Genomic DNA, 144,179 nt, shown 5'->3' with positions numbered 1-144,179 from the left:
TTAGCAAAATCTTTTACCATGTCAACGTCATTTAGTTGTTCTGCCAATTCATGTTCAATTGCTATCATAGCTAATCCACTTAATCTACCTATCTTGAACCATGGTTGACCTTAAATATGTTTTAATAAGTTTGAGTTTAGAAAAACTCCGTTCTCCGCTGGCGACCGTTACTGGTAGTGTCAAAAATATACGCAATGCTATAGATACATTTGGAGCAAAGTCTCCTGTATTTATCACGCATTTTAATAGTTCAATGGGAGATAAATTTGATTGAACCATTGTCGTCAAAACTGTTAATTCGTCCGCCATTTCAATCTCATTAATATCGACGGAATCATCATCTGTTAACACGAGTTGTAAATCAGCACAGTGTTTTATAAGTTCATCGCGTTTCATCGCGTTTCATAATTTTGATTTTTTCAATTTCATACAAAAATAAAAATATATCATTATGTTCTTTTAATTGTTCAAATCTTTCAGTAATACGATTAATAGCTACATCGAGAATAAAATTAAAAAAAATTAACTTTCAAATGTAGTTTTGGGTCATTTATCGGTTCATCCACATTCTAAATTTCTTCGAACACGTCGTGCCAGAATTCTACCCTGAGAATGTTTAATAACAGGTTCTACATCTATTTCTTTTGCTAGTTCTGTTGCCTCAAGTATAAACTTCTCAAATGCTTCATCGTCATTAGATCTTAAATTTGCAAAGTACATTAATAATCTTTCTAATAATTTTCACTCGAAATTTAATTCATATTTTTACTCTAGTCATCCACATATTTTCCAATTCATTGACGTCTTAAAATCATTCCAGATTAATACATATGTCTTAATTAATTAAAACTGTATCATCAATGTACATTTTTATATCGATTATATCGATATTTCGGGACGCAATTAGGTCATAAAAAAAGGTATACCGGGACGCAAATAGGCTATGGCCTTTTTGAATCTTTTTTTTGCGTGACGCAACTCACCTACTGATAATAATTTCGGACGCAAGTAGTATGCTCACCTTTGAACGAACGCATTTTGGCGGGTGTTTGTAATAAGATTTCGCGTGACCATAATTTTGGCAGCGAGAGCATTGAACTGGCTGGTAGTTAATACGAGGCTCTTATATTTTAATTGTTGAGTGACAGAGAAGGTCGATAAAGAAAAGTGGTAGAGGAAGTTTGGTATTACGGTGCAATACATTAGTTATGTTTCTTGAATTATGGCTGAGAGAAATAAGTTCATTTTTTATATCAACTGGTTAATTTGATAGTGGTTTCTAATTATAGCTCTGAATGGTTTTTCTTCTTTGAATTGATAAGTGTGGTAGTGTGCGTTATTAGACTATGAAAATCGAATGACGGTTCTGTATGAATCGATTGTGCTAGTGGTAAGTTTAACACCATTAATCGAACTTTTACACGAAAATTTTTTATTTTTTGTTATTTCTTTGATTTTTGCACAGAAGGATGCGAAGTCGTTAACTGTATGAATATAAATTAGCGGAGGAGGTTTGGTTTCGATTAGGTAGGTATATGGTTTCGTAGATCTCATTTGACGTAAGTGGCGAAAAACGATTTTTTGATACATTGTTTTTTATTTTATGATTATTTATAGATGATTGGAAGCGGTGAAGAGACGTTTATAATTAGCAGGGGAGCTGAATACACCGGAGTCGGGTGTAGTTGGATTCTTCGGGGATTTATTTGGCATGCTTTGTATACGAGACTTTGGTATAATTAAAGGTGGGGTAATATTCTTGTTGTTCTTGTGAGTTTATTAATGGTATTATCACTGAAGATAAATAATAAATGTAAAACATATCAATTGGTTGTCTGTTTGGCTAAATAATATAATAAACGATAAAAAGCAAGTATAAATTAAAAATTTTTTTTTTAATTTGCACAGTGTAGGGTTAAGATAGGTAAATTAAAATAGACAAATCGTTTTTTTTTGGGGGGGAGGGGGGTGCACATATTAAAGTTTGGGGTTTACAAGTAATACAAGTCCAATGGGAATTGTATGACGAATTGGCTACAAATTCCATAACTGTTAATTCATTGTTTAAATAAAAAAATAACACTCACTTACTAAGAATGGCCCTAAATAATACTTTACGAAATCTATAGTAGTTTACGTTCTCCTTTTTTAATATTAGTCATATTGGCCATCGGCTCTATGGCTATACTCAATACAACTGTCGTCAACAATGGAAGAATCTGGTTCCAAATATAATATGCCCGATGTCGATTCGTCTACAAAATTTACAATGTTTTCACTGCATATACTTATAATTTGTATATGTACAACTATTTAAGAGATTCCACAAGGTTATATTAAATATTTACTCTTACCGAAATCGGACCCCTCTTCGTTGGCTGGTGTGATATTTAAATCTATTTCTTGACGTATTTCAGTTTCTAGTGGTCCTAGTGTTAACATCGATTTGATATCGGCTATTTCGATATCATTCTCAGTGCAATTTTCAGTGACTGAAACGTATTGTTCTAAAAATAATTTGCTCGTTGTCGCTTCGTCTACAAAATTTACAATGTTTTCACTGCATATACTTATAATTTGTATATGTGCAACTATTTAAGAGATTCCACAAGGTTATATTAAATATTTACTCTTACCGAAATCGGACCCCTCTTCCTTTGCTGGTGTGATATTTAAATCTACTCCGTGACGTAATTTAGCTTCTAGTGGAACTAGTGTTAACGTCGGTTTCATATCGACTATTTCGATATCATTCTCAGGGCGATTTTCAGTGACTGCAATATCTTGGTCAAAATCAGCTTCTTGGTTTTGCATTTCGTCTATAAAATATACGAATTCATTCGTGTGATTACTAGGTAGATATATATGGAACCCGTTCAAAAATAAAATTTGTTTTGAACAATAATTACTCGTTTCAGATTCGATGTTTCTGTTGCTCAAAATTGGATCATTAGATTTCGACAATCGTTTAATATATCTATATAGTTTCGCGATTTTATTTTGCTTTAGTGTTGGTTTGACAACAACACTATTCATGTTATCATTACCACCATTGTCACCAATAGGAACGTCTTGTTCTAAAAATGATTCTCTCGTGGTCGCTTCGCCTACAAAATACACAATTTTTATTGCATATACTTATAATTTGCATATGTGTAACTATTTAAGAGATTCCACAAGGTTTTATTAAATATTTACTCTTACCGAAATCGGACCCCTCTTCCTTTGCTGGTGTGATATTTAAATCTACTCCATGACGAAATTTAGCTTCTAGTGGTCCTAGTGTTAACATCGGTTTCATATCGGATATTTCGATATCATTCTCAGGGCGATTTTCAGTGACTGCAATATCTTGGTCAAAATCAGCTTCTTGGTTTTGCATTTCGTCTATAAAATATACGAATTCATTCGTGTGATTACTAGGTAGATATATATGGAACCCGTTCAAAAATAAAATTTGTTTTGAACAATAATTACTCGTTTCAGATTCGATGTTTCTGTTGCTCAAAATTGGATCATTAGATTTCGACAATCGTTTAATATATCTATATAGTTTCGCGATTTTATTTTGCTTTAGTGTTGGTTTGACAACAACACTATTCATGTTATCATTACCACCATTGTCACCAATAGGAACGTCTTGTTCTAAAAATGATTCTCTCGTGGTCGCTTCGCCTACAAAATACACAATTTTTATTGCATATACTTATAATTTGCATTTGTGTAACTATTTAAGAGATTCCACAAGGTTTTATTAAATATTTACTCTCACCGAAATCGGACCCCTCTTCCTTTGCTGGTGTGATATTTAAATCTACTCCATGACGAAATTTAGCTTCTAGTGGTCCCAGTGTTAACATCGGTTTCATATCGGCTATTTCGATGTCATTCTCAGGGCGATTTTCAGTGACTGCAACGTATTGTTCTAAAAATGATTCTCTCGTGGTCGCTTCGCCTACAAAATACACAATTTTTATTGCATATACTTATAATTTGCATTTGTGTAACTATTTAAGAGATTCCACAAGGTTTTATTAAATATTTACTCTCACCGAAATCGGACCCCTCTTCCTTTGCTGGTGTGATATTTAAATCTACTCCATGACGAAATTTAGCTTCTAGTGGTCCCAGTGTTAACATCGGTTTCATATCGGCTATTTCGATATCATTCTCAGGGCGATTTTCAGTGACTGCAATATCTTGGTCAAAATCAGCTTCTTGGTTTTGCATTTCGTCTATAAAATATACGAATTCATTCGTGTGATTACTAGGTAGATATATATGGAACCCGTTCAAAAATAAAATTTGTTTCGAACAATAATTACTTGTTTCAGATTCGATGTTTCTGTTGCTCAAAATTGGATCATTAGATTTCGACAATCGTTTAAAATATCTATATAGTTTCGCGATTTTATTTTGCTTTAGTGTTGGTTTGACAACAACACTATTCATGTTATCATTACCACCATTGTCACCAATAGGAACGTCTTGTTCTAAAAATGATTCTCTCGTGGTTGCTTCGCCTACAAAATACACAATTTTTATTGCATATACTTATAATTTGCATATGTGTAACTATTTAAGAGATTCCACAAGGTTTTATTAAATATTTACTCTTACCGAAATCGGACCCCTCTTCCTTTGCTGGTGTGATATTTAAATCTACTCCATGACAAAATTTAGCTTCTAGTGGTCCTAGTGTTAACATCGGTTTCATATCGGCTATTTCGATATCATTCTCAGGGCGATTTTCAGTGACTGCAATATCTTGGTCAAAATCAGCTTCTTGGTTTTGAATTTCGTCTATAAAATGTACGAATTCATTTGTGTGATTACTAGGTAGATATATATGGAACCCGTTCAAAAATAAAATTTGTTTTGAACAATAATTACTCGTTTCAGATTCGATGTTTCTGTTGCTCAAAATTGGATCATTAGATTTCGACAATCGTTTAATATATCTATATAGTTTCGCGATTTTATTTTGCTTTAGTGTTGGTTTGACAACAACACTATTCATGTTATCATTACCACCATTGTCACCAATAGGAACGTCTTGTTCTAAAAATGATTCTCTCGTGGTCGCTTCGCCTACAAAATACACAATTTTTATTGCATATACTTATAATTTGCATTTGTGTAACTATTTAAGAGATTCCACAAGGTTTTATTAAATATTTACTCTCACCGAAATCGGACCCCTCTTCCTTTGCTGGTGTGATATTTAAATCTACTCCATGACGAAATTTAGCTTCTAGTGGTCCCAGTGTTAACATCGGTTTCATATCGGCTATTTCGATATCATTCTCAGGGCGATTTTCAGTGACTGCAACGTATTGTTCTAAAAATGATTCTCTCGTGGTCGCTTCGCCTACAAAATACACAATTTTTATTGCATATACTTATAATTTGCATATGTGTAACTATTTAAGAGATTCCACATTGTTTTATTAAATATTTACTCTTACCGAAATCGGACCCCTCTTCCTTTGCTGGTGTGATATTTAAATCTACTCCATGACGAAATTTAGCTTCTAGTGGTCCTAGTGTTAACATCGGTTTCATATCGGCTATTTCGATATCATTCTCAGGGCGATTTTCAGTGACTGCAATATCTTGGTCAAAATCAGCTTCTTGGTTTTGCATTTCGTCTATAAAATATACGAATTCATTCGTGTGATTACTAGGTAGATATATATGGAACCCGTTCAAAAATAAAATTTGTTTTGAACAATAATTACTTGTTTCAGATTCGATGTTTCTGTTGCTCAAAATTGGATCATTAGATTTCGACAATCGTTTAATATATCTATATAGTTTCGCGATTTTATTTTGCTTTAGTGTTGGTTTGACAACAACACTATTCATGTTATCATTACCACCATTGTCACCAATAGGAACGTCTTGTTCTAAAAATGATTCTCTCGTGGTTGCTTCGCCTACAAAATACACAATTTTTATTGCATATACTTATAATTTGCATATGTGTAACTATTTAAGAGATTCCACAAGGTTTTATTAAATATTTACTCTTACCGAAATCGGACCCCTCTTCCTTTGCTGGTGTGATATTTAAATCTACTCCATGACAAAATTTAGCTTCTAGTGGTCCTAGTGTTAACATCGGTTTCATATCGGCTATTTCGATATCATTCTCAGGGCGATTTTCAGTGACTGCAATATCTTGGTCAAAATCAGCTTCTTGGTTTTGAATTTCGTCTATAAAATGTACGAATTCATTTGTGTGATTACTAGGTAGATATATATGGAACCCGTTCAAAAATAAAATTTGTTTTGAACAATAATTACTCGTTTCAGATTCGATGTTTCTGTTGCTCAAAATTGGATCATTAGATTTCGACAATCGTTTAATATATCTATATAGTTTCGCGATTTTATTTTGCTTTAGTGTTGGTTTGACAACAACACTATTCATGTTATCATTACCACCATTGTCACCAATAGGAACGTCTTGTTCTAAAAATGATTCTCTCGTGGTCGCTTCGCCTACAAAATACACAATTTTTATTGCATATACTTATAATTTGCATATGTGTAACTATTTAAGAGATTCCACAAGGTTTTATTAAATATTTACTCTTACCGAAATCGGACCCCTCTTCCTTTGCTGGTGTGATATTTAAATCTACTCCATGACGAAATTTAGCTTCTAGTGGTCCCAGTGTTAACATCGGTTTCATATCGGCGATTTCGATATCATTCTCAGGGCGATTTTCAGTGACTGCAACGTATTGTTCTAAAAATGATTCTCTCGTGGTCGCTTCGCCTACAAAATACACAATTTTTATTGCATATACTTATAATTTGCATATGTGTAACTATTTAAGAGATTCCACAAGGTTTTATTAAATATTTACTCTCACCGAAATCGGACCCCTCTTCCTTTGCTGGTGTGATATTTAAATCTACTCCATGACGAAATTTAGCTTCTAGTGGTCCCAGTGTTAACATCGGTTTCATATCGGCTATTTCGATATCATTCTCAGGGCGATTTTCAGTGACTGCAACGTATTGTTCTAAAAATGATTCTCTCGTGGTCGCTTCGCCTACAAAATACACAATTTTTATTGCATATACTTATAATTTGCATATGTGTAACTATTTAAGAGATTCCACAAGGTTTTATTAAATATTTACTCTTACCGAAATCGGACCCCTCTTCCTTTGCTGGTGTGATATTTAAATCTACTCCATGACGAAATTTAGCTTCTAGTGGTCCTAGTGTTAACATCGGTTTCATATCGGCTATTTCGATATCATTCTCAGGGCGATTTTCAACCTTGGTAACATCCTGATTGAATGCATTCGAGGTAGAAAATATAAATTTAAATTTGTTTAGATTTTTAGGTAGACAGAAATTATTTATTTTTTTAACTTATCTAGGTAATTTTCAACTCTTTTATATTCCTCGTTATTTAGATAAAATTCTAGTCATCTATTGGTACCTATTTAGATATTTTATTTAAATTGACCAAAATAAATATTTGAATATTTACCAGCAATATTTTTCTTAAATTTAAAAAAAAATAGTTATAGACATTTTAACTAAGTAATACCCTATTTTCATTTAAAAGTTAAAAATATAATGTTACTATTGTGTTTCCCAGTAATCTTTGAAAGATTATTTAGTAAGAATTAAGAAATATATGTTCTAATACCCTTTGGGTTACCGGATTAAATGTTAAAAATTTTGTTGTTTTTATGGTTTAGATGATCAATAGGGTTTTAGCTATTATAATTTTAACATTTTTAATTTTTTGTATAATTGTGTTTATTTCATTATTCTATTATTAATTATACAGTATATTAATAATGCATGTTTATAAAAATAAATATTAATAGGTACTTTCTAATTCTCGAAAGAACAAATAAAAAAGTAACGGTCATAATGCTATAAAATGACATAAGTAATTATTTATTATTAGCTGTTTACAGTATGTATTGACATATTTGAATATTTCGTAAATATTTGAACTTTAAATGCGTATAAACAAAAATTGTGACTAATGATTTTTGATTATTTTTTGCTATGATAAGTACAGCTTATATTAAACCTTGTATTAAATTTTAAAGATTTTTTGGATAGCCAAATTTTTTTTATCGACATTTTAAGAAAAAAAAACTTAGAAAAATCGAAAATTGTAATTGTCTATAAATAGCTTAAAAATATTTTGAAAATTTAATCTTAAATAGATAATGCTAATAAAAACATTTGGTGAAAATTTCAAGTATTTACAAAGATTCGTTTTTGAGTTACAGCAATAATATAAATAATCGATTTTGTCGAAAACTAGTTATGCGTAAGAATTCCCGTTTTCCGTTACTTTTTACAGTTTTCCTGATGCTTTTGAAAACTACTTGAAATTTTTTACTTTAGACCCTCCTCTTATGTACTAATTAGATTCAATTTCCTTTTCAAATCGGAGTTGAAGTAAAAAATCAAAGCACTATTACTACTTTAAAACGTGATGACAGACACAAAAAAAAAAACAATAAAAAAAAACATATATCATTGTAAAATCAATACATTCATCACTCCGTTCTAAAATCAATAATTATATAATATATATATAATATAATTCCAATTAACTTTTTCCCATTGTTGCCTGTTGGTATGGAAAATGGAGATATTCATAGCCAAAAATCAAATGAAAACTGATATTTGTATTATAATAATGTTTATTATGTTTATATAATAAATAAAAACTGTTAATATATCCACTTATTGTTTGGTTATTTGGCGCCCCCCGACAAAAGACTTCCCGATAAAGTTCGCTTTCCTCCTAATGCTTTCATTTTAACCTCATATTATTATTAGTAATAATATAATGAATATAATATATAGATTATGAACGTACCTGCAACACGTTACCATCTATGTTCGCGTCTTGTTTCTCCGTTTGCAAATCATTGGCTTTTTGTTCTGATGTTTCAGGAACAATTTTATGTTCATCTGAATCGATTACTATTTCACGTTTTCCGTCCATTTGATTAAACTTTTTGTTAACTTGCGGCGATACGTAAAACTTTGCTTATATTAAGTAAAAACAATAATTTCAATTAGAAAGTATAAAAACTAATAATTATTATAATAACAAACTGATTAAATATTCAATGAACACGGTATTTGTCAAGAAAATACAGTACAACGAATTCTAATATGCTAATGACAAAATTATAATAGTCACTTGGTCACATTATTGATATTTTTTTTAAATAGCAACGGTTACTAATGAAATAAATATTTATTCTGTTTATTTAAGCCATATAATTATTTAAATAAATAAACGTTTATGAAATAATAAAAATGCACCATTTATTCGGAAACATAATTTTTATTTTTCCAGAATAATATACGGTACGTAGTCGAAACGAAACCGCTAACCTGAGTGTGTCTTACTCCGTACTCGTTACAATACTGTAGGTATAACTTTTAAAGTTTTTACAGTCTTTAACAACTAACAAGGCTGGGTATTAACAAGTTAAAAAGTTAAGTTACTTAACGAGTTACTTTTATTTTCATAAATAACTTCTAACTTAACGAGAAAACCCAGAATAATTTTAACATATATTAACTATTATAAGCAATAAATTCGTTATGTCGTCAACAGTTGTTATTTATTCATAACAATTTGTGTTCGTATTGTTTCCTGTGACCTATCATGTAATTAATTTTACACGAAAAAAGAAAACCAACTAATTTTTAGCTAAGGTAAGTTACTTTTGTTTCAAATTAACTTTTAACGAGTTAAATAAATTTATAAAGTAACTTTTAACTTTAAATTTAACTTACATTTTTCTATATTAACTTAAAGAGTTAAAATAATTAGTTAACTTGCCCAGCCTTGGTCTTTAACCTATTTTTCATCTTAAACGCACATATGTGTTTATATATCTATTTAGTATACGTCTTATACTCTTGTACATGGTATCTGGTATCTAATATATTTATATTTCACAGGCGTACAGGAAACATTATAAAATCTTATTTATTAGTCTTCATTTTCTATATTACATTATTACCTATAGGTATTGTCTATTGACCATAGGCGTGCGCAGACTTTAATTTCCGGTCGAACCTGGAAGAATTAGTGCCCCAATACTTGAACAGTACCCCTAATTTTTTTTTGACACATTAATATACTAAGTACATACATTCTAATTGTAATAATTGTAAATCTAAAACTGTATAATATGTATATATACCTATACAAATATAGAATCAAGTTGTATGTGCAATGTGTATACAACATTAATGTGCTAGCATAAGTACTTGTATATTTTTTAAGTTAAAAATAAAGTTACATATTATATTAATACATACCTAATGCATGTTTTTATATCTAACTATACATATAAACTTAGTAGGTAATATATAAATGTGTAATTATTTTTTTTTCATTTATTTTTTTATTTATTTATTTGTTAACGGGCTGGGCCCTATTCAACAGTTTAACATAATACAATAATACATAATTTAAAATAATTAATACAATGACATAATTAAATTTAAATAAGATAATAATTACAGAATAATAAGTATAATAATGATAATAAAACAAATATAAAAATATATCAGTTTTGATGAACGGTGCTCTCATTGGCCAGCCGCATCATGCGGTCTAACGGATTATTTCTGCCATAATTGGTAGTGTGCGCAGGAACAACGAAAGGAGCATGGTATCTAGTAGTACGGGAAGGAACTTTGAAATTGACTATCGAGAGAAGTGAGGGAGCATCTATACGGCCATCAACCAGTTTATTCAGAAACTCTATGTTAGCGTTAACTCGCCTGTCGGCCAGTGAAATGAGGCTGAGTTCCTGCATAACTAAGAAATAGTCGTGGGGAGGATGATTTATTTTTAAGACAAAAGCTGCGCAAGATAAGAACCGTCTCTGAACACGTTCTAATTGACATGAGTCAGATACCGTATAAGGGTCCCATAGGACTGATGCATACTCTAAAAGTGAACGGACCAATGAGCAGTATATAGTTTTTAATGAAGAAGATAGATTGAACTCCTTTGATATGCGCATTACAAACCCAAGCGTTTTTAAGGCTTTGCAGCATATCATTTCAGTGTGGGATTGAAAATTGAGATCGGAATTAAAGATAATACCTAGGTCTTTCTTACTACAAACCGATGTTACACTTGAACCATTGATGGAGTAAGTATAGTTAATAGGAGAGCGGTGTCTTAAAAATGACATGGAATGACATTTATTTACATTAAACTGAAGACCAATATTATTAAACCAGGAGACCAGGTTGTTGAGATCATTCTGGAGCGTAGAGCAGTCAGATGAGTTATCAATTTTCCTAAAGAGCTTCAAGTCGTCGGCAAACATGAGTAGTTCACAGTTTTTGACAATTTCCTTGATGCCATTTACATACAAAGAAAACAATATTGGAGATAAATGTCCTCCTTGAGGAACTCCAGAAGAGACCTTTGAGATGGATGATTTGCATCCGAACACTTTTACCCACTGGACTCTGTCTGACAAATAAGATTTGAACCAAGACAACAATGGTTCACCGAACCCAGTTTTGTATAGGGTCTCGATTAGGCGGATTATGTAATGATTGATAAATGAATTTTCTTATTTTCCATAAGCGATAGACTATTGTCTATACTATAGAATAAATACTCTTTAGTACTTCTTTAGTCATACTAGGTACATATTTTAACATTTAGAGCACAATGTTTTAGTCAGATAAATAAATCAATAAAAATTATGTGGTGGTACACAAATATTTTTATTTTATTTTACTATTACGACAAATACATTTTTCATGATCTCCACGAATATAATGATAGAGTTAAATATAATATACACAAATTTGAAATGTTACTATACCCCTAAAAAGATTCCGGTCGAGCCGGGGCTCGTTCGGCTCACCCCGTACGCACGCCTATGCTATTGACTATTAACTGTAGCCATGAAGTTTTTTTAAATAGTTTTATTTAAATGTTTTTATTTAACATAATAATTGTCACCATCTAGTCAGTCAGCTTACTATTTTATATATATAGATAATATAAATTTCATTAAATTCAGTAATTTCAAGTAAAAATAATAATTATTTAAATAAAAATAAAATAATTTAAAATCTTTTAAGTATTATGATTATATAGATTTAAAAAAATAAAAATGTATCTACCTAATAATTATTAATAATTGTATAATTTAACAATGAATTTATCATTTAAAATTTTAAAATAAACATTAAATTTGAAAATTATCTTACGAAAACATTTTAAAAACGTTTATTATAATCAATTATATTGCTAGATAGTAACTTTATAATATTATACCTACTACACAAGTCCACAAATAACACTAAACTGACTAAACTATTTTTACCTATAGATTATAATATCATTGATTATACAAGTTATAAAGCAATTAAATTAAACACATTTATTATAATTAAAAATCTCATCAACTAAATCTATTGGTTTATGTTGTCAAAAAAAAAAAAAATTCAATAATTTTTCTTAATAGAACTTTAATAAGTTTTTTTCACTATATAACAAAATGTTTAAAATTATTTTTCTAAATCTTATGTAATAAGATAGACTATTTTTTATTACGAAGCCAAAAATAAAATACTATCAACAATTGTTAGGTAGATGATATAAAAACTGAAAAAAAGAGGATAATAGGTAACCCTATTGCTTACAGTAGGTGTCGAGTGTACGTCCATCATTGAATAAATCAATTGACTCTGAGCGAAAACAATCTGTCAGCCTATATAACGTTAACGAGAATATTTAATGATATATTTTTGTTTATTTAATATTTGTATTTTGTATTATGAATCATGATAAATAAAATCATTTTTTGTTGAAAAACTTGATTTCATTATATTATATTAATATTTATACCTACGTGATAAAAATAAAATCAATCTAAATATTTTTTAAATATTCAATTCATCTTGTGTATAAATTATAATAATATACGTAAAATTTACAGATTGTATTTACGAATTATTACAATATAATAATTAAAATCTTCCTTTCTTCGTTTAAATATCTAATTTCGTACAATTTTGAACTTTAAATGTTTATAAAAAAAAAATAATCACCAATCCGAAAAATAAAATAAATGTCAAGTAGTTGTTAAAAGATTCTATATTTTTCACTTTTCAGTCATGATAAGCCTCAATAATTAGGGATTTATCAGGCTTGTGGCGATATGATTAGTGAGTTGACAACTCGATCAGGATTTAAAATCAATTCAATTAATTTAATTTTTTTCAACCTAATAATCTTAAAAATATAAGTAGTGAAGATATAGATTTAAACATTTTAACGTAAAAAGTCGTATGACAAAATATAAGCTGTTTCAAATTAATTAAAAATAGATGTTAGAAGTTTTATTGACATATTTTACGATGATAGTAGTGTATATATTATAATATGATTGATTCGCCCATCACCACTCTCGAAAGATATAAAAATAGACTCATATTTGCATTCAGTTTTAGAAAGAAAAAAAAAAGAACGATCGTTTGTATTTTGTTCATACCGATTAGTACCTTAACATTCATTGTTTATACCAAAAACTTTAAGAAGTTAAAAATGTGTTAAGTTGGGGTGCTGGAGTCATTTGACTATGGACATATTTTTTGTATTGCAAGGAATTTAAAAATTAGATATATTATATGTGTACGCATTCGTCATGTTCATAGTGATATGTATATCATATGTATTCGCCAACAAATAATGTCACATCATTACACTAAATTACCACATTTTTTTCGATCTGCTCAGAAAATGTAAAACTAAATTGCCTATCCGAAGCGCCGTTTTAAATATTTGTCTTTTCGGCTTGTACGGTTTATTATAAGTTTTTATTCATAATCATTATACTTAAATGATTAAGATAAATAATTTATGATTGATACGACTATCCGCCGACTATGGCTGTTAATTTTTGTTAGTGTTATTAGTTATTACATATATTAAAAATCATAAAAATCAATGGAAATCAGAGACAAATCAATACTAAAAACAACATTTTAAAATAAAGATATTATGATTTTATATGAGATTCAAAACAATATTGTGTTGAATTTAATATCGTATATAAATCACGCATATATTCCTACGAATAACAATACCAAGCAATTAAATACACATATAAGTAATACCACATAATCAGGATAAAAAATTACTCCCCGTGTAAGTTAAACTAACGACTTGCTTGTAGATAGACGTGCTAAATATTACACTATTCGCAATGATTGTTTAATATTAAAACAATACTATTTCATTCGACAATTAAAACATAATTTGTGTAGATAGAAAACATTACCAAAATATAAAATGTGAACACACATTTACACTTTTAAATATTTATTCAGGTACAAGCTTAAAACTATTATATTACTACAAAGAAATAATATTAGATTAACAATGTGTAAGTTCTACTTAAATATAGTTACTGAGTTATTAAATATAATATAATAAAGCATTTATATTTAAGGTCAGTTACGAATATTAAAATATTATAATTCAAGATTATGAACACGTTAATCAATAGTAACTATACATTTTATATTATAATAATATTTAACTATAACAAAATGATTCACAATGATAATATTATGAATTATGACTAATAAAATATAAGTTATATAAAGTAAATTCAATAAAATAACCACTCTAAAGTTATATGATGTATTTTTAAATTATTATTATCTTACGTGAAAATGTCAGTATGGACGTATGATGATTTACAACTTATAGTTCGATTCGATGCAAACTATAAAGGAACTTTTGTTCTAATAAATTATTAACACAAATATTACATTTACGTAAATGTATTTCTACGTACATAGTCTGAAATTATAACAACTATGACTAGAGAAACGTTTCCATACAAATTTTTAATGATACATAAAATAAAATTTCAATTATGCTTTGAACATTTATGAGTTATATTTAATATAAAAGTATCAATCACGTACTTATTGTAATAAAAAAAAAAAAATTCATACTTATATTTTAAATGACTCAAGTATAATTGAAAAATCTAAATTAATTATAATATATCATTATTATGATTATGCAAAATTATTTCCACTGCTGTAGCATTACAACAATTTAAACATCAACTACGAACGCAACAAATCAAATATATGTATATAATACATATTACCTATGTATTATTAATATTTCAATATTAAACTTGATTGCATAATAATATAATATAGTCACATTGCCCCAGGTGTATCACATTCGTAATAATGTTCTCAGCTGTCATTTGAACACACACTTCTGAGTATATTGGTACACTCAAAAGACAAAAGTCAAACCATGTATCGTTTTGGTGCGTAAGATTCATAGCCGCCCTTATATGCACCATTCGTTTTTGTGTTCGCTGAACTGGTTTTTCATCACCAATACGGCAATACACCGATCGTCGGTGCGTCGGCCGAGGTTTTTTTATCGGTGACACGTCAGTTTCGTTGTCAATACGGCCCTTCGCCCTTATATGCACTTTTTCCGGACGACACCTCGGTACCCACCTATACCTCACGCCTAAATCACGCGTCCGCACAGTGCAAACGCGGACAGGTCACTTTGTAGTTATTGTGCCGTATTAGATACGTCCGTTGTGCATATTATTATATTAGTATAAAATATGTGCTTCGTTACAACCGTGACGTAATATATTATATTATATAGTATATTGTTGCCAATCAGTGGTTGATATATTATAAATATGTTTGTGACTCATCTTGGTTATCGGTACAGGCCATCGACATCCAATGGTTTTGTTTTCAGTGGTAGCAACCCGCGGCCTTTAATTCGTTTTTATGCTACCGAGCGCGGCGGGATGCGGTCGTTGTAGCCGAGGTGTTCACGATTTCACGAGTGACCCGCGGTCTCGCGCAGACAGTGGACCACGGTCTTAGTATAATACAGTGGACTATATAAAATCACCACCGATGTAATCAGATATTATTTCACACTGCTACCGCTTGTATGACTGTATACGTTGACATGTTGTCGAAACCCATTCGAATAGGCGTAAAATAAGTGTACCGTTACACGAATATCGTCGTACTTTACGTGTATAAACCTTAGAGTAATGAACGATACGAATAATGAACGTATGATTTAACCGGTGTTGTACGATTGAGAACGTTTTACCTTTTTAGCAACACGATTGAGAACGATTTTTCTAGCGACGTTGCCATTTATCTTAACTTTTAGTAATAATATTTAGGGCTGGGATTTTGATGGAAAAGCATCTCTTTTTGGTGTTTTGAAACGTTGTTTTGTAAGTATAAAATGTGTAAACTGATTTTTCACAATTTTTTTTATAAAATGTACGACAATTCTTGCGATTAACAAGAGACATTCGGCATACTGTCGACGGTTAATAATAAATTATAGGTATAACATAGCACATCATCGATAAAAATCTTATCATAGCTAGGCGTTTATATAGCTTATGGCAATATGTCCAGACTTAGAAGTTGGGAGTTTATTTTCAGACTACTGTCTGTGTGTATATACTGGCAAATAAATATTGATTTTTTAAATTTTTAATCTTAAGCTGACAAATATGTTGTTTATAAATATACAGGGCCGGATTAAGGTTTTTGCCGCCCATAGGCTGAAATAAATTTATCACCTAAGAAAAAAAAGAAGCTATTTCGTTTCTAGACTGCATCTTCGTACACGTTCAAATGATACACTAGCAAATAGCAATACGCTAAATACACTATCTAATTAGTACCTATATTATACATTTATAGTTTTTGTGCGAAATTATTATATTATGACAATTGATTTATAATTAGAGTCGATTAATAATAATGTGTTTGGGCGAGACAAACTGAACTTATATTATCGTATTATCGAGTTTATATCAAATATGGATCATAAAATTGAATATATTTTAAATACAAAATCAAACAAGCGATGCATTTTAATTGAAAATAATATTTGTTGTGAATCTAACCACTTTAAAAAACGGGTCTTCTCGTTCTCGATGTACTAACAGTAAATGTCCTAAGTGTTTTATTGAATTCTACCATCGATAAAAATATAAAATACTATCTTTTTAAAATAATAATATACATAACCATGAATCAACTTCTCATCATAATTCATCTGATGGTGTGTTAAAACTGCCGTCAAAAGAAAAAAAGGTCTCCCAAACACGTCATTACAAAGTTTTAAAATCACTCGCCCAAACGCATTATGCTAAATTGTCCAAACACATTGCAATTTTTAATTATTCGTCCAAACGCATGGCGTTTATATTAACGCGGTTGCATAATATTATAGACAGGTAATTTCCTGATACGGATTACGAAATATTCAATAAGAAATTATAATATACTTAATATATATAATTCAATAATTTATACATTTATGTTTAGTGTCGTGTTTGCTTTTTAGTATTTTTTTAAAAATATTGAAAATTAACTGAATTCAGTTTTTATCTTATACCACCACCAAAAAATTTAAACATTTGATTACGGTATTTAATTACTATTATTTTCTACTAACACATCGCCAACTACCATACCACGTTGAATACACCAGTTCAGTTTAACGGTTACTCCAATACTCTATGTAAGGTGCAATTGTTGATATGCATTCGAACTCGATATACATTTCTTTTAAAGGTGTTCTCACGGGGAATGCGGGTTGAGAGGTTCGGGCGAATGTAAGTTACTACACTTGACCTAGTAGGTAAAAAAATACTTATATAAGTTCCTACAAGAGACCTAACAGGTAAAAATACATATGTTAGTTCCTACACGATATAATAAGGTACATATTAATATATTATGTAAGTTGGTATACGATAAAAAAGATAGGTACGTAATAAGTTCCTACACTGCGTAAATTATCCTTATCCTTATATATATATATATATATAAATAGTATACATTCTACTAACCAACTAACCTAATCTATATTATTTTCTAGATTTATAATTTTTTTTAAGCTATACCATATAGATTTATTTTGACATGAAAATATGTAATAAAATATCTGTTAGTCTGATCTGATCTCTAGTTTCTAATTAAGAAGCTAGTAAAGTGATTAAATTGGGATAAATAAAACACTCATCCAGAAACTAACTAATTCACACAAAATATTCAGAAATATAAATTATAGAACACTAGTTTATGATTATAACTTACTGAGTTAAAATTTGATGTAAGTACCTAGTTTTTAAATTTAAAAAAATGAAATTGAAAAGAAAAATTAGGGATTTTTAAGAATTCTTTGATGGAAGAGTAAGGCAGGTATGATATTGTAAGGTAATAATGTAAGTATCAAAATGTATATATTTTATTTTGAAACAATTATTTACTTTTTACAGTAAATTAACAATTTAATAATACAATTTTTTGAAAAACAAATAAATAAATAATTATAGGAGATCCAAGTATGGGTAAAAATATTACGAAATAGCTCATAGTAAGAGGACGTTATACCCGTATGTGTTATCTGTCTTACATGTATACAATAGGGAAATTTTTGTTTAGCAGAATTAATTTTGTAATGTTAGCTTTAATATTAGAATAAATTTACCTATCATAAAATTTAAGGGTAAGAATATTATCTGGGAAATGTCATAGGCTTTTATTAATATTATCATTTTATAGTGAGTTATGAATATTAAAGTTGTAATATTTTACATAGCTTTAACTCATTTTAAAATTATAATATCAATAAAAGCATATGAAATTTCATAGATAATATTTTAACATTTAAATTTGATATTAGGTAAATTTACTATTATATTAAAGCTATAACAAAATGTGTTCTGCTCAATGAACATTTACTATGATGTATGTTAGTAAGACAGAGATAACACATGAGAGTAAATGTCTTAAAAAAAAATGTGAAAATGCAAAACAATACCACTATAACTTTGTATGTTACCTGAAATATAGTGAAATCATATAATTCACTTGTTTTGCTCTTAACTACAATTAAATATGAAAATAGAAGACTTTTATTGAAGGAAAACAAATTATATACGTGAAAGAAAAATTTTGATGATAATAAACTTGAAGATAGTTCACCAGCACTAATGGTTTTATAAAAACTGTGTTGAATTTTAATATTTAATTATTATTTATGTTAAAACATATTTTGATCATAAGTTTGTTATATTTTTACCCATATTTGTTTTTTTTTTGCTATATAAATTAAAAATAAATTAAAGAAAATGATTAATTGTTAAAAAATACTTAATACAAAGGATTGTTGCTTACACAAATAAAAGTAATAATAATAATAATAACAACAAAATAAAATGAGCATAACTTTATGGAGTTCAGGAGATATGAGTTTTACCACATTCAATTATTGGCTATTGAATCTTTGTTATCAAGTAAAAGAGCTACTGCTTGCCTAACACTCATTTCCCATGAGTCAAGTATATGAGACACTGTAAAACGGACTGGCATCAACATCATTCTTGACTCAAACACATCTTTAACACACATGAGAAATGATGTGCCACCATAATCATTGGACGAAATTATACATGCGGGATTTGCAGGGGGATAATTCTCATAAACAATGATATTAATTGGGGGTACACAAGGCAGATTTTTATCATCCAACCAACATAAGAGACGGATACAAGAAACTCCACTTGGACGAACAGGATCTAAAGAAACCTAAAATCAAATGGTTGGTTATATAACATATGCATACTTCAAAAGTATATAAAATGGTTCTAAAATATCTAAACTTTATTATACCTTGAAACGTTGATCGAGTCTTGCAATTTCCCCTTCTAATGCTTTAGGTATGATACTTTGAACTTCATTGGAATTTTCATTTCCTGTATATGGTGGTGGTGATCTTAGATATGCAATTAATTATTAATTAAATAATCAATAACATTTTTCAAATTTATAAATACAACTTTGAACTTACAAAGGTCGTCTTTGGCCCACCATAAATTCTATGCAAGGTGCAAATGTTCTGTGAAGCGTATGATTAAAGTTTGGTGATTGTATCATTGACCCAATCACTTCAATTAATGGATGCACCTCTCTCATGGTAGATGATTGTGGCGGAGGAACACTACCACCTTCTCCCTAATAATAATGACAATCATAATTATTATAAGAAACAGTAGAATAAACTTTGAAATAAATAACAAGTAATTACTCTGCTTAAGTCTAATCTTTCCAAAGCAATTTCACATTTCAATAAAGTTTCCAACGGCATCCGTTGGGTGGGAGTTGATAGTATTTCTAGAAGCTTTTTCATCTTACTTAATTTTTCAACATCTATAATTATTAATTATTATGATAAAAATATAATAGAAATAATAACAAAAATCAATATAAGGATGATGTAATTAAACTTTAAACAATATTTTACCTTCATTCCCCATATGTGCAATCATTTTTCGTAAAGGTTCAATGTATTTGCTCAGTTGCCTAACTTTTTCTCTATATGCTATGTCTTCTTGTGCAAGAGGACTTGGACCCGCATTAGATGACGGGTTCATAGGAGTATTTAATGATGGAACTGAACTACCTGGAGATGGCACATTACCTAAAAATGTAATTCACATAATATGGTGTTATATATAGTTCATACATATAATATAGATATCAAAGTTATGTAAATCATTCTTGAACATTTTTTCTAATTAAGATATTTTAAATTAATAATTCAATGTCTATAATAACTTTTTTTTTAAGTTTCAATTTAATAATTAGTTTTGATTTCTGGTTGTATACTTATATTCATGATATAAATTAATTAATTTTATTATTATAAAATAAACATAGATAGTAATTTACAGTTGGAATAAAAATGAATACAATATTACATATTATTATTATTTTAAATATTTATTCATATAAATTAAGATAGTTGGATTGTAGGGTCAATATTATTAACTGGTCCTTGTGATTTTTTAAGAAATTCAAATATTCTCAAACAATTATAACAAAATAAAATATTTCATAGTGCTAACAGTGGTTTGATAAAACTAATTTATAAAATATTGAATGATAATATGATATAACAAAAATAAATAGCTAGACAATTGTTAAGACATTCAATTAATATAATATTGTAATATTTATACATGCTAATTTAGTATTTTGTTATTTCCATCTATCAGATTTATCTATATTTTAACTAGAGCTGATTTTTTTTAGATATTAAAAAGAAAACTATACAATTATTATCAAAAATATATTTACAAATTTACTTAATGTATTTATTTATACTTATTCAAACTCATGATAAGTGAGTTCACTTTATATGAATAATGTTAATATCACATTGAGCTATGTGATCATAAAATTTTTAACATTTACTTAATAATACAGTACAGTGTCAGAATTATAATTTATAATGAAGTTAAACAAAATGAATGTATCTTATAATTGTTATCAGATACTCAAAATAATAGTAATTTATATTTTGTTAAAATACTAATCTTATTTGTTCAAAGAAATATATATACATATATATTTAAATACTTTTATTTAAATAGACATACCAATTGATCTAATCGGCCCACTCATTTGACCACTAGGAGTTAGTTGAGGACCACTTGGTGAACCAATCATTTGATTACTAAAATATATAATTTTAATTAAAGAAAATATTAAAATTATATTAATTAATAATAATAAACTGAATAATTTAAAGCATAAATATATTTATTATTAAAAGTACAATTTAAGAAATTATACATCACAAGAATATATACTACATTTTAGTGATGTTAGTAAACTCAGATTTTAAATTTTGAAACTTGGACTTAAGATATTTAATGTATTCTTATAACAAATTCATTATAATTTATAACTAAACATTTTTTATAATAAATAAATAAAATATATTTGTATGATTGAAAAACTAATAAGAAACTTACTGGCATCAAATACATCAAATAAAAAATAAAACATAATAACTGCAATGACATATTTACAATATAAATTAAATTTAAATATTAAAGCAAACGTAATATATAAAATGTCAAATGGATAATAACAATTCATAAGTATCAGAATAATTATCCAGAAATAAATAAAATATAAATGGTTGTAAAACATACAGTTTGTAAAACTAACAGTAAACAATATAAAATAAATTATTTATTTCAATAATAATATAAATTGTAAATACTGTGTATAATTGAGAAGCTTGGGCCATTGAATTTTTATATAGTACAAGTTTGTTTTTAGAAGTTTGGGCTCACTAGGAGTCAAGCTGTTAACTCTTTTCTCAAGATTTTCACAAATTAGTAATTACAATTTTCTACGAGATTAATATAATATATCAGTTAAAAATTAACTAGTAAAATTTTATTGGAAAATACAACTATTTTACTTTTTACTCATTTGCCTGTGGCCTAAGTACTGTTACCTTTATGATTTTGTATTTTTGAAATATTGATATATTGTTTTAGTAAAAATAGGTATATTTGCTGAGTAATTTTTTTTTAAAGTTTAATAATTTAAGATTCTTAATGTTGGCATAGTATATTTGATTTAATCATATTTACAAATTGCAAATCTCTGTTAAGTAACTTTGATATATGTAATTAATTACTGCCCAATCCTGCATATAAGTTAATCAATTACAAAATAATTTTCCATGGTTTACAACTTACTGTACTGCTATTATACAGACTAGTGGGGCCCCTTTAGTCCTTGTACTGTGCGTGAAAAATTATTTTACAAATTTCAAATATACAGTTGAGGCGCGATACTCAAAGTTGAAGGGAGATAAAAATTCCCTTTAAGATATGTATTATTCTATATCTAACTCAAATTTATATACAATTTATATTTCTAGGGGAATAAAAAAAATTTGAGTTTTCAAGTTTTTCGAGTTATCGCGACTCAACTATATAAGATTAGGTTTTATATAGTTATACACCTACTACCATTATCTTTTCTAAAAAACAAAGGGATAGACTTACATCATTATCTTATTATCTTACTTACATATTCATATTCAATCGATAAATTCATAAATACAAAAACAACCCATACAAATATATTTTTATCTAATAATCTTAGAATTTTCATACAAAAATGATCTAATATAAATTTGCATATTATAATTTTTCTATCTATAAAAATAATCAGATTTTTAAAAATGTATGATTTGTGTTTTATAGCCTGAAATTAGGATTTATGTCAAATTACTACTACATTAAAATGTATATGCATATAATATATAAATATACCTAATATATTCATATGACCGAAAGTGTTAGCCATTTAAGATCAATATATTTTTAATAAAATATAAATATTTACCTAGACGGAAGAACATTAACAGGTGATTGTTGAGGCGATGAAGGACTATTGTGACTAAGAAATTGATTACTCCCTACAGACCTTGGTGGTCCAGCTGGATATCCTCCAACGACTGGTTGATTAGGAATCATCATCACATTTTCTGGGCCAACAGCCATCTAATTGAAATATAATATATAATAAAAAAATTAGTCATCAACGAGTGTTTAATACATAAATCACTTATTTAGATTAGCATGTAACAATTGGTAAGTTGTAATCATAAAATTTTTAAATAACGAATCATATTTTTTTTTTTAATTACAAGAAAAATAAATTATCAAATTAAATATTTCAAACATATTCTAAGAACACTACAAAACATTAATTAACTATAGTCTACAAGTGCTTGCTCTTATCATTAAATAAAAATAAGCATAGCATTTGGGAGCATGATGTGTAGACCTAAACTCTATATAAGTTATAACCATTCTAGATTTTCCTCATATCAAAATAATCAAAATAAAATATGTATAGTTTCTTACAAGCAATTTACCTATTCCTTAGTTTAAAAATACTAACAAAAAAAAAAGTAAAAAAAAAAAGAAAGAATTAGTTATAAAACCGTAAAAATAAAAACTAATAATCTAAAATACTTTAAAAAAAATAATATGAAAATCAAATTTTTGATTTTGAGCTAAGCAACAAACATATTATTGGTTTTATAATAAATGTTATAGATTTATATTTGTATTACATTTTTTTTTTTTTTTTTAATAGCAATTAAGTATTTATTTATATATTGTTATTGTTTAGTATTTTTATAAATCATAATGCAATTTTGCACTTTTAATTATAATACATTATTACTTTTCTTGGTTGCATACGACCCATAGCATTTGATGGCATATTATTCGGAACAACACCAGGCATACCCTGCACTGGCATACCTTGTACAGGCATACCTTGTACAGGCATCCCTTGTACAGGCATCCCTTGTACAGGCATTTGAACAGGCATATTTTGCATTGGTGGACCACCCATGACTGAAGACATAGGCATAGGAGGCACTTGACCCATCTGATTGCCCATAGGACCTGCATTAGGATTTTGCATCATTGGTCCTTGACCCATAGGTCCACTAGGTCTTAATGGTGGACCTTGGTTCATTGGACCTTGACTCATTGGACCTTGGTTCATTGGACCAGGTCCCATTGTCATTTGGCCAGGTAATTTATTTTGAGTTTGTGGTCGATTGTTTAATGTTTGCAATACTGGAATTAATATTAAACTTTATATGCTATAGTTATTCGATTATATTTGATTTTAACTTCTTACATGTTGTTGCATTTACAGGACCAGGGTTTTGGTTCATATTCATCATCTGATTACCACCTCCTGTGAACCAAAACATAGTTGTAGTTATTTGTTTTTAAATTTGAAATAATAATATTCCAATGTTATTATAACACTTACTCATATCTCTTCCACCTACATGTAACAACAAACGTGCAACAAAGCTTAAGTACTCATCCTAAAATATTAAAAAAGAATATATAATATTATAATTAAATATTTAAACATAGAATAAAAAGTAATGGTTCTTTTTTAATTTAATATTTGCTACAAATGGAATGGTATCAAAAAAACTTAATAGTGTAATAGATTACAATATTTTTTAAAGAATGCATGTTAAGAACTAAGATTAATAATTATGATAGTAATAAGAAATAAAGTAAATGAATAACAATTAAAAAAAAGTTTTTAAATCATCTAATTTTTTTCATAATCATTGTATGAGACCAAAAATACATTAATAATATATATTATATAAATACATAAAACATGAATATTAATAGTACCATATATATTACTCATAAATATTTAAAAAAATAAAAATACAATTTTTATACTTGTTTATTTGACATAAGATTTTTAAGAATAAAAATATAGCACATACCTAGTTTAAATATGTAATGGGATTTTATCAATTGTAAATATTTAACAATACAATTTTTAAAATACTTTGTTATAAATTAATAATTAAAAACTAAAATTAAGTAGATACAAAAATGTGTAAGTAAAAAAAAATATTATTTCTTTATAAATTACCAAATTATATCATATCATAGTAAATTGTTTTAATAAATGTCTTAAAAATGAAAATTAAAGAAAAAAAGTACTACATTTTATTATCAGTTATTGATGAACACGTACTCGCAAAATAATTAGAATATTATTGATGATTATATAAAAAGATAATAATCTTTAATAGAGCTATATTATTGATTGATTTTATAATAATCACATATTAAAATGTACATGGAAAATATTAACCAAAATTAATTTATAACATTTTATGGTAATTGGAAATACATATTAATGAATCATTATAAAATATATATTATGATATAATGAAAGAATATATATTTATGTTACAGTGATTACGGGGCATTTAGATCAAATTAAATTTGAGAGCAATACAATTATTCAGCTAAATATGTTTGGCATGATCAATCCATCATGAATGGGCTTTACAAAATAAATAAGAACACTGTATTTAGTCTGCAAGCACCGTTAGATAAATATATTTAACTGAAATTATGATTTTTAAAGTTATTAAATATTTTAAACTATGGTTTTTCACAATACACAATATTTTTCTCTTAAAAAAAAAAAGATTTGTGATATTTTAACAATAATTTTACTTTTACTGTAACATTGATTATTTCGCTCTATTAGTACATGACATATTATTGAATTAAGCACTATAATCTGGTAATAAAAAATAATTTATTTACACCATTATGATATCAAACAATGCATCAATATACATTATACATTATTTAAAATAATAATTATTATGAGATATATATTAAGTATTATGTTGTAATTAATTTAATTGAGATTACAAGTTATGATTTAAACATGAAATTTACACATAGACATATATAAGTTATAATAAATTTAGATGGTTTATTAATGTTTGTATGACAATAATGATTAATATCAACTCGTTATAACCTAAAAAGTTGAAAGTTGAGTTTATATTATTTTTGTGTTATATAAAAATCCTGAAATTACAAAAAACGGATACACAAGTTTTGTCTTTTAAGCACAGCCATTATCATTATAATATACTATGTATATAATGTAATATTGAATACAATATTGTTGACATAATACGTTTTTAATAAAACATGTTTAAATTTTCTCTTTGTTATACAACTATGTTGTTCCTAAAAATACCTTAAAGTAGATATGATTGAATTATAAAACGCATTACTTACTTTACTTTTGGCTTTCAAGAACACATGATTTTCCATTTCCAAACTGTTCTTTGACGTGGGCATTCCTGATTGAGCAATAGCTTCATCACTATAAATACAAATAAACAATATTTTGAGAGATGTCTATAACAAATGTGCAGTAGTTCACAGAAGTTATACACATACATTTTATTGACCACATTGTGTCGAAAACTCGAAGTACGCCAAATATCATCGTCGCTCATGACTGCTGTTGTAAGTGTATATTGTATAGTATGCACCTACTTAATATCGATTTATAGTTGAAAACTGAACACTATTGAAATATCGACAAATAAATCAACGACAAGCTGTCTGTTTTCAAACTAACAATTGAACAAAAATAATTATTTTTAATAGCGACAATATTCTATGAGGTAACTACAAATAAAAATTGCCGAATGAAATCTTTAAATTTTTAAGTCACAATTCACTAGTCAGAAGTCGGCAAAACGCAAGTAGAAAATTATAATCATTAGAAAAAGCTTTTAAAGAATAAAGATACGCTGGTAAACAAATTAAGACTTATCAGATAATCGTTTTTTATAAATATTTTTCCGGTGTGAAATGTTTTTTTATCCATGGTCCGAGTGATAGTGGCAGCGCCATCTTCCAGCGGTGTCTCGTACTCTTGTGTGAGTGCGCGAAGAACCGTCCGCGACCTCTACTACGTACTGACGACGATAGATGTCGCTGACGTATACGTTTTCCGTTATTTATTTTTCAGATCTCCAATCGTCAATCGACACCATTATAATATACATCGAACTATTTACGTGCATTGCGCAAGCCGCACCCATTAAACAATTTTGAAATTTTTTTATGTCAACATTTAGCACGCGATTGGCATGAATTCACACTACACACTATTTACTTATGAATAGATACCATAGATTGTCCAATGAGCAACATCAAATCCAATACAAAACTATGGTCATTCAACATGATATGATCATTAATTTAAAAAAAAAATAGGTAAATCCAATTTTTATTATTTATATTATTTATTTAAATCAATGATTTAATATAATTTATAACATATTTGTACTGTACTAGGTATACAATATTGATTTAGAATTAATAATTAACCATAAAATGAATAAATGGAATATTAAGTCGTATAAGGTCCCCAATTTCATGAGTGCACCCCAAAGAATCGCCTCCTTAAATGTCTCCAATGACGATACGTACATAATATTTTGTCGTAGGTACACGGTGATATAGCCATATAGGTACATACGACGGTGATAAAACAAAAAAATTACTTATTATTTATTTTGTATAATATTATTAGGTATATATATATATATATATAACGACGTGGTATATAGTATATTCGTATATATTGTTATAGCGTCTCGACTGCAGTATTATCAATCAAATAATAATATTATTATGCATAATTAATTTTGTTTGTTTGTTTATCGCCAAGTGGTTTATACAACATAATAAAAATTGTAATATATTACTATGGTCTATCTCAAAAAAATATGTCATTGTTATAAATGCTCACTGAACACCACTGGGTGTTTATCGTCTTTCGTCTGACAGTGGTTTTGACAAAACTTAAAAGGGTGGTCGGGAGAAGTGTGCAATATAGTACCATGGCACTAAAAATCTGTCTGAATAATATGTACCATTATAAATATTCTCATTGTTGCCAGCGACCCTTTCAGTCTTACGGAAAAGATGCAAACGATCAGACGTTGGCTATATAATAATATATCTACATAGACATCAAGAACGTAATATTTCTCGGTTGTTCGATAGAACTTTGTTGTACGACGAACGATTGTATCTGTGACTACGCACGACTGTGGCTCTACATTATTTTATTTTATTCACTATATTTATCCTCCAAACTCGTATTGTAATAATATCTATATATTATTTCAATGGTTGTATTTTTAATAGTTCGTTTTCGACATAAATTTAAAGGAAGGAGAGGAAAAAAAAACTATAGAAACTATAGTTAGAATAGACTTAGAATTTTATTAACTTTATATCAAATATCGATCAACGAAATTGTATTAGATCTAATTTAGATTATATACAGATATTGTAAAATACTGAAATTAATAGTTACACACAACATACAACATAATCTCAAACACAAAAGACCTATACACGCAGACATCAAGCCATTACCTAAATCATACATAATTCTTCAAAAAGATGAAATAATAATAAATAAGCCATCATCTTTGCATATAGGCGGAAAATCTTCCCTTAGGTTAGCATTTTTTTAAAGTAGGTATAGTACTGTCAAACACATTAAAATTTCCAAGTGTTCACAATATCGTACATTATCATCTCGGTAAAAAATGTAGGCACCGACAAGAAATCCTCGCACCAACAAAAAAAAAAAACAATCAATTACTTAACAACAACGCTTAAACAGCCAATTACATTTTATAAAAGAAACAGGATTTTGTATTTTTGTTTTAGACTTATTTAGATGCAGTGGTGTAGCCATGCCCCCCTCCACCGGCAGTGGCCTCCCCGCATCGGCTGTATCAACTTAATACAAAAATGAACTGTTATAGTTAATTGTTGATTACCTATGTTTTTAATAGTATTTTGGGTTTCCTCCCATTTCAAAATCCTGGCTACGCCACTGTTTAGATGTAATCTGGTTAAATATTATACATAAGCATTTTACTATATAGGTGCTATAAAATTTTAAGTAGTCTTAATAAACTTGCTCTCGGGGAAAGTACCCGCTCTGTTCGCTTCATCCGGATGTACTAATAACTATGTGGTCAACGTTAAAATCATATTATGTTATATGTTTTAATTAATAAAAAAAAAACTGCGATTTAACTTTTCCTAATAATAATTTCATACTTGTGTATGTTTGTATTTATTTTTGTATAATTATGAATTTTAAATCAAAATACTAAATACGCGTTTCGTGTTTACATTACCTATTTATTTACATATACGACTAAACTTTTACCTACGCATTGATGATTGATATATAAATGTTTAATGTGCAAGTGACGTAATCGATTACGTGATGTATAGGTACAAAAGTCATTAAACGCGGGGTTTGAAAAACTTACAGATATTTATACGTATCTGTGTAGCGAATGAAAAATGTTGACGATTAAAAACTCCTTACGAAACTTCTTCTGCGATTTATGTTTTTATTTATCCTTAAATATAAGATGTTATATAAAAGTCTGACGAAAACGAAAAGAGCGTTATATATGTTAACTGTATAAACGTGTACATACATACATACATATATATATATATATATATATATATTACACAATATATGTAATATATTATCTTGCAAACGCACAGATGAGGTTTGTATTTTATTTTCCCAGACAACAAGGGTGAACATTTTTTCTCCGAACAAAACTAACGAACATCTTTACTCCAATTCTCCACCCATAGTTTAAACTGGACCAGAGTCTTAATACTTTTACAGACTTCGAATGCATTTTAAAATATTTTAATATACACAATGATAGAAGTTAAACTATGTCTTGTACAAAAACCGTGTAGCCAAAATTGTATAGCCATCTAGGAATAACAATAATGAGTTTATTTAATATTTAATTTGTATAAATTTAAGTAATTGAATATAGGTAGGTAGTGAATTTTTATGGATTTTCCGATTTTTGTTTGATTATTATTCAGTTAAACGAAAAAGATAATCATCTACCAATATTTTTAGAAAACAGTATCAAATATATTATACTGCTTGTGTTTGGCGAACAAACTCTAAAAACGATGCTATAAAATTTTTATATTCAGAAGACTACCTAGGAAAGTATCTACCTTATATGATTAAATATATTGTAGACTGACAAGCGACTATTATTGAAGAGAAAATATGAAAGTACCTACTAGCAATAACGTTTATGGGATGAAACCAATATAAAATAACTAACATTTTTCAAATTTATTCGACATAGCCTAATTTTTTTATAAAAATATAGAATTGTTGAAATTTCAATTTTCTAAAATTAATTTTATAATTCTGATAAAAAAAATTGTTGGTCTATTCCAAATTTAACTCTTAATAACATCATTTTTCTATTTCTAATACAGTTATACACAAACCCTAATATTGCCATTACTAATAACTATATTATTTAATTACCTATTCCACTTTTTTTCATCCCAGTAGGTCTATGAAAATAAATTGTTATATAACTGCTTGCTAATATTAGAAAAAATAAATAATGAAATTTAAAATTTAAATGAGTTGAATAAATATACCTGCCTTTTACTTATTTATGACTGATTTTTAAATTGTTTTTATTTTGTGTCCAATTTAACTGTATAATATATAAGTATTATGTATACAGATTACAGGTATACGATATAGAATCGTTTGAAGTACATTAAAATATATTAAGTAGGTGTTTTAATTTTGAGGCTGTCAAAAACTCAATAACATTGGTAAAGAAAAATATCCGAAGATTTAAGATTTGAATTACAATATAAACTAAAATTGAAAAACAAATACCTATTTAATTTTAACTATAATAATTGTATTTTATTGAACTCCTAATAAAATCCTTAAAAAAATACAATAACATACCATTTACACACATTGGCACAAATGCATAATATTTATTTATTTAATTATTCTTAAAGTGTTCTATAATAGTCAGGTTCAAATATACAATGTAAAATAATTATATTTTTAGACTCTAAAATATCTACTATTGAAGTAAAAAATAAATTTTATAAAAAATAATAATCAAAATTAAACATGTATATAAAAACACCAACTTTCTTGGTTCTAAACCTAATTTATATTTTATAGAACACTGTTACGATTTATAAAAAAAATGTACTTGGGAAGGGAGATTATTCAGTAATACAACCTGACGTTAATTTTTTTTATCATAGATTATCAAAAATAAATTTTGTTAGACAATATTTAAAAGATTATTAAAAATTCAACAATTAAAGTATGAAACGATAAAATAGTAATGAATAATTCTGAAGCTATACTTGCAAATTCAAAAAATAAAAATATACAAAACATATTAAGTATTACAACAATATTATTAAAAAAAAAAAAATAGTATTACTTTTGAAAGTTGCATTATTCGATCACTTACAAGTTACAATTAAATTAATGTAACAGTTTCATTGGTAGGTATTGAACTAATGAATAAATGGTGCTAATAACGAACAGAAATAAGCTTTAATTGCACAGGTTTCCAAACATCTACTATGGAATTTCGTAAATGTATTATAAAAACATACATTTAATAATATTAAAAGTTAGATTTTGTAATTGTATTATATGTTTCTTATATGCAAGTATATATAATGTTTAATAAAACTATACTTATAGAGTACGTTTTTTAAACAGTTATATTTTGTTCATATTTTAAACGCTTTAAACAGTGATAGAATCTGCTTAATTAATAAGTCTGTTACTCTGTTGTAGTCTGTATGAAATATGCACTATTACACTTGCACATACTATATATTATCAAATAAATTAAATTATGCTATCCTTAAAACAAATTAATATCTGTATTATTTCCATTATTTCCAACATAATATGTTATCACTTTATCAGTGTAGGCAGTGGTTGACTTATAATGCATCAATAATCATAATCAATCATGCATCTAGTCATCTAGATTGATTTATATAATATAATTTGTTATATATTAGCTCTTTCACACATCATTGAGTTTCGAAATACAATTTATATGACTTTGAACTGTCCATTATAAATGTAAAACAATCAACTCAACACACCAAGTATGTTAATAAAAATTCCAAAAAATTTAAAATGATAATTTTAAACTTCTTTGTATAGCATTGCAAATTTATAATGGAATACATTTTAATATTATACAGGTACTATCTTAAGTCTCATTACAAAGGTTTTACTTTTATACCACTATTTGTAATATTATAAGACGAGATATGTTAAAAGTCGTAACATTTTTTAATTATTAATTTTAAATTTTACACATAGACGGGTCCGTTTATCTTATACTTTCAACAATATTCGGTAAAAACATTCTGGACGCAAACTTAACATATTATTATATTAATTTTTAATCTTTTCTTGCAAAATGTTGAAAATATTTTCAAAATATAATATTGCTGTGTGATTAATAGTTATTATTTTATGAAAATATTGTACTGCTTCAAAACATTTAATATATTTTAATATATATCAGATTATTTGAATTAAAATAACTTAACTCATGCAAACAATAACATGCAATAGTAATGATAATTGTAATATAATTAGTAGTTTATGAAATATAAAATGGAGAAACGCCATACCTAGTACATTAGGTAATAAGATGAAGATAAAGTCTGATTGAATAATAATTGTAGGTGAGTTTAAACTTAAATTGTTTAATGTTTTAAAATAAAAATAAAAATAATAATAATAATAATAATAAAAATAATAATGTACACAAAAAAAAAATAATAATGAATATGAATAAATAAATAAATAAATTAATAATGAGGATGATAATAATAATACATAATGTGTACAGAATGACTTTAGTATAAAAAGGATAATTATTTTTATTTATCCAAATAATCAACATTAATTTTTTTTTTTTAAAACAGTACAATGACCTGAGCTTTTTGAAGATACAGTCAGTTACGGTTACCTATTTATATAGATAAATATATTATTTCCGTATATCGTTATACGAATACTGATACAACGTATGCGGGCATATGACAGTCAATTCTGTAGATTTTAAAAAGCATAATATGATATTATGATAGTGCTTGTATGGTATAGTTTATATATTGTGACATCGTGCATGTGTTAGGCACGCTTAGAAAACTAATAGCCTTAACGATGATAATATGTGTGGGATAAGCGAAACACAAAATGAGGATAAAATATACTGTGTCAGTTCCTCTATAACATGATATAATATATAATATTATAATATTTATGAATATAGGGTAGTGTTTTTATACATCGTGTTTTCCTTTTTTATTGCGTCGATTTTAAGGGAAAACGGAAAACACTGAGACTCTGTACCCTGTATAGGATATTTATACATAAACGCAATAAATATATTCACTTGATATAGCAACAATAAAACAATTTATTAAAGACGATTTACACATCCAGCTAACGATGCATATACCTATGCAAATACTAATGTATGGGATAAATAATAAAAAATATTCATACTGTTATATTCGTATAATATTTTCAAACATCGTTCATATAAGAGAAAAATTCTAGAATGGATAAAAATCAATAATACTATCGGTATACCTATTATTGTGACAAGAATTTCAATAAACTGACACAATAATATTATCTATACTTTATGTCTTCATCTAATAATAAGACACCCAAAATTGCATATATTATTTTAATTAATAATTTTTTTTTACACTAAAAACTGTGTTTATTATATTTTTATTAAATACAATTATGTAAGCAAAAGATTTTTTGTAATTTATAAAATACTCTTCACACACTTTTTATAATATTAGTTTTATACATTGGTATAAATATACACGAGTACCTAGTTATAGTGTTTTGATATCGAGAATATCAATATATTATATAATAATACTAAGAATAAAATAATGGTTCAAACTTTAAGCATTTTATTAAAATTATAATATTTTAGTTTATATTATAGTTTATAAAAAAAAAAAAAAAAACATTAAGCACCACACAAATAATAGTACGCCTTATTAATAATAGTAATTGTAAGTTCAATAAGTAATGATAAAATTGCGGATTAAATTTGATTAAGTTAACCTATTAAAATGAGAATAGTGGGTAACAAGTTTCACGCTATTTAAACTACCTACAAGTAAGTCTTATAGCATAATCATGTTAATGACGACATTAGTTTTAAAGCTCTTAAGGCTTAAATAATTATAATAGTAAACTAATATTATCATATTTTTTCATTATCTGTGGTTAACATTTTTAATGGAAGTACCTATACTTGAAAATGGATTAATTTTAAAGCAAAACTTGAATAGGATTACAGTTTCTAGTTTTGGGAGTAATTAATTAGTTTTCAACTCAAAAATCAAAATAATATTAAATCTTTTTATTTTATTTTATTGTCAATAAAATGTCCATTTCGTTAATTGTCAGAGGGAATCACAATTTTTTTCATACTATTTTAATTCATTTTTAAATTACATTTTATACTTTTATTAATTAAGTAATTTACATAAAAATGTCATTAGCGACTGAAATAGTTAGTCATTTAGTGAAAATAACATCTTTGTTCTACTAAAAATATAAATAATAAACTGTCGTTAGTTTTAATTTCAAATTTCGGTTTTAAAAACGCCTGTGTAGTAATACACATACATGATAATTATTTTTACTTTATTATAATTTTATCTGAATGATTTTATATTAATCGTGTTTTAAAATACCACACCAAAACAAAATATATTGTTCATTCACATATTATTTCTGTGTTATATTATATGCCACCCTTAGACAGGCTTCGTTTGCACGTTTCTCTATACGGTACTATTCCTTGCTCTTCTACTGTTAAATATCTTCGTCCAACACTCGATCAACGACTAACTTGGGCCCACCTAATAAGGACTAAAGACTAGTTCTACATAGTTACCTACGCATGCTAAAAACTGTACTATACAATAATAAATACACCTCCAAGTAACAAACTTCTTATTTACAAAAGTCTATTCAGAACAATATGGACATACAATCTGCGGCAATGGGGTAATGCGAAGAAATTAAACATTAACAAAATTCAAGCATTTAAAAACAAAGTTCTAACAAAATTAATAAATGGATCTCTCTACGTCTCAAATTTTATTCTTCATTCAGACCTAAAACTAAAAACAATAAATTATGAATCTAAATGTTTCTATAAAAGATTCCACAACCACCTAAGTACTTATTCGAATCCCCTTAAATCAAAAATTTTGTCTCCGCTACCATACCTGGTATTCCCCTAAAACGTCTGAAACGCAAATGGTGTTGCGGCTCGTAATAATGATAATTAAGTAATCATAGGAAGTGTCATCAATAGGTGGCTCCTTTCATTAAATAATTTTAACCTGTCATAATTGTTACTTTTATCCTATAATTTTATTATATTAAATGATTGTATATTGCTTGTGAAAAATAAATAAATTACGTGCCTTAGCTTACGTTTAAAATATTAAATTCTATCTTATTATCTATTAAATATTTTATTTTAGGCAAAACCTATCGATTAGATACCAATCTATTTTCATGTTGTTAATATATGTCGTATAATAAATACTCGACTAGTACTATAAATATAATTCTGAATTACCAATGCGAAAATGTCTTTAAAGGCCTGTACCCCGTCAACATAAGCACAAGACGCAAATATAAGTGACCCATAATATAAGGTAAATAGCTGAACAATGAACAGTAAAATGCTTTCAGTGTTCCGTGAACGTATTACGTAAGACGCAACCATGTATTAAAATTGTTATTTGTATGAATAGGTCGCGGTAAAAGTCTAAAATTTAATATAACCACAGCTTCAGTATAACAAAGTTATGAGGGATTCTAGTTAAGCCTCTATATTATAAATAATCTGCCTCCCCTAAAAGCTAAATCCTGACTATGCCACTTAGATGACTATTATAGATTCATGTAGGTATAATTATTTGATTTTTATCGAACTATACTCAAAATTTTGAATAAACAATAAGTATACCTAATAATAAAATTTGATAATAATATTACATTGCAAAAAGTCATGATTAAGTTTTATTATTTTTGTATTAATAAATTATTATGTAAGGTGATTTGCAAGTATTTTCACCTAATTTTTAATTATACTGAAAGACGATATTTTAAAATTCTTGAGATTTTTTATACTATGTATTTAAAAATTGTTTTGCGGAGATATACGCTTTTGTTTTTCAAATGACAACACATTTTTTAAACAGTACATTTCTTTAGATAGTTGTTTTGAAGATTCCAACGTATCAACATCAATAATCAAGTTAGTAGTTTTAAAAATATTTAAGATTTTTAAAAAATATCTAAGTATAATAAACACTAGATCCAATATTATATGTATTTTATACTTTTGTAAAACCATTTTTAAAGAATTTTTATTCTTTAAACATTTTAATAATTGAAAAATGACTCGTTTGAATTTTGAATTAGGTAAGTACAATACGTTTTAAAGAATTTAAAAATTTGGTCTTTAATTCTAAAAATAAAATTTGAATAAATTTATTATTAAAAGATAACATTTTGGTTAGCATGCATGAACTGTACACGATTTTCTTAAAAATATGTGTGATAGAAAATCCGATGCTTTGTTGTAAGATTTGTGGTCTCGTTTCACTAACTATATCAACGATAGTTGAGTCACCATTTAATATATATAAGACTATACTATTGGTAATATCGTCTAATAAATTTTAGTAAATAAATAATATATTAATATTGTAAAATTATATAATTTGTATGTTATCTAAGATGACTGAAATCATGACTGTAATCACTGAAAGAACAACTTTTTATTTATTGCATTTTATGAAATAATTATTTTTATTTTTAATTTTTTTATGACATAAGTTGAAAGTGTAAAAATTAACTGTAAAATAAATTATTTATTTTAGTCTATAAATAAGTCTGACTTTTATAGAATATTAGTAAAAACAAATACTTATTCTAAGTATTTTATTTTGCAATCATGTGGCTTCAGTTGATTAGATGACCTTTTAATATTAAATATACATTTTATATATGATACAATTATAACATAAAGTTAACTGAAACTAACCTACTCTCAAAAAATATAAATTTAAAATATTTTTGGTATAAAAATTTTTGGAAGATACGTTTTATTTAGACTACAAAAAAACAACGATTTTTATGATGATTCATAAATCATTTTGATGAATTGTATGATGTAAATAAGACGACGTGAAACTGTACTTTGTTATTTTATTTTGGCAATATTTGTTTCCATACTTTAGAAAAGTATAATATACATAGTATATATTGGTGTAAACTTGTTTACTTGGCGTCCAACCTCACTCGAATAATATTCACGTGCCAAGTCTTTTACACGCGATTAGGTGCAAAAAACGTTTTGAGAGAAGATTTTTTTTATCGGCCGATATGTTTACAAAATGTTATAACAAATAATACAATAGAAAATGGTCATATTTTTAATGATCTTATGCCAGAAATAGTTATAATACTAGACAACGATAGTAAACTTTTAAAAATAATTGAAATATTCAAAGGTAATTATTTAATTATTACAGTTAAAATATACGACGTTAATGTTAGTTTGAGAGAAGATTTATGAAAACAAAGTGCAACACTTATAAAAAAAAAAAAAAAATACAAAAAGTATATGCAATTTAATTTATGAGTAAAATATTATCAATTAAATTTTGATTCATATGAGATGTTCCTATACTTTGTAAAAATTCAATTTGCTACCTATTCATTGCTTTGTCAGTTTCAAGATTAAAAAAATGTAAAACCAGCTACATCAAATTAAACGAATTTACTTTGATATATCAATATATATAATGTTTTCGTAAATAGAATAATGGTTCTTGAAAAATGTATAATCATATTAAGACCCTATATTATCTTTCTCATCGTATAGAGTTTATTATAATTTACATTAACTATGCTGTTAAATAGTCAGGATATTATAAGATTTTTTATAAGATTTATAAAATTTAAATAGAAATAAAATTTATTTTTATTTTAATTTAAGTTAAAAATGATAACAAAGAATATCAAATTTAAAGAAAACTAAATTAATGCCCAACATGTATATTATTTGATAGCGGCGTTAATCCAAATATTTGTGCGTGCGTTTTATCTTTTTCTGAGATTTTCGTCACGCCAAACTTTTAACGAATTAATAGTTATTAAGGAACACTTATATTTTGATTTAATTAAGTTTTAAAACTTTTCTCACCTCGTTCAAAACAAAGAAAGGATAAAATTTTAATCCCCACTTAACGAAACATTCAATTCAATTATACATTATACAATATCGAAATATTAATACAAGTTATTTCAAATATAAATAGATTTTAAGTACGAATAACGATCTAGTTGATAATTCTATGTAAAAATAACAATTGTTTAGATAAAAATTAAAGTCATAGTGGTTTTATAGAGAAAACAGTTATTTTTATCCTGTACTGGTTTAAAACTTTATTTTGCTTAAGTACAAACAATAACAATTATTCACTTATGTGTTGTTTTTAAACTATTTCGAGAGATTCTTTTATAAAATCGTTCAATTAATGATCGATAACCGAAAACACTATGACAGTTCAACGTTCGTACTGTAAAGACTGCTGGTATTTAACACAATATTTTTGTCCAAATTGTAAAATTGTAGAGTTTTAGACTTTTTAAATTGAAGCAACGTAATTTATACATTATTATTATAATATAATATTACGTAATACCACTTACAATGGATCGTTCAATTGTGTGGTATAGTATAGACAGTATAGTGCACCGAGTAAACTAGAATGAGAACTACCATAATCGCCAAAATTGTATGACTTTAATTATGATATATAATAGTATTATTGGTTTACCCGTTGTCGTTGGTAAGTATTAAAAACTATAATAAAACAGCGAACTACGATGAAGTTGAATGGATATGATTGCTTCATTGCTTGATATTTTTCCAATTTATTATCGTAATTCATGAGTGCTATATAAAGAGCTATTGAGAAAATGTAAATAAATAGTTGCAATACAAAGTAGAATTAACGTCCAAGTTATTACTTACTATGATTATTTTTTTGATTACATAGCTTTTATTACCACAGGTAATTTGGTAGAAAATTTATTATTTAAGAGTTAATAGTATTACAGAGGTTAAGACTTAATATTATACAATCATAAATGATTCTGTTTGAATTATATTGAATATTAATCAGCTGTTGTAAATTACTTAATAAAATTGTACTTTATTTAATTTATTTGTTCTTCATATTATCATATACATTTAAAATTTAACTTAAATAATTAATTCAAAATATTTACTATGCATTTTTTCTTCTATTATTTGGAGTTATTACTTTAGTTTTAGTTATTATAATTGAGTAATTATAAATAAACTATTTATAGAAATATTGTTTTAATGTTTATTTAATAAACAGGAATATCAAATTAAAGTTTTAAAGTATAATATTATATACGTTTGATTTTTATATAGTTATGGAATTAGAATATCAACTTTTTAAGTAAATTTTACTCAAAATAGATTAAAAGGAAATCCATAAATCATAATATTATGTATAATTTATAAGATATATGAACTGTAAATATAATATGTTTAAAAACGTTTTAAATAATTTACTTTGTAATTATTTTGAAAAGTAAAAAGTTAAATGAAACCACCGTACTTTAAATATGAATAAGGTAACTAAGATTATCATTTTAATTTTACCAATTAAAATATATAATATTATATAATAAGCCTAGCCTACTTAAGTGCTTACATTTATATTTTCAAAATATTTTTTTTCTTAATTCAGTAAAAAAAAAAAAACTAAAAAATTAGAAAAAATGTATTTTTGTTTTTTTTTAATTTTATTGTTGTATGTGTTTTGACTTTTTTGAATAATAACTTACCTACATCTTAGTTTCATATTATTCTGCAACAAAATATTTTTTACAATACAAATTTGGATACAAATTGATATAAATTATGAAAATCAAATTTCCAAGGAGTTAGAAACTGTCTAATTAATTATAATCGTTTAAAGCTTAGATGAGTTGAGTTATGTATTAACATTTTAGGGATACCTCTTTAATCTGTAATGGCGTATTACAAACAATTTTAGTAAACTCGAATGCATTATTTCATTGTATTGGATCCATTTTCCATGCGTTTCATCAAACATAATAATATATTGTGTTACAACAATAATATTATTATAGGACGGCGTCATAAATAGGCAATTTAGGTACATATCGGCCATGTGTTTATTTTTCAGCTATTTTGTAAGACAAGGGCTTGGATATTATCTATCTATATTAATAAAAATCAATGTTTGTGTCTGCGTGAATATATGTGGGATTGTGATATTTATATCCAAGTACATAACTTAAATCGTTCTAAAATTGTGTACATAGAAAACTTTATTATATACCCAAGGATGTGCACCCCGAGCCTAAATTTTGTATTTTAAAATGAAGCTCATTTAGGATTTGCTCCCCCCCAAAAAAACGAATACATATATTTTTGTTTGTATGTTAGGTTGCTATTGGCTACAGAAAATAAAATAGTTATTATAATTGGATATTACTTTAGACCTGTATTTTATATTTATTTTAGTCAAAACCACCTATGTCTGTATTTAAAATAAGTATAGATTAATGTGACTTAATTGAATACAGGATAAATCCATTGGAATTATTATATTTGTCATGGGAAACACTAGGCAAGATTAGCTAGTTCTTAAAAAAGTATGTTTAAAGTGTACATCAAATAATATCGATCGATGAAAGAAGATAGTATTCAACTCGTTTTTTAATATTGTTTATTAAAAATAATGATAATGCATTATAATGAAAGGATGATACCTCATATTCATACAGTACGGTATTCTAGGCTATAATATACAATTTGGTTACTCGTTTTCTCTGAATCGGCCATTTAATATGCTAGAGGGAATGATGTATGGTATCCTTGAAAGTATAGATAAACATTTTTTTCAAATTTAGGGCAAACTTTGTCGACAATGTTTTGTAATAAAATATTACATCACAAACAAACAAGAGAAATTTAAACTTTTGGGTTAATTTATACAAGCTTGTCTAATGCTAATATATGATATGATCCTGTATGCGATTACACGCTGAATTAGTTATCCGTTTTCAAAGCAAAAAGCTTTTAACACACTCTCGATATAAACTTTCTTGCATGTGAAATTGACAGAGAAAAATGTTATGATTAAGCACTGTATATGCACTGTACATTTATATATTATTTGATGATTTATTATAATAAAATATATTTGCATAAATATACAGCATCTGTTGTGTCTTTATTAGATAATGAACAAGAGCAATTTGAAACCCAACAGTATTATGAATTATGATATTTTATACTATATATTATTGTTTCAAGCAATTATTCTTGGAACAAAATGTAATTAATAAATTTTTCATATAAATGTTCATATAAATTATTTAGTTTTAAATAAATTGTGTATTATAATTTAAGTATAAGTAATTAAAAAATAATAATTTTTAATAGTCTATAATATTGTGAGTATTTTTTACATGATAAATAAATGTTATGTGTTCTTTTATAATTGTATAACTTAAAAATAGTATGAATACAGAATATAAATCACGCAAAACTAACATATTTTTATATTTTTATTATAAGCTGTGATAATTTTTAATAAATAAAAAACATTTCATAAGATTTGTTCAAAACACATTTTTTTGGTTTTCATCCTACCACAAATACTTCTTAAATATGTAATGATATTCTAATATTATATTAAATATCAAACAGCAAACACACAAAAGTAGTATCTATGTAATTATTTTTGTTTTTTTATTTTTGGTATGCAATTACTTTAGTTATCTAAATATTATAATTAATTACTACAACAAAGTTACATTTTGATAATGATTTAATTATTCTTAAATAAAAAATAAGATTTTTAATAATATAAGACTACTAACAGCAGTTAAAAGGTGAAATAATAAGTCAAAAAGCATTAAAATGTAAAATATAATACATCGTGCTTTTTTCGGTGTTTGAAAATTATGATAAATCATTGTATACTCATTATTTGCACATAAATAAAAAGAAAACATAATCATGACTTGATAGTATAGTATATAATATTTATATCATATATAACGGTAAATTATGATTTATGAACCGGCTATATGAATTTAATATACCTATATAAAATGTATATTGGTTCATACATGATATAATAATATGCAGATATAACGTAGAAATTTACACTATAGGTAACTTGTTTTTGAGTGAGCTGGTCCTAAAATTGGTAACGGTATTAAAATTTTCACCTCCCTGAGTATGGAAAATATTACAACAAGAATATTAAATAGTTGTTGTAAAAAACATTAAAAATAATATTAATTTTGTTTTGTTAAACATATATGTAGAGCAGAAACAGTCATTGAGTATATCAGAAAATGTACAGAGATGTGCTTAAAATTAAAATAGTAGATTAAATTATTGTTTTATATTTATTGGTAGGTATTGACCATTTGTATACATTTGAGTAGTTTTATTGTATCAGTTAGGTCCGATATGATAGGTATTTTTTTCTTATGAAAATCAGTGTTTTCCTTAACATTTTGAAATGGATGTTATTCTAAAAAATTGTTATTTATCTAAATAGAAATTCAAACAAATAGTTTTTGAGTTCTTTATATTTTTTTTTATTAAAAATAATAGTTTGTGATAATAGATTGGGGTCGATCTTCTCCTCCCTCCTCGTTTCTTAAAAAAGTTATATTTATATATATTGCATAAACCCAAAGAAAATACCATGGCTTTAACCCCTCTATTCGTGCTTGCAGACCATTATCGTCCTCCACTGTGATGTTGGTCTGAATTCGCTACTGATTTTGAAGGTTTGGAATCTATGATAGTTTTAAAATGAAGATAGTTCATATTAATCTATAAGATTATATAATATGTAAATATCATCTGTCTCTAATAAGTACTATTACTATAATATTTATTTTATATCATTGTAAAATAATTTTTAAGGACATTTTCTTTAGTATGCACGTTTTTATTTAGGTACATTAGTCAACTTTAAAGAAAAACAACCTTATTTAAAAATGTACTGTAAAAAAGGTTACTCTCAGTATACACCTTAAATATAATTTAAAATACAAAAAAATCAAAATTTGAATGAATTATTTTTAAAATTAAATAATAGGGGCGAATATGCTTGAAGATTTTCATTTGTATATTAAATAATATATTACATGAAAAATATGTATATAATATTATCATAGAAAACTGATCAACAATTATCTAATAAATAAAACGTGTAAGATCAAAAATAAAAATATTAATTACAATAAGTAGCTGATCAAAATAATGAGCAGCTGCATTTCATTTGATAATTTTAAAGTAAATATTATTATATTTAATTTTATTAATAAATTATTTTCAGTTTCTTAAGAATTTTATTTGAACATTTATTGTTCTTTAATTTTGAAGTTGAATTATAAGATATTGTGGAATTGTGGATGATTTTATAAGTATTAATATGTGTCGAGTCATAAAACCTCAGCAAGTACCTATATTACATAGCATTTTTGTAGCAGGAATAATATGTTTTAATTCTTAGTGAAAACTTGAATAATTTTGATTATTTAAAATTTAATTGAAACTAATGTACATTTTATGAAAAAACTCAACTTAATCTTAGTAATTAACTACATAAGCTCGGTGTAATATTTAGTTCGTATACTATAGTTTGTTTAACCTAAAATAGTTTATAAATATAGAATGTAACTAACAAATTATATAAAATGTATGTTTATGAATCAATTAATTGTATTGAAAAACATTTGTATTGTCATTAATAAATAATGTATCACGGGAAATTGGTAAACATTAGTATCTGTCAATATTTTAATTTATTTGTTTGATCATTCACGTCTACAAACTATGTTTTTCTGTTATCACTTAATTAAATTAATTTTTAATCAATTTCTATTATTGTTTTTAAAACATTGATTGCTATTTGATAGAAAATAATAATGCATTAATTTTAATAAAACTGTTCGAATTTCACAAAGCTCGTGGAAAGTGTAATGATAAATTTCCGAATTTAAATTGTGATTTTACAATGTTGTAAATACTATAAAGCGTATATCGTTTTGTAAAAACAAAAAAATTTATTTTGATATTATTGCTTGGATTTTACAATTTGTCCTTTATTTGGGTTAGTATATTTTTGGGAAAGCGGGTTTTGTCCAATAAAGTCTACAACTACATACATACATATGTACATACAAGTGATTCTGTTTATAGGTTATAAACCTTTTTATATGCTGTGATATCAAAATACACCCGAGCTGTCATTTTGAGATTAGATATAGGTATAATCCGTGTCAAAATGGGTAATTTGAAATTCTCTTTATATGGGAACAAATTATTCATCTCTATCGCTTTTATGATGTATCGTCTGTAATCCGTTTTTCCGACCGTTGACAAGCACCTTTTTATAGGTAATATAAGTTTGACATAATTTTAAAAATTTCAGATTTAAAAATATATTTTCTAAAGTATTGTATTTTACATTGAACACCAATGCTTATCTAAATTAATCGTTATTAATATGAATAAGGTTATAATAGTGAATAATATTGTTTTATAAATTATTTAATGAATAATAATATTTATATAAATAAAATAAGTAAACTTGTTTACAACTAAATAAAAATAACCACTTCAAAGTGGAATAATCAATTTGTCTGAATTATTTTATTTTGTACAAATTTACAGCATTATAGACAACCTTATTTTTAAAAACTATATACTTACGAATTTATGATCAATTTAAAAATTTGAAAAAATAAATTAAAATTTTTAAAACATACAATTTTTTTTAAAACTTTATTCTTATTTGTTAGATATAGTTAAATTTAAATTTAAAAAAAAAACAAACTTATTGATAAATTTCATTAAAAAAAAAAAAATTATTGTTAATTCTATGAAATATTTTTTCTGTGTTAAATTTTGGATCAATAGACATTAGACATGCTATGTGAAACTTTTAGAGCACTAAAAAGTGTTTGCGAATAATGTGAAAAAAAATAAAAAATATTATTGAAGTACCAATACTGCTTTCATTACTGATCAGAATGTAAGATAGCGTATGACGAATAAAAATAAACTCAACTTTAGATATACAATTTTGATAATTCTTAAAATACAAATAAAATAAAAACAAAGTTTAGTAACTATACTAATTTAAATTTAAAAAACGTAAAAATAAAAAAGTAATAAATATGCAAATATAGTTATGTTAATGGTTATAGCATTATATCAAAAAAAAAAAATAGATATACAATCATATTATATTTGATTATATGCTTAACTATATATTATAGAATATTTATATATAATATAATATAATATTTATATGTTGTAATCACGTTCAATTTTCATTCAAAATATAACTATAAGAATCACTAGAATAATATATATTTAAATTAACTAATTACATGAGCGTTTTGTGTTTAATATTTTTATTACAATTTAATAATATCGCTTATTTATTTATGTAGTAAATATACATATATATTTAATAGATAATATGAATTGTATATTAAAAAATGTTTTGATAAATAAATTGATGTTAATAAAGAAAAAACAATTTTAATAAAATTTAAAACGACGTTAATACTGATCGATTTGATCACATTAATATTATGACAGCCAATAATAAAATAATTAAATTAAGTAAGATATTTAACACAGTACGTTTTAAATTTGTTTTTCAATTGTTTTATCTTACCCAACTAAAAATAACTGATTCACAAACTGTGTAATTATATCTAAATATTTGATGAACGAATTATTTATTTAAAGGTTTAACCCGTACCTATATTGTTTTCTATTTAGTTATTAAACAAGTTTGGGTATTTTAATAATAACATTTCAGCAGCAGCAATATGCGCATTTATGGCGGGTGAAAAATAAAATAAAGTCCAAACAATCCTATTTAACGGTTATACTATACTTTAATTATGTAGGTTGTTATAACACAGATAGATTAATTCAAGCATTGAATAGGTGTAGTAATTTAAAATGTTTGTATCATAATATGATTAATTGCATTTAATACTATTATTAATTTACAAACAAATTACAAGCATCAATAAATTCTTAATTTTTGATATCCATTGTAAATTTTAATAGTAATGTAAATAACTGTATGGTATAATGTTGTATAAACTGGAAAATATTAGGCGTGGATTTTATTCATATCGTTAATAATCAATATCGTAAGATTTTATTGTGCAACCAATCAAATAACAAAGTGAATGAATTAGGGCAAAATATAATTCTATTTTTTATTTCAACATTTGGTGACTCCTCTTTTTCTAAATTAAATAACAATAATTGCTTTATTTGGTATTTTCAAACAGTTTTATAATATATTATATTATAAATCAAGATAAAATGTATATATATATTTCATGATCTATTTTTACTAAAATTATTTGCCATTTTATAAATTTGACAATTCTTACATTCTTTTTTGATTATAGAAAGTGTCCCAAGAAATGTATGAAATCAGTAGTTAATAAATAATAGTCATCAGAAGTATTTTTTTAAAGTATTTCAAATAATAAAAAAGTAATATCCACACAGGTATGGGATTATTATTTACTAGGTCCATAAAAGGTAGTTAATGTTAGTTCTTCATTGAAGTGCTCTAGTGTAGTATCTGGAAATGTATTTTCTTAAGTGTGTTTGCGGACACACTGTTGTGCAGAATTGTTACAACAACAAACAAACACACTAATTTAAAAAATAAAGCAAGATAAAAAACTAAAAATCGAAAAATACAACAGGTAAAAAAAATGTACTATATTGCTGAGTTAAACCATATGATAAAGTATTTTTACATTTTCCCGAACACAAATATATAATATCAAGTACAAGAACTTTAGGTATTTTCCATTTTCAAAACACTAGGTTTTAAATTGTAATATTTTTTTTCTATTGTTTAAACATATTTTTTTTATTTTTTGAAATGTATTGACATTTCAATAATACTAATACCACTTTAAAGCATTGCTTGTTGTGACGATGTTTACTATATTTTCTATATTTTATTTTTCACTAAATAGAAAATATTCTTGTCACACTAATGAAATAATAATTATAGGTATCAACTTGCAAAACAAGTGAAACCCTAATAGATTAAATATAGCCTTTCATTGAATAAAAATAAATTTGCGATAAGTATCGAATTCCAATGACATATTATTATTATTTATGACAATTAAAATTATAATCGGAAGGACATTATAATTAAGTTTTTTAAATTTTATGTCGATTATCGTAACTTTAACAAGCTTTTCAACTAGCGTTATCCACATTATATTATGATACCTATAATTTTATGAATATTTTTTAATGATTTATTATAGTATGGAATATTTAAAAACCCTATCCAACCTGGTAATTTTAAATCAAACCAGGTACGTGTTGTAGTGATAATATTATTTAATTTCAACAACATTTTTATATCTCAAGCCTTTATCATATTTTTTTTTTGTGGGAAAATCTGATTGCATGCACTATAATATAATATAGTACATAATTATGTTATGTGTAATTATTTTATTACCAATTCCACTTCAATTAATTTTAATAAAGGATTTTTTGACATAAAAGAGAAGAGCTATTGAAGTTTCAGTTAAAACTTGAAAACAAATTAAATTCACTTCATTCTTGTATGTATCTAATTTAAATTTATGCCACGCTAAGCATGGTTAAAGAAACTGTATTCAAAAAAATCGTTGAAAATTTTGAGGTATGGATATTTTTAAAGTTTTTATAGATTTTTAAATAAAAAAAAAAATGAAATTTATCGTATAATATATGATTAGAATAATGAAATAAGCAATTTTTTATACTGTGTAAATTATACATTTTACTATAAAGTTTAAATGTATAGATAATTATAATAATAATCTTATGAGATAATTTTTGGTTATCGTATTACTATAGTCACGTTTAACCTCTAATTGAACGATTTATTAGATCAGTAAGTTATTTAATCAAGATTCAAGTCTTATATATACCGACAAGTTATTTCTGTTTAGGAGACATGAGATATTCGTTTGCCGCTGAAGTCATTTTTTCACCGGTTATCATAAAAATATTCACTTTATCCTCTGTTTATATTCTTGAAAGTTTATAATATGAGTTTATATAGATTACAGATTGTTAAAAATTTATTGAATGGATGTTTATGTCTATTATTGGAAAATGTTTCATTTTCTCGTTGTTTCAACCGTGTAATACGGGACGCGAAATGAATTTATCGGAGTGGAAACTCCGTTACAATATACATAAACACACACCCGATGCACATACATTGCACGATGATTGGGGCGCGTAAAGTTTAAGACTCAAGTTTTCTTTTTTTCACTCTTACGTAGAGGTCCATGTATACATGTATATCGTGTAATTTATTTAATATAAACGTGCGACGTAGCCCAACTGTGGCCGTGGCGAAAACACCGTTTCGCCGGCGAAATCACTTCGCGCGAATGTGGGTCGACCCCAAAACACAGGGTCGTTATCAAAACGGCTATAGAATTATTTTGTTCCTCGCCTGCACCGACCTCGATATCGCGTATTTTCGCGTGTATATTATGTATACTTAAATATAACATAAATATGGCGCTGCAATCGTGTCATGTAAATATATCTATGTAGACATAACATAATAACGTAGTCGATGTTAGTGCAGTTAAAATATTTATCGCATATCATTAACCGGTGCCGTATAATCTACCGCAAACGTATTAATATACCAATACATAATATAATATTATGATTCGTTCTGCACTATAATAGGAGCGTAACATATAATAAAATTATATTATTATGGTAACCTTTATTATGAGATGCGCGTACGTTGCAGTTCTCTTTCTCTCTCTCTCTCTCGGGATATACGCGCGCGTCGTCGTCGCACTGAAAGTAAAAAGAAATACATTGATATAGATATAATATGTGAGTATAATATGTATGAATAAAATGTCAAAACGTAAAAAGAAATCCCATCCGTTCGATACGCGCGTATATCATATACATAATATATTTTATAATACACGTATATATATTATATAGGACCGGACCGGACGATATCGTTTCGGCGTGGCGTATAATATATAATAAACGCGCGCGTGAACTTTGAGAGTGAAAATCCAATTGTCCCCGCCACCGACCACCAGCTCACGGTATCATAGCGGGGGCACCACCATCGTCTGCACCACCGCGACCAGCAGCAAAAGTATACTGCTCTCCCGAACCCCCCCCCCTGCCTATCACTCGATACACACGCACATACACACACCCACACACACCCACACTCACCCACACTCATACAAAACCCAACCGACTCTACGCCGTTACCCCGAGGGGCCGCCCTTTCTCGCACACAACCGGCAGCTACCGCCTCACTACTCGTCGACCCCGCACCCGGTGCAGAAACGCGTCCAGCCTATTGAACCACGCGGAAAATCCAAATACGCAGCGGCGAGGGCGGAACTGGAACGCCGCCGCCGTCGCTGGAGCGCCTCTCCGTGACCCCGAAACGTTTTGCCCGGGCATCGGCGGCGACGACGACTATACTATGATACGACGTAGTATATACTGTAGTAGAAAATCCCGACCGACCCTTTCCTTCGAACGGAAGGTAGTATACTCATGTACAGGCACAACCGTTATCATCCCACTACCCTATATACGCGCACGACCGCCCAACTCCTCCAACTCACCTGAACGCATACACCGAGATTAAGGCCATCCCCGTGTTATTTGGACGCGGGATTTATATTTTCACGGCGGAGCGACCATTTTGTGTACTTAAATGTAGTCCGCGGCATCGGTGTGAAAATCTGAATCTTTTTTTTGGGGGGGGGGACGGGGGAGAGAAGGATAGTATTGTTATTATATATAATATACATTGCGGTAAAACCTCTAAATATACCAGATACCGTCTGTCGCTGAAATTTTTCCCGCTATTCGGAGGTGTCCGTTACATTCAAAGGCGTCTGTTAGGGGAGGTTTAACTAAAAAAAAAAAAATGAGAAAAATACGCGTATGCGAGTTAAACCACAGCAAACGCCACGGGCCGCCGTCGCCCCGTCGAGGAGCCGTATAGCCGACGCCAACAGCATAAGGGGCGGGCGAGACAGTGAGCAGCGAGCGAGCGAGCGCGCCGGTCCGGTATTAGAGGTCAGTATTGATCCCGGCGGCGCGCGGCCCGTGTGACTGCACACACAAAAGCGACCCGCGCGCGCGCCACCGCCGCTGTCGTCGCACGGTTGTCGGTTTTCTTACGCGCGCGCGCGCGCGGCGACGGGACGGCGCGCGATGGCTGGCGGTGGGCGGGCGGCCGGAGGCTTATATACATGCAAGTTCCGGGGACAAGCAGCCGATCCGCGGCAGTCGCTCGTTACCCATCGACGGTGTCGCGCGCAGAATACACCGTGTGTGCGTGCGTGTGTGTGTGCGTGTGTGTGTGCGTGTGTGTGTGTGGCGTGTGTGTGATATGTGTGTGCGAGTGTGTAACCGTACGTGGCCGCTCGACGTTGGGTTCTATAAGATAATATAGTAACGACATCGGCATTTTTTCTAAAAAAAAAAAATGTACACACACACAAAGTAACTTTTGAAACACGCGTAATACGATAATAATATTATACAGTCGTGATAATATGTATTACGTACAAGCGATGGCTCTTTGATATATATATATATATATATACGCACACGGACGTGCACTCGCGAACTTAGTAATTTACACTTCAACCGCGAGGTGTTCACTGCGTGAGAACGTCATAATATTACTGCGTATAGTAGACATACGAAGACGACGACTACACCTGCGGCGAAAGTTTTCGTCTCGTATCGCGAGTCACCGTCGTCGGATCAGGTGCACACTCTGCAACGATCGGTCACTATACCGCGGCACAGGGCCCATCGGCACGCACGGCGCGCGTCCAATCGCGCGGCCGGCCACCGCTCGCATCCCGTCGCGCCTGTCCGCTGATCCCGTCGCGGCAACACCCGCAGCGCCGCCAACACCGGAACCACCGACCGGCCATGGCCGCAAGGTAACAGCGCGAGCACGCCGGCTGGATACCACTGGTGTGGTACACGGCGACGAGACGTCGGCCACGCCGTGGTATTTGATGTTTCCGGATCGGACGGCCCCGGCGAGGTACAATGCTTCCGGAAAGGCAATGCTGCGCGCAGCTATGCCCGGTACAGACGACCACGATGCCGCCGAAGACCGAGTGCCTGCAGGACCGCAAGTGGTGGTGCTTCCTGCTGTCCAGCGTGTTCACGTTTCTCGCTGGGCTGCTCATCGTGCTCCTGTGGCGGTTCTTCGCGTTCCTGTTCACGCGCAAGCAGCCCGCCGAGCTCGCGGCGCCCGGTTGCCCGAACAGCGAGCCCAAGAAGGAGCCAAAGCGGCAGGGCAAACAGGAGTTCGAGGGAACGTTCATGACAGAGGCCAAAGACTGGGCGGGCGAACTGATATCCGGACAGACCACTACCGGGCGGATATTGGTGAGAATCATAATATATTTTGACATGTTATCATTAAAATCGTCATCAGACAGTTGTCGTTGTTACAATAATAATATTATTATACTGTCACCAGTATACATGTACACGTTTGTAAAAATCGTATTGTTTAATATATATTTTATGTTCTGTTGATGAGTAACAACCAATAATAATATAATATGTTGTGTAAATGATGTACCGTTATTATGATGTTGTGTAGAATGAGTTTTTGGAGCGGTTGGAGTCAAGGGTTGACCCCACAAAACGTATTCTGTGGGAAAACCACGTGCCTCGAATACTTCTGAACGCTGATCGTGTGATGATGGGAACGCGTATATTATAGCAATAGCAATAGTTATAGTCGTGCTATTAATAATATCGTCATAACACTGTTATTTGAATAAAATAATTATTGATATTATTCCTCGGCTAGTCTCACCTCAATCGTCGTGTATTGCATTTTACACGGGGAAAATTATGTGTTATTTTATCGGTAAACATACCAATATACCAATATTATGTTACCGAGTTTGTGTTTAAAAGTTCTATAGGTAATAATTATAGTATACACCAGGTTTTCAAAACTTTGAGTGATGCAATTACGATCGCTCCTGTTGATATATATATATATATCGTAATTCGTAACTTCGAAGAGGTTATAACGAAATCTTGTAAAAGCGTATAAAAGTAAAGTTCGTTATATCTTTACTACGCCGTCATAATAGTCCTCATTCAGATTTTTGCAGACAATTATCGGCCGATAACCAGAGGTGGACTGTATTGGTAGGATATCGAAACTTTTTCCAGCAAACAGCTAATGTTATTTAGTTGTTAGATATAATTGATAATTATTAGAGACATTTTTGCTTTATAGTTAAAATAATATGACTAAATAGGTTAAAATAAATAACATTGATGTTGACGAAATTATTGACTGAATTAAAAATAAAAATGATTTTTCAAATAAAAAACGATGTAAATATTTTTAAATTTAATGTTTTAACATTCTCTTTTTTTTATAATAACTGCAAAACATGAGTTATTTGTTTAGTAATTACTAATTTCTGGCCAAGATATAATTTTAAAACTTCAAAATAAACATAAATGTATACCCTAAATTATACGCCCTATTCAGTGATTAAATATATCCAGGATGAAACAAATATTCACACTGGTCCTCTATTGTTTTCATTGTCTACTATATTGCCAATGACCGGTACACACGTACCTTTTAAGAGGAAATATTTTAGTCCGTTCGTACTTGAGCAGACACATTTTTCAAACACCCCGTTGACAGAGAATGAGGTATGTCCAAGGAAGTTATATGTCTATAGTATATGTTTTATAAACCGTAAGCCACTTCTAAGTGTGCAAACAATGTTTTACGACTGTGACCTGCATGATTCTATCAACCGACATCGTGTTTGAAATGGCGTATTGTTGTGACAATGACTAAGAAAAAATGGCGTTTGACGAAACAATATTTTATTCGAAAAACGCGCGGTGACGGTCTGTACCACCTGAAAACAATTTTTACAAAACTCGGTTTTGTACGTCACAAACGAAATGAGTAAAAATAAAATAAAATTCGATTAAATAATAACAATGTATGTGTTTATGTATGTGTGTGTGTGTGTAATTGATGAAATTAAACATTACTATATAGCATAATAATAGAAGGTGTTCAATAAGTTTGGAAAAGGTCATCAGACTAATGTCGGGACTGACAATCGATAATAATACGATATAAATAATAATGTTATTAAATATTCCACATTATAAAATAATATAATACACTGTCATTTTATCTGTTCCATGTGGGTGTTTCATACGCGTACAGTAATTACGAGTTTCCGAACTTATTGAATACCTGGTATAATATACAGCGTTGTATGATATGTGATCTGAAAAACAATTATGACTATTAAATATATTACATTATGTGAATTTTTTTTGTTTTTTTACGAAAAAAACTAACCCATCACGGAAAAAATAAAACTCTATAATGTCGCGTGCAGATGTCTGGGATAACGTGTTTGAAGTAATTCCGCCGTATCGTTTACCGAGATTTTTTTTCATTGTTTTGTTTTTTTTTTTCGACAAAATGCGTAGACGCTTAAAAGTTTCGGTTTTAAGAATACTCGTAAAAGTTGAATTATGATTATAACACAACGTTACTCGAACGCACACAATAACGGCTAAAGATTAAATGTAGTGTTTGTGTTTTTGGACTGTCGAAACTTTTAATTGTATTTATCTTTATAAAGTATAGATACAAAATATAGATAATAATATTATTTCAAGTTTTCCAACTACTAAAAGTAGGTAGCTGGTTTAGTATTATGTATTTTGTTAAAATCAAAACGCTATTCGACTACGTCTCATAATATTTACACTCTTACATGATAATATTATAAAAGCGTGATTTATAAACGAATAATCTAGTACTATAAATTATAAATGTGAGTTTTAGGACTTTTATAAAATATAATCAATAATATCAGAAATAAGTTAAACGAACAGATTTGTATTTTTAATAGTTTTTAATTTTTTAAGAATATGAATCTAATTATAATATATCCCTTATTATTCGATTATTTCGATTTATTATTTCAAAATATTTTCTACGAAAAACTGGTGTATTTTAATTATAATATGGGTATTACACAGGTTTGTTCCGTTGGCACTGATAGGTATATGACAATTTATTTTGTTTGTTTTTCGATTACAAAAGTTTACAGATAACGAAGATTAAACACCAAATTATTAAAGTCCTAATTTAAAACTGTTATAAATATTTTAAACAATGTAGCGATCGTAAAACTAATGTATAAAATGTATATCATAATAATTCTACGAACGCTTAAATTATTTACAAAATTGTATTAAATGGTTTGCAGCGTTAATTATTTATTACTCAAATATCTATGTGTTTTTTTTATATTATGAATAGTATACAAAGACTAATGAGATCATTAATATACATAATGATTTGTAAAAGTTACTTTTTCTAATGAACTTTTTTTTAATTTATTAGATACGACCTAAAAAAAATAAATAATGATAGCTGCAAATAATACTAATCTTACATTTATAGTCATTATTTATTTTATATACTTCCTTCGCTTAAATACACAATGCTATAATATAATAATATAATATATCAGGTATTTGTAGGACGATAGGGGTGTTGATAAATTAGTCAATAGTTTTTGAATGCTTGATGGATAATAAAATATGTTTTTTTTATTCAATGATATGGGTATTGTGTTTTATGTATATTTTTCACATCCGTCGGTTTGAATTTATGAGTTTTCATTGTGTATTTTCGATGAATGGAGAATTGTATTTTACCGCTCAATAAAAATAAAAGGTAAAAAACAAATAAAAAATTATTTGAATTGGTAGGTATGCAATTTTCCAAACGGTGGACACTATCGATTAACCCTTTTTAATTAAATGCATTCAAAATGAACAATTTTTATCCTATTACGTTTATTCGCACTATAGGTAGAATATCGTTTAGTCATTCAGCGGAATGATAATGAACAGTTAAAAACGCTGTTCCGGTTTTTAATGTTTTACGAGTATAAACCATTCGATTAATTAACCGTTCGTTATACAAGTTCTACACATAAATATTCATGTACCTACCTGTGCAGTGTACACATTTACCTAGGTACAACGGTCGTTTAATTTCAAATTGTATCCGATACATTTCAACGAGTTAAACGCGCGTAATTATTATGTTTGTGAAAATCGTGTACTGTGCACGATTATTCAAACTTCATTCTTGTTGAACTACCCACGTACTTTATAACTGGAAATAAATCAAGATCTATTATTATACGCGACTATTATCGCGTAATAACAGACACATTAACACAATACCTACCGACTCGGCAGGATACCATAAAACATGTCCGTAGACCGCAATTATTGAGGTTTATAATGCGCAAATACTATTACGTGTATAATATCATTCACGTGTTATAGAAGAATATCGTAATAATTATATTTACTTATTTTCAATCATAATTTAAGGTATACGTTAGTATTTAATTAGTACCTTATCGACAGTGCGATATTGTCTTATTCAACGTAATAGGCAATATTGTTCACGATTGATATTCGAAGGCTTTTATTAAAATATAGAGTACAATAAAATAAACGATATAATATTATGAGTCAAAACTCTTACAATATAAAATTTTATACAAAACGATTTAAAAGTTTACAATCGAAGAAAATCTTAGCATGATGCTGGATTAAAAACAATAATTATAAAGTTCTCGGCGCATATCCAAAATTCAAGGTGCTTAGACATTTTTCATGCTCTGATTTTATTTTTAGATTTGTCTCTTTTAATTTTAACTATATACATTATACATTAATATATATAATACATAATATAATATGTTATACAAAATATTTTAATTGAAAATGTAACTTATTTTTAATGGTTTTTAATTTAGTTATAATGTATAATTTTTGTAGTATGTCGTTCAAATATCGAATCGTTAATAAAATATTTCAATATATTCATTAAATACTTGAACTTAGTGAGATTAAAGTTTCTATGAAAAATAATATTCAAATAGTATTTAACGGTTTTATACCACTGTTATCTATGTAACTTAAATAATAATTACAAATACTTCTTAATAATAAGAAGTATACCTAATATAACAAAATATTAAAACACTTTTTAAAATAATACACACCGACAAGGGAGTTAATTTGTTTTCTGTTTCGTAAAACGTTTAAATCATTCTAGTTATACTTGCCAGAAAATAAAATAGTTCAATTATAAATACTATACTAAATAATCTTCATTAAAAACAAATATGAATCAAAAATTTAAAGTATACTAATATTCAAAAAGTCCTCAAATATACTGACATGACGAAATCATTATATAATTATATAATATATATGCTGAACTAAAAATATATACAATATTGTTTGATTTTAAAGTATTACTAAAAATATAGTTGTTTTTATTAACTTTTAATAATTAATTTAAAATAACATAAAAGTTCTCAAATTTAAGTAGGCGCTTTTAAAAATATTTTATTTTCAATTTATTTTACAAATTGTAAAGAAACTTTCGATTAAAAATGATGCAAGTGTTGGTGTACAGATATGTGCAAAAATTGAATATTCCATGATTCGCATATTTCACAGCTTATATACTATCTTGGGTACATATATTAAGGTTTTATTACATTCGACCTCTTCTTAAAACAATACAATATTGAATAACTATTAACAGATGATTAATTGATTTGGGGCGTACAAATAAAGTTGTCATGAACGGTCGATTGAATATTGAATATTTATTTTTGTTGTCTGAATACCAAAATAACAACCTACAGTCGTAACTTGGCAACTACGAAACATGTATCGTGCACAGAATGATAAAACTCTATTTGTATTTTTTTTTTTTTAGTACAGAAAAATAATGGTTATTAATTTATAAATCATGATTACGAACTGTATCACAAACATGAACTTTTATTTAAATGAGCTTTTTTATGCTCGATAGTTAGGAGATTAAACAACAAACAATTAAATTACAGTTAATTATTGACCGAAAATATTTATAATATCTATATGTAAACTAGGTCAAATTACTGATGTAAAGATTTCGATTTGTTTATTTTTTTTGTGAAAAATACTAATCGCGTGACAGTGTAAAAAAACCTAATCAATTCGATCACGGTGAAACATAATAGTTTGAAAAATAATATCATAATACGTATCTTATATTATTATGAAATAGGTGTTCATTATCATTCATTTTATCGTGCATTTTTTTTTACTACGATTAGAACTAAATGTTTTTGCCCGGGAATTAGTATAAATAGTGAAGACTGTTTTCATTAAAATCACGGTTGGTACACTCTAAACAGTAGTGTTATGGATTTATGCCATTGTTTCTGGGAGTAGTGCAAGCCGTTTTCAATTACATGAAAAATCAATATGAAAAATGTATGTCCCAGTTTAGGAATGATATGAAATGTGTAGCAATGTCATGGTTTAACTGGTACATAATTACTATACAAATAACGGAATCGAACACAACCGATGATTTCTCGAAAAAAAAAAAAATTCGAAACGGACGCAAATCATATTCGTTAAAACGTTTGTTTGGTCGCCATTGTAGTGAAAAGTCCCGAGTACATTTAAATATAACTCGTACAGGTATCCATTGTTCACGAACAAACGGTTTGATGATTTCAACCCCGGAGCGATGCCATCATCTAGAGTATTTTTAAAAGACACTTAAGTGGTGTATGCTAGACCTCTGGTTCATTCTATATAGTATATAATACGGTGCGACAAAGCGCATTCAACTTTTACGCAATATTTGTAACTCTGTTTAGATTTCATCATCAGATTTTGCTAGCCGTTTGTGATTTTGTATTTACTTACAATCCACACATGTAAATATTGAGTCCAGATTAAATGTCTAAATCGTTCGTAACATCCCGTTGATTAATAGAAATTTAGATTTTCTTAAGTCAAAAGTTCTTAAGTTGAAATTGAATTTCTATAATCAAAGTTCGATTAGATCTTGAGTTTATAATTCATCACATGAAAGATATAAAATAACAAAATTGAATATTATTGTTACGTGTTATACTATGGTTATTGGTTGATTACTATTGTGTGGAATCATTATATTTTACAGTAAACGTATACATAAAAAATCAACGATCAGTCCGTGTGTATATTATATAATAAATAATAATTAATTTCCGTTATTAAGTATTTTATATTATAAATGCTTGGTTATAAAATATATTTAATAATTAAATGTTATTTCCTCATTTGGTTCAATAAATTATACACTAAAATTATCATTTGTTTTATTTTCTTTATTTTACATTTCTTATGAAAAAAAGATTTTATTTACATGGATAGAAAATATAATTTTTTCATATTTTTTTTATTATAGTACTTAAACATAGTGATTTATATAAAAAAATTCATAAAAAATTTAATATGAACATTATAAACTCAAAACAGTTCTTGATCACAATTTAAATACTTCACACTAACTGAATGTCATATATTTTTTCACAATAAGAGTAATATTATAGGAATTAGATATTATATAACATGATGATTCCAACTCAAAAATTAATACACAACACATATGTGTATATAATATGTAAATTCACTATTTAATTTTTAATATAATTTAAACACCTCATAAAATTTAGGATATAGAAACTTACATTTATACATTATTTTTAAACTAAATATGATGCATAGTACATTAATACATTTTAAAACGTTGAGTATAAAATATAGTGGTGTTTGGAATTATTTTTATTAAGAAGGTAATAATATTAAAAAAAAAATCGCCAGAAAAATGATGCACCAATCAAATAATAATATTAATGACTAATATCTAATATTCTAATGATGTGTTAAATTGTATTTGAATATTTTAAAGTGGAAATAAGTGGATTGTCTTTAACAACTCGTTTAAGAGTTTAAGACATACAGTTTTTAGACTTTTTCGGGAACATTATCATTTAAATAACATAATGAATATTACAAGTTTATATTGAAGAATGAAGATTGGAAATGTTTTGAATTCAAATTATCTGGTAAATTAATAATTAATAGAAGAAAAAACGTTCCTATTGAAAGATTTAAATTTAATAAAAATGGAGAACAATGCAATAATTTAGATTACAATACTTACCATCATGGACAAATGTTGGTATATTATGTTTATATAAATATAGTGACACCGCTATTTTGAGGGGAGTGTCGTAAACAAATAATAATAATATGCGAAAGTATAGAACGAAAAAAAAAACAGGCAGGCATATATATATAATACAACGGAGAAAAACATAATATATTATACATAAAAACGACAACTGGTGAAAGCATCTTCTGTATTATTTCCATAAAAAATTCCAAATCGATGAGACACGTCATAGAGAGAGAGAAATGCAACGTGTGTGTGATAGATTTGATGGACAAATGTGCGTTATCATTTAAAGACGACGGGTCTTCCTACCAGTCGGCCGTTTTACCGACATATATGGGTCGAGGGGAAGAAATTAAAAATACAAATCGAACGACGTCGATCGACCGTGAATAAATAGGACGAGGAAAGGATGAGAAGGAAGAGAAGGATTAGGAGAAAGAGTTAGGATAGTGGGAACACGTCTCGGGGAAGTTAAACGCGCTCGAAGGCTGTCATGTTTAAGTACCGCATTTGGTTTTACATAATCCGCACACACTCGCCCACTCGCCTACGTACGCACACACACACCCACTACTGACATACATACACATATACACAGATGCGCGGGCTCGCGTGTGCGCATTCTGAATGTAGGTTACACTTGTTCCAGTAACGAGGGGTAGTTTGGTGGATGGGGCGGGGCACCACCCTCGCCCGCTCAAATCGATCGATCGGTTTTTTAGCGGCCTCTGTCGAGTCGCGAGCGCGCGTTGTACGTTTATTCTTTCTCCCCTAGTTTGCAAATCGTCACACACTATAGTATGCATTATATTTGCAGCTGTATGTGTACTCTTGTTTGTACGTGTGTGTGTGCTTGTGTCAAAGTACAAATTCCGTGGGGTGCCTGACGAACGAACAACGACGACACTATATATAATAATAATAATAGTATAAATAATATAATAATATGATAATAGAGATAGACGTACTGCCACGGAACATCGTCGTGACCCTTTTATGGCGTAAAATGCGTATATACGTTGTTTTTTTTTATGCCCTACGAAAGAAAACGACAATAAGGTCGTATCCGTTCGCACTCTACCCATTGTATATTGGACTTATCGATTAAACGTCTTTTTGGGCGGTTTTTATTTTGCCTCAACCAAGAAACTCCTCCCCGCATACCATCCGTTTTGTAGTTACTAGGATTTTAAAGGCCCCAGGCACAGGAAGACCGGAAATTCAAATTTGTTTCAGGTCCATAGTATACAAATAGCTGTACATATAATAACCCGTTTTAAAAAAAACATTTCGATATTCTTTTCACTATATACCTATAAAATATTAAGTATGTAAATGTTTTTATTTTTATTGAATTATATTATCATCGTGATAATAAACAATGACAAATTGATCAAAAAAGAAACCTATTATAATATATATAAAAAATATTTTTAACAGAAATTAATTATACGCTTAGAAAGTTAGAACCAAATAGACAAAATTTACAATGCCGTGGGTTTATTATTATATTAATATTGTAATTTTCAGTCATCCATTTTTACTAAGGTTTATCGGTGATTACAAACAAAATTTAACTGTACAAAAATCTCCTTTATGACCATTTTCTGTTCGATTCCGTTTCGGCCCCAAACAGCATAATTGAGCAAAAACAGCTTAAGAGTGTTCGACCGGAAAATAAATAACTATCGATGCTACCACACGCGCACCCACGCTGACAACACGTAAATATAATGCGCAAAACAAAACAAAATCACCAACTGACACGGAATGTCCATTATTATATTTTCAAACACAAAAACGAAGCTTTTAAATTATAATACGCTTATAAGCAAACCATACTGGTTTTATTTTAAGGAGTGCTGCGTGGGGTAAGGACGGGTTACGAAATGCCGAGAACGTTTCTATTTGAGCAGGGTGGTACCCATTTCGGCTGAAATAATCTTATCTTTTTTTCGAAATTAAAAACTTTTTCGAACGAAAACAAAATAATGCATTAAGGTGGTGTCGTTTCTCAAAGTTTTTACTCATTCTGTATCAATAAGATGGCTATTTGTATTCTTTCTCCCGAACCATGCGACCTCGGATAACAATGAATTTGATTTTGTCAAAATCATTGTTGTATTATTCAATAGTCAATACAATATTAGAAAGAATTAACATATTATTAAAATTCTAAGTCAAGAACATTATTAGTAATTCTACAACAGCTATTGATAATGTTTCAATTTTTACATTACCCTTATTAGTTATATCTTATATTTATTAGAAATATTACAATTTATTTAAAAATACTATTAATAAAGTAGGTAAACAAAATTTAAATATCAAAAAGGAAGTTTACAATGTTTTTAACTTTAAGTATGATAATGAGTCAATTTCATCTGATATATTTATGCTAACAACCAAATATTTGTTCTGATGAATACGAATTTAATATGATGTATATCATTTTTTGGTTACCTTTAGTGTATTTTATATTGATATATAGGAGTACTTAATATTAACTTTCTATATGTTGTATATATAAAATTATTTTACAGAATAGATACTAAATTAAAGATTGTGTTTAATTTAAAGTGTGAATAAATAGAAATATTTATAATAATATTTAAGACATTGTACAAATTGTATTATTGCAGAATGGTAATTTTTAATTTAAATAACGTACCTAATAATATATTGCAATTTTTAACTTCGTAATTAATGTATCATGTATTTTTTTCCACATTAATCAAAATATATGTTTTGTAAGTTTAACAGAGTTGTATATAACTTTAGAGTGGTTCATAATGTAAGTTTAATGTACATTTTAACAAAACAAGGAACCATCTGCTTATCATTTGTGGCTGAAAATATATAGCAGCTGAAATAATAATGTTTGTTTTTAGTCGAAAATAAATAGTGACGACCATTTCAAGCATTCGATCACTTCGAAATAATATACAATTTTCTTAATTTTCTGCTGCACACAGTATAATAATATTTTGCTATCGCATTACGTTTCTTATATATTAAATATAATAATATAATTTTATAATTTATAATAAAATAATTGAAAAAAAACCATCTGACAGCGCTGTCGACGTTGATTATGACAAATTACCATAATTAATTTTCTTGTCGTGGTTATTTGAGGGTTATTAATCAAACGTTGAAAATCGCTGGAACTGTTTGTATTCGCGCACACGCATTGGAAAAGTACGACGACTGTTGGTTGCGTTTATTATTATATTATATATATTGCCTATTAGGCCCCGTGATTAGGAAATCTTCCCTACTTTTATTGCCTCTATATCATACGACATAAACCCAGCTGTCTATTGCGTACGCCAACAATCGAGTACCGATTGATTAATATAATAAAATATTGTTTTAGGTATTTACGTGATTTGTTTTCATTTCGTACACTCCCCTATACCAAAATAATCCCCATATATCTGGGTATCCCCAATGTCATGATGATCGATGACGATGTCATACTATGGTTGAAAACATTGAAGAAAAATCGGAGGCGGAAAACCTGAAAATAATGTTTTATAAAATGTATAGACTATAGATGATAGTGCATCATGGCCGTGTACTCGAGGTAGCGATAATATTATACTTAACGTCCCAAACGACAAATTTAACATATCTATTCGAAATTCAAAAAACTCCACCCCTGTCAACGTGAATAGTATATTTTTGTAGATGCGCATTGTGTATGGTATTATATTTTGATACTTTGATATTCTCCATGTATATCAGCTACTTAGTTTTAACATTATGAATTAAGTTGTGTGTCTTTCTTGGCTACGTATGTATTTAGTAATTACGTATTATCATTATCATCGTTTATGGTTTTTTGGCCATGAGCGATTATAGTCGTTCTATAATTAACCGAAAATTATTACTATTTTATAAGAATTTTAATAACCATAATTTATATATTATTTTGTATTTAATGAAACATATTTTCTGTAGTCTATTTTATTTTTATTCAAGATACCTAATACTTCCAACCTCTCTATTGCTTGTATTATACATGGAGTGGACTGTTCACAATTTATCAAGGTAGATGGTAGTAAAATATATACTAAATAATATTGTCATAAACATTATATTATAATCTCTCAGCTCATTTATGTTCCAATTAATAAGATAATATAAAACAGTTATGATTTTTTACGTTAAAAAATATTTTTTATTTATTCTACAATTTAAATTTTTTATGCAAACATCGAATTGATCATCCGTCAAAATTTATCAAAGCACATATTTAAAATATGATGTTTTTTGAATATCGGTAGAGTTTTATTATAGGTATCGTAAATTATTTTAAGCAATATTTAGCTGCACAATAATGAATGTAATATAAAATATGTTTATTCTTTGTGTGCATGACGTTAAGAACAGACAAAAACGTCGGTTCCGAGTGCCTTTCTGAAATATGTCCGATTACAAACCAATGTCGAAAATTATATTATTATGGTTTTACGGAATTATGTGGAATATGCGACATTGTTGCCGAGTTTCACAAATGATTTCGCTTGGTGCATTCGAGTTATTTAATTAAGTCGGTGTAACCCCGTTGATAAATTAATATCGTAATAAACCGTTACGAACCGTTCGCATTCCGCGTGGGTGTGCGTTTCCAGGTAAACAAATCTAATAATAATATCGTGTAGTGGTTATTTATGCACGAACCGCCACGAGGTTTATACCAAATTGACACTAAAATAATATACGCATTACAAACGTTGCCTTCGCGATACACTTTTTTTGTACTATTTCACTGAAGATTACTATTTGCAAAAAAAAAAAAAACAAAACAAAACTCGAAATATTCAAATCAACCGCAACATTCAGGCACAGATATAAAACGTTACGCTTATATTATAGTACAGCTCGCAATATCGAGTTGTTAAAAACGACGATACCGTGTCAATTACGGCCCGTGTATAACAATATCGTGAGCGTTTTATTGGGTCGTTATAGAGGTACATAGGTATCTCTACGCTCTACCTATACATGCTCTTCCTACGGTCGTTTTACCACCCCGATTTCTCTGTACATAATATTATTACAGACGTGTCTTGCCAGTGGAAAACATTTCGTTTTATTGTGGTCAAGTCATCGCTGGCGTGTAGGTACGGTATATAAAAGCATCACTTCTATTAGGTATATTATTATTTTTATTATTATTATTATCGTAAAATAATATTGCGTGCGTTTCTATTTTCGGGCATGGTGACTATAATATTATCTTGACTCGTTGTACCCAATGCCCGACAAGCCGTGGCCGTTTTGTGTCAGAGATCAAATTTCTGATTTTATTTCGACCATAATCAAAATTAATACGATTCCCTCGGTGAAAAAACTCAGCTAAGTAATCATTTTTCGCTTAGAATTGTACGTGTAAAAATCAGTGCTCGAATTGGGGGGTGCGCAGGGAGACAGAGCTCCTCTACTATTTTCTTTTTCTTGTGTACCCCTATTATATTTTTACACTAGAACAAGGGGATGACATAAACTTATGCCCAAAATAATTTTTATTGAAATGTGGATTTCAATCTATGTCAATTATATAACAAATTTTACGATTTTTAATATCAAAAACAATAATTATTAATTTTGTTATGTATTTGGTATATTAATTATGTGTGTTATTGATTATTATAATTTTTTAATTTTCTACTGGAACATGTAGGACGTAAGTATTACTAACAAAATATATTATATTTGGAATTTAAATATCTGCGTAGCTGAAAAGTGGTATTCAAAATATAAGTAAGGTTGGAGACGGGGTGTGGGGGAAAAGCCCCCCACGGGTCTGTGTTAAGTAATTGTGCACTTGGAACGCAGTTTTTAAATCGTTGGATTGAGCTCCTCTACTTAATTTCTCACAATTCGAGCACTATAATATAGTATATATATATATATAATAAATAAAACTTCAATACGTTTTAAAAGAAAATTGCACAGTAAGCGTGTTTTTATCTACACGAATATGTGCCCAATTAAAATTTGAATTCATCAAAAATTTATCTTTGAAATAAATTATCGGTCCCATATTAGTATCCAGAGCAAGTTCGTTTAGAACGATTATACTATTTAAGTGCACCAATTTCAACATTATACCAGTGATATTGACGTTCGGTTTTTGCCATTTAAGGTATTTAAAAATAATAAATTAATGTATAATGAAACCCTCTGTACGTGGTCTATCAAATATTTCACAACTACTATTTGTTTCATAATTTATCTATAAACTACGAGAAAATATGTGTGCCAAGACGGTATTTTTTTTGGACAGTGTTTGTGTGTGTAGTTACAGAAATATCTTATTTAAAATATTATCATAATTATTATATAATATTTTAGGGTATTTATTAAAGTGTTTATATATTTTTCATGGTAAGGACTTACCTAACTATCGTTTTTATTATATAAATATTAAGTATTTTTATACTTGCAGGTTAGTGATAAATAATTTTGTGATTTTCAATTATGGCACTTTATTAATCAAACGATAATACATAATATTATATTTGTTAGGTCTCCTAGACGACCGTATATTCGGTCAAATAATCTAGCATATTATTATGTAATATTTTTAACCATGCTGGTTGCTGGTTTGTTTTTTTATGAAAATACAGCACGTTTGCCATCCGGCAACGCCCTTTCAAATGTCTCCCCTGGTCATATTCACCAAATGGATATTTAGAAAATAATTTATATATCGGCATTAGGCGATTCGATACGCGATTACCTAGCAATTGGACACGAATGCCACTGCAGCGTATATTGTTCAATATGAATCGCCAAAAATTACTCTTTAAAACAATACCTAACAGCGTGCCGATTGGAATACACGAACACACACGTATTATGCGTTTGGATGTTAAACACTGGACACGTCGTGCAGATAATTGTTTTAGATTTTAAATATTTTAATTTATTTTTCAAAGTACTCTCTTGCATTTGTAATACGCATGCACGAAAATGACTGATTGTCGGCCACCCACATACACCGCGACTTCTTGTATTTTAATAACTATAACGTTTTTGTACAATATAACAAATAATAATAGTATGTTTCTATCGAATGCTCCGCGTTTGAGGAAAATGAGCATTTATCCAGGTCTGTCTATTTTATTATTTTTAAAGGACAACAACTGCGTATCAATATATGAGATTTTTAATATCTGCTTCTGTGGCTTCTCTAAACATTAAAAAAGATCTCAATAATAATATATTATGCTGATACCTGCTATAGCTTAACATTTTTCTTATTGTTAATTAAAAAATGTATATTCTTTACATTAAATTTTGTTGAGACTGTATATAGTAGAAGGCTTACTTTATAGTTATTTTATCGACAGATTTAAAATTTCATAAATATTTATAATAATATGGCTCTGAGAGTGATAGTTGATATAGGGTGATGGTGGTTAGAATGTGTGAAACAATTTTGAAAAAATACCAATACAGGACTATTAACCTAACTTTACCATTTAGGGGTGACTCATGGGTGAGTAAAATAGAGTCCTTTATTAAGTGCATTATAGCAAAGTAAAGACATTGATATACAGTGTAGTGTATACATTAATTTGTCGATAAACCTATTCACACTTATATTTGAACTAAACAGTGTTTTTAATGGAAAAAGCACTCGTCAAACTGGTATTCTACTACAACTTTATAACTATATATATACTCGTATATATGTGATACTATTCGCTCAAACAGACGGAGAAATACCAAATAATGACGGTCATCACCTCGCTAGTTAAATAAACGATGTGGAAGAATCGAAAAGAAAAAAACTGAGAACAATTACACGAGGAAAAACATATTATTCTTTAGTTCTTTGTAAACAAGTCGAAATATTACACCTACAGTCTAGCAAGACCTGAAATGAGAACACCAATATCTTCATCTGCACCTGACACGAGATGAATTTCCGCATTGTACTTTATATATATATATATTATATATATCTAGTGACAATTTGTCGATGATGACTCTATGCTCTGCACCCATAATAGTTCAAGTACAGTTCGTAAGACACGTCATTATGGGTTTCGCGCTCGTTTTACGGGTGTTTGGCAGCAAACAAATGTATTTTGTGTAGAGTTTATGAAAACTTGGTGCGACGAAAAAATAGTGTTACCACGCACGCGCATTTACTGTGATATATTTTCTTCTCACCACTTCCGGGCCGCGTTGAAAGTAATATACGCGTGCAAACCGACATTTTCTGTTCATAATATACAAAAATATATGCGTACACGACTACTATAATAATATTATGGAGTGCGAGTGACTATTATAATGTTATCATTTAATATACACCGGAGTGTGACACTCTCGACGAAATACGCGATAAAAGTTATATAATAATAATAATAATAATAATAATAATAATAATATACATATACCCACGTAGTATTATTGCCGTGGGTACTGTTTCTCGAAATTGTGTACGCTCACTATACGCTCGTTGTATTATTAGAAACTTTGGGACACCTTATCGTTAAAAACTTTCCACGAAACGTATGCGTACAATAGGTAGGTACATGTTAATAATATAACGTGCATCGTAATAATAACATTATAATATTATTAACCTTGTACGGTTGATATTGTGCCGTCGAAGAGACCGAATTAACCTGCGAGTCGGATAAATTGTTTTTTTATTTTCGTTGCCGACGGACGTGCACATGCGATCTATTGCACGCCGACCTTAGCCCGTTATTTTTCTACTTTTTTATCGCGATTAAATACACGGGGCTGCTACCTCCTACTCGCGGGTTATTTATAAAAAGCATTTATCGCGATGTGTCTTATTCTCGTTTAAGTTTTTATTTTCTGTACGTATTACTGTAGGTACTTGCGGAGTTTGTAATTATATAAATATGATATTTTTTTTCATCGCATGTACAGCTGCAGTACACTTAAAAGTAGATAGTAAAATTATTAATAATAAAATGAAATAACCGTGTTATCGTTCGGTTTTATAGTTCCACACATTAAAACCGGTGACGGCTGAGGCTGACAACGTTCAGGCATGCCGTGTACGCTGATGTTTTAGTAACGGGTGTGTAACGACGATGCACCGTTGGCGAAGTTGTGCCAAAGTTGTCACGACAATGGTTTTCTGTTAACCGTATCTTATTCGTACTCGACACGTTGTGTTGGTTTTCGCTGTATTTTTCACAATCATAACTTATGAAACTTATGAATAAAAAAAATAAAATATTTACGATACACATATATTACTTGTATTTGTGTGTTTGTGCGTGATGCGTAGATATAAATACGTGTCTATCGACGTGCATGGATGGTCTGAGTGTTCGTGTGCGCACATTGTTAGCACTTTTAGAACAGTGGCGTACTATTTTTCTGATAGCAATATAGATATTAGATACACAATGTACATTTTATTTAATACACGCACACAAAGTGCCCATCTCATAACTCCGCTTTTGTTTGTGTGGCCTTTTAAAAAAAAGCTAACTAACAGTACCGTATTTCGTTGTAATTATTTGTTAATATCTTTTTTCTTTTCAACTTGAGTTTAATATAATATGATATAAAATTTAATAAATAAAATACTACTCACACATTTAAATTACAGAATCAAATCATCTTTACAAATTCAGTAGGTGTATTGTGAATTTTATTCGTATGATTTGTTGATACATTTAAAAGAAACTTACAGACATGAGCTGGGTAGTACATTAATATAATATTATTATATCAAATAGATGGAAACATAACACGAGATTAACGCATCTATTATGTTTTGCGACAATTTTTAGATTATTATTCTGTAAAAACCTTTTCAATATTCCATTAATATTAATTATAGGTAAATATTAAATTATATTATAATTGTTGGCAGTAATTACAATTGTATTTGTATGTAATATTTCTTCTGCTTTAATTTTACAGTATTTAAAATCGTAATTGACCTTCCAACTACCCAGTTCCCTAATCGTATAAAGAATAAAGATAATATAATAAATATAATACATATAATCACTGAATGTAGGTATGATACCAATTAAAACAATTATTTTCATGAACACAACTATCAGTTTATTATTTAATATCTCTCCATGCCGGGTAATAATATTTAATGGTTTGTCATATCTAATTAAGTTAATTTGTATCTCAAATATTTTGAGCAATTTTTGATTAAAATTATTTTAAAACTGTTCCCTGCGTGCAGTGATTTGATTGTTATTATTATGTACAGTTTTATGTACACAAAATCATTTTGAATTCTGAGCCTTTTATAAATAAAGATTTTCGGGTTTATTTTTCCAGTTAATAGTTTTTAGGATAGATTATTACAATTTACAATGAATATTTCCCTACATGTGTATTAACTGCAATGTATAATGAAATAAATTGAATAATGAAAGTTGTAATTAAACTTTTCAAGAGATCATAAAAAGTGCAAAATATAGCAAAATTTACGGTCAAACTTATAATGAATGGATGTCAGTTTGAAATCGTTTTTACTACGCTATGATTAATCACTTTTGGGCTTAAAAAGCTAACAACACATATTTCTAAACCATCCTCCCAAGCGACTAAATGACTTACCCCGAAACGCGATTCCCGAGAGACTTTTATTGGCCGAGTCGAGTTAAAGCATGATAAACGTTCAACCATTTTATTTTTATTTTTTTTATAAACCTTTTTACAATGAATTGAAAAATCAATAATTAAACATGAACAACGAATAACATGATACAAAATTTGCTTCGTTACAATTGATTAACAACTAGTTGACGGAACGTATCTTGCTCAAGTGAGCGTATAATAATTAAAATAATGTCACTCAGCTATCCCCATCCCTTTTCTATAATTACTGTTATCCTTAATTATTCCATTATTTGTCGTACACATTAAAATTATTTTGGTATTTCTCTTGATGTAGGAATTATATTATTGATGATGAACGAGCATTGTCAAATAAAAAGACGAATTACAAGAATATTTGAATTGTATTATGACGGTAATTCTCCATGATATGACTGTCATGACTATCTTGTCACGTCATTGTAGAAATAAGGAAAAAAATTACATTCAAACTCTCTTTAACATAAAACATAGTAACATTATTGCTCTATAATACAATATTTAGTTTTCAATGTGTGTAAAAAATATTATATTCAAACGTGGAATAATAATATTAAGTAATATATTGATCGTAAATGTGTTGTTTGAAATAAAAACTTTCTTAAATTGTATTTACGTTTGTATTCCATGATCATATATTATATTATTATGTTATATTATTGTCTGTACCAATTTTCATCATCTGGGCTAAAAAAAATTATATAAAAATTACTATAGTTTATTCAGTTTATTGAAATAAGTATGTACCTCAATACCTACTTTATAAAATTCATGTCTGGTATATATATCCCATAATATATTATTTAGCTAACATTTTTTTTATACCATGAAACAGTATTTATGCATTTTTGTTTTTATCCTAATATGTTAAATGAAGCATCCTATGTTCTATTTTTAATTTTAATAATGTTATACATAACAAACATGACTATTTGTTAATGCTTAATTAACATCAGTATGTTTTTATAAGAGTAAACTAAATCATTTACAATAGCGTTTATATTAGACATTTTTTAAAATATTGGACTCTCAAAATTACTCTGGTGGCCCAATTGGAATATTTATGGGATTATAATGGGTAATTTGTTTTTGTCTTTTGAGTAGCTCTTGTGTTTAGAACTAATAATTACAATTTAACTATACATTTAAAAAAAAATTAATATATATTAGTTTGCTATATAATATTATTAAATTAATTGTACATACTACTAAGTGCGTATTTACTATCAATATGACAATATGTAACGTGACTTACCCATTCTTACGTTTACTACCATAATATTGGAGCTAATACTAATATGATTACACTAATCTCATACTACATTATAAATTAAAACGCAGGCAATATATTATATATGTGTAATGTAGTTTGTTTATTCCGTTTAATTAGTTGTTGATACAAGTATTAAAAAAAAAAAAATGTTATAAGTTATTAGCGATAATTTGTTAGGTATTGGTTCATTTATTTTTGGAACAAGAAATTTAAATGGTATATTACAGATGGACAACTGAGTGTGTTCTTTCTATTATAATATCCTACTTTAATTTCGATTTCGATATGCGTGCAATAGTAGTAGCGCGCACGCTGAACAAAATAATAATAATAAAACAAAAATATAGAAACGGTCAATGACGTCAACTATTATTGTTACTTTTTATTGGGGGTCAAATGGTATTATATTTTTTTTTTCAATTATAATACCACGGTCCATAAATAAATGAAGGGCCTAAAATATTGTCGTGACTGCCGTCGAATGGTGCGGAAAATAATCAATTTCTATTAGGCCATATGGGTTTGGCAGCGATACAATTTCGACGCGGTGAAATATTTAGCCCTCTAGGTCAGCCGTCGGTAGATCCTAAAAAAAAAATAAATAAATAAATAAAATAAAACAAATAAACGCATGAGCCGAATCATCAAAGAATATATCTTTATAATATATATAATACGTGTCATTATCAAAAAGAAGAAAAAACGTGTGTATAAAAAATAAAATAAATGTAATGGTATGGTCATTAGGTTATTGCAGCAGTGTCGTGTCCCCCGGAAACTACTGCGTAGCGCATGACAGGGTAGAACGAGAGGGGGGTAGAGGACTTGGTCGTAGTTGTATAAATATAACTCATACCCGAAACGTTTTTTTTTTTTTTTTTGTTATCTATTTAGTTTTTTCTCTTGGAACGAAATTACGGTCACCACGTGGTTACAACTCGGCGGTTTCGCGCTGTAAATAAAAAAAAAAAAATTCTTGTAATTTTGTCGGCAGCCGGTATATTATATAAATATATACGACGATGACTGTGGGATGTGGGGGAGTTCAATTTAAATCATCGTAAACCTATATTATAATACACGAACTTACCTTGAACTTAGCAGTTTATCATGTACATGATCATTGATCATTGGTCATTTATATATGCATATAATATATACTCAAAGTTGAATAAAAACCGTATAAATTATGAGAAGAAAACCAATCGTTGTTTGAATTAAAAAAGTTATATAATTAATATTATTAGTATACTGCAGTATACAATAAAATTAAAAACATTGTTTATAAATTCGTTTTTTTTTTTGTTTCGTTAATGATAGGTATCACATTTTTTTCAATATTCAAAAAGTCACGTAGGTACATACAGGTGACGTTCTGATACATATAACATCTTGCACCTATATGTTATAAATTTCATTATTTTACATATATTTATGTGCGTAGATATTACCATTAATCGTGTTGTTAAAAAAATATCACAATTAGTAAAAAAAACAATTTGATTTTAGTGAAATTTTGGATATTACAATATTTGAATTTTTACGACAGTGTTGTTATTATGTACAATATACCTAATATTCATTGTACTATTCATCAACGATTTCTATACATTCATTATTATTATATACTCAGTAGCCGCAGTTTAACAGTATACATATTTTGTTTTGCTGTATAGCTGAATACCTAATTCTTTTTTATTTGAAATTAATTTTTAGTGTTTTAAAGATATATGTTTTCAGTTGCATATTTTTTTAAATATAGGATGTTTTTACTCGTAGTATATTGTGTACATATTTTAAGGTTTTTAATTCACTATTTCATTCAGAGAGCAATATAATATTTCTATACAACGATGAACGAATACAAAGTTTTTGATTTCAAGATAAGTTTGTGATCATTCAAAAATACGTACTCGCGTTTGTCAGTGTATAAAAAAATTAGATTTCCGTCCAATGTGTTATTATGTTTGTGGCACGACGACAAGGTGTGCTTTACAGTGATGATGTGTCATCCCCTGGAATTAGACGCGTAATATTTAAGTGGACGAATGCACGTTCGTTCATTTGTTTGTTTTTACGGCCAGATGTCGCTTGTCTATAATGAGCCCTTCGATGTTTTCACGTCGCAGACAGTACAAAAAAAAAAAAAAAAAAACACGAATATAAAAACGTGCGACGTCGTGATGAACGATGACGGTGACCATACCGTTGTATATCACATAATTATAGTAATTACGTATGATTATAAATATAACAGTATTGTGTCCGCTCGACGAGACGAAACAATAATTCACTGAACTCGTAAATGAATCAATGAATCACACCTGCCACACACAACTGTGCAGAAGTTGAAAATAACTAATCGACTGTTAATATATGTTTATTTTCGCGGAAATTTTGAACGGCCCACGAGCGGCAATTTATCGCGTCGCATATGAATGTTGGCATTTTTTACCGTTCGTATAAAACATACCGACGGCCTGCGAAATTTAATGCACGTATATAACTTCGATATAAGTTATCCTGCCGGACGCAACCTTTAACACGTATTTTGACTTCGTGCTCAAATCAGGCGTCGATTGGGGCAAATGTTATAGCATTGCTATAATTATTACAATATAGGAAATTACAGGGTAAATCCAATAACAAAATTTTATTTAAACAATATATGGTTTTACTCGATTTCGTGTCGGATCACCGGATATTGGGTCCAACTAATTTGCATGTTATGTAACAGAGTTCTAGTTCACAAATTTAGTTTTCACTATATATTTAAATTTTAATAAACTATCATACTCTGGTAACTGATAAAACATCCGTTTGAATAATCCAATTAAAATAAAATGAATTCGAGACTTATATCTCACACGAGCCAGAAATTAGCAGTAAAAATGTACAATTATATATCATACAAAATAGACTTGTAATTTTTTTGTCATTAATGAATCGTATTTTTTTTCAGGTGGTGCTTGTGTTCATTTTAAGTATAGCATCTCTAATTATATATTTTATCGACGCCTCCAAGTAAGTTGAAAACACAAGTTATGTAGGTACAGCAGTTTCCAGAGTTTCTCATCAATTTAAATTACGGTTTTTTTTTCCAGCGAGGAGGTTGAACGATGCCAAAAGTGGAGTCACAATGTTACTCAACAAGTAGATTTAGCGTTCAATATTTTTTTTATGGTTTATTATTTTATAAGAGTAAGTATTCGAAATGCAAATATTGTTGCATATACAAATATCCTTAAAATGTAGTATTCTTGAGGTCTTTTAATTGCATTTTAATGTTTAGGAAGTAAATGTTGTTCATTGATATTAAAAGTAGTCAAATGGCTGTCATCGTATTTTCATACATACAATGTATTGTAAGATAACATTTAAGGGAATGTATTTCTTTTTTATATTCACATCAAAGTTCTATAATAATTGAAAAATTTACATAAAGAAATGCGAAAATGAGCTAAAGAAAATTAAATTAATATTATCTAGAACGATAGTAAAAATTATTACAATGCAATTTCCTGTTGGCTTTTATGATTGTTATAAAATTTAAATAATTTGCATTATTTATTCATCATATAATAGGAAATTCCTTAGACAAGTACAAATTTAAATAACATAAAATGCTTATGAGAGCTTATAAGCCGGTTAATAGAATATTTTTAGATTATTTCTGACTAAAGTTATCGTCTTTTCTTGTTTACCATGGACTAGAATAGTAATAAAAGCAATTGCATCAAGATTACAGTAATTTAAAATTTAATTGAAAACTGAAAAAGTGCAATACATCACTATACACTGAATTTTAAAGTTATAAATTACTAAATAAAATTATTCTACATTAAATGTCAGTTTAAACTAATCAGAAATTTATTGAAACCATTAATATTAAACTTTATCATAGTAACTATATTTACACATGTTTAATAATATTCTTGTCTTTGGATCTTAAAAATGTTTCCTATTTTGTTTATAGTTTATAGCCGCCAGTGATAAGTTATGGTTTATGTTAGAAATGTACTCGTTTGTAGACTACTTCACGATTCCACCGTCGTTTCTATCGATATACTTGGGTCGAACTTGGATCGGTAAGTGCAATGAAAAATTTAAGAAAAACGATAATATTTTACAAATGCAGTTTTATTACTAAATGTATATTAGAGGAAGATATATTATTTAATATTATCATTTTAACCTTTAGAATATATATAGGTTAATTCATTTTTTCTAGGTCTAAGGTTCCTCCGAGCTCTGCGCCTAATGACAGTGCCTGATATTTTGCAATATTTAAACATTCTAAAAACGTCGAGTTCAATTCGACTTGCTCAACTTGTGTCTATTTTTATATCCGTGTGGTTGACCGCCGCCGGAATCATCCATCTCGTAAGTACTATAACTACTCAATCTACATTATTTAATTCATTTTTTTTTGGTTGTAAAAATAATTAATCACCCCATAAAAGTCACTAGAGAAGCTACAATAAAATTGTCTTTCTATAGTCCTATATTACAATTTCTTCTAAAATAAACGTCGAATAAAGGTCAAATCTTAAAAGAGTGTTATGATATTTAGACACTGTATTCTTTTCTCTTTGCCAATTTTTTTCATAGTATAATTATTATTATTTATTATGAGCACATAAAAATAATGTTTCAAACTATGTAGAATAATTGGAATAACATAACGATATGTTGTGTATGCATTAATTGGTTTAACTTCAATGATTTATCAATTTGAATTTCCTAATTTATATTGATTTTATCGATAAGGTTTGTAGATTTACACATAAAACGTTAGTACGTATACGACATCTACAAGTTGTGGAAATTAAAATCTATCTACTTGAACTCCTATTAGATACACGTTCTTAGATACGATTCTGATTTTAAAATATATTATTAAATCAAAATGATTTTTGTAATATTTTAGCTGGAAAACTCAGGAGATCCATTTGAGTTCCAAAACCAGCAACGGTTATCATACTGGACTTGTGTGTACTTTTTGATTGTCACCATGTCCACGGTCGGATATGGAGATGTGTTTTGCCAGACTATTTTGGGCAGAACTTTTCTAGTATTTTTCCTACTCGTCGGCCTCGTAAGTGATATGTTTCTTTTTTAATTACATTATATTTTAATTTCTTATATTTTGCCTCTTGTTTACATTAAGTGTTAAATAAATGTAATAGTAGAATCACGTAAAATACAATGTCACGTGCCACGTGAATATAGGGACGTATAATATATATAAATATGTATATATATGATAGGTCGTTATTTTTTGGTTAAATCATGACTTTATTACACAATCGGGGACGATAATATTGTGATACTTGTAAATAAAGTATAAAAAATAATATAATTAAATAAAATGTATTTATAAAAATTAATCAAAAATAATTAAAAAAAAAACAAATATAATACTATCTTCCGTTGTCACTTATTATATGTTTTGGCGGTGTATGAGTGCTATTCGTCTAAGTTCGCATTAATACTATTCGAATTTAGCATTGATAATACAAAAAAAAATATAACCAACAAATAGATGCATTTTATTTTATAAAAATTACTAAATATTATGTTATAGAATTTTTACGCACAATAAATAATATATTATAATTATAAGAAAATATGTTTTTTTGCGCTAAATACAAAATTATTTAATATTTACTCATACTTAAAGATTTAATTTTTAATCTAAGAATAAACGAATAATATTTTTGTGGCAGAAGCTTTCAGCAGGTAAAACGCTATAATACACGTATTTTTTAGTTAGATTTATTATTACTATTATTTTTTTTTTAAAAGCTCTAAAAAGCTGGCTGTTATTTTTTTTTACACACACATTAGCATTACAAAGTATGAGCATCAAAAAATGATCCTGTTTAACCCTCCCCACCCGTACGGTATTTGCCTCTGAGAGACAAATTGGAGTAAAAGGTCATACATAATTTTATTTTTATTATTATTATTTCACTATATAAATATCCACTATAGTTATAATAGTTCATAATGCAGACCAATAGACTATTATTAAATAATACATAGTTTATTACCTATACATAATAATATGTATATGTATTTTTTTTATTTATTGACATAGTTTAGCTTCGTTTAAATACTTGAGGCCTTTTCTTTTTTTGGGTGCTTTTTATTATTATAAATAATATATATTTATATCTATAACATTGACATGTCAAGGTAACCGCTAAAATGCTTGGCAGCTTATTGAACATATATGAATCATTAAACTATTTCACTATACAATAATATTCGTTTAAATTTGTACGCGCTGTTTAGCTTTGGATTTGCATGGACTGCAGGGTCGTTTATAATTCCAAGGGCGGTTACAGCGCTCCAAATCAATTATTTTTTATCACATTTATTATGGAACACGACTGCAATTGACGAAATATAACATTTCGAAATTACATAATATTATTATTACAATGCATGAAGTTTATTCAATCATATTTTTTATTATTATTATATCATAGTAGAACGATATATTCTAGGAGAATAAGGTGATGTCTGTTTATATACATGCGTAAAAACTCATAATACGTAATATGTAATAATGTAATATAATATATAATATATATAAACATATATACACGCACAGAAGTGTGTGCGTTTATACGTTATTGTATAATTCTTAAATGTTTTTTGAATAATTATTATGAGTAATAACTAATATTTGCTAAAAAAAAGTTATTATTTTATATCATAATTATATACTAAAATAACTTATATTATATCAATTATGTTGTAATTTGTTATACGATGGTCGTTGACTACATATTTTTATTATTGCATATAATTGTGCTTGACGAGTTTGTATATTACATTTCGATTATTTATCGTATAGACTATAACTATAACTATAACTATATATTATATATTACATACATATTTTAACATAAATTATTATTATAATACATATACATTCATTATTATTTTATTTTTTTTTTATATCTATTTTGTTTTATTATCACTTAGGCAATATTTGCTAGTAGCATACCAGAAATTATAGAACTCGTAGGAAGTAGATCAAAGTATGGTGGAGAGTTCAGACGTGAACATGGAAAGAGGTATATACAATATAAACACCTTAAATGGAACCTAATATAATATTATACAACAGTATAATATAATATTTATTTAATTTTTTTTTTTAATTTTGTCTGCCACCTATTTAGATATTTTTTATTTTATCGATTACATTTTTAATTTCACCACTGGTTCGCCTATGACCTATATTTTAATGAAGACAGATATTTTAAAATTTTTATTTTTGTTTGATTTTATTTTTTTTAACTAACCGATAATATTATAATTATTATTATAACTATTCATGGAATTTTTATTATTTTCGATTGACGTTCATTTATTGCATATACAATTAATATAATGGAAAACCTCTATTTGCATGTAATTCATTTAATTTTAATTTTTTTCTTACTCTTGGTTATGCCCTGTTTATTTTATTTTTCTATCTCACAGTATGATTTTTTGTCTGATGCATTAACTCCCATATATTTGAACCTCATACATATATATATATATAGTTAAACACGAAGGTCATAAAACATTGAGGTATAATAACACAAAATGTGGACTAATATACAATAAAAGGTAATACATCATGATAATATTGTGATGAGAATTTTAATTTAATTATCATCATCGATGAAATTTGATTTTAGAAATGTACAAATATAATGTAAATAATCGATGTATAATAATTTTTAAAGAATTAAATGCAATTATTATTGATTTTCGTTAAACAATACAAAAACTGTATAATAATATAATAGCCATCAATGACCTTTTACTCTGTGCAGGTATAGATCATCAGAATCACGTTTTTGAACGTGATTTTGATTATTGAACATAAACATAAACACAGAAACAAAATCATAATACTACTTTCTAGTTATTATTGCTTTTAATAAAGAGCAGTGTAATATATTATTTGGAGTCATTAATGTTATTTTTTTAAATTAATTATTTTTGTTATTACTATATATTTTTTTTAATACACAAATAAGATTTGAAAATCGCATATTATTTTGTGCGAATCGATCAAGTACCAACCGTGGGTTTTCACAAAAAATAAGTTACTAAGTATAGATGCACTAATAGAACACTAACTACGCTAATACTATTACATTTTTTTTTTATATATATACACCGAATATTATATACTATGTACAACAATAACAATATAACATATATTTGTATGTCTGTATACACAATGAACAAAGTTTAAATATATTGTATAACTCCACGTGCGATTAACCTTTTAAACTTTTATAAAAAAAAAAAAAAGAAAAAGAAAAAATGGGTCACCGGGGTTTGCTGCGGTCGTCGTACCAGCCGCGAGCCGGGGCGATACCGACGACAAAACGTCTTTGGCGCGTCACTGATAAATGATTGCAATGTCGTTTTCATGTTAAATGTTTTATGGTTATTTGGCTATATACTATACTATATTATACTAGTTGTAGACCTGAAGTTTAGCCGATACGATACTTGTCTTACAATGTACACGCATAATAATAATTAATCGGTTCTTTCGGTTACGTCGGAATTAATCTTCTTTATTTCGCCAATCCATTATTCTCTATCTCTAGTCCCCACCCCTTAGTCACCCTCTATTTCTTTCTTATTCTACCCCCCTCTTTATCTCTCCATCACTCTTTAAAATTCTATACAGTCTAACGTCGTGAACTGGCCAAGACTTAACACGATCGCGTTTAAAAGATATTAATGGCTTTTCGAGCGGGACTCAGTACAGCGACGGACAACTCATTTCGTCGATCCCATCGGTTGCACGATTGTTACGATATAAATTAATATATTATATCGGTCACGTCGATTGATGATGTTTCTTCGTTTTCGACGTAATCGGACGGACCATGGGCGCAAAAAAAAAAAAAATAATATACACTCACTTACTCACACGAACTTAGAGAAAAATGTTCACGATTTGTTATAATTATAGTGTTTTTTATTATTATTATTATTATTATTATTATTATTTGTTTTTCTTTTTTGTTGGTTATTGTTTTGTTTTGTTTTTATTTTTGTTTGGGGTTTTTTTTAATATCATGTTAATATTGTATTGTTAACCGAACGGTGATAGGCTGTGATGGCAAGCTGGATACCCGAAATCACCGAGCTCGCTGGCAACAGGAAGCGATATGGTGGGGAGTACAAGCGAGAAAGGCGAAGGCAAGAATCGCCAATGAACTATTATTTTTTTTTTCGTATTTCGTACATTACATATTTTATATAATATATATAAATATATATTATATATTATTGTATATGTTTATCATTTTATATTTTTATTTTTTAATTTGTTATTTACAAAAAAAAAAAAAAGTAATCTTCTGAAATAACTCGGACCGCATTTGTTATACGCTTCGATGGGGTTAATAATATTTTCCTTTAGTCTTTCACGATCGATTAGATTGCATTTTGTTCGCTTAACGCTACATAATATATTATAATTTTATACATATTATATATATATATTATATATATAATTTTTTTAAATTTGGAGTATAACGCAAAATGGAAACAATGTATTTTCACGGAGTATTTTTTCTACGATACGATTTTATGGACATGTATTTTTTTAATGTTTTTTTTAACGACAATCGTGTAAAAAAACGTTGGGCTCGGTCGTCCTTAGGGTGTTTCCATTTATGATGCCAAAATTACGCCCTATATCAAGTGTTACGGTTTGACAATAATATTGTTATGGTTTGTATACCTATACTAAATATTTTGGAGCGTGTTTTATGTATTTTAAAACGATTACAACAATAATAACTGCTACAATAATAATACAATCAATCGATGTGAATTATTATTATTTGATTTCTATTATTGTTGTTATTATTACAATATATAAAAAATATATGACCAATTAATTAAAACCGATGGAAATTCATTTATTATTTCCGTGGTCAATAGATAATACGATAATGCTAATGCTATTATTATAATAACTATTATTATTACTATAACTATTACTGTCTATTATTATTACTAAAACTATTATACTTAGTATTATTATTATTATTATTATTATGACTGTTATTATAGTAAAACGCGCGATACGTATTTTCCGAAACGACTGCCGCCGCGCCGCTGCCGTAACGGTCGTTTCGGAATAAAATGTGATTTTCTGAGGGCCAAGCGTAAAAACAGATGTTAATCTGTGGACTAGTAGGTGTAATCGTCACGTGTATATGAGATTCAAGCTAAAAATATAATATTAGTTTGTTGTACAGCCAGGCCGTGAAAATACATTGTCACATAAACATCACGCGACATCTACCATCGTAGCCAAATCAGTTATCTTGGTGGCATGAACAAAATATTCCCTAACATAGTCGAAAAAAAAATAGTTTAGAATATATATATATAGTAAACAATATCTAAAATTTAGATGTTAGATTCGTTATATTATTATTATTATTATTATTATTATTTATTTATTTATTTTCTATTTTTTTGCAAACCCAATACATGTAGAATTCGCACTTAATAGCTTCATTAGTTTTGTCAGTAATAAAAACATAATATACATAATATCAATATATTATTGTCATAGGATATTACTTTTCCTCATGAATAACATTTTTGTTTTTTTAAGCATTATTATCTAATTTTTTCGAATATTACGTGCCATGAAAAAATGTAGAAAATATCTAACCATATATATTTTATTTATTTAATTATTTATTTATTATTATTTTTGTAATATTTTTTTGAATAATTGAAAATTAAAATGAAATGAAAGTATAGATTTTGTTTTTAAACAACTCGGCGCGGATATATATTTTTAAAATATTTTATTTTCGTCATGAAAAAAAATAGTAAAATTTGATAACTAGATAGATTTAAAAGAAACACAGGGGCAAAGGTGCTTTACTAGTAACAATAAAGGTAGTTTAATTTTTATATTTTATTTCGTATTTTTAAGACGCTGACAAAAGTAAGGTGCCTAAAATGAGATAACAGTTTTTTCCGCCACACAGTTTTATTTTTATTTTTTATTTTTATTATTTTTTTTGTTATTATTATTATTATTATTATTATTATTTAAAACTCAAAATATTAAAATAGCAGGTGCATTATTATGAGTTGTTGTGTGTTTCATATTTTGTTTTTTGCATTTTATTTTGTTTGTACACCAAGAAACATTGGCTCGTTGGTAGATTTCCGAATGAATCATAACAATAATAATTATACACTCACATGATCTAACCAAAAAATTAGGATAGAATAGCTATTACAAAAAATAAAAAAATAAAGCATGAACAATTTTTTTTTGGAATGTAATCGTTTTATTTTAACAAGACTAAAATATTTCGTAAGGTTTTGTAAGCGTGAATTTATTGAAATTATATCAAAATTGTATAGAAATAATTTCAAATTACGATGTATTATAGTTGTTTTTACGTAAATACCTAACAAAGTGTTACTGCTGATCGCTAACAAGCCACGTTTCTTTAGGTGTGCTCTCTTTAGGTGTTTTATTCCTTAAACAAATTAATTAAAATTATTTTTTAAATGTACGTTTTTTTATTATTTTTGTTTTTTAATTTCAAAAAATACAATAACTCTAGGGTATTATTATTGGCGGTAAAAACTGACAATATGATCTCAAAAAAAAAAAAAAACGAAAAAATACTTAATTCGTAAAAAGTTTAAAAAAAAATTAAAATATAATTATAAAATACGGGCTTTTTAACAGATGCATACTGAACGTAACTTTAACAATCCTACCCGAATGTTTCCGACTAACTGTTCTCATTTCGTTCAGTGTGCGTCTGTCATCGTGCACTCGTCTAAAGCTGTCAAAATCACACAAACACACACACACACACACACACACACACACACACACACACACACACACATTGACACATATATACACATACATACTTATTTACACATAAATACAAAATAATATATACACTAGCACGAGCAAATGTAAACATTCACACAAACACCATATAAAAAAAAAAATTAAATAGGTTCTTATGTGATAATAATGTACGTTCTAATAATAATTATAACGTGGCGCAATTTTCTCATGTATGTTTCTTGAAATTTTGAACTATCCTTGAATGATTTGGGGTTCCTTAGGCGATTTTTGCGAGTTGTATACCCGAGATAATTGACCTGATCGGAACTAGACCAAAATACGGAGGAACCCTGAAGAATGAACGTGGAAGGAGGTAATATTTTACATACCATACATATATATATATATATTATTAGCATTTATACACCTTTATATAATATTAAGTACTTTATTTTATTTTTTTATTTTTTTTTACTAAGCTTCAAGCTTCAAACAATATTTTTCTACGGATTTATAGGCCTACGATATTCAGCGTCAATTAAACTAAAGCACGTTTTTCTATATTTTAAAATTGTTTTCTTCTTTGTCATCACAACATGATATTATAATATTTAATACGATACGATCGTCTTACATTATCCATGTAATATATGTGTACATGGACATTACCTAATACGAGTATTGTACGATCCAAGTACGATGTTTATACTGTTTACGGATTACCATGCAACTTTAGCTACCGTGCCGAGTTGCTAAATTAAATATAATTCAACTGTTGTGTGGCTAAAACGTCATGAATAACAAAAATTCGTAAATTAATAGGTTAAATTTGAAGAAAAAAAAAACGTATACATATAGTAATGTGTATTAATTTTTGTTGTTTATTTAAAATAACTGCACGTAATAATATTAATTTTGCCTGAACCCTATTTTTATACCAAAAATATTAATATTAATGTAAATATCATTGATTGTAATATACAAACTATATTATTATTATTATTACTATGTAGCTTGAACATATTCAGTAAACACGCTTATATCCGTAGTGTCTATACCGATGGCAAAATAGTAAAATTAATGTATCAATAAATGTATTGTTTATATGTTTATTTATATTTTTTAGGAAAAAATTGCATAAACTAATATAACATTGTTAAAGCAGTTTAATAAATTATTTACTTTATTATTATCAATTTGTTTTCAAAAACACTGTGTGATCCCTGCGGAACGTAACGATCACACAATATATGATACATTTATACAATATACATATAACGAATTCGTAATTTTTTAATTTAGTTATATTCTGTTTTTAATTATTATTTGTTTATCAAAAATGCACTTCACCCGAGTAATCATCATGCTTATATACATAATATTAACGTAATACATAACGTAGTCTTATCCTGACTGTTTTATTAGGATTTGATCGTAGTGCCCCTCGTCGGTGCATATACAATATTTTTAATTCTTATTTTTATTTTGATCAGTTTTTATTTTAATCATTATTATTTATTTTAGAATTATGTAAATATATACATTAATATGATTTTATTCCTATAAAAACAGGCACATCGTCGTTTGCGGACACATCACCTACGAATCGGTGTCGCATTTTCTGAAAGATTTTTTACATGAAGACAGAGAGGACGTAGACGTGGAAGTGGTATTCTTACACAGGTATGACAAAACAATTCAATATAATATTGTATTTATTTAAAAATAATTATAATGACAAAAGAATAAATAATCTATACTGAACGATGGTAAAAAAAAAATATGAGATACAATTAATATATCTGTTCAAATCACGTTTTAGATCTTTACTGCCAAACTATAATACATGATCATGTATATCATTATAATATATACCTATATAAACGTTTTTAAGTCGAAAAATTAGGTACGACGTTGTGTGTAATTTGCAGAAAAGAGCCAGATTTAGAATTGGAAGGGCTGCTCAAACGTCACTACACCACTGTCGAGTTTTTTCAGGGTACAATGATGAACGCAGTAGATCTAGAGAGGGTGAAGGTAAATACCCACTCTCATCCTGATTCTTACTGTCGACATTTTTCTTATCGATTTGTGCTCAGTTTCCATACATAGATCAATATTATTATTATTATTATAACAGCTACATGTAGTCTGATACGAAATAGAAACAATTCTTATTAGTTCTAGAGATAGATAATATATTGTGTATAGGTATTATATTATATACATGTTGATTTTCTTAAAGTTTAACACTATTTTTCTTGAAAACTATTAATGTTTTTGGAAATTTTTTTTACATAATTTGAAGTCATTACAGAACACAATTTTTGATAAACAATTATAATTTTTATATTTTTATTGCTAATCGTTAATGTATTCAAAGTATTTTGTTTTTTTCGAATGACAGTACAGATAATATTATATTTCAAAACAAAATATTTTTCTGAAAATGTTGATGTTTAAAAATCAAATTTCGAATCAGTTGTTAATTAAGACAATTGAGTATAAGTATATTTAAAGTTTAAACGAGCGGAATATTGCTATACTTCGCTTTGTCCACTACTTCGTTTAACATATTTTAAAATACTCATAACTTATATTGATTAACAACTCGTACAAAATACATTTTTTATGTATTGACATTTTCAGAAAATATTCTATTTCGGGATATAAAATTAAATTATGTAGAATCATTCAACAAAGTAAAAACTTAAAATATGATAATAATAAACAATTATTGTAAAATAATATTGATATGAATGACTTTAAATTATTTAAATACATTTTTTTCCAAAACAAATAATTTTCGAAAAAATGAGTGTTTAATTTAAATTAAATTACCAAGTATTATATTATATACTATGTATACGTATATGTATGTACAATATTTAAATATATACATAATATATACCTATATATAGATACGTATATTATATTATTATTCATAAATTTTGTTTTAAATAATATTCCTTTATTTATTTACACCGAACATTAACTATTATCGTCATTTAGATTTGTTAAGCCTCTTGATCAAACAGTATTTACATATTAGTACAGGCTATAACAAAGCCGTTGAAACTGTAAAGTGTTAATGTATTTTGCTTTGAACCATGTATTTAGCTGTCATTTATTATATATTTATATATATACACCTATATATATATATATACTTATATATAAATACAAATACTAAACACTTAGGACGGGAACTTGAACAGACCTTGACGATGGTAATGTTTTTTTTTTTTAATTATTATTATTATTATTATTATTTGAACCAGGTAGATGAGTTTTTTTGTTGTACACCTATATATAATTTATACAAAAAGAAAGTAGTTTAGTGTTGGAAAAATGATTATTCTGAAATCGATACACTGTCCTTATAATATATATATATATATATAGTTTATATGTATATTATACATGTGTGCAGGTCTAAATTTGCAGAAACATAACAACCCGTTTGTGGCTGCTATTATAACCACTAGAAAAATAAAAATAAAATTTATTAATTATAATTTATATAGCGTTTATATTATAGCCGTTTATTGATAAATATTGTACCTGTTTTACCACCTAGTGACTAGTTAGATACTTTGAACGGATTTCTGAACCATAGATTTTATATTGTTTATACTTGAATTATATGATATTTTATATTATAAATAATTACGATAAAGTGTGAAATACATAGAAGACATGTCAGTATTAGTTGTGCTTCAATTTAGTTATTTTTGGTATTTTCCAAACCGTAGGAAGCCACCTGACCTGGAACTGGAAGGACTTTTCAAGCGACATTTTACCACTGTCGAGTTCTTCCAAGGTTCTATAATGAACCCTATTGATTTGCAAAGGGTAAAGGTATGTCCAAACAAATGGCTTTAGCACAAATTGAATGACGGTTGCAATTTTTGGATTGGTATGACGCTGGTGATGGATTTTTGTGATTTAAACAAATATATACATAAAAATAAATATGTATACATGTATACTTATATATACATATTTATACATACTATATAATACTTTGTGTATATATAAGTGTATATGTATATTTATATTAACTTACAAACATTTTACACGATGCTCAAATAGCTCGTAATAATCAAACGAACTGAACTATTTATATATTATATTTAACACTAAACGACGACTGTGTTTTATATGATTTTTTTTTGTTTTGTTTATAAGTATGATGTTTTTCTAAAATTCGTTTTAACGGCGCATGCTTTTATATATTGTATTCTATTGAGAAGAAAAAAAACATGTACGACAACCGTCGACAACCGATCAGAACGTATACTTAATACTTATACCTTACTGTACTCGACAAAATAAGACATTTTCACTGCCCAGAAAACGCATCATTTCATTTTATCAATATTAATTAAAATCATACAATCATCGCATAGTTAGCTGTATTATTTGTACACATATGATAATATATAATTATATATTTGTTACACAGTAGTGTAAATTGTCTCTCACACGCGTTATATTATAATATTATTATACTCTTTACTCTCATTTATGTTCTCATAAAATTATGTTGTACTAACGCAACGTGTTCATAAATTGAAAATTTGATAGTTTACTTATAAACTAAATGATGATGATGATGATGATTATGATAATAATAATAATAATAATAATAATAATAATAATAATAATAATAGTAATAATTATAATAATAATAATAATATTAATAATACGCGTTGTGTAGTGCTGTAGACATATTTTGCAGTAATCATAGTAGTCTGTTGTTGTCCGCATGATATTGATGTGTTTTATGTATTGTGTGTGTATAATATAATAACATAATGCATGCGTGTGTTTTTATTGTAGCTGAACTCATCATAATATTAAATAATATTATTATACTATTATTTGGAAAATGAGCTTTAGTGTTTAAGTTTAACGTACATAAGTTAAACTTAAAGTAATAACTATATTCGATATATGCGAACAATGTTGTTGCTGTTGTTGTAATCTGTATAATATATACAATATATATGTATCGGAGCCATGAGATCAGTGTAAAACACAGATAATGACGTTTCAGGTCCACGAGGCTGATGCCTGTTTGGTGTTGGCGAACAAGTACTGCCAGGACCCGGACGCCGAAGACGCTGCGAACATAATGAGGGTCATTTCTATCAAAAATTACTCGGACGACATAAGGGTCATTATACAACTCATGCAGTATCACAATAAAGTGAGTATACGTCATGGAACAAAATTATTATGAACTAAATAAAAATATTATACGAAACAAAAAGGTTGTTAAAATGAGATATTAGAATCCGACAGGCTCGAAAAATTCAGTGATATCTATCGTTTACTATGTTGTTACCGTATATTACACTTATCCTATATAATAAAATATATATAGCAGGGGTGGCTAGCGAGAAGAGATCCGCGAGTCGCCCAACATATTAATAAATTTGGAAGAGCCGAAATTAAAAAAGGTCATATTAATATATATCTATATTATATATATTATATATTTTGTAAAAATGTTTGTATTGTATCTTACGATAAGATCCGAGCTACATGAGTTTATGATGCGAGCCGCAATTTGGTCACCCCTGATAGTATAAATTATCTAAGAGGCTGAGAGCAGATTTTGGAATGTTGCCGAATTGGTTGTCGTTAGAATTAGGTATTTTAAAAGGGAAGCTCAATTAGTTCCCACTTTTCACATAGAAATATTCTAATATTCAATATTTGAATACTATTTTATCCATTTTTATATCAATTATTTAAATTAATTTAATATTTATTATAATTTTGAGTTAATGATTTTTTTGTTGGTCAACAGCTAATATGTAAAAAAAAATATTTATTTATTTATGTATTATTATTTAATACAAATATTGAGAAAGTAAAATATATTTTTTTTGAACATATATTATTCAACAGAATCTTGATAACTTATATGTTTATGATTTATATATATTATATGTATAATTGTATATATTTGTTTATTTTACTTTTAATATTAATAATACATGATATGGATCTAAAAATCAAAAGGGAACCAATTCGGCTTACGGCCGAATGAAAATAAATGTGATATGAAAACAATTTTGGACAGTGGGATAGGATCTCGATAACCAATTCGATATCATTAGGATTTTGATTTCGTGAAATGGTTGCTTATTTTTTCGTCAATGAGTACCACTTACATAATTGTGTTTATGATTTGGCTGACAGGCGTATTTACTCAACATTCCGTCGTGGGACTGGAAACAAGGAGACGACGTGATTTGCTTGGCGGAGTTGAAACTTGGTTTCATCGCACAGAGTTGTCTAGCGCCAGGATTTTCCACAATGATGGCGAATTTATTCGCTATGAGGTCGTTCAAAACGGTGAGTCATTCTAAACCAGTACGCTTCTGCTTATTAGAAAACACTTCTCTAACTCTTGTCGCGCGCACGCGCTCACGTCCATCCAGAAAGGCGAAACCAAATGTAAAAAAAAAAAAATCTCAAACGAAAAAGAAAAATTATAATATTATGATTATCGTTACCATTCAGTTATCGAGATTTATATGCACATGATATAGCAACAATAATATGTTTTCGATCCGTTAAATTCTGTGGACTCAAGCTAAGCGGTCATCGTCCCAACCTACGTATCATTATCATTATAATAATACAAATTATGTATTTGTTGTAATGACATAATATTATTATACCTGCACTGACATTATTAAGTATTTTTGGTGTTCTTCTCCTGTGTGTTTGTACGTTTTTGTGCGTGTGCGATCAAATATTTTAAAAACGAACCTAATCATATTAAAAACCAAAACAAAAAATGAACCCAATTTATCGGTTGTGGTGAATAAGCGTGTTAGACGATGTCTGTTAGCAGAACACGAGGTGCGTCGTGGCACCGGATGCTATACAAACGTGGCAGAACGACTATCTGCGCGGTACCGGCATGGAGATGTATACCGAAACGCTGAGCCCGACATTCATTGGCATGCCGTTTGCGCATGCCACTGAGTAAGTGGACTTAAATAACGTGTCCAAAATGTTGTACCGGCGGCCGATACTTTTGTTGTTGTTTTTGTTGTTTTTTATTTTTTTAAACTTATTTTTTCAAATTTTTATCCTTCGGAAATTGTACATGATTTTGTGCATCTCAAGTCTGTTGTTATGCCCACGTGTTTATATATTTTTTATTTTTTATTTTTTCGTGCGCCTCTAATATTAGATGTATCTACGATCTGCAGCCTAATTATGATATTTTATTCAATATCGCTATATTTCAATAATATTTAATAAATTGGCGTTCAAAGGAGCTCGACTTGGACCACGAAATACTGTCATATTGTACAAGTGGTGTTGGGTATAGATACAATTTACAAATAATGACCATGAATAAATTACTTTTTCAGTATTGCAGCAGTAATTTAATTCTGATAGACGCAATCGCTGCAGATGGCGACATTATTTTTAAAATTTAATTTCCACAAATTATAACACATTATATTTCACGTTATTCAATAATATAAAATATTAATTATTATTTATTAGGCATGTGTTAAAAGAAACTAGGATACTTGAGGAATTAAGAGATGTTAAGTCCATAGCTCTATAGAGAATTTCCCAATTTTTCGTATCGTTAAAAACTTTTTGCATACTGAAAAAAATAATTAACGCCCTTTGTCGCTATTTTTTTAAATAATAGAGTAATGACACCTGATAAAACGAGTATGTGACGTAAACTAATATTTAATATTAATACATTTTTTTATATATTTAATTTACCTGACACTTTGTACAAGCACGACATGTGCATAAAACATACCAACATTTTTTATTATTATAACATTATTACCACAACAACAGTGCCTCTATAAGTGATACTATTAAACACTAATCATATACCCAATAATAGCACTAATACGATATTGTTAGTAGCTGTTGCTCGCCGTTTACAGTATATAAATCCGATTACTCTTTATGATTAGGATTTATACATAAAACCAGCGACGCGTGACGCTGCGTAACTACGTCAAAGCAGTATTCAGTCAACAATTTCAAGAAAAATATATTCGAGTATTAAAAAGTTCAGAAAAAATATAAAATTTTAACAATAAATGTACACTATAAATCAAATAAAGTTTTTTTGTGATTGATCTTACTAGACCTTATTTAGCAATTTTCAAGAACTGTTTAAAATTAGTATAATCAATTAATTGATTATTATTTGTTTTTCTTCAAGAGCAATGGCCATTAACAATACCATTCTTGTAATAGATTATTTTTTCCGAAATATTGTTGGTACTTCCCTTATTTTACCTTAGATATATTTTCCGTGGTAATTTTTTATCATTTAATTTTTTACCTTGAAACCTTGAATATATTTTCTTCAGCCATATTTACTTAAGAAATATTTGCCCGGGTGTTATTTCGGGAATTTAATTCGTGAATATTCTTATTTAGATGCAACGAGTACTAGGCGGCATTGTTTAGTCTCATATCGTTGTCACCCAATACGTATAATATTGGTTGTCTCTGTGGTCGAGTAGAGATCCTTTGAATGTTTCTTTTTCATTTTAAAAACGATGTTTATATTTATTTTGCGTACGTGATACAAATGAAAGAAAGAAATAATAATAATAAATTAATAACTAAAAACGACCTAAGATTAGATTCGCTTTTGGCTCTTTTTTCATCTTGACACGCAGCTGAAAAACCAGGATAAACGGACCTGTTTTGCAAAAAAAAAAAAGCAACGCGCAAAAAACACTGCTGTTTTGCGAGACTTTTAAAAAAAAAATACAGCTTGCAAATTTATAATACATTATTATTATTATTATTATTATTATTATTATTGTTGTTGTTGTTGTTGTTGTTGTTGTTGTCTTAAAATATTTATTATTATTACCATTATTATTATTATTATTATTATTATTGCACGTACGTACGCGCGTCGTACACGCCACACGTATGCGCGTACGTTGGCTTGTCATTTTTACATCTGATATGGTGGACGGTTTCACGTCCTGATTTTTTATTTTTTTTATCATGGTGGATTTTCGTGACCACTTAAAAAATGAATGCGATGTCGAACAAAATGAAAGGGGAAAACCAAATTTAATATTTATATTAGACTATGTAACGCGCGCGTGTACAATATAATAGACTTTGACTCATGGGCGCCCATAGGAACAATTTTAGGGGAGGAGTAAAATTAAAACTACTAAAGTTGCAGCTAAATAAAGGTTTAATGTTTTGTCAACATTTAAATTTATAAATAATTCACGGTTGTATTATACATTTGCCATATATAGTTAATGAAAATTAATTTTTATAAAGTCCTAAAAAAATCAAAAATCAAATATAAACAAATTTATTATTCAGTTTTGTTAAATAAAACCGGCAAATTTCTTCGTTTCATCTAAACATATTAAATATTAATGACACTTGAATAAACTATCTTTGTTCAAGTTCAGGTGATTAAGAAAAAAAATGTACCTTATACTATCTAAATTCTAGGTTATTATGTAATATCACTTATATCATATAATAGTATTTATTAAATTATACTTTATATTATTTTTAAGGAGGGAAATGCCTCGTCTTACCTCCCAATCGCCAATGGGCGCCCATGCACGTTGTATAGGTACGATTGTTTTATAGTATTTTTACGAATCAAACAGCGTAACGCAAAACATATTAATATGTATACATATTATACCTATAGATTGTTCTAAGTAGAGTGTAGATAATATAATATGTGTACCTATAGATTTTAGTATATAATATTATCAAAACTCGAAGCACATCGTATATATGACTGTTCCTCTCGGTTTTATTTAATTTTTAATTTTTTTTTTTTTTAATTATTGTTTTTATTAACCTATTTGTTTTATTTTTTATGCATATACTCATATACTTATATCACTTATCATTTTGTTTCTAATGTTTCTTTCTAAAAACCTTAATAGCCTTATACATTGCATCAAAAAATATCCTCATTCCGCTTATAATAATATCATACTGACTCATTATTATATTCGTATTAAAACCAATAGGTTTCACAACAGTCACGAATAGAAAGACCGTGTTAAATGTTCCAAAGAACTTTAAAACTATACAACCATACACACTATATATTTATCGGATCAGAAACATAGTACTATCGTTTTACGTTCGATCGAATAAGTAATATTCAACATCAGCATTGCATTCGATGATATTATATTTATAAGGACACGCCGCATAACTATGTAGAAAATTCCAAATCTACCCGTGGGTATTTTATACGTTTTATTTATATTGATAGGTGCCTAGTTTCCGATTCACGGCGGATAAAGGGGTAAAACATTTTTTTCGACTTTCATTGCACGTAGTAGTGTATTCCGTGAAATTCATAGCAATATTATACGAATAGCAACGTGACTCGCACAGCACAATATGTTTGTGCTGGGATATTTTTCTTGCATCGGTTACCTTTATCTATAATATTACAAGTTTTATGAACATTTCTTTTATATTTGACCAAACTCGTGAAAATATTATTATTTACGTTTGAAATATAAATAAAAAAACAAATCGATCAGTACAATATAATTATCCATCTTTTTCTGAATGAAAAATATACTTACATCATATAAATTTCATGTAAAAACAAAAAAAAACTGATATAAAAATATATCATAATTCAGATTAAGTCATAGGTCATAAAATAAATAACAAAATGTAACATATCCACCTCCAAACATTTTTTTTTATCCCATACCTTTTGTTTAAATTATTATTGTTATTATGATATGATTTACATATTTTGTTTTATTTTCCACATTTTTTTTTTTTTTGTTATACCTACGATTTTTTGATTTTGATTTTGTTTGTTTGTTTTTTTTTCTATCATTTTTTTTTATTTTCGGTCTGCGACCCGATGAATGTGATGTAGAGTAGAGATGTGATAGAGCGTTTGATACCGTGTATAGTTCCTGTGAAGAGTGTGGAGTTTGGTGTATTTCAGTCTCCGGATACGCAAGCGTGGCAGAACGACTATCTGCAGGGGACCGGCTGCGAGATGTATACGGAGACCCTGTCCCCGTCATTCACCGGCATGACGTTTCCGCAGGCCAGCGAGTAAGTCCCTCCTAGTGCCACACAGACATACACATATACACATTCATACATTAGATACATTTAAGAACATACACTTACACACATTACCACATCTCTAACCAGAGAACACTATTTCTGTTATCCCATAGAATATTCATATTATATGATATACAGGCTGATCCATTTAACTGGTAAAAATAATTTATGAAGATGGGTTTTTTTAATATGAAAAAAAATATTAATTTTTATGCGTTAATCATATAGGAAAAACATTTTTTTAAATATATTATAATTTATAATATTATCATGACTATTTTAAATTTTTTTTTAAATGACAATTGATATTTTTTAGCTTATAAAAATTGTTCGTAAAACTATCTTAAATTCTAAAACGTCTTGAAGTTAAATTATTAGGCACGTTTTTTTTTATTAAATTAAAAGGTTTATATTATGGGTGTAATAAAATTGCAAATTAAATCTTAAAAAATAACTGTCCAAAACTATTCGTTTAAAATTTAAACGGTCATTGATATGTCGTACTTAAATATATTAATTGTCAGCCTATTTCAAAATTAAATTATATATTCTTTTTTCGATTATAAAATAAGAATATCAATTTACCGATAATAAACATAAAACCTAAAAGTCATTATTTTTTTAAATATAACACTAATACAATTTTATTTTTATTTTTAAAAATAACGAAAAATTGACTCACAGACCGAATGTAGCCAGTAATTAATTGGATCACCACGTGTATATATATATACATTATACATTACACATACATTACTCTATACAATATACGTATATAAATATATTATGCTCTTAGATTTCCTGCAGAGCTGTTTTTTAATTTTGTCTGAATATAATAACAATTATAGATAATATATTAACGTTTATTATAATTTATAACGAACATTTTATAAATATATATATATATTTTGTTTTATAGTATTTATCATTATTATTTCAGTAGGTTAGACCAGTGTTCCCCAACCGTTTGACCCACTGTAAGTTAGAATTTTCTGCCAGGTGATACGTAAAAAAAAAATCTAGTAGTATTGTTTTACTGTAATAGGTACTATATTGTTTAATTATATCATTTAATTTTTAATCTAGTAATATCTTCGTGACGTATAAATTGAATTTTGTGGTAATCCCATAGGTTGGGTAACACTGGATTAGAAGTTAGTTATACTATATACATTATACAATTAATAGTTTAATATTGTTTATTATATTGGACGCGGTATCGGTTCGACGCGGTTCCGAGCTAAACATTTTTGCGTCTGTAATATTCGATAGGTATACGTTATAACAACGTGTATGGATGCGGTAGACCGACGAGTGTAAACATAGTATTTAAAGGTTAAAAAAACAGTGAAAGGGTACACACGTGTAGTGTGCCTGGGGTCGCGATAAAAATAAAAAATACATTTGAAAAGATCGGACGAGTGGTTTTTATTTTTCGTTTAAATTTTCAAGACGCGCAAAAATCCGATTGGCCGCAATTTTTTTTTACTGTTTCCACTCGAAACGTCGCCATTTGTGAAAATACAATTGGGATTTAACGCGTTATCGTTAGCGTTAATATTTAAAATGATAATTTCAAGCTTGTCCCATGACTGGAATTCATATTTTTTACCATCCCATCCCGACACTGTATGTACGGAGGAATAAAAATACACGCGGCGAAGTAATTAAATGGTATACTCAGTACTACAACTGTCTACTAGTTGATAATTGATATTATTGTGATAAATGGAAATAAAATGTTACCAACGATCTGCGCTCGTTCTTATTTGTTCCCGAATTTCTTCGCGTTAAAATAAAACCCATCTGTTATTGTTATACTTATCGATACTCCCACAGCGTGGACATTTCTTCCTCACAATATAAATAATAATTTGAACCGTTAATTTTCACATACAATTATTTTGGAGTTACTATATTATTTAAATATACGTTATATACCTATATATACTAAGTTTGTCCAAAATATAAATAAACGGCTTTTCGTAAACGAACATAGAGTAAAAGTAAAATTTGTAGATTATAGTATACACTATTTAGTATATACTGGTACCTAGTTGAATAGTGAATTTTATTTATAGTTTTTAATCCAGGCTTCTAAAGACCTTATTTTTCAACTTTTAATCCGACATAACAATATCTAAAATTGCAAATCCATTTTGTTTTATAATTTTTATTATAAAATGTATATAGTTTTCGAGTAGGTACCACCATTTTGGTATACCTATTCAGTTATTGTTATTAATATTTTGCAATTTATTAACCAAGTCTTCATCTATACGCTGAAAAACTATCCTTTTACCATTCGAATATTATACGTAATAATATTTTTTTCATGAACTGCGTAATTAGCCGCTAATACCGCGTCCGGTGTGTCAGTAGCGTGTGGTGAAAATTTATTAGTTAAAATAACTTATGATATATAATATATGTTTATATATAATATATCTGACGTAATAATATCCAGGTTATTAAGAGTCTAAAACATTTTTAAATTTTTTTATTCTTTACTTCTCGGTGTAACGAAGCATGATGTTGGTAGTTCTGCTGCCGGTAGCCTTGTTAGATTTTTATTCTATATAATAAAGGCTGTTTTATATGCACGGTGATTCATCAAGCATGCTCATCCCAATTTTGTCCTTTGATGATAAATTGATTAAAACACTGATGTTTTGAATTTTTAAGTATATACAATTATAAAAACCATATTTTCAAACATTTCAAACATTTGGTAAATTATATATCAGTCGCCAGTTAATTAATAACCTGTGTATATACAAACTAAAACTTCAAATGAAAACCTTAATTTTTTTGTAATTGCAATGAAGATTTTTTTATTTTTATTTTTACTCAAATCGAAATTTAAACAGTAGTTTCTCAGTTATTTAATTCTATACATCATAATATTAATAATAACAGTTCACTTCACGATATGGGAGATACGATAAATTGAAAATTATAGATTTTAATTTCGATATTCTATGTATTAGCATTTTATGATTGTAATAATTGGTCGTGCATAATATGACGTACTAAACTAAATTTTACATATTATGTAAAAACATTATATACTAATGATTATGATTGTGGGTATAAAAAGGTAAATAATGTAGAAACTATTCGTTTACATTTTTAATTAAATTTATTAACATTTTTCAACAAATAATCTTCTAACAATCCATAGTGAATAAGGTTGATCATCCTTTACAATTGAAATACATTTTTATATCATCATAAGTAGGACGAAATATGGTCTTTAAGTAGGTATACTTAAAAATTACTACATTTATAATATGATTTGTATAAATTCGCTGTTAAAGGATAAAGGAGGGGTGGTGACCATGGTTGGTGAAATACCCTGTATGTATATATATGATATATATGTGACAATGAAATTCAATACCATATTATAAATACATGTTACGTATAATATCGTGTACACGGTACGTGTATATAAAGCACGGTATTTGCATGTGAAAAAAAATAGTTGATAATTTATAACAATATACTGTCATACGGTAGAATATTAAGCCAAAACAATGTCATTATTCTAGCCATACATTATAATTTATATATCTATCATTATATTAATTAAAATATACAGAAAATATAGTGAAAAAATAAACAATATTATATTATAATATAGTTATCATTATTTTTTTTTACTGCATTTTATTTTAGTATTAAACGTTTTTCGATTACGTTAAATTGCTTGTAAAAATATTTAAAAGTTTTCTCTTAAACATGTTTAAATCGATGATTTATTGAAATATTTATCACTATTAAATTAAACAATTAATGTTTAATGATACTCGTTGAAAGAAAAAGAAAAATATGAAAAATTTAATTAAACAAACAACTGCATTTATTACGATTTCTATAAATAGGCAATATCGCGTTAGACATTGATCCACACGCTACTTAAATTATTCGTAAACACAATATATTTAATGAATAATATGATTCTTTTAGTTATTTTACGTACTTAATAAAATAAATATATATTATAAAATTCGTTGTTTGTTAGTTTTTTTGTTCGATAATCTTAACACTAATATAGTTTTTACGGGTTAGCTGATTACCTCTGAAAATTATTTGATTATAATATTAATATTATATATATGATTGTATATATCAGGTCACGAATAAGACTTCCAACCCTAACAAAATACGTGAGGTTAACAGCTATAAACAACCCAGCATGATAAATAAATTCATATTTCGATGGATATAATATTCTCGTCATTAACGTTTTAATTATCATTATTTATAACTATAAAAATCGGTCAAGAACTCCATGATGAAAACATTAATCAGCATGTACAAAAATGGCTTATTTTTTTTTTTGTTTATCAAACGCATATAACGGCATGAGTGCATGGTGCATAATGTTTTGTATCGTCGTCGAACGTGCTTGTGTTCGTGTGGTTTGCGCATGATTTTTATTTTTATTTTTCAACAGCCGACACAAATTCTGACAAAAAAAAATATACATAAAATAATCACATACAATTCTTTATGATTCTGAAAAAAATCGTCTAATGCTCGTCCATGTTCTAACGTGCAGGTTGTGCTTCACGAAGCTGAAACTTCTGTTGTTGGCTATTGAAATAAAAGGCGAGGACGGACGGGACAGCAAGATATCAATAAACCCCAGAGGTTCCAAGATACAGGCGAGCACGCAGGGGTTCTTTATCGCTCAATCAGCTGACGAAGTCAAAAGGTTTGTACGGTTAATTGATAAATATATTTTGTTATAATTTTTCAATATTTAAATAGTATAATTTTATAAATGTATTGTTTATGTGCGTTGCGTTTAGGGCTTGGTATTACTGTAAGGCATGTCACGAAGAAATTAGAGACGAAACGCTGATCAAGAAGTGCAAGTGCAAAAACTGTGAGTATTATTCGCGATAGTTTTATTTTACAATCCTATTGTGTATGTGAATCTTCAAATGCACTGGTCGACAAAACTATATATATACCTAAGTATAAAGTTTCTGTACTATTTTTTCTTTATTTTTGTGCGACATAAATGATCTTCATTGTCTACCTATACTCGCATACCTACTGTATATTTATATATGTATTAGTATATATACATATTATACATATATATATATTAATGCAACCTTGCAAATAAACAAAAAAAAAAACACATTTTTTCATTCTTTCATTTTAAATTTATTTTTGTTTATTGTTTAGCCCACCCATCCCCCGCCGCTGTAGACCGATTTAATGTGCGCCGGAACAATGCAACACGAACTTATTAAATTCATAAATTCGAATCACGTGACCATACAATTACGACCAGTATTGTTATGTGTGTATTAAGACTTAAAGTTCGGGCGCGTATTAAATTGACTTGTTTTTCAATACAAAACAAAAACACTTTTGCCCATTTGCACTCCAATGTAGAACGAAATGTATACACACATTATTATTTGTTTAACTATATAATATATATACATTTTACATGTATGTACAATATATACGTATATAATATTATATACATGTATATTGTACGTTATGTATATAATATATTAAATATAAGCCATATATATACATATTATTTTTTTTTGTCCACTACCTGAATACCGCTCACGACGATCACACGTTTTACGAGCTTAAGCAGCTTTATATTTTATTTATTTTTATACATATCGTAGAATTTTATTATTTTCTTCCATTACACAGCTATGTAATAATATATGCTGCATGTAATGTAACAACAGGACTACTACACTACCTGTAATAGTTTTTTGTTTACATTTTTAACACATGTTATTATTATCATCAAATAAAAATAGGTACGATAATATCCTAAATATTCTGAACTAAAATTAAAAAAAAAACCTAATATTAAACAATTTGTATACATAAAAATCCCCAGTTAACAATATTATATTGGTTATGTTTTTTATTTATTTATTTATCACATAATTTACTTTTACGTTCGAGTATTATAGAGAGAGACACCATGTTACAGATGTCGGTATGATTATGATGGAGACTGGAATGTTGGCACATAATTATAATTTCGAGGGTACTTATAAAAGTTTCAAAAAAAAAAAAATAATAAAAAGTTACATGTGTTTGTGTTTTGAAGTCCGCTTGCCTGAATACGTCCATAAATACCTGGTCAATAACAATTTAATATAATTTTAACCAATAATTACAGCGTATCGTCCGTATATATTATAATATTATTGTTTTTTTTTCGTAACCGTACGAATATCGATGGGTTCTGAATTAATTTTTTACAATTTTAACTAGCCGTAATATCATCGAGATGAGGTCCGGATGTCGATACCGTTGAATCAAGTGGCTATTATTTTAATTAAATATGATAATATTATGTGCGTTACACATACTTTTATAAAGAGATTATATTTTATTTAACATAATATATCCCACCACCCCAAAGTCCCGTTACCTCATTTATACCTTAAGTTGAATTTTATTGAGACTTTTGTAAATATATCGCCCATATTTTCGATACACGTAATTATTATAACTGTATACAAGTGAATTGACACTAAGTTGATTGTTAGGGATATCGATCAATAAAATGTTTTTATAACATGTTTTTATTATTTATTTATCCTAGGTTTTTAAAAAAAAAACATTAAATTTTACAATTTTATTTTGCCTATTTACACGATTGTATTAATGAGTTATTCCGTATTATGCACGAATGTACAATATATAACTATAAGCATTCGATTGAAAATAACATATCATATAATACGTCATATAATTAATTCTATTTAAATAAAGATTTCTATTAAAAAGTGGTAATTATCACTTTTATAGTTCATTATTTAAATTATATTATTCAAATGTAAATTAATTGTATATATTGTAATAATGCAACATAAATCAATAAAATTCTGTTTAAGTTGATAAAACAAGCAAAATCGAAAATTTGTATTGTTTATAAAACCGATGATTAATAATTTTTATAGTAATATTAATCTGATTTGTAGTTGGAAACACTTCCTGAATAATATTTTTTTTTTTTTTGTTATAAAATATACTAATAAATTTGAGTGTTTAAAATAAATGTTTTGAAATTTGAAGGACGTACCAATTAAGTCAATGTGATCAACCTCCGGTCCTTATTCGTGAGTATGTGTGTGTGTATCTTGTACGAATGTCTATTGCAAGTCTAATATTGAAATACTTACTAAATTACGATCCCATTTTTATTATATATATTTTTTTTTATTATTGACGATTTAGTTAAGTAATATACATTATAAATACCTATATACTTTTCTTTTTCTTTTACTAAATGAGGTTTTCTGGTTTTATATAAACGTGACTAAAAATGTGAGATTTTTGTGTGTGTATTTGGACTGAAACTAATAAACGTTTTTCAGTAGCGTATAAATGACAATGAAACACAATAATTTTCACGTTTTCAATTTTTGTTTGTTTTTTTTTTCTAATTTTAACACAGTGGCGACATTCCGGAAAGGCGTTCGCGCTATACAAATGGTCGGACGGGCAAGTACGTTCAAATTCTCCTTAAATCAAATTTCTTGTTTGTCTACGAATTGATGCCTTTTTGATTAATTTTTAGCTGGTTTTCTAGTTAACAAAAATATTGTTTATATATATATAATATATATTTATATATATTTGGTATATTCATATTTATTTACTTATGTGTGTATATCTGATGTGTACAATATATGAATATATTATATATCTATTTATAATATTTATTTAATAAAAATGTATTTTCCTCTTGGTTTTTAATCGGCAGTGGGTTTATTTTTCTTTCGTATTTTCTGTGCTGTTGAACGTTTTACTTTGTGTGGTTTTTGTTTTTTCCCTTTTTACGCTTTCTACCTGAAATAACCAATAATACCAAGTTAACCCTCATACAACACAACCTATCGTAGGTATATAATAATAATAACATAACGATTACATATTCGTAATGAGCAATTTTTTTTTTTTTTGTTGTACTTATGATTTTTGTTCAATAAAAAAAAAAAAAGAAAAAAAGATTACATAACGAGTAGGAAATGTATAGTTATTATTACAAGCAATCAGGCTAAGTTATGTTATACTCACACGAGTAGTTAAGTATCATTACGAAATGAAAAATTAATCATCATTTTTTATTTTTTTTTTATTTTTGGACTCAACTATCGTAGTTAGTTTCGGGATGGCTGCTGCATGTTTTCATAATATTAGGTTCATATTTATTTATTAATATTATTCTGTAGGTATATTAGTTGGGTCGATTTGGATTAGCATGTTGTTGTAATATTTAGGTACCTAAGTAATGAAAACCATTCACAATGTTATAATACTATGATTAATATTGGTTTTTCTACTATTATTGGTCGACCGGTATAGATAATTATTCGTATTTGTTAGTTTTATTTTTATTATTATTTTCAAACACAACGTTACAGTTTTTCGCAAATATTGATTGTATTGTATTATGTGTTTTTCGGATAATGTGTTCTCAGAAAATTTTATTAAATTCAACGTGTCTTATAAAAGTCAGCAACGACGTGTAAAAGCATAATATATTATTATCTTCTTTGACTTTGCTTTTATCCTTGTATTCCTACTATAAAATACCAACGGATACTCTTGACTGACGAAATTTCACGGTATAGATCATAATATTATTGTTTTGATCAGTTATCATATTATAATATCCGTGCTCGAATTATTATAACACTGGCGGTCAGTCGTTGTTATCGTTTATCGGAAACAATAAACCGACACGTTAATAATTTATTAACGTATATAAAAAATATTATTCTACATTGTTATTTCTTCGGCAAAACAATAATTACCGTTAGCAGTGGAACAGGTTTATGATGGGAAAATCACGTATCTACTCAACATCATCATCAGTGCCGGTTTTAGGAGTTTGGTTTAAGGGAGCTCAGGTTGATGTCCTAGATTTCTTTAATTTTGTAAAGTGATAAATAACCTATTAAAAATATTGAATAAAGTTAAAAAAATAAAGTATTTTAAGAAATTACACGCACCCGCTTATCGTTAAGTGTTCTGGACTCAGTTTTATCCCTACTTGTGACTCAAACACACGAGCAAAAGTTTACCCAATTAAAATGTTTTATTTTTTAAATCCATCTTCACTTTTACTAAGAAAAAAAAAACATGTTTAATTAATGCATCAGTTGACTTATAAACAGGAATTTTTAAGGAAACTGCAATATTAGTATAGTTGCACCCTGTCCTTCTGAGACTTAAATCGGGCACTGGTCATTACGCCTATATTTAGTCGGTCGAAACGGAAACGCAAAAGCCGATCCACACCGTCTTGGTTTCCGTACAATACTGTTTCTGTAGTGTATAGGTACACGCACGACGTTTATTGGCACTTTCGAGTGTCGTCGTAACATCGAATCGAGCTGCGGCTAAAGTGCACGGTATAAAATACCGAGTTGTCGAGGCCGTTTCTTGTGTGTGTGTGTGTGTGTGTGTGTGTATCAGACAATGCGGACGGAGATCCCGACGGCGGCGGCTGCGACGACGACGACAACGACGAATACGGCGCGCACAAAGTTTTTGGCGGCCGGCCATATATTATTATATGCAGTTGTTGTAGGTACCTTTATTATACGAATGCGATTGCTGCCGAACTTACATTCACTCCGAAGATTGATTACTATTACTTTTACCATTACCATAACTATTATCGTTATTATTATTCAACGATAAAATAATATAAAACTTATGATGGGTTTTACGTGTTTGCTGAAGATATGCACGCATAATGTTATATATTGTGATAACCTGGCATTAGAGTTGCATGCGGTCTTTATCGATTACTGTTTATGTTTCCGTTTTGTTATTTAAATATTTATTATTATTATTATTATTATTATTTTCGGAACAGAGTTGGATGGTTTGAAGTAAGTTAATAATAATATATATATTGAAAACCGAAGAAAAATAACGTAGATTTAGGTGTGGGTAGAACTGAACGCGCGTTGGCTTGACCTCGATATGACAACGTGCAGGCAAACAGATAATATTATATGATTCTTTATCGAAGATGTTTTCGCGAATCAGAAATAGGTATATAATATGCTTTCTTATTGTTGTATCTGCGCAGTTTTTTTCCGGGTTTATTCGCACTGAAAATAGTTATTTTTCCGGGTAATCTGTGTCGTGCGTCGTCGTTATACTATTCCATTACTTTTATTTACAAATATTAGTTAACGTCTTATTTATCGAATAAAAATCACAGATTAATTACTTCATTCAATTTTACGTTAAAATAAAATACATAAATGTAATATTCAGTTTTCACGTATAAAACTGTACAAATCGAAAAACTTTTTCATTAAATTTTTTTGACAGTCAGCAATACAAAAATTATAGGTATTTTTGTTGAATTTAAATTGCAGACAAATTTCGACATCTTTGTATTTTGGATCGATAAAAGCGAATTGAGTACTACATAGTTAAAGCTATAATATGAATACAAAGTTGTAGTTTCCCAGTTACTATCTATATATTTCAACTAGATTTGAATTACATTTACCAAATAATATTATGTTACTATATTATTATAGTTAAGAGTATTCGTTGATATAGTTAAATATTTATTTTTCAATCCTTTGAAAATATACGTCACGTTAGGGTTTCAAGCAAGATATACGTATAACTACAACAGATTTAGTAAAAAAAAAAACCAATAAAATGTTCGATAAAGAATCGAAATTAAATTCGTAATAATTATCAAATATATCAATGCTCAAATTATGTGGTTTTTGTAAATTGCGTATGAAAATACTATGATTAATTGTTCACGTGTGTTTGTTGGGGATAAATGATGAAAGTATAATAAAATATTTGAATATAACATTCTAAATTTTTTTTTTTTAAATAAAAACTTTTATGTTGGTTAGTGAATTTTGGAATGTATGTTCTTTCAGACGATCATCCTCCCCCCACGGAAACTCCACCAACTCTTCCAAAGAGAGTACATAATATCAGAGGTACAACAATAAAAACAAAACAAACTGCTGTTGCTTTTGCCTTTATATTGTCTTAAGTGCATTGTGTCTTCGACGTGGCACTCTTGATGGTTCCTTCATCCCTTCATCTATCTTACATATTATAATACATTAATCCTTACACGTGTTTTTGTTCACATGAAAAAAAAAAAACATAAAATAAATAAGCACATGTTATATATTATACAAACTCTCATTATGCGACACGACAATACAATTTTCTGCTAATTTTCACGATTAAAATTATTGTCAATAAATCTATTCGATTCCATCAACATATTATGTTTACATATTTACCTATCCGTGTGAAATATTAAATATATCTTCCCGTTTGTTTGAACATTGTTTTAATTTTTTTTTTTTTTTGTATATATTTCATCAATCAGTAGATTTATTATATTAATTTATACGTTTATTATGCTGTGTGCAATGTTATGCATCATAATAATGTATGGCGAAATATTTTACACTCGCTAATTTATTATTATTACTTATTATTTACAATATTAATCGCTCTTGAGAACGTTGTTTATTGAAGCCATAATATTTACAATTGCTTGATATGCGCTGGCCTTAACTATATTATAATTCTATTGTTATTATTATTATTGGGTTTTGTTAATATCGCTTTCGTGACATTTGTTTGTAATTTTGTTTTTGGTTTTTTGAAGTGTTTTTATTTTGTGTATTTGACGTTTACTAAAACTCTTACCTTCTATATTAACGCTTTTTAATCGTCTTTGTATTTTTTTTGTTCAACCTTTTCTCAGGTGACGTCGGAAAGGAAAAGGAAATAACACGTAAGTCACCATACAGCACTGTAAATTACATTTTTATATAGCCAATAATGTTCACACAATGCACTTTGCCGCGCGCTTAAAAAAAGTAAACGGCTGTCATAGTGACCGTTGTCGCAAAGTTTATGGACCGTTATATTATAACATTAATGGGAACCGAAAATCACCCGTAGTGCGTGGTAGGGATAGTGCACACGACAAATGTTTGTCTTTAGTGTAGGACGATATCGTATTAAATTATCATTGAAATAAACCGCACGAACAAATACACAACGGACGTACCAAAATACCAAAATACGCAATAAAACAAAAATCATCTGAGTGGGTCATTGCCGGCGCGCGTTTAATAGATTATGTTCGTTTGCAGCTGTACATGATATAATATTATGAATTTACAGTAGGTTGTAGTATAATTTTGTGAGGCGTTCAGTGGCCGAAGTGGATCAATATCAGTGGTCAGCGGGGAGATGAAGAGGGGTTTCCACTTATTTGGTTAATTCGTAAACTTTGCGTGGGGTCACTTCGACCACTATAGATGGCGGTCATGTGGAATCACACCAAGCTCAAAAGTGTAGTGGCGAGGTGTTCAATCACAGGGAGGTTTTTATAAACTGCAGGACGACGATATCGATACCGAAATGTTTACTAATATTTTGGAACTACAGTTTGCGCGTGTTCAATTATCTACTCGTTTGCCACCTCTCTCTCACACACCGGTGTTCTATATTATCTTCTCATTGTTTCAACTTATAACCGATATAAAATTATCGTTCTAAAAGGGGTGATTGGAAAAGTTTGACGCGGAAATTTAACTGGGATTTTTGTTTCGATATTTAGGTTTTCATATACGATACAAAGTGCCTAGGTACCTTTAATGTAAACGAGAGCAGACCGGATTATTAAACTAATATTATTGTAATTTTGTTGCTTACACATACTTAACGAAATATTCCGTTTCCTGCGTAAGCCATCGTCGAGTATACAAAGTTGAAAAAAGCTGCACAAGTAGGTATTTGATTTTTTACCCACGTGTTATAACACGAATTGTTTTCACCGCTACTACTATTTAATCGCTGTTTCGTTATTCTAAACTGTAGTGTTTCTAAAACAGCTACCTATGCCATTAAATTCGCACCGTGCCTTGGTTAGGTTATCTAACATTGTTTCATAAAGACTATATACGATATTAAAATACAATTGTAACTACAACCGCTGTGCCAGCTGTATAACGCATTAATAACAATACTCTATACCATCGTCGTCCTAACGTTTTATATCCTCGTTAGAATTTCAGGATGGCTTCCATTAACTTGTTAGTTTCCTGGTAATATTTTATTTCTCGATAATTATTATCGATTATTTATAAGGCCCCTTTTGTCCATAGACTATTTGCGATATTAAGCGGAATAGTTTTGATTACCGTTACTAATACCGTAGATGTTCATAGTTTAGTGTACTAAAGGGAGCCGGCAAAGCGCATTATAGTTTGCTCGGCCAAAAATAGCATTATAATAATAATGTAAAAAGCAAATCGGTGGCGTACAGTGAATAATATAGTTTATTTTAATATAAGGAGTGTCTAGAAAAATGTGCTGATGTCAGAGTTGGCGTGAAATAGCGAACGAAAAAGGAACGAAATTCACAATGAAATACTGTATGTGTGTGTGTGTGTGTGTGTGTGTGTGTGTGTTTGTATGGAATGGTGGCAGGGTGACGGTATTTGAGATGAATCGTTGGCGAGTAAGATGTCTACTTTAGTTGGTGTAGGTAGTGGTGCTGGTTGGAATACTAAGAGGCATAAAATGGAGAAGATTAAGGGGAGAGATAAATTAACGGCTCTAGTTCAGACAGTTTTAGCCGGGAAACGACGCACAATGGCAGCAACAGAGAATAGTTTCGACGTTTGCAACGGTCTTTGTTTGGTACATTGTTAATTCGAATTTAGCGGTGAGAGAAGATCGAGCTCAGAGTCACGGGTAAAAGTTTTGAGCCGGGATATAGCACGGTATTGTGTTGGTGGTAAAAAGAGGATGTTTCGAAAGAGAAACGAAAAACATCTAAAATAGAGAGAATAAATAAAATCGTTCACGAGTTCTGCAACGTTATGTATGCTTTATATTTTCAGTGTTGGGCAACAAAAATACACCAACGGCAATGCCTAATTCGATAATGTCGGCGGCAAAACAAGTGAACAAAGTGAAGCCAATCAACCGTCCGGCGGACAAAGGGTCGCCTAACCAAAATTACAACCGGTGAGATACATGGCATTTCTAAAGAACACGATATTATTATGAATTAATACTATGACATACGAACGATATATTCGGCCTTTTGTTGTTGTTGTTGTTTATTTGTTGTTTTTTTCATTTTCGTTTTTACACTAACGAACTCTTAACAAATTCTATTGCATTAATTCCTTACACGAATCCAAGCTCTAACACATTTAACATACACATACAATATAACCACACGTGGTTTATTATTATTTTCTTTTTTAATGATTATTTTCCATTTTCTCTCCTTTTTATTCGGTGTAAATTAAATGTTTGATCGTGGTCGTCTTGAATATATTGCAGAGCTCAACAAGAAGAAGGAAGCTACGCCGGATATCAACTCGCATACGAAGTTAAAAAATTATTGTACGCTTTCTACTTAATATAATATTATACTATTCCACCAATCTTGTCCTGCTTGTTTCTATATATTGTTATTTTTTCAATCCTATGTTGTTTGCTTTGTATTAATTCGCTTGCCTTAGAGATATATTTTACGTTTGTAGCTCAATATGTTTTTTTTATTAGACGTATGTCTCCTTTATGACAAACAAGTGGTCTTAAATATTAGGCACTTAGATTAGTTGAGTTACTTTTAAAAAATATTCATTTTTCAATTTTTAATTTAACGAATATCAATTGATTTTTATACAATTCGATTTCATAGTAAATTTTTATAACTGAAAAACTTGAGTTAAATAAGTTTGATTATATCATTGACTTAAATTTGAGTAAGATACAATATTGGAAAAGTCGTTTCAACATTTTGAAAAATTAAAAACGTGTTATTCTCAAAATACGTTTTACCTACATCTAATTTCAACACGTATTGTTTTTTATTGTATGTAATCTATTTTGTTAAAAATTGATTTATTATTCTATACATGTCATTAATATTTAATATATCTATTTATTATTATTTATTTACTTATTTTTATTTAATTTTTTTTGTAGCAGCAATATTATTTTACTGAGTAAAATATTATGTTGACATTATTATTATTAAACTCGCTCATAGTGATTTGTGTTTAAGACAAAATTAATTGAGAAAATCTTCATTATTTCTATGTGTGATCAAAGACCGACGACCAGAGGAGGATCGGCCGGCACAAACATAAATAGCAACGGTATTCAAATCGGTATCGCCGACGACCAAGCGAAAGACTTTGATTTTGAAAAGACTGAAATGAAGTACGACTCCACCGGTATGTTTCATTGGAGTTCGGCTAAAAGCCTTGAAGAATGCATCCTGGTAAGTATAACATAAAATTCTATATTGTTTTATGAACTTTTTTTAATATTGGAAATTTCAATGTTTTCAGGACAGGAACCAAGCCGCGATGACCGTATTGAACGGTCATGTCGTGGTGTGCCTGTTTGCTGATCCGGATTCGCCGTTGATCGGACTTAGGAATTTAGTTATGCCTCTACGTGCATCAAATTTCCATTACCACGAGCTCAAGCACGTGGTGATCGTCGGCGCCGTGGATTATATTCGCCGCGAGTGGAAGATGTTACAAAATTTACCGAAAATTTCTGTGCTCAATGTATGTCGTATATAATTTTTTTTAAATAAAATAACATTATAAAAACACAAAAATAATATCAATACCCTCACTGTGTTTTTACCAGGCTGCAAAAATTTTACTGTAAATTACAAAAGATTTTTTTTACATTTTCAGGGATCGCCACTGAGTCGAGCCGACTTACGAGCGGTTAATGTAAATCTGTGCGATATGTGTGTGATATTGTCCGCAAAAGTTCCTAGCAATGACGACCCTACGTTGGCTGACAAAGAGGCCATTTTAGCGTCGTTGAACATCAAAGCGATGACTTTCGACGACACCATCGGAGTGCTCACGCAAGGTAAAAATTAAAAATTAAAAAAAGGCGTAGGTTGTTAAAAAATCGTTTAAAAGCAAATACAGCTGACACTGTATTTTTTACACATAAAGAAGCGCCGTTTAATATTTCATGTTATCGTTAACGCCTTTATAGTATCTTTTGCAGTATAATACGTACTACTGTAAAACTTATTTAATTTGTATGTAAATGAAAATATATTTTGTATATAAATTACATCGGCTACTTACAAACAATTCACAATCAATTTCCGATTAAATTTGTAAATTTCTTTCTGATTTATCTCTGTGCCCGTTACACTTCTTTCTTTAAATTCGTTCAGTATTATAGTAGTTATACTAATTTTTCTGAATTAATAATAAATATGGTTTTATTTAGTTGTAGACAATGTAGACCTTCCGAACGAGCTTAATGATTAAATAGAAGCTGTATTTGACACCACTTAAGTTATTTACCATATGAACGAAATAAATTGGACTGTTTATGGGACAAAGTTTGGATTGAAAAACTATTTTAACCGATATGATTCTACATTACTCGTGTATTTGCACTGTTCTTAACTTCTATTTATATTATTTAAGCTCTAGTTGACATTATAATATTATATTTCGACCAAATTTTATATTAAAGATTGCGTAATTTATCCCGATATGTACAATTTCCTCCTACGTTCATCGTTGTTTGTTATATAAATATAAATAAATTAAGCTTTTTTAAGATACACAAAACTAAACATTTAGAGATCTTGACTTCTACGACATTCCCATAAATTAGTATAAGAGTTAGTTATGGTATATTTTTTTTAGTAAAATATCGGCTAAATTAGTAATAATGATATAAATATCACATCAAAGTTATTTTTATTACTACAGATATTGCATTTCAGACATTTTTTTTTTTTTTGATTTTGATAAATCTTAAAGTTTAAAATAATATATCATTATTAAATAAAACCAGTGGCGTAATTTGTGAAATATATCAGGGGTTGCAAAAATTATTCAGGATGCTCAAAACACGTAAGAGCTTTGCCCCCACACCCCCAACATTATAAAAACAAACAATGTCTTAATATTATATTATATTAATATAAAAAACATTATAATTATTAATCTTTATAATTATTCTTATATACAGATATATGTTATTAAAAACTATATATTTAACATTTTTATAATTAATATATAGTACAAAAACATTAGTTTTATTTAAATTTTAAATCACATAATATTTTATAATTATAATATAATAAATAATATCAATTGTTTATAATTTTAAAATTGTAGGCTTTAGCAGTCTCATTGTTGTTTTCTATTTTAATGTATTTACAATAATAATTAATACATTTACCTTAATTTTTTATTAAATGTGTTATAGTAAAATTGTAATCAATTATATTATTTTATTGTTGGAGTATTGATAATATTTAATCTCAATTTTCTCATTCTTCAACAATTTTTATTTCATAATAAATTAAGAAGACGTAGTACCCGCATGTGTTGTATCCGTTTTACACACTCACGACATAGCAAATTTTTGTTCTCCAGTTTCAATATTGTACTGTTAGTTTTGATATAAGAGTGAACTGACCTATTATGAAATATAAAGATAAGATTATTATCCAGTATCCCTTTTAGCCTTTTATTGATATTATTATTTTTAAGTAAGTTATGATCATTTTAAAAGGCCCTGTATAATAATTTTATCTTTACATTATATAATAGGTCAGTTCACTCTTATATCAAAACTAACAGTACAATATTTAAACTAGTGAATGGAATTTTTCCATGTCCCGAGTGTGTAAAACGGAGACAACACATGTGGGCACTACGTCCATTTAACTAAATAATTACTTACTCATTATTATTTGTTTTTAATATCTAGTGATAAATCATAAACATGGAAATTTCAGGGGTTGCAAAATAGTACTTTTGCAACCTCTAAATTATGTTTGGGGTCGCACTTGCGACCCCGTCCCCCCAATTACGCCATTGAATAAAACTAAACCTAAACATGTTAATTTTCGACGCAGAACATCTATACAATGTCTCTGTGTTCGGAAATATATCTAATAATATAATAATACAAATTATATGTACCTAAACTGTATGTATGAATGTATGATATCTAACATAATACATAATAATATAATTTTGTAATTGAATGTTTTTGAAAAATCTAATTTTTTTTTTCATATATCATCTTAACATAAAAATATTTAAATAGGTATATAATAAAAAATAAAATAAATACACATTAGATTTGCTTTTGATTTGTTGCGCAGACGAGACCGCGGTGACCAAACAATTTGATCCGGATGGTCTGAATTGCGCTGGTGGGCCCATAGTGTTGCAGAGACGAGGGTCAGTGTACGGCGCCAACGTTCCGATGATTACTGAACTGGTTAACGACAGCAACGTACAGTTTCTTGACCAAGACGACGACGACGACCCCGACACAGAGTTGTACCTCACCCAGCCGTTTGCGTGCGGTACGGCTTTCGCCGTCAGTGTCTTGGACTCGCTCATGTCGACGGTAAGCAATAATATAATATAATAATTTAATATAATTTCACAAACATAAAAAATAATAAAATATGCATGATTGCGATCTAAATGAAACAATATGTATTTGAATAATGTGGACCTCTCAGCTCTCACTTACTAACCCTTCCGACAATATAAATTGTATAGATATGAATTAAGAAGAAATATTCCTTTGATTGTATAAATATAGTAAGTAACTATAAATAATCTAAGAACACATTATACTTTACCAATTTACCTTATTGTGCCACCTCAAGCCATATCCTGACTAGGTGGGTCATTATCGCATTGCGCTTTCTGTGATTTTCCTTATCAGTTATTGATCGGGGTCAAAAACTTACGTCAGACATAGGATGTTCGCTCGCCATGAAAAAATGTAAATCTAAAACATCCGTCGACAATATTTAAACATGTAGGACGGTAGGACATTTGTACAAACTGTTGATCGTATTTACCGTACTTAAAACTCTGTTATTGTAGTAGCATGTTATGATGGGTGTGTGACATTAATATTTGATAACGGTGAATCCACATGTATATTGTAATAAAGTGTTATTTTGTTTTTGTTTTTAGACGTATTTCAATCAAAACGCGTTGACGCTCATCCGATCGCTGATTACCGGTGGAGCGACGCCTGAACTTGAACTCATTTTAGCTGAAGGAGCTGGTCTCCGCGGTGGTTATAGGTCAGTTAAATAATTATCTTTGTGCGTACAGTATATTTAAGCATTTTGTTCCTGAACCAACAACTAACGATTGAATCGGGCGATGGACCTCCTATTGCATATCGTTAAGTTTTTTGTTCTACAAAAGTAATGTTATATCTAACGATTTAAAATACACTTGGTAATTTTATTATAGTTGATCAAAACATTCTAAACGACAAAATTGTAATTACACCTGACCAAAGTATTATTTATTTATTTATTTAATTTTAATTTCATATAATAAAATACTGGATCCCACTAAGAATATTCGTGTTTTATTAGAAAAATAAAACCACCTTAAATTAATTTAAGTTACTAAATTATAACACATAAAAACATTATTTTTATTAAAACAAACCCAATTGTATCACATTACCTAAATTTAAATAGTCGATTCTAGGGTGTTACCAATGGACGTACTCCCCTCTCCTGTTCTTCTACTCTTATAATTGTATCATTATTATATAATTTGCTTATTATATAGATTTTAAATAAACCTTCTTCTTTAGAAAATTAGAAAAAATCGTCAATTTTAGTAATTATGCAACCATTATATTACTTTTTTACAACCGACAGACTATTTATTGTATATTCATTATTCATTGAGTAGAAACTTAATGTTATAATTATAATATCAATATTTTAATATTCGACTTAGTATTGTTGATAGTTAGTAAATTAAGCCAAATAGCTTTTTTTACAATTAGCGGATTTACAGCTTGTTGAATTCATATTACACACGGTTATTTTAATTTTTTAAATTATTACGGAGTTACCGTATACTTTCTAATATTGATAGGCTCATTTTCTGTATTTTAAATAGTGAATTCAATGTAGTTTTTTTCGTTACAAGAAATTGAACAAATCCATGTTATCAATGGTACCCCAGCGGCTAGAGATAAGTTCTTAATTTCGATTAAAAACGTCGTTATTACTTTTTCACTCGTCTCTGTAGAATCATGTTTACTGTTATATTTTAACGACTTAATTTTGAACAATCAAGCGTCTCGATCTCAAATCAAACTAATAAAACTCTGTGCCGGTCCAGTGTAATACATAATAATTGCGCGTGCGGTAAAGTTTTTGAGTTAAAATATACTCCTGGGACGTTTTATGAGTACGTAATTCAAACACGCAAACTGCCTAGCGTTATTATAAGTATTATAACATAAAAGAGGTTATTACTATACTTACTGCACCATCGATAAAATGCCGCATGTCAGCAGGCGGTTATCGTGTTTTTTGGATTTTCGCAGAATATACACGGAATATCTTAAGTGCAATGCCATTATTATTATAGTGAAAATAATAACGACATGGCGATATCGAAATCGAGTGTCGATTCAAATAATATAATTTGTAAGAATATAATATTATTCGTGTTGGAGTGTTGATTTTAGCTCTATTCAAAAAGCACTAAAAACCTAAAAAAAGGTACAAAGATCCTAAATAAGCAATCATAATTGTTTATTTAATTATGTTTTTATAAATAATGTATTTAAAATATGAAATTTTGGGCGGGACTCTTTTCGTCCAAATAATATTTTTAAACCTACTTTACCTTTTCACCCAAAAATATTATAGCACTTTTTGACCACATTTTTATAATACATATAGGTACTTTGGGAATCAATTTATTATTTATTTGTGTAAATTAGTTTTATAAAGCTATTAAGCATTACCCAGAGAGTACCATGAGGAGGCGGCTTTTATTACTCTCCAAAAATATATTATGTATTTGTACATTTGTAACTATTTTTCATTTATTTGTTTATTGCAATATATAGTGTTAAGAATAAAAAATTATATATATATTATTCGTGTTAAAAATATTATAAATTAAAAAATATATATCTATAATAAATATAAAAATGTGGTTAAAATGTGCTATAATGTTCTTGGGGTAAAAGATAGTTTTAAAATATTTGGGTGAAAAGTGAAAGGTCATTTTTGGGCGAACAGAGTTTTGCCCTTTAAATCTCTTATCTTTACCTACATATCCATAGATATAACATTACAAGATACAATTAATTTGACCCATTCCCGCAAAGTTGTATAATGAATTAAGAAATTAAATATTGACTTATCAAATATTCCAAATACGCAACACATTTTATGAAACAAAATATTTAAAAATAAAACATTTTATATTACAATATTTATGTGGTTGGTGTAGTTTTAATATGAAAAACATCTTAACTCTAAAATATTATTATATTATAAAGTCGATTTCGTTGTCACTGTCTTAGTTTTCCATATTTTAATAATGCTGTATGGGTTTTCAGCACCGACGAGAGCTTGGCCAACCGAGACCGATGCCGGGTCGGTCAGATCTCGCTGTATGACGGCCCGTTGGCACAGTTCGGCGAAGCCGGCAAGTATGGCGACCTGTTCGTGTCCGCCCTCAAGTCATACGGGATGTTGTGCATTGGTCTATACAGGTACCGGTATGAACAACTAACTATACATGTTTTGTAGTTTGCTATTAACATTAAGTGCCATAACGAATTAATAGGGGTCCTGTTATTAATAATAATGATAATAAATAATAATAAAAAAAACAACATATTATTTTAAATTTAAAATGATTTTAGTGATGTGCAAACATTGCCGCTTCTGTAGGTATGATATCACGACGGTAATTTTGTTTCTTCGACTCGACGGCGAATAGTATTAGGTACATAGGTATTATTATATCTTATTATAGTATAAACACGAACACGTGGCATCACTACTGGCAAGCATAACTGCCATAATGCTACTACGTCATAATATTATAACGATATCGCAATCATATCTGCAATAATTCGTAACTACGAGATTTTAGATTGATCGGGAGAAATCAAATGTAATTCTGAAGAATGATAATCTTAAATTTTTAAACAAGTCGATAGATTTAATGTCAATTAAAAATAATATTTATTGTATGAATAGTATGTACCTACTAAAAAAAATATTGCTGAAAAATAATAAAGATATGATTTATTGTAAGACTTAGATACGTGGTTTAAATTAAAAATTATGATGCAAACATATGATTTTATATCAAAATAATGAAATTGCAACGTATTATAGTTTATAATAAACTACGTCGATACAAAATAGTAATGATAATTGTAAGTGAATTATAATTTTAATATGAAGCCTGAATACCAGGTGAATGGAAGTAAAGAGGTTTACTTAGAAAGGGATCGAAAGTAAAAAAAAAAAAAATAAAAGCGCAATGTAATCTCATTGCCAAGTTAAATTATATCAATAATTATTATTCAGAATAACTTTTAAGCTTAGCTGATACGAAATTTGAACGGACCTATGATTTTATAGAATCTATAGAGTTTTTTTTTAATTACGGTTGAAATCGTCACGAAATATGGGCGTCCGATCAATCATCAAATAAACTTATTATTCTTAGTCATAGCGTATAGACGTAATGGTGGCAATGTATGTGGTGCACACGTGTGTGTACAAAATGTAAATTGTTGTTTTAATATCATCGTTTTGATAATTTATTGATTTATCTACGATAACCATATGCTGTCGAGGAGATGAAAAATATTATTTTTTCGTCAGGGCCGAGTCAATAATGATCTAAACACGTTTGAAGACATATAATATTTTTTGAACAAACAACATGGTTTTATTTTCAAAAATAGGTGTTTGTGCCGTATAATTAATGCAAATATTTAATACTTTTTTCTCTAAAAACTGAGAGAAAAATGGAAGTGTGAAATATCATTCTCTAAAAAGTGGTTATTTTATCGAAGAAAAATGATTATATTATAAATATTTTTTTATGAATATGTTGTTTTAAAATGACTTAAAAATATACATTTTTATTTATATCTATCATTTTAATTTTTTAAATTATTCGTATTTAAAAACTGTTTTTGAAATACTTTGATATTTTAAAACCAATTTGGACGAGAAGTTTATACTTTTTAAGAATTATATTAAGTTTTAATGAGTGAAGTAGTGGACCAAAATGTTGAGCAGTACCCTTTTTGGCCACTCGGCTCTTGTCATTAATATTTTAAATATTTAAAATACAATTTATAAACTACTATCCAAAACTCGATTTTTATTAAATAGAAAATATTTTTAAAAACATTTATAGCTTTTGAAATAATAATTGATCTTCGATAAAACAGTCACTAGCATATTATTACATAAGACTCGACCGTTTAAATTTTTCGCTTGTAGTCTTTCTGTTGAAACCGGACCCCTTTTAATTCACCCCTCCTTGTCCCAGGTTGCATTACTGTGTGTCTGTTTGTATGTCTGTGGTGTCGGTGTACTCTTAAATTATACTGTTTGTGATGTGTGTCGTCCTTTTTTTGCGTATTGGAACGATGGCGGCGGAACGTCGCTATTCTCATCCGATCTCTTCGATGTTGTTACAGATTCAGAGACAGAAGTTCGTCTTGCGATGCGTCGTCAAAACGATACGTCATCACGAACCCACCGGACGATTTCTCGCTGATGCCCACGGATCAGGTAACCCTTATAATAACATATAATTATTGTTTCGTCGATTTATTATTTCGTTTCGAGTGTATGCGCGGCGATTCCAATACTACAAATAGGTGTGATTTAACAGACCGTCCGCAATCGTTATTATATCGATACGACATATGCCCTTTTTATACTTATAACACCCTATAAAGTTTAATGTAAAAATTCTATACAATATTATATGTATAAAGGAAATTGATTTCGCAAAACATTTTGCTGGTAAATGATTACTTTTCGATTGCTCGAATTTATGTAAACGAAACGCGAATCGTACAAAATACGTTTTGCTGGTAAGTTGACATGAATCCTCGAACACCGTTCCGAAATTAAACCGTAGGAAGTCAAAACAAATTATCGTCTATACGCGTGGTTGAATCGCGTTATCCGCTTCGAATCGAAACCACCGTGAAACGGCGTCCATTAGTTATTATTTTTTCGATCCTCTCCAAGCGGACAGACAGACTGTCAGACAGGTCTGTGCTCTGTCGTCGTTGCTGACGGTCGATTAGGATTCACACAATCTAATAGTTTCGGGCACGTATAAATGTATAGGCCTTCCGTCGCGGTGGCTTTCGCAGGCAATACGATTCGAAAACGCGTTCTATTCTGGTCCGCGCGCTACACCGGGTCACAGCTTCCAACGATGCGCAGCGTACTCTTTTACCCGAAACTTGGCACTCGTTCAACGCGACATCAAGCCCGCATGCGCAAATGCAGTGTGGCGTGCTCGGATAGTTCGTTTTAAATGCCACATAGTGAGGGGAGGTGGGGTAGCCGTTATTATGCCGCGAATGCCGCGTTCAGACGTATAGTATAATATCATATAATTATTACAGGAACGTATATTATTATTTATTGGCGATGGGGGGCGAGAGGCTAACAGGCGAAATCGAAATAAAATTTCGAAATCCAACGAAATACGGTTGTTATTATTTTATTGGCGTTCGAAATTTAACGACAATATTGTTATTGTTTTCGCGACGACAACGAACAACATGAAGGATTTTTTATTAATAGGGCCGCGACGATTGACTTTATTATTTATTTTTTTTTAAATATTTCTTATTTTTTATGCATCGCAGGTATTTGTGCTGATGCAGTTTGATCCCGGGCTCGAGTACAAGCCCACCAGCCGAAACGGAGGACGCGCCAAAGACGACAACTCCTGACTATTGCTTTGTAGCGCTCTCACAGACGGTCCGTATTCGTACATCTAAATCGCACGGGGCCGGACTCGATTGCGCGGCAACCGCACACTACAAACACGATCGCCACCACCACCACCACCACCACCACCACCACCTCCACAACCACAACCTCCACGACCTCCGACACCTCCGCCTCCACCGAACGTTGCGACACTACGACGATTTTCTTCGTGTCGTCTCTTGTTTTCGTTTTCTGTAGCAAACGTTGATATTTGTACTTCTGTTAATCGACAACGTGAACGAATACTCGTCGGGAACCACAGGCCTTTCGGCTATGTCATTTGTCCACTCAATTAATTTTTCCGATACCGTCAACCTTATGCCGGACACCGGTTTGGTAAGCATCGACGTACGTGGTTGTCAATCCGAGTTAAATCCTACAAAATATACACTCAATCGTCATGTTAGGATTGTTCGTCACTCACCCGTTCGAGTATCTATACTAACTCACACACACACACACACACACATACACACACACACATTTATACTATGTACGTGTGTATAATGGATTGTTTAAATTTTACGTACAACTTAGGGTCAAACCTAAGACGTAAAATTGTATCAATCTAGTATACATACGTTCATTTTATATGGTAAACGACCACATAAGGTACTCACATGTGTGCGTGCGTGTGTGTGTGTGTTTGTGTGTGTGTGTGTGTGTGTGTTTGTGAATATGTTAGCGTATTTATGCGTGTATGAGTGAGTCCTGCAGTACATCGTCTTGAAAATCTTATGTATGTACGTATTGTTTGAAAGATTAATGGTTTGGAGATGGCTCTGCGCGTTTTCGATAATCTATATTTTTAGAGGAAAGAGGACACAATACGACCCGTACTTTTGTCAGGATTTTTCGTTTCCTTTTTTAAAATTACTATCAAGTCTTATCTGGACTTACGTTTCGATTGGCGCACTGGATGAAATCGTTTGTCCTTATGACCAACTTCGCCAGTAAATACATTTTCACGTTCGTTTTCTACGTACCTCAACTCCGATATTTACACTATACCTTTCTGCCGAAATTTTTTTTTACATTTTATTCGATCGTGTTGCCACAACGTGTGCGTCGCCCCACTTTTCGAGCCTCGCCGCTGCGATTTAGACGACAAACGGACAACGTGTTAGCGCTACACCCGTCGGTAACTTTTTCTGTACAGTATAAAATCTCGTCGTGTAATAGTTTACTTAAATAACTACTTTATTGTTCATACTATAATAATTGTTTTGTAATCGTAAAATTTGATTATAATAATGTGTATTATGTAGAACACCAAAAGTTAAAATGAATATGTATAACGCTCGTTGTACCCTATAATGTTTTATTATTATCAAGAGTGTAGTTTAAAATTATAATCGCCTATGTATTATACAAAAAAAAGTTATAAGATAAAACCTTAGGAGAGCCAATTTACAAAAAAAATATTTAAGAAAAAGAGAAAAACTAAAAAAAAATTGTATCAGAATATGCTGTACCCTAATATACAGCAATGTTCTTTAGAAAATTCTTTATATATATATAAAAACAAAATTGTCATTTGTTTTTTTTTTATAATTGTAAATATCAAATGTAAAGTGGTTAAAAAAAATTTTAGCGTGTAAGTTGAATAACTGTACATTATTAATTTCGAACATTATTTTATACACTGCGTTACCGAATTTATAATTGTATTTCAATAGTCTGAAAGTTATCATTTTTGAGAAAAAAAATTTCGTTCATGAGCAGCTATATCTTAATTTTAAATATTTTTTTTATCATCTACTAAATTAGTACGATTTTTTATCATTATTATTATAATTATAATTATAACCATCATAAATCGCGGCTGTTTATGAATTCTTGTTAAAAATCATAATAATATTTTCAAAAATCACTACAACGGCACTAAAAGTTTTTTTACACGCAATTTTTGTATGAACTTAAAATAAAGTTCATTAAAAAAAAGTATATATAGTTATATATAAATTAAAGTGTTATAGTTGAAATTACAAAATCACTGTTCTATTTATTCAAAATTGGGGGAATCAGGGGGGCTTGTGGGGAGCTTGTTATTATAAAATATATTTTTTTTTATTGTTATGAAGCGTTTTACATATTGCAATTTCGTGTAAACAATAGCAATACAAAATGAACAAATAACTATTACGAAAAAAAAAAAAAATTATATCTATTAAAATACGAACAAAATATAATATTGGCTTTCTGAGACAATCAATATTTCTAAGGATAAACATGTTAAAACCGTATAAACCTTAATCGCGCAATAGACAAAAAAAAAAATAATAACAAAAATAATAATAATTGGACGTTTTATTTCTTGAAATAATTATTATAAATATTGCATACTTGAATCATAATGACGAGCTTTTTGTTAAAAAAATATCCCCTTACAATATAATATTATGTACATTTTTTTTTTAAAAGACAAGTTTGGAATTTTAGTAATTTAAAATATCGCTTGAAAAAAATTGACATCGTTTTTTTTTTTTTTTTGTAATCAGTTATGTTTGAAATTATTGTTGTTATATTATTGTTGTTTATTGCTATTGAAATAAAATTATATAATAATAAAAAATACTTAAAAACTATGCATAGTATTGTTTTGTTGATTTTTTGTAAATGCAAACAAATGACTGCTGAAAAAAAAAATAAAAAAAAAATATATGCTTTTTTCAATAACGTGAGTATATTTTTGAAGAAATATATAGACTTTATTGTCATAATATTGCTTATATGATTTCATATAAATGTATAAAACTATATGAAAAATAAGACATGTATTAGTATTGCAATAAAAGTAACTTATATTATTTGTGCGTAGTTTACTTCATACCGTAAACTTTAAACAGCACATTTAACGAGTATATTGAGGATTGTGTGTAAGTAATATGATATTAGTATATAATATATTTTACTGTGTCAATTATAAATATAAATTTATAGTTATTATATTTACAGGATTTTGCCAAAAGAGCTATTAAAGCGTTGAAAAATGTCATAAAAATTTTAAATATACTTCAAAAAACGCTGATCTTATTTTAACATTGATAATAACTTTACCTAAGTATTAATTTCAGGCTTGAATTTTTTTCACGCAGAATACAATACGTATTGTAAAGAATTTTTTCTTTTTATTAATATTGTTCCAATATGGAATAAATGTTCAAGCATGTCTAAATTAGTTTATTCTAAGGTTATTATTATTGAAAATACTTTAAATTTAAAAACAGACACAAAAAAAAAAAACAATGTTCATTATATTATATAATATTAATGTAACACATTGTATACTGATTATATGTTAGATTTTCAATTTTAAAGTAATATTCACTTCTCTATACGTTCCTACAACGACATAGTAAATCATATAATCATATGAGATAGGTATTTTCATAGTTTTATTTTATTTTATTTTACGCTGTGTACAAATATAGATGTTTTGTACTTTATAATCATAAATATTTTATTTTATCTTTAAGTCACTATAATATCATTACAACGAAGGTAATCTTATATATTTATATTTTTTTAAGATAATATGCAACGGACTTTATAAATAAATAATCTGTATAAATACCAAGTATTAGGTTTTTAAATTTGAGAAGTATAAACATTATTGCTCATTATTATTTTAAAATTATTAGTTTATATTATTACTATAATTGGGTACCTTTTAATTTAAACTTTAAGTTAATTTAAAAATTAAATATTTCTAACAATGAAAACAGTTTGTAAATAATAAATATTTTTTTTTTTTAAATCGACAAAACTTTTATCTAGTAATCGAATAAATTCAATACAGTTGAATGTATTTTTTAATAAAATTAAAAAAATAATTAATATAATTTGTAAATTACTAACAATAAGTGTTTTAATCTGTCAGATTTTTCAACAATACCGGTAATAATTATAGAAATATTAAAATTTCGAAGAATGATAAAAACATTAATTTAAATCTAATTATTATTTGATTATATTGATGTTAAACATTTTATAATGAATATAATGTATAATAAGACTAAATATATACTAATATATTTAATTACCGCTAAAAATTAAAATTTACTGGTATATTTTCATTATTAGTTAGTAAAAATAAATATAGCTATTCTATTTTAATAAAGATTAAAACAATATAATAGTGATGGTGTTGAATATTTAAATACCTCTAATAAACTTATTAATAAAATAAAATCGGATGATGTCATTAGAATAATGTTAAGTCAGTTTTTCAATATAATTATGCAATATAGATAATCACTTTATTATTTATTATAATTTGTCGTGTTCAATTATGTTTATTTAACACGAATACTACTGCCTTGTACAGGAAATTGTATACAGGTTAGATATTATTACATTATTAGATAGGTATTTTGTACTTACATAATATTATTTGCACTCGTTAATTTATTGGTCCATATATTTTTGGTATAATAATAATAATTTTCAAATTATTTTGTATTATTTACTCTATTTTTATACCCGAAGCTTGGCAGTTTAATTCAAGATTCTTCATAAGTATTTAATAATGAAATTAAAAAAATTTAAAACATATAGGTAAATGAACAAAATATTAAATGAAATTATATATTGTTTAAATGTAGAATGACGATTTTAGTTGTTTTTTTGTAATTAAAAAATATTAATCGTGAATAGCGATTACTATTAACATTCATTTTTATGACACTTAACAATAATATTTTCAAAATATTTATATTGATTGTGTATCATTGCTTATTAGACATTAGTTATTTATTATGTAAATCATATTACTATAATAGAGTAAAAATAATTACTATAATAATTAATATAAAAATATTTCCGTTAAAATATAGACCGTTTCCGATTAGAATTGTGTTTATATCAAATAATTTTTCAATAAACTTAAACTTAACATATTTAATGCCAAGGTACATTTGACTCCTACTGTATAACATAATGGTTATCTACTTTTCCTCTTTTTAATATTTGCATATATTATTATGTTGCAGCCTCATAGGTACAATATTGTTATTGTTATACAGTAAAATTTTAGTTCATATAAACATGGGAATTGAAGGTTTTAACTCGAATCTTATAGGAACAATAATAATATATATGGCTCCTCAAAAATATTTCATACCTTTTGATTTTAAAATCAAATTGATTTAATTTATGTTCTTTCTTGCAAGACAAATAATTTTTAATTATCTTGATAAAGTCTACGGTTGTAACTATTGTACTCGAATATATTGTGTTTAATCGTGAAATATTTTACTACAGATGTTTTCGTGTATAATTTCGTCAAGTCTTGGAATTGGATTATAATTTTTTGATTTGAGATGATAGTATTCGTATTGCGCACAGCTATGCGTTTTATTTGGCACTGTAAAAAAATTGTTGCATAAAATCGATAGTGTAAATTGATCGTCGGTAAAAATATATGCGACAAAGTAAATTATTTACTAACATTCCGATAAAATAAAAATATAATTGATTATAACGCGAAACGTTTCAACGTTGACGTTGTAGATAATTTGGCTGTCATTTTATTATTTTCGACGTTCACATTTATTACTCCGTTTTTAATGTACACCCCATAAAATTTTGTCAGACGTGAAATCGATGTCTTTTCTTCTTTTTTTCTTTTCTTTTTTTTTTGGTTAAATTGACACGTTTTATGTGCCGTGTTTGTTTGCGTGTCACACAAGAAATCGATCAAGCTTTTGGTAATTCTCATTGAACGAATTTCACAATCGAGTGCTGTGGGCAAATACCTTCGGGAGTACATTATTGTTATACGTATTTACAAAACCGCTTGGATGTCAAATAAAACGGTAGTTATATGATGTCCCACTTCGTGAAAATTGAAATCAAATGTCACTTTTGTGGAACGAAGTTTTATTTTTCCATACAGTTTAATAACGCGATCCAATGACCGTTGAAAATAATTATTTACTTGGTGTGTAAATACTGTAAATATCAAAATATTGCAAATTCGTCACAGAGAGAGGAACCTTTATGATTTTTTCGATTCCGGTTCCGGTCGGGATTTTAAAAATAAAAATAAGCCTGTTCACGTTACGATTCCGGTTCTTAAAATTATTAAATAAGGGTTCCGGTTCCGTTAAACCGGTACTTACTGATTCTTAAAAATGTATATTTTCACATAAAATTTTACAAAGGTGTGAGTAGATATTAGATAGATCACTTTCGTACATTTAGCTAAAGCGAATAGATACTATTTTATTAACAAATAAGATATTGATTTTATGCTACAGTAGTATATGATATTGAAAATAAATTAATCTGCATCATCACAAATACTTGTAGCCTCGTGTAAAATAATATAATAGATAAACTGTACCTATTTAATAGTAATTCTATAAGACGATTGTAGAAAGCAAAACATAATTTTTATCGTTGGACATTGAAACATGGCTCATGTTGAAAATAGTAAAATACAAAAAAAAAGTAAATATTATAATATGTATAATATAATCGGCCACTGCGCCCTGTAGATTCGATTGGTATGTGTGAAAGACTAAGAGATGGAATATTATACAACTATACATGACTAAGTATTATTGTTCATTATAACTCATAGGAAAACTAATCATTATTGCTCTATTATTATTGCTATATTGCAAATGAATAATGCGACCCATTGGTAAATCAATCGTTGTTGGTCATACAATATGGTTATTCCGAGGTTAATACTAGCTAAATTAAAAAAAAATATTTATATGAAAAATTATTATTGGATTAAAATAAAACTCAATTTATTTAAAACTAGCTGTCCCGAGCACTTCGTTGTCTGTACAAAATGCATTTGTGTTAAATTTGGTTGCTAACATTTAACGTAAGAGTAACACTTATGGCTATATCATATTTTTGATTTTCTGATTTAGTGTATAATATCATGTAGTCACTCACAAATGATATTTTTGACATATCAACGTCACCTTGCTGTCTTGAACAGAGTTGCTCGTTTAAATGTCGACTGTTTAAAAGCAGAACTAAAAAAAATATTTTTTGCTCGATTGACTGGTGTCGGATTAAATTTTTTTTTTAAGTATTCATCAAAGTTTCTATCAATAATGATCGTATACCAATAGTTTTTCGATTTTTTTCATTATCAATAAACTTTTATTACATTACACAAGTTTATTTTAACGCTTATTCAATATAAAATATCATCGACTTTACTACTGCATAATAATCTTTTAAATTTAATATACAATAGTTGTTTTTTTTAAGATAGATATGCAGTGCCACGAACTTTTGTATAGAACTACTAAAGAAAAATATTTTTGAACATTCACCTAAAACAAAATTATATTAATTTATAGTCAGCGCACTCCGATAAATCACCGCATCAGCTTGTTTTCTCGGAATAGATTGACAAACATTATTAATCACAATCAAAATATATAGCCTATAGGTATGTCACTCGGGAATAATGTAGCTTTCTACTGGTCAAAGAATTTTCAAAATCAGTTCAGCCGTTCCAGAGATTATTACTTCTTACAAATAAATCCACAAAATGTACCTTTTAATAATACATATTAGTATTATAGATATAGATATTATAGTATTATAGATGTTCAAGTGTTACAGAACAGATAAAAACCTAAAATAATCGTACAAATTATTGTTTATTTAAATGGACTTTGGTTCTGCTTCAGGTTATACGAGCATATGAATCGCCGGAGTGGATACTGGTGAAGTGCTTCTCTACCAACAATTTTTTTTTTGACAAAACAACTAGAAGCGAACAAATTTGGAAAATTATCGATAGTCCTACAAACTCATACGAATTGATTTTACCTACTAGGTATTTGCAAAAAGAAAAATATATTTACATATAAAAATAAAAATATAAGAAAATTGTACGTGGTTGTGCTGATGTAACGAACCTACGCGAAAAACCGACATCGTATCGATGCGGTGATAATAAAAATACTGTCATTTTATGGTCCGGTCGTGTGGAAAAACGTACCGGTATTATTATACTAAAAATATATACGCGTATCGAATCCGGACAAAGCTTAGAGTTGGATGTATTATTTCGTTGTAAAGTCGTCACTGGCCGCGAGCTCGTTGACAATGGATCGCGGCGTCGAGTTTAAGACTTTCAAAGGAGTATTATTACAATACCCTCTTGTATTATTATTATACTTCCACCGCAAACTGATTGTGCGCACGTACCGCGCGTTATCTAACTATCCGTAATCCTAACTATCCATAATAAATTTACGGCAGTCGTCACCGCCCTCTTTTTCGAGTAGTCGTACGCACCCGACCGTTATACATATACTGCAACCGACCGGAACCACACTACACCGGGACCGTACAGCCACCCGTATATCCGGTCCAGACGGATCGCCGGCAAGGAGCTCGGATGCTGACGGCGCCGATGGTTAAAAACGCCGAGTAAACGCACCTCTCATCCTTCCGTTCATCCGCGTTCCGCTACGAGACGCAACGCCGACTCCTTGTCGGATTGGTCCACGGTGTCTTCCGGTAAAGAGGATTAAACTTGGTGCCGTTACTTGCTCATAGCTGACCTTTTGTCACGATAGGAGACAACGTTCTGGACCCCCGTGACCTTAGAACTACAAACTGAACAATGATGGCTATGTGCAAATTTTGAGAATTTTTTTTACGTATTTTTACTGAAAAAACACGTCCATCCAAACTCAACAGATAACTTGGATCCGTTTAGATCTTACTCGCGACCATCGAATCTACTTGTACGAAAATAGAAGACTCTTCTATCGTTCAAATCGTTCGGGTTGTACGTACTACGTATCAAAACCTCCATCTCCGCCCAAACAGTTCGTGTCGATATTCAGATACCGTACAAAGTGTACTTTGAATTTCGTATTGATAACGAATACACTTTGCCGTAAATGTCGAAACGCACAAGACAAATGGTAATAATTGCCAATGGTGTACATTTAAAAAACGCTGGGTAGCGAAATTATAATTTATAAAATGTTTCAAAAATGTATTGAGTTGGACAGGATTTTAAAACGCTGCTTTGGTAAACTCGAATAGAGTTAGTATATAAAAATGAAAATTTGAGAAACAGTGGATTTATCTGATCACATTTTTAATTATTTTGTTTTAGTATATTATTGTAATATATGTATAATCAAATATAATTATAATTTTTTTTTTTTTTATTTAGTATTGTATTTTTATTTAAATACTTTCTTAAAATAGTTCTAAAAGATTGTAGATGAGCCACGCAACATGAGTAACAATAGCAACTCCAATTTTTGGATATTTATATCAAAGATCAATTCAACAAATTTCATTTAAAACTTAATCATCAGTCAAAGACTTTTTACTATCAGATTAAATTATAAAAATCTGATTGAAACCACGCCTCCCCCGAAATTATCTGCTGTCACTGGCATTACCGGGCATCACCACCTTAATTTTGAACAGTTAAATTCATAATATTATTTGTAATTTATTTATTTTCAGTTTTTAAATGACTATTTAAGACATACGGTGAAACAATCAAAAATAAATAATAATGAAAAAAAAACATAATAATTTAATATTTAGCTTACTTTTAAAGGATATTATGTAGATAGATTAAATCCTATTACTTATATATTTTACGAATATTATTATTAGTGGTTGTTACTGAATAAAAAAAATACAAAAAAAATTACATCAAAGTATTCGTTATCTTTTTATGTTTCAATATCAATGCAAAACATGACGCTAGATATTTAAGGAAAAGTGGTTTTCAGTTCGGCATTCTGAATAAAAGTTACTATAATAGATAAAATATGATAGTAATAATATTCTCGTAAACTATAATGAAAACATGAGATAATATTTTTTATCGTAACATTGATTTGTTTGATTTTTGATTTTCTCACGCATTCGTATCCGATATATCTCATTTTAAAGTTTCTACGGTTCCCTATTTTTAGATTACAATAAAATAAATAAAGTTGATTTTGTGGAATATTACTGTTTTACCTGTTTTTTATCTTATTTTCTTGATTGTTTGGAAAAGTAAAAACTAAATCCAACTCGCTATCATAAACCACGCCCAAAGTTAAAAATCAAAGAATTTATTTTGTAATGATTTGTGTGACAGATGATATTTATAGACAAAAAAAACATATATCATTAAAAGATCAATATATTCATAGCTTTGCTCATAATCTGGGAAATATCTTTATTCCTATTTTACTGCTCTACAAAATATGCGTATTAATAGCGCTTGCGGTGTCTACTGTCCAAGTCGCTATTAAACACATACTTACCAATAATAAATTTCATAATTAACTCCAATTTTTCTGAATCAATAACTGAAATACTACAAAGTGCACAATCATTCTAAGTAAATTTTATTTTTAACATCATTAATTTAATTATTTCAAATCCAAACTAAAATATTAAAACCCTTATTATAAGTTTACAATATAATATGACGTAACGTTTAATTAATTTCTTAAATGTAGATTCACATGTCTATATAACCTTTTTGTACATTTATTGGTCCATGTTCCCTAGGGTTTTTTTATACATAAAACAAAATAAATAGAAATAATCATCATTACATAATATTAAATTTAAATAATTACCCGACTACAAATTATCTTATTTTTATTTTTTATACTCTGATAATAATTTATTTTTAACATTTTTTACACGAACACAATTTTATATAATTTCTTGGAAATATAAATTAATTTATTTTAACTTCATCTGAAAATTATTTTTAAAGAAAAACGAATTGCATTGCTATGTAACTTCAAAAATTAAATATTTAAGGCACCTTTTTTAATTATTGAAATGAAACAAAACTCATTTCCTTAGTTGAAAATTCACTACTTATAATTAAAAACGTGATGTAATTTTTTTATTTCGCATATTATTCTATATAAATATTGTATATTTTTTTTTATTAAAATCCTTTACCTAGTTTATTGCCTTAATAAAGAGAAAGCACTTACACTTGATTAACATTAATATTTCGAATGATAGGTCCTGGCGAGTATAATAGTTTTATTTATGAATAAAAATATATTTTAAATGTTCGTAGTAAGTACATTTTTGTAAACGAAAGTTGTTTTTTTTTTTGGGGGGTAATACCATGCCAATATTATATACTCAATATTTTGAATCATCTTTTATTATGTAGTGTATCTTTTTTTTCATATTCAAAGGAAAAGAGATATTCTATTAATATTTTGGTGGAGAAAATTAATTATTCAAGTTTCCTGTTCCCGGCGTTTATGACGAAAACTCTTTTGTGCCGATAAGAAGACTTGGAAATCCAGTACAAAGTCATTTACTGCCTTGAGAGGAAAATCAAGATTGTTAGGATCTTTTGTTCGAATACCCTTGTTCAAGAACCGAAACGAATTATTTAAAACTAGAGTATTTTGTAATTCGAGTTTTCATTCTCTTATGAAATTTGCATTTACAACTATGGCCTTTTATTTTTGAAAAGAGTAAAAGAAAATTTTTGACTACCTACTTATTGTTTACACAACCTGTGTTTCCATAACACTTATTCAACAACACTTGTTTATATCATTTAAGTACCACCAGCACGCGGTTTGATTAAATGCCGAATGAATGAAACATAATAAACTTACAGTAATACGATTAGAAATGAAAAAAAATCGACACATAGAACTACTAGTATTGAAGATATGAAAAATAAATGTAATTAAATTGACCTATTATTACTTTATTTCTTTTTAAATGTACAAATAATGTTAAATAAGAACCATTTTATTTTTGGTTATACGTGACTATTTAAAAGTTGAAAAAAAAATAAGGATTATAATGTATACATAAGCTCAAACAAAGTAACATATCTGTGGTTCGTTTTTTCAACGCTCAAAATGTTTTAAGAATTTAATATAGGACAAGGCTTTTAGATAATCATTTTTAATTATAGTTGATTAAAATAATAACTTTTATTAAAACTTGAACTTTATTTTTTTTGGTCATAGCTCGTGTTTCTGGGGTTATTAATACTAACCGAAATTATTTAACGTTGTTTACTTAATTTATTACTTCTGATATTAAATATCCCAACGTATTTTTCATAATTTTAGGTTGAAAACCAAACATTGGCAAAATTGTCGCTACTTACGATAATTGTCCAAATAATTAAAAAGTTTAATTTTTAACAGTATAACATTTATTGGTTGTTTATGATATAGAAAAGAAATACTTAGTAGATTATGTTGTATTATTTACAGGTCATTCCATATGCATAAAGGTTTTAATATTTTAATACGGTAATATTACAAATAAATTAAAACTCGAAATTAGTAGAACCCTTACATTGAACATATGCATTTTATTTACATAGTTATGATTATTGGAAATTAAAAACCTTAATAAGTTACAAATACTAATTAACATACATAACGAATAATGAAATAAAATGCTGCTTGAGCTTATAGTTTATATAGTTTATTTTTTAAACAAAAGAAAAATATATTTATTAAAATTATACATAATAGTATAATAACTTTGTTGTTACTTTTCATTATTAAACATTTTCTGAAATAAAAGTTTTAATGTTTAATATATTTGTTATAATAAGAACAAACTTATAATAGTAGTTTAAACTAAAATAAACTATTATAATTAATGCATTATACAATAACCAAAAATGGATCTGCAGAATTTTTATTTGAGCTTAAAAACACACATTATACGTCTACTAATAAGTGTTTAGTACATTCCATATTGGGTTAAATTAAAAAAATACAATATTTTCAGATAAACAAAAATAAATTATTACATCTTATTATCATTCGTAAATATTAATATTTTTGAAAAAATTCAATTAGCGTAAAATATAATAAATGTTTAAAATTAAAAAAACATTCGAATTAAGAGTGTAAGACTATGTCACTTTCTTTCTCGTCGAAAATTATAATGGTTGATGTGCCAATAATTATTTGTGTGCATATTTTTAATTTCGATTATTTCTGATTAATATATAAACTATTGTAGGTAACTTATACTAAGAATAAATGTATATATTTTTACACTCAGGTTAGTATAAAATTGATTTATGTCAAGAAGGCGCAGATAATTGAGTAATAGCAAAGATCCGTTGTTAAATATAATCTTAATGAGATTTTCATTACTATGAATGCAATTTTGCTGTTTTCACAAAACTCAAGTATTTGACTATATCGATTTGTTGCCAATCACGATAATTTATCCCATTTATCAGTTTTATTGTTTGGTTTATTATTATTATTTTTTTTTTTTTTTTGATACTATAAATCAAATCAAATGTTATACAAATATAAAATGATTTTTTTATTATTATTTTTCGATTATAAATTTGTTTATCTACTTTAAGAATAAACGAAAAATAAATATGTTCCATCTATATGGAGTTTTAATGTTGAAGCAGTTATTTTGGCTTTGTCATTTTATACTTTCAGTACGTTACCTATTCGTTCTGCATGCTTCAATCTTCCACACATATGGGTGTCATACTATTATTATGGTAATGATATTATATATGAATTACTGTATATGTATTAATCAAATATATCCTTTAATAATACCTATATTATACAATACACTGTTTAATATATATATATATGTATCGTAATTAGTAAATGGGTTTAAAAAATATTGGTTTTTTATTTGATCAAAATCATAATATTTAACACAGACAATTTATTGTAACACGTTGAATAACTGAATAGTAACTTTATATAAGTAAAATAATAAACACAAATGAAACATTGAAATAAGACAAATGGAACATAATTTGATTTAACAATGATTATTACTATACTAATATAATTTGATTTTCTTATTAAAATATCTTGCAGCATAATATGTATTAATTAGTATAAATTATTGTGACAGTGATTTTCGGCAACAACTCTATAATTTTTATTTATACATTTTTGTGTTTGATACATAATACATATTTATTATTATTTATTTAATCTACTTGCATAGTGTTTACATAATATAAATAAGAAATATGTTTATTTTTCAACTAGAATTTTAATTGATGAATCAATACTTTAGTTCAGTTAAATTAATGTTATGCACTAAACCAAAAAAAAAAACTACCTTAAATCACTCGAAAACGATTATCGCTAAATAAATTATTGTTGGCTTAGTTATATAAATTTAATTGAAAACTACTGTTTTAATTATACTGATATGGGTTTCATACAGTTAATTTTGAAAGGTTTTTAAATTAATAATAATATATATAGGTATATGTGTTTAATGTCAGAAAACTTAACAGTCATAATGGTGAAGGTTCACATATTATGCAAGAAATTAATTAATTTGTTTGATGTTGATTATAATAATTTCGATTAATAATAAAATTATTATCCATTTATCATTAATGTCTTGTAAGACTTGACTATGATATATATACAAAAAACAACAAAACAAAAATAATAATAATTTTATTCACGGAGCCATTATTGCGGGGATGACGTTTAATTTAGAGAATATGACAGGAGTTAAGAGCAAGGACAGTGGATGAAAATACTGTCAGATTATAATAATTACTAACGGAATACAATCGGTTAATTAAAAATTTACAATGAACTAACCAGGTATATGTTCAACTAAAAAAAGAAAAAAAAGAACGTTAATTTCGACGCGGACCGAACAACAAGAGTCTTTATACAGAAAAACGCGTTTTCTACCCTTATTTAACGACCTTTTCTGAATCCTCGTCTTGTTTAATTTTTTTTTCATTTTCACCAAGTAAAAGTCGTGTAAACAGTAAGATATATTAATATATACATATTAAAAACTATAGTAAAGCCACTAGAGAGCTGTACACAGTAAGTTAAACGCTTGTCTCCGCGTTGTTTATATATTTTATACAGTTCAGGTACGAAATAAGAACGAAAAATGAAATTTGTTTTATTCTAAGAAAATAATAATAATAATAATACATACATTTATATATAAATTATTATCATAGCGTAAAAAAACACGAACTCCCAGTCGGCACGTATCCGTCCGTGTGCAAAAAACTACTCGTTTATTCGTAACGATATACCGTGTACGTATTTATTATAATACCAGCTGTATTACATGTATACAAATTATATGGCGTTTAATTAACAAAAATATTTTTAAAAAAATTTTGATTACCGTCAACGATATTAATTGTAGTTGAAACTACTCTAAATTTGTTTGTATATCTATAAAATCAATTAATGAAATGTCCGTCAAATCGTTTCAACAGTTCTTTATTCAATAATATTTGTTACAATCATACACATATTGCCGTTTACAAATATAATGTACACATAAAATTATGTTGGTACCGATGTAATTCGATAAAATTAGACTGTAAACGATAATGATTAGAAAATAACGTTAATGTCCATTTACTTTAAGGCAATGATGCATTTAGTAATATTTCCTAGGCAATGACGATAGTTCTGGCGTTTATCAACCTAACCAAACCTATTAAAATGTTAATTGAATTTAAAAACAGTCCCGTTGTATAACATCTATCTATTTAGTTAGTAGATTCTAATGTACAATACTTTTAAGCCCCCAGAATTTATCTTTCGAATACATCTATTTAATTAGTATACAAAGTAAATCGTGAAAACGGTTATAACGGTTGTTTTTATAAACATATTGCATAATATAATGTAGTACTTACCTATATATTTATTATAATTGATCGATTTTCGTAATTTTAAATTTCTAACTCATTTTCAATATTATATCAAACAATATTATTAATATTGTCTACTAGTATTAGACATAACGCTAATTTTCTAGCCACCGTTCTAAATGATATAGAAAAATATTTTATTTTACAGCATCGCCTATATTATTTGTTAATGCCTAGGTATAGACGAAATCGTCAGTACTTATTTTAAGAATTAATGTTATTTGTATGGTTCTCTCCTTGTACCAAAACGGATATAATACGACTTGATAAAGTTCAGAACCGTTTCCTCAGCTTCACTGGTCACTGTCTTAATACTGCTTACCCACCGCACGATTATGGGCCTATTAACGAAATACTTAGGTTCGAACCGCTATCAGAACGACGTAATAAATCTTGTGTTAACTTTAATAAGAAATTATTAGAAGTGCACATTGACGCTTCTCGTCTGCTAGAACAACATTCGTGTCCCAGGTAATACTGAGTTACAGGGTTCTTTTTATCCACAAATGTGTAGAACAAAATGTTGCGAACAATTCACTAATAGCTAAAATGATGTGCACAGCCAATAACGATCAATCACCAAGACCCACATCAATTTTTATTTGTAATTAATAATGTTATTAATTATTATACTATTTAATAAATTGTTTATATATATATTTATATTGTATTGTATAAAAGTCGAATGGCGTAAATTCATATAAATCAATAAAAATAAATATTGATATTTATGTTATTATCTATATATATTACATTATTGACAGTAACATATTATATACAGATAATATTCAAGAAATCGGCAGTTGACAGCGTGTATGGTTTAGATTACAATATTTTTATTATTATTATGATTATATCTGTGCAACGTAATCGATTTATACTGTTTTATGTCTGACGTCCATTATTCCTCACTGATGGACGAAAAATAATCGATACTCTTTGCAGCTACAGATATTATAATATAATATGATCATAATAATAATACTATAACGAGTGCAACCATCACCAGTACCAATATAGAATGCGTATATTACATTGAATGTGTCAAATGATTGATAAAACAAATATGTAAACAAAATAATTCTCATATGAATTCAGTTATTGACGTACAGGGATGATTTAGAAATAAAAATATAGTATTACCTATATAAATAATAACAATTATAATAATAATAAATAATGTAATTTATAAGGAAAAACGCAGTTAAAAACGTTCAATTAACGAATTAAACCATACGATATTCTACTATATCTATTCTGTCCAAAATCAAATAACACGCTATTTGGATAGATAAAATGTAATGCTTGTAATAGAATGGTACAATTTTTTTCTAAAGGTATTACAAGTAATATTTCCGTTTTTTTGTTGCATTTTTTTTTCAGAAATAACGATTTACGCAAAAGCGTACAAACGCTTTTGGCTGTTGTTATCCATGTATTTTATGTACGATGGAACCAAAACATAAAGTTTCATATAAATTATATCAGTTGGAGAGACAATTTTGAATAAAATAAAATAACGTACCAGCTTTTCATATGTATTTATTATAAATAATAAATATACAATTAAAAATAAATTGGTCACAGACAATTTTGGATGGTTACATGGCTACATATTTTGTTGTTTTGGAATAAAGTATAACCTCAATATTATGATATTCGAAGTTGTTTTCAAGAAATGTTAGCACTCAATTTTATTCCAGTAGACGTTACAAAAATTTACATTTGGCCCGCTTTAGTTGTGCCTTATAGTCCTTCGTAGACTAGTCCAGAGTTTTCGCAATAATTTCTTCTCGGGAAGTTTATATTTTCTCAAGGGGTGGCACGTATAGTAGCGTAAATTTTAAATTGTATTGTTCTACCAAATTTCGCAGTGTGTTTGTGTTTCGTAATTTCTCTCCCTTAGCTCGTTGACATGTTTAATATCGCAATAGAATTAAGTTTATATTTCCTTAACGAATGTTATTCATCGTCTTATTCTACCTAACTACATAGAAGATGACGTCTCTATTTATAAATGAAATTGTATTGTTCGAAAGATTAATATTTTGTTAGGCCTCTTGATTTTCATTGTGTATTGAGACCACGTTTGCTGTCGAAGATTAGTCTGCTAAAGTTTTCCAAAAGTATAGTTCCCGATAATAGTAAAAGTCACGAGGGTCTTAGATATATTTTCTGATTAAATAAATATCGCGCTGTATTCTATTTATGATAAACTGAACCCAACGCCTGTCTGTATATTACTTACAATAAAAATAAAAATAAAAACGTGTCTAAAATTCAGAAAACCACACAGTCGTCATAATGATTTCAAGTGCAATTATTTTATCGTCATCGAATATCGTCGTTAATATAATAATATCATTCTATCAGTATTATCGTTATAATGAAAAATATAAGGATAAACGTATACAACTATCATAAAATACGTACTATAACTTATACTATGTATAATCAAAAATCTATACTTATTTTCTCAATGAGATTTCTGTTAAAAAATACCAGACGATAGTGATACTTACAAGTTATTATTAAAACTAAAACACTTTTCTCATTCTCTCTCTCTCTCTATCTCTCTCTCTCTACATATATGTAGTTACTACACAAGTAAAATATTATATAAAATATTATAATATTATATTAACCGCATTAGTTGATTAAAAACAAATATGGCGTTTATTTTTAACGTTCTAGTTAAATAAACATTATTTTGGATTATTTATTAATATCATAGTACATCCATTATAAAATAATATTATTTTAATTACATTAGCGTTCAATTCATTTTTGTTGGTGTATTAATCCGATTGCTATCTTTCTCCATGTAATACAAAATGAACATCGCTTAAGCTCTACAATTTAACTCGCTATATAGTTCGACACAATTTGTGTAAGTACCTACTTAGTTTATACACGACAATTAATAATTTATTTTAGCATTGTACATGTCACACACAAATAAATTAATAAAATCTAATATATTAAGGCTGTAAGCTAATAGAAATAAAATATGAAATATTGGAGTGACGTATAACATAATATAGAAAAAATCCAAGAAAAAATATATTAATTACGGCCTATGATTGTTTTACGAAGTGTGTATCACAGAGATGCTACGTAAAACGCGAAATTATCATATTTTTTTTTCGAAATTCATAATAATATATTTCATTGTTATAAAATATCCAATAACTCTATTCTGTTTTCAGAATAATAACAATAAAAAAACAATACTTATTAGGTACCTGGCTGATTATATAAAGTAAGAGTACTTTGTTGTTTAAGATATAAACTGATGTCTTAATTTAAATGGAAATACCAACACTAAAGGAAGTAGAAATATATCTATTTTTTTTTTATGTTCTGGCTGTAAAAACCAAGATGCATACCTTGTTGTTAACATAAACTATTCGGTATTGTTTTGTAAAACTGGAGCAATTTGAGACTTACTTATTCTACAAAAAAGTCGTTGATTAAAAACACCGTTAAAAAGATTTTTACTATCGCATTAAACTATTACAAGTTGCAAAAAGTTTATATTGTAATTAACCACTTTTTTTATTTCGAGCTAAATAATCGAGTACCTACAAGCGGTAAAGTCTCTTTTATTCCTTAATACTCGCATTTCATAGTTTTAAAGAAGAATTAAGAAACATATAAATTGTATGAAAGTTAAAAATATTATTTAACTTCAAAACACTACACATTTTTCTTAAGATTGTATACTAATTAGTTAAGGTCGTTTCCATCAAACAATAATTTCTGAAAGAGCGCATACAATAATCAATTCTTCAAGGTCTACACTACACAGTGCTTGCAATCTTTCTTGATTTTAGACTAAATTAAAACAAACATATATTGGGTTTCAAAAAAGAAGAATTCAATACATACCGATTAGCTCATACGTAGTGCCTCGTACTAAAATGTAAGTTAATTCGTATCACTAGTATATTACAGACATGACTTTTCGAACGGTTGTTTTTGCACCAATACGTATAGTTACATTAAAATTATTCATATTTTCTTTATTGAAATATTAAATTTTTTTAAGTTTTGCAAAAAATGTCATATAACTTCTACGCTTAACCATTTATCTCTTTAAGTTAGCGAAGAAGTAACGACGAGTCGACCACATATTATTATAGGAATTGAATAAAAAAAAAAGATAAGTATGTTCAATGAGTATTTAAAATATTTATAAATCATGTATAATGAATGAAATTCAACCAGAATTGATTGTATTAAACATATATATCGCGATTAAGGTATAGGTACCATATTGTAATTAATTATTACTTTTATTGGAACACGCTCGGCTCACATTATTATTTTACTACACCCGAATATACGGCGACGTATAAACGATACCTAAAAACTATAACGAAAACGGAGAGGAAAAATAAATCTTCAGTTTTTTTTTATTTATGGTTTAATTTCCTTTAAAAATAATAATAATAAAAAAGAGCGAATAACACCCGGAAAAGTAGAAGTGCATGAGTGTGTATGTGATGGTGTGCGTGCGCAGTTTTCGAGAGCTGAGTAACGGGTGTGTAGAGGGGGTCGAGGAAAAGCACTGGATGTCGTCAATTCGTAAAATATGGTCTGTGTTATTATAACAAATAGTCTTGGACCGAATGTCAATAATACAGAGATCCAAAAAGCCACCGTCCGTTTCATGATACATGGTCTTGTTCAGGCTCTGCAGGCATTAAGAATAATTTCCCTTTCGTCGTGCATACATAAATTCTGATTTTCGTTCTGTGACGACGATTTTATGAGTTTGTTTCTTCAGAAAAAACACGTATGGTATATATATATATATATATATATATATATATATATATATTACATAAGCTCAGTTGTACGTGTTTTTATTTTATTATTAATATTATTATACATTTATGTAATGCATTACAACCATGGAATATTAACATAGTGGGAAGAAAAATTATGTCTTATTATTTTAATAGAGCAGATTTCTGCTTTTTTGTTCATAGTATATTATATATATTTAGTATTTAAATATAGTTATGTAGGTATATCGTATAGGGATAATATATAATATTCATTTCCTAAATGAGTAGATCATGTATTTTTATTTCAATTAAGAATACAAAACTATCTGAAAAATAAAAGTTTAAAATGGGTTGACCACGCTTTAAAAGCAAAGGATAAGTTAATACAATATAATCAATTAGTCAAATTGAAAAAAGTCAAGAGGTAGATCTAACCACCGATGAATTGACAGAATGGATAAAGATTTAGACAATCTGGAAGCAATGGGAATCGAATATGTGAATATAAAAAAAAAATTAGTAGATGAAATTACGAGGGCCCAGATCGAAAAATGTCATCACAAAATATCAAATTGTTTAAGAGAGGAATTTTATACTCTAGAGAAATCATGTTTCGTAATGAATGGTTTTTAATGATTGTCAAATCTAAAAATTTACAAAGATATTTTGCGTCAACTCTTGTAATTTAGGTTTGTTCTAATTAAAACTTAACATAAAAAAAACGATGATGTAAACATTTTCAGTAAAGGACCTAAAAGTTCTAAAGATACTACTTCACTTTTTATTCTCGGTAGTTATTTTATTTCCTTCGAATTTAAATTATAGTAAGATTGCACCATGACTATGTTTTAAAGTATTTTTTTTTAGAAATTATTAATTTTGTTTTTTTTAACTAAAACAAAGTATATTTTCTATACATTTAAACCTCTTAGTACGAAAGTCTGTCATATTTAAATGTTTTGACCATAGAATTGTGATATAAATATTTATTATATTTCAATGATGAAGATTTTAAAAAGTATTTAATAATTTGTTTTGCATTGAATATATTTAATACAATTTTTTTTCAATATTGTATTTGCTAAATATATTTATCAGTATCACATTTATAAAAGACGAACATGTTTTTATTGAACAATTGAGCTTAACTAAGAACAAGTTGAGTTTACATAACAGTATTTATTTATTTATTATTATTATTATTTTTTTTTATTAGATAAACCCGCGGCAGTAGTGGCCATTCGGTGGTAAATTATATATATTTAAATGGTAAACTAATAAAAAAAAAAAACATTTATAATAATTATTATTTTGCGATTTTATAACGCACACGAAATGACGAAATTTTTATTCGTGCTTAACATTATTTTCGAATATACAGCATTAATGTAGGATATACTTCGAATAATATATTATATATATAATTATATTCATCATATTTTGGTTGGTAGACAATTTGTATTGGTCCATTTTCAAATTAACATTAAAAATCTTTATAATAAGTTAATATACAATAATTCTCAAGCACCAATTCGATTAACTAACTTTTCGTTAACAAAAGCTATTTTTGTTGTTCAACGATAATAACAATAAACAATTTTCATTTCCTTGGAAATTTAAAATTAAAAATAAAAATATTTACATCCTTAAAAGTTTGGTTCATATTTAATGAGATATGTTAAAATTTATATTTATACAGACATATATAAAAAAAAAAAATTTTAAGTTGACGGTTATATTTAACGTTAAGGTAGGTTAAGTAAAAATACACTGCATAATACAAATACTGTAATATGCTATGTTAAAGCAGCAAACAATAAATTGGGAACTTAGGAAAAAAATATTGGCTAGTTGTGTCACGAGGGTTCTTGTTTTTACAATATTATTACTGCATATCAATAGTAATCAGTGAGCACTGCAATATTTAAAATATTTTGTTGTTTGGGTATTTTAATTTTTTTGTGATTTTCATAATATCAGAATTTGGTTTCAAGACTATCTTAATATTTTCCATTCAAATATTTACGCTATCGTGACTATCGTGTTATTAGAATTTACTAATTATTATTATCGTGTTTTATAACATTCTCGTAATTAACAAACATCTAGTTTTAAAGTTATATAAATATATGTATTTGTATTTACATATTAATATTTTCTATTCGTATTTAAATTAAAAATATAATATGTAAAATATAAATATAATGTTATAGGTACTTGATTTTAAATCATACATAAAATAATAATAAAAAATTGTTTAAATTAATACAACAATGTTTTTAATTTATAATAAATTGTTGAATTTCCCAAAGTGGATCAAGTACCTATCTAAACGGAGTATTGTGGAAGATAAGAATTTTTTTAATAGTCACAAGGTTTATATTTATTTTTTTTACAAATGTTTTAAAAATATAATTTTTTAAACGGCAAAAAAAAGTGTTTTACCTTAATATTGACTAATATAATATTACAGAGAAATATTAACGGCTGTTGTTAAAGTCAAAAAGGGAAAATTATATGTGGAATAGAATAATTGGTCAAGTATTAATTTCCAAAAGAAAAGATAATGTAGAGAGAAGAATACATTTATAACAAATGTTATTTTGAGGAATCCATCTTTCGACAAAACAATCTTTTTAATTACAGGTTTGAACCGGCATATAACTTCTACCTAGTAATAGAAAAACAAATATTCTTCTCCTTTCAATAGAAAATAATATTATAAACGTTGTTAAACTGTTTACTTGAATTGGTGGCACGCGTATTACACTTAAGACATCATTAATAACCAGATATCAATATTACACGCTCATAAATATATTTATTTTTTTTGATCCGTCCTGTGTCGGTATATACTCAAACTTTTAAGCGATTTTCAGTTCGACTAAAGATTGAAATAAAAAACGCAATGTACAAAGAATTAATTTTATTTAGCTGAATTAATTTAGCATCGTTTTTCCAACATAAATGCACGTATGTAACTGTGATAACTGGAAATTACCGTTATTTGATCTTATAGTTTTTATCAAAATAAGAGGTTTGTAAAATATTTCATTTTTGTGTTTTAATTATTTTAGAGTTGCTTAGGTATTATCCATACACTAAGTTTAAATTATTTTCAACAATACGTTATATAACTATGTATGTCAAATGATCCTAATGCATCAAACTAATAAATAAATTCCATTATATATGTTACACTACACTTTCCATTTTCCAATAATGCTAAGTATGTAAGCATTTCATGAAACGATGGTCTACGCTACTAGATGTAAGTCATGTCAACATGATATGGTTCTCACAATGCTGTGGTTTTGAGATTTTCTCATTTATTATCGTTAACATACGAATCTAATTATGAACAAAGAGAGAATATTGTATTGTGTTAAAACCATTGATATAATATTATTTAATATGCCTGTTATGCAAAAATAAACATATTGAATGCAATAGAAAAAAAGAAAAAGAAAGTAAAGAAATGCAAAATAAAAGTTTCTAAATTGAATTTGTTGACACACAATTTAAACTTTCTGGTAACAAATCTACATTTTAAAATAAGCGAAAGAAATACACTTAAAATTCGCAGTCATATACGTTATAGGTTGTTATATACGTCAATTATTTTTTGTATATAAAAAACTATTTTTTGTAGTACTCGTACTAGTCGTACTTAAAAAACAATTTTGATTAGTTACTGTTTTAATGTATAATAAACTCCATCACACGATCACTGTCAAAGAACCTCTTTCTATTCTTTCTTATTTATTATAATAATGTGTGATAATAAAACCCAGCTACATAGCCAGGACTTTGCTTGGGGGAGGGGTGGCACCGATAATTTGTCATTTATATAATCCTTAATAATTTTAGCATGCTGATGCCGTGAATATATAAAACTGTCGATGTTTTCATCAACAATCAACATAATATATTATATAAAAAATATTATGATGATGTACCTATAATTGCACTTTTGTAATTTTTTTCTTGCGAATATTTATTAGGTACATAATTTGTTTGACATTTGAAGATGGTGTTTTTAAGTTTTTCTGGTATGTTAACAAATCGTTCATGCCAAATTATATTCATTGTAGTATATTAATATATTATGTTTTTAAACATTTCTGTTAAAATATATTTCAATAAAGATTTATAAG

The 144,179-nt window shown here is 28.0% G+C and overlaps 2 protein-coding genes across 7 annotated transcripts; one reads left to right on the top strand and one right to left on the bottom strand.

The window, feature by feature from the left end:
* Positions 1-18,334: 18,334 nt before the first annotated feature.
* Positions 18,335-27,119, bottom strand: LOC132921767 (mediator of RNA polymerase II transcription subunit 15-like). Its single transcript, XM_060984962.1, has 12 exons — positions 26,761-27,119; positions 26,596-26,683; positions 24,782-24,839; positions 24,644-24,703; positions 24,176-24,579; positions 23,327-23,484; positions 21,553-21,629; positions 20,415-20,591; positions 20,199-20,320; positions 19,962-20,125; positions 19,784-19,886; positions 18,335-19,699 (listed from the first exon to the last, which is right to left on the bottom strand). The coding sequence occupies exons 1-12, from the start codon at positions 26,817-26,819 to the stop codon at positions 19,376-19,378; spliced, it is 1,794 nt and encodes a 597-aa protein (XP_060840945.1). The 5' UTR covers positions 26,820-27,119; the 3' UTR covers positions 18,335-19,375.
* Positions 27,120-50,792: 23,673 nt separating this feature from the next.
* LOC132920729 (calcium-activated potassium channel slowpoke) lies at positions 50,793-122,129 on the top strand. 6 transcript variants are annotated; one of them, XM_060983361.1, is made up of 28 exons: positions 50,794-51,938; positions 74,553-74,614; positions 74,695-74,791; positions 75,567-75,678; positions 75,822-75,973; positions 76,521-76,688; positions 83,762-83,853; positions 85,053-85,163; positions 85,412-85,517; positions 88,543-88,695; positions 89,697-89,852; positions 94,414-94,598; positions 99,181-99,336; positions 99,434-99,510; positions 100,603-100,659; positions 102,079-102,129; positions 105,557-105,619; positions 106,408-106,437; positions 108,560-108,686; positions 109,011-109,073; positions 109,788-109,959; positions 110,030-110,254; positions 110,390-110,573; positions 112,852-113,102; positions 113,687-113,799; positions 116,106-116,267; positions 118,221-118,314; positions 119,415-122,129. In XM_060983361.1, the coding sequence occupies exons 1-28, from the start codon at positions 51,594-51,596 to the stop codon at positions 119,499-119,501; spliced, it is 3,651 nt and encodes a 1,216-aa protein (XP_060839344.1). In that variant the 5' UTR covers positions 50,794-51,593; the 3' UTR covers positions 119,502-122,129. The 6 variants fall into 6 exon arrangements, with proteins under 6 accessions (XP_060839345.1, XP_060839344.1, XP_060839346.1 ...); XM_060983363.1 differs by lacking the exons at positions 83,762-83,853; positions 85,412-85,517 and adding exons at positions 78,590-78,681; positions 87,236-87,341 and having other exon boundaries at positions 94,486-94,598; XM_060983366.1 differs by lacking the exon at positions 85,412-85,517 and adding an exon at positions 87,236-87,341 and having other exon boundaries at positions 50,795-51,938; positions 94,486-94,598.
* The last annotated feature ends 22,050 nt before the right edge of the window (positions 122,130-144,179 follow it).

Source organism: Rhopalosiphum padi, chromosome 2 (assembly GCF_020882245.1).
Source record: "Rhopalosiphum padi isolate XX-2018 chromosome 2, ASM2088224v1, whole genome shotgun sequence".
Lineage (NCBI taxonomy): Eukaryota > Metazoa > Arthropoda > Insecta > Hemiptera > Aphididae > Rhopalosiphum > Rhopalosiphum padi.
This window is presented reverse-complemented; position numbering and strand designations above follow the sequence as displayed.

Coding starts and splice junctions, on each gene's coding strand:
- LOC132921767 (XM_060984962.1), bottom strand. CDS start 26,819: ATGAGCGACGATGATATTTGGCGTACTTCGAGTTTTCGACACAATGTG. Junction 21,630..23,326: donor GTTAATGTTCTTCCGTCTAG/GTAAATATTTAT, acceptor TATATATTTTAG/TAATCAAATGATTGGTTCAC. Junction 20,592..21,552: donor TGGGCCGATTAGATCAATTG/GTATGTCTATTT, acceptor TTACATTTTTAG/GTAATGTGCCATCTCCAGGT.
- LOC132920729 (XM_060983361.1), top strand. CDS start 51,594: ATGCTTCCGGAAAGGCAATGCTGCGCGCAGCTATGCCCGGTACAGACG. Junction 102,130..105,556: donor ACAAATGGTCGGACGGGCAA/GTACGTTCAAAT, acceptor ATGTTCTTTCAG/ACGATCATCCTCCCCCCACG. Junction 110,574..112,851: donor CATCGGAGTGCTCACGCAAG/GTAAAAATTAAA, acceptor TTTGTTGCGCAG/ACGAGACCGCGGTGACCAAA.